Source organism: Xenopus tropicalis, chromosome 3 (assembly GCF_000004195.4).
Source record: "Xenopus tropicalis strain Nigerian chromosome 3, UCB_Xtro_10.0, whole genome shotgun sequence".
Taxonomy (NCBI): domain Eukaryota; kingdom Metazoa; phylum Chordata; class Amphibia; order Anura; family Pipidae; genus Xenopus; species Xenopus tropicalis.
This window is the reverse complement of record NC_030679.2, coordinates 94683258-94811585: the sequence shown is the minus strand read 5'-3', so window position 1 is coordinate 94811585 and position 128328 is coordinate 94683258. Positions and strand designations below refer to the sequence as shown.

Here is a 128328-nt window from a genome sequence, read left to right as displayed (position 1 = left end):
GTTTTATTATTATACCATGAGAGTTTTAGGGACTTTTAGTTACATCAGGGGGAGAGGTCAGATTGACCAAAGAAGGAAGCTTCAAAGGTGCCCAATAAAAATTTTCCATCCTGTCCGATCGGCAAGGCTTTTGCCCATATTGGTCCTCTTGTCTCCCACATTCACACACCAAATATCGTATGAAACCTCGTTTTATATGTTAATATCAGGGCGAGTATGGCCATCTTTAGGACTTTAGCCTCACACACACTATCTCTAAAGTACGATGCGAGGTCCATATTAGCAGTCTTTCAGTAATTTAGCTGTAGTTCAACCACTGCATAATTGGTTTTGCCACATAATTCTGCTGCTGCTGTCAAAAGCAGTGGTTGGAGTTCAACAGCACAATCTGACCACTGGGCAAGCTGCACAATTCAGATTTGGCAATATTAATTATACAACATCCCTGGTCACCAAGACCTACACATACTACTGTGTTGTAGCATTAGCTCTAGGGTTTCCCAGGATCAGTAGGCACACTTCAAAATTAAGTCATAAACGCAGGACCACCTCTTCTATTTCTCAAGGTTCTTAAGCTTACAGGGGCTGCAAAAAGCAGTTTCTATTAACTTTAGGAGTGGCATTCCATATTTAAAGCTGAAAATCTGTCCCTTGTAGTGCAGAGAGCACAGTAGTGTAAAGTCTGCTCTAGAGATGCGCCAGCTCTCAAGCTGCTCTGACATAAAAGAGGTAAGGCTTTGTAAGACCCCTGTTGTTGGAAATGAATGTAAAGCACTGTGTCAGTTGCTGATGCTATATAAATAAATGATGACCCTCCTGAAAAATTACTACATAAATTACCCATTTTATTTGCACATACTACCCAGGAGTAGCTGAATTGTGTTGCTGCATCATTTAAGTAGTTGAATTACAGCTAACTGGGAAACTCCTCATAAGGCCTACACATCATACTATAAAGACAGTGTGTACACAAAATCAATCCCAAGTCTCTGAAGTGGCTACACATATTATGTAGTAGTGAACTATAGCTAAGCACATTTTTAAGAGACTGCTATCAGCTAACTAGTGCAATATTCCAGCTAGGAGGGGGCTAAACATTGTAGCCTAGCAATCATGTACAAAAGTTTATTATGGTCACTACTACAGTGAGGAAATGCAGGGTAAATGTGGGAATCAGCTGGTATCCTTGGAGAGGCTTATGTGAGCTGGGTATGTACTGTATTCACTTGTCTATTTATAGGTGTCTCACATATACTGAGTTACAGTACACTGCTACTATAAATATTTGTTTGGTATATTGCACTTTAATGGGGGGCCTTCACCTAGTTATGCTGCTAATGGTCGGGTGCTTTAAAATAATGCAATTATTTCTGTTGACCTGTCAAATTTTTATGAGGTGTACAGTTGCCACCTGGCCAGTATTTTACCAGCATAGCCAGTGGAGCTAGTATTTAACAGCATTGTATTTGCCAGTAAATTTGTAACTACCTATCATTCTGCCTCCAGCCTGCCCATAAATTGCCCCAAATCCCTAATCACCACAAGGTGTCTTTTGCTCAGCCTCCAGCCCACCTATGTCACTGGTCCAACTCCTTTTGCACCTTTTTTCCCCCTTCGTCATTGTCCCACCCCACCACATCACTAATCTGTCCCCTCAGGGTCCCTCCCTCTCTCATTTTACCTCAGGCAAGAATTTTTCTAAAAGAAAGGTGCCAAGCCTAATGAGGGGATATTAGGCCTTTTTTAATGATGGGTTAGGTTGGAAGATAATAAAAAAAAAACATTTTCCTTAGAAAAATCACTAGATCATCTTTGTGTGATAGAATTAATACAGTATTAATTTCTCCATTTGTAAGACCTTCAGTTTAAGAGCATGTGGTGTTTAAAGGAACAGTAACACCAAAAAATAAAAGAGCTTTTAAGTAATAAAAATATAATGCACAGTTGCCCTGCACTGGTAAAATTGGTGTGTTTGCTACAGTAACACTACTATAATTTATATAATAAGCTGCTGTGTAGCCATGGGGGCAGCCATTCAAGCTGGAAAAAAGGAGAAAAGGCACAGGTTACATAGCAGATAACAGATAAGTTCTGTAGAATACAATAGTGTTTTATCTGTTATCTGCTATGTAACCTGTGCCTTTTCTCCTTTGAATGGCTGCCCCCATGGCTACACAGCAGCTTATTTATATAAATTATAGTAGACTTTCTGAAGTAAACACACAACTTTTACCATTGCAGGGCAGCAGCACATTATATTTTAGTTACTTTTATACACTTTCATTTTTTGGTGTTACTGTTCCTTTAACAGCCACCCTTTTAAGAGTGTTTGTTCTTTGTTTATGGTCATTGTTATACAGCATAGTGGACATTAGAGGGCACCCTCTCTAGATAGTCCTCAGCACCAAGGATGGTGAAGCCATGTGGAGCAGAGATGGCAGCTTTTCATCTTGTTAAATAAATCTTGCAATTAAATCATTGTCTCTGTATGTGGGGGTCAACACTTTATAGAACCAATTAAAAAGTATGAAGAAAGACTAATAAATTAACTTTAATTAAAACCTGCTTGTTGGTTAATGAAAATACTTGTTTCTTATTGACTGACTGTTATTTTAAAGGAGAAGGAAAGGCAAAGTCACTTGGGGATGCCAAAATGTTAGGAACCCCCAAGTGACTTTAATCGCTTACCTTGTACCCCGGGCTGGTGCTCCTGTTAGGAGAAAACTGCCCCAGACCGGGGTAGCTGTAGCGAGTGCTTCCTTCTTCCTCATTTCTTCATTAGAGTGAAAAGCCGCCTTTGTTATTAAAGTTCAGCTTTTCACTCGAATGCGCATGCGCAGCGCGCCAACGCGGAAGAAGGAATTGCTTGCTTGCTGCGATTTAAGTCACTTGGGGGTGCCTAACATTTTGGCATCCCCAAGTGGCTTGGGCTTTCCTTCTTCTTTAAAGAATTGATATTTTATCAGCTTTGTGGAACTGAGTATTCATTTTGTTGATAGAATGATTTCTCTCCTTTTTGTCACAAGCATCTATTTTGTCATGAAAATCCTGTAACTTTACACATAACTGGTTCTGGATTTTATATATTTGTGAGATAGAATGCTTGTTAAAATTTAAAGAATGGAGTCTGTAATATAATTACTGTATATCCTTTTGTGAACAAACTTGATTTTGCTCTCATTCTTCTCTAGAAATATGTCTTTTGTATATTTTTTTTCATTCTGTATACTGGGGTTTGTGTTCCATATACAGAATGTATTTTTCTAAACAAAATGTACTTGGGACAAATGGCACACCATAGATTTTATCTGACCCAGAAAATCTTGTCATACATCCAGGCTGCCATCCTAGGGCCCACCCCCCTTACCCCCCGCAGGGGCCCTGCCCGACATCCTCCCTTGAGCGAGCGTAAGTGAAACATGTCAGGGGGAGGCCCGACAGGGATCGGGAAAAAACCTGTTGGGCCCCAACCATGGTGAGCTTCGGCAGCCCAGTCCAACCCTGCATACAACATCACACAACAGCACAAGATTTTGTAGGATCCTACAAAATCTTATCCCACCTCTGTAATGTAAGTCAGATCAGATAAAGTCAAATGGTAAGTTTTGTTCCTGCATCTACATCCAACAGTCAATGTATTTCAAGGAGAAGAAAAAGTCTTCGGACATCATCAGATTTAATCTTGTCAGTTGCAGACACAGCATGCAGCGTTCCCTTCCGACAGGCGTGTCATGTCGGATGGCTGTCTTCCATGTAGTTTACACATCAGATTTATCCATCAGTCCCATAATATTTTAACCCATGCAACTACATCTAAATTTTAGGATACGATCTGTTGATCTGACACCATCCCACAAAACTCTCCTATGTAATTTATCACTTATAGAGAGGTATTCTAAATGAGCTGCTGATTTGTTTTAACCTGGCTTGTAGGGACAGGAAGCAGAACTGTAGTCCTTTAATAGGTCAAAAGTTAATATAATAAAATTTGTCAAGTCTGTGTGTCTGTGTAAACAGACCAGAGCCTTACCAGGAGATGCAGCAGAGGTGACAGGACTGGAGAAGCACATTAAAGGCCAGGATCTCCAGAAGACAGAATGCAGTTTGAGAAGGAACTTGCCAAGGCTACGGGATTAAAGTGATTTAAACCCTAAAATAAAATCTTGCCCAGTGAAAGAAAATATAATTATAAGCAACGTTCCAATATACATTAACTACATGTGGCTTTAAAGTTATTTAGTAATGTAATAATTCAAATAAAAGTCGTGTTTGTCTCTTTCAGGACTGCTGGTTCTGTCTCCTGAAACAATGTATCAAAAATGAGTTCTCCTTCAATCAAAACATTCATTCCCACAATATATTTTTATCTGGAAAACCCGTCCCGAACATTGTTCCGAACATTCTGCGTAACAGATCCCATACCTGTAGTAAGAAACTGCTTGTTTAGTCTGATTGCAAAGACTTAAATCTCTATAAAGTGATAAAAGATCTGATTACACTCCTGTGGTGTAACAATATATATATAATTATATATCTCAATAATATAACAGCATTTCTTTTAGGAAGTGTGTACTGATTTTTTTTGTACCACTGAATATTCCCAGCTGCAAAGTCTTTCAACAGCATTTCCGAAACAGGTTTCCTTTTTCCTCTCTCAGTAACAGCCGGAAGCTGGACGGGGTGAAGGCAGGAGGGGACTTCTGTACTTGGGCCTCTCATCCAAAACTTGTTCCCACGACCTGATTCCTCTCTGTACTTAGTTCTAATTGTGCTAGCCAGAGAGTTTCTGTAGCCTTTACAATATTGTCACTCTTTTTTTACCTCCTCATATGAAATTATGAATTGTACGACCCCACCGTCTATAGAATATTTGCTTTTAACAGTACAACTTGCTAACAGCATATTGATCATATAAAGCTACACATAAACAGTACTGAAGATACAGTCAGAACAGAATTGTCACATAGAAGCCAACTTTACCTTCCCACTATGTGGTGATTTAATTATGCAGGTACAAAATAACATTTATAAACATAACATTTATCAATTATTACATTTACAATTTTTTTAGTTTTTTACTAAATCAAAGAAACTTAATCACTAATGTGTATTTATTTATTAAAAGACTTACATTACAAACAACAGATCACGTTAAAACATGAAAAAACAACTAGAATGCAGTAAAATCATATTCTACCCAACAGTTTTAATAAGTCTGCCAGATTTCAAATTAATAGAAAAGCTAAGGAGGCAATGTGATGAAATAATGCACCAAACTCTATTATTGCTTAAAGGAACAGTAACACCAAAAAATGAAAGTGTATAAAAGTAATACCAATATAATGTACAGTTGCCCTGTATTGCTACAACTGGTGTGTTTGGCTCAGAAAGACTAATATAGTTTATATAAATAAGCTGAAGCTGCTGTGTAGCCATGGGGGCAGCCATTCAAAGGAGAAAAGGCACAGGTTACTTAGCAGATAACAGATAAATACCCATTTTATGGGGCTTATCTACTAGTTATCTGCTATGTAACCTGTGCCTTTTCTCCTTTTTTCCAGCTTGAATGGCTGCCCCCATGGCTACACAGCAACTTATTAATATAGTAGCTTTTCTGTAGCAAAAACACCATTTTTTTTTAATTACTTTAAAACACTTTCATTTTTTGATGTTACTGTTCCTTTAATATCCATTGCCGCCTCTCCAAGGCACCCAGATAGCCACTACCCCCAGTTGACCTATGCAGCCTAAATGCAGTCATTTTTTAGTTGTTTTTATGGGCACTTCCCTGCTTCATTCCAAATGTTGTGAGATGGTGGTGTTATTTGATTTATAAATGACTATGGGTTTTAAGTTGGGAATAAAATCATTTTAAGTAACTGACGCTCAACCATCGACTAGTTAGAAAGATTTTAAATTAATCTTAAAAATTTGAATTAAAGAATAACTGACATTTTGCCAATACAACTTCCATTGGCTATTTACAGTGGCTTGCAAAAGTATTCGGCCCCCTTGAACTTTTCCACATTTTGTCACATTACAGCCACAAACATGAATCAATTTTATTGGAATTCCACGTGAAAGACCAATACAAAGTGGTGTACACGTGAGAAGTGGAACGAAAATCATACATGATTCCAAACATTTTTTACAAATAAATAACTGCAAAGTGGGGTGTGCGTAATTATTCAGCCCCCTTTGGTCTGAGTGCAGTCAGTTGCCCATAGACATTGCCTGATGAGTGCTAATGACTAAATAGAGTGCACCTGTGTGTAATCTAATGTCAGTACAAATACAGCTGCTCTGTGACGGCCTCAGAGGTTGTCTAAGAGAATATTGGGAGCAACAACACCATGAAGTCCAAAGAACACACCAGACAGGTCAGGGATAAAGTTATTGAGAAATTTAAAGCAGGCTTAGGCTACAGATTTCCAAAGCCTTGAACATCCCACGGAGCACTGTTCAAGCGATCATTCAGAAATGGAAGGAGTATGGCACAACTGTAAACCTACCAAGACAAGGCCGTCCACCTAAACTCACAGGCCGAACAAGGAGAGCGCTGATCAGAAATGCAGCCAAGAGGCCCATGGTGACTCTGGACGAGCTGCAGAGATCTACAGCTCAGGTGGGGGAATCTGTCCATAGGACAACTATTAGTCGTGCACTGCACAAAGTTGGCCTTTATGGAAGAGTGGCAAGAAGAAAGCCATTGTTAACAGAAAACCATAAGAAGTCCCGTTTGCAGTTTGCCACAAGCCATGTGGGAGACACAGCAAACATGTGGAAGAAGGTGCTCTGGTCAGATGAGACCAAAATGGAACTTTTTGGCCAAAATGCAAAACGCTATGTGTGGCGGAAAACTAACACTGCACATCACTCTGAACACACCATCCCCACTGTCAAATATGGTGGTGGCAGCATCATGCTCTGGGGGTGCTTCTCTTCAGCAGGGACAGGGAAGCTGTTCAGAGTTGATGGGAAGATGGATGGAGCCAAATACAGGGCAATCTTGGAAGAAAACTAGAGATGTAGCGAACTGTTCGCCGGCGAACATCGGGTGTTTGCAAGTCCGCAAATTCGCGAACTTTTGGCGATGTTCGCCATTTTGGGTTCGCCGCGTTATTTTTTTACGTTTTTTTTTTTTTTCTTTCGTTATTTTTTGGCGGTTTTTTTTGGCGTTATTTTTTGGCGGTTTTTTTTTGGCGGTTTTTTTACAAAGTATTTTTCAGATAAATTTTTGCTTGATCCCCCTCCTGCATGCCACTGTCCAGGTCGTGGCACCCTTTAAACAACGTTAAAATCAGTTTTCTGGCCAGAAATGGCTTTTCTAGGTTTTAAAGTTCGCCTTCCCATTGAAGTCTATGGGGTTCGCAAAGTTCGCGAATATTCGCGAGTTTTGCCGAAAGTCCGCGAACGGGTCCGCGAACATTTTTGGCGATGTTCGCTACATCCCTAAAGAAAACCTCTTGGAGTCTGCAAAAGACTTGAGACTGGGGAGGAGGTTCACCTTCCAGCAGGACAACGACCCTAAACATAAAGCCAGGGCAACAATGGAATGGTTTAAAACAAAACATATCCATGTGTTAGAATGGCCCAGTCAAAGTCCAGATCTAAATCCAATCGAGAATCTGTGGCAAGATCTGAAAACTGCTGTTCACAAATGCTGTCCATCTAATCTGACTGAGCTGGAGCTGTTTTGCAAAGAAGAATGGGCAAGGATTTCAGTCTCTAGATGTGCAAAGCTGGTAGAGACATACCCTAAAAGCCTGGCAGCTGTAATTGCAGCAAAAGGCGGTTCTACAAAGTATTGACTCAGGGGGCTGAATAATTACGCACACCCCACTTTGCAGTTATTTATTTGTAAAAAATGTTTGGAATCATGTATGATTTTCGTTCCACTTCTCACGTGTACACCACTTTGTATTGGTCTTTCACGTGGAATTCCAATAAAATTGATTCATGTTTGTGGCTGTAATGTGACAAAATGTGGAAAAGTTCAAGGGGGCCGAATACTTTTGCAAGCAACTGTATATGAACTTGTCTTCTTTTAGATTCATATTGACAACAGGTCATGTATATTCATTTATCCCAAAGCAAATGTCAAAGTCATCCCCAGTCTGGCCAGTTCTACACTCACTTTTATCTGATTCACTAATAATTCTACTGCTTCAATATACATTGAACAAAGGGACTGAGTTTTACCTGCAACTTACTTGCTTTTAAGGTTAAAACCCCCAAATGGTTGCTCTTCTATTGGCTTCACTGGGATCACCTGGCTGTAACTGGGAAGCAGTAGAATTATTAGTGCGTTTAGGACTCACTAATTTGACGTAGTTGGCCAGCTTTAAATATATTGCAATATATTGACAAACAACCCCTGTTTTTCTTAAAGGGGGTGGGGGCATTGCTTGGTAGCTTAATGCTCAGAATGTCTTAATATCCTATATATATATATTGATAATGGGTGAGTGCAGAGGAACTCTTGTTGCTGTCTATATGAATTTTGTGGTCACAGCCTCATTGTACCCCTGCCTAATGGTTTAAAATTTAGTGGTAAGCACAACTTTCCCTTGTTTGCAATAATCAGACTTATTGGAATACACTCATACCAGCAACCTCCAATGACCTTTCTACTGGCTCATGCATTTTTAAATGGCTTGAACCAACATAAATCTCCCTGACAGAAGTAGCTGCAGTATGTTGTCATTGCTGGTCAAAGGGTTGAATGTAATCCCTGCAGTCATAGTAAGCTGATGTAATCCAGCTAGGCAAAGCATCATGCTTGTATATAAATTGTTAGTGTGCATGAAGCATAAAGGCTCATTTTCAAATGCAAAGGCAGGTGCCATTGTGCACTGATTGCTCTAATATGCATGCTGTTGCATACAAGGTGTAAAATACTGGCCCCACTGATTTGCACCTAGTGAATTGCATGCTAACTCCATTATTATCATATACATATTGACTAAAAGGAAGCAGTGTTGCAGTTTCATGTGTTTTACCAAAGTGGACCCTAATTTGGTGGGAAGTCATTAGTATGCTGGAATTCTGATAAAAGTGTTTCAAGAAATTTGTGCCCTTTTTTAAGCTTATAATGTCATAAACATTCTCCTAACCAGCACTCCCAAATATCACTATACTAAGGCCTGGGTGCAGTCCCATCAATTATTTATAGACCACTGTTCCAAACAGGAATCTGCATGTGAAAAGTAAATAAACTTTTATTTGGAGAACTGATGTTTCTGTAAACACACTAGCCACTAAATTACTGTACATATATATTTTTTTTACCCCTTGTGATATTTTAACTGAAATATCATATAAACAATGTCATATAAAAAGAGTCAATTTCTCCTGTGTGCCCATTAGCTACTGTATATATATTTAGAACCCTAAGGTTCCTGTAGCGCAAAATATTTACAATATACATTTTATTGAAGAATTGAATGCAAGAACATGCTTGAATACACTAAAGTTATGCTGGGTAGTGCACCTTAAAAGCAGGAACTATGTGAACTTTCCCATGAGAAAGCAATTTAAAAACAGAATTGGAATTGTATCCCAACGAAAACATCCGCATCAACAAGCATGCTGAATAGAAGCCTACTACAGCGTGGGAATCTCATATCTGCCTTCCTGATGGATATAAATAGAATTTCAGGATGCTGACTATGGCATGAATTCGACTGAAAACATTAAGCTGATCATTCCCACAGCACAACCGATTTTGACTGGTTATCTCACTTTAACCCTTTAACAGAAACAGATTGCAAAAAAAAAAAACATTCTGCGCAGCTTAACTGGGTTTTTAAAATAAATGCAAAAGACCATTACCAAAAAGTATGAATAGTAAATTTAGTTCCCACGAAGTTGTAATGTGACATGCCTTTTTTTGAGAAGCAGTGACTGCATGTGTTCTATTTCACTGATCCATCATGAAAATCATACTTTTTAAAAGAATAAGGTAAATCAGGTCTGGACTGGGCTTCCTGTTGGCAGCCAGCTGTACTACAAATAAATAAAAACATTTAGGTGAAAAATCAAGACTGATGATGTACTAATGAATCCATCCATCTAACAAATGCACCCAGAAACCACTGGCAAAGGGTGCAGAAGGATGGGAATCTGACTGCACAGTAAACCTACTTGTGGACTATATACAGTAAGTACAGTAAGTAAAGGATAATAATAGCTAAAAGCTCAATAATATAGGTGACTATAGTTAACTACCTCCAGAACACCAGTATATTTAACTATATTTAGCCAAACAGCATATTTAAACATGCTCAACACCAGCTTCAGTGAGGCAGGGGCTAATTAAAGTTCATAAAGGATAATAATAGCTAAAAGCTCCATAATGTAGGAAACTATAGTTAACTACCTCCAGAACACCAGTATATTTAACTATATTTAGCCAAACAGCATATTTAAACATGCTCAACACCAGCTTCAGTGGGGCCAAACAGAATATATTCTCAACATGCTCATCAGCAGGTGGCCAAACCTCTGTCGCGCCCCCCCCCCCCCCCCCCCCCATCCCCCTTGTATGGTGGATCTGCTTTCTGTATTGCTATAACCCTGCTGGGAGAAAAAACTACAATGCAACCCAGGTTCATGTGCTATGAGGATGAAACAGAAGTTTAAATAGGTGAAATGATCCAGAACCAATAAAGGTTAGTTTTTACCTTTCCTTCTCCTTTAATCTTTCAGTTTTTATTAAAGAAAATGTAAACCCTCAAAACAAATAATTGTAAAAGTGCTCAAAAGGCTTATACACATTTGCAATTTACATTATTTTTTCGAGTTTTTTTGGTTTTAAAATTAATATTGCTAATATTATGAATATGAAAACCCTGTTGCATTTTCCATCTCGTAGAAGATTGTTGGAAACTAATTGCTGATTTGTTATTGGCAACTGCACATGTTCAGTTTATCACCAATTATTATTAATATTAACATATATTTATAAAGTGCCATCAAATTTCACAGCACTGTGCAAAAAATGGGTGAATAAAATAAACAGGTTACATACAAAGCAACCAATAAATGATACAAGCGGTAAAGAAGGCTCTGCCAAAACAGCTTACATTCTAATAGACTGTAAGCTTTTTTGGGCAGGAACCCCTTTCCTTGAGTGCCACGATGATGGCCTATCGAAAGTTATCCCAAGTCTGTAAGTTGTGTATAATTGTGCATATACTGTATTTTGCAACTTGAATTTGTTCTTCAATAGTAAGAAATTATATTGAAAAGTTTCAAAGATTAGAATAACACCACAGGCCAGGTCCAGACTGGGATACTAAATAAGCCATGCCATTTCAAGTACACAAAGGCCCAAGCAGCCCCCTACAATAAATAGTGACTAGTGATCTATGGCATCTTACTGCAGCCCCTCTGGCATTTGCCAGAATCCACAGATTGCCTGTCTGGGCCTGCCACAGGCAAAGTGATGATGATAAAATGGAAGGGGCTTAAGGTGGCCATACATGGGCCAATTCTATTTGCTGATATTGGTTCTTTAGACCGGTTCGGCAGCTTATTGGCCGTGTATGAACTCTAATGACAGGCCTATCTGACGGACATGTGGCCTGAAATCGGACAGATCTTGATCAGGCAGGTTTGATTTTTTGTTGGATTGGGGAGTGCATCTCCTCGTTGATGTGGTCCCCAACCCGACAGGCACCTATACCTGCCATTCTAATTCGATCCTGGGCCAAATATTAAAATCTGCTTTATGGCCACCTTTAGGGTATCAGGTACTACTAATGGAATTAGGATGATTTGGAGACATATTGAGCTGGGGCATGGGATTTACCTGTGTGGATTAGGAGCCTGGGAGGGTTAGTGGGGTATAATATACATAAATATGTGTGGTTTTTTTCTAGCTAGGTCAGTGATCTGAATTTTCATTGCTTTGAAGTTGGTGACTTATTCTCATTGGAACTGTGTGCTGGCAAAGTGAAAACTGCACCTGCCATATTGCTTGCATTGGCGGAGTCAACCTTAATAGCCTACACTAAAGCAATTTATTGGTATTAAATGCTGTTCAACAATGAGATGAGGTAAACCATTAGCAAGAATGTTTTTCAAATGCTGGGTAAGTGAAATTACAGCACTACTTTTCGCAAAGGACTAAAATCCCTTGCAAGAGATAAAATGTAGGAATATATACAAAGAGGTTCAAACGGCACCGTACAGTACTAATTACAGACTCGCTGGAAACAGGCAGGCTGGCTACAAACACACATACTTCCATGAACACACAGGCCAGCTCCAATACATCAAACTGACAGCGGGCGCATTTGTCATGTGACAAATAACGTCACGGCCTCTGCCATTTGACCAGCCCCCCCCCCCTCTCACCGCCCACTAATATGTTTACATCCTTGCAGTGTGGGCGGGCTCTATATATTTGGAACGCATAACAACAACAAATTTTTGAGACAGAACTACCTCGGTAAGGCGTCCAGTGCAACCTACCTTGGGAACACATAGGAGGAGGACTTTACAGTTCACCAATCTCGAATCAGAAATAACTTGGCGTCAGGAAATAGGAGGGACCTGGGGAAGGTTCTAGAGCGCGGCGGAGGCGGGGCAATTTCAGTACCGAGGAAAGTCTGTTTAGTTGGTGTTGCTTAGGAAAGCGGTAGGAAGCCGTGTTACCGGGAAACACCGAGTGGGGCCGGATGCGGTTGATCGGTGCGGAGAGGAGAGCACAGAAGGCCCGCACGCTTATAATAGAGACTCATTTATCCGTGCGCGCAGTAACAAGGGGGGACCCTATAGAGCATATTGCCGAGGCCTGGGATCGCAGAGGGAACCAAAGAGAGCAGAGTACGGCAAGGGGAGAATGATAGAGCCGCAGGACAGGTACGCAAGCCTTCCTACTGGCCGTGTATTGGGCATATGCGGAACCCCTTGCGCCCCGGCGCAAACTTTGTTGCTGCATTTATGCTGATGGGAATGGTTTTTGCAACTCAAGTGTCCAAGGTTGTCTGTGCCTGGATGTGTGTAGTCACTGTTAGGGTTGATGAGAACTGTAATAAGGTTGGTCTGAGTGAGTGGCTGGCATGTTGGTGGGTGGGCAAGTTGTATAGGTGCTTTTGGGGCAAAATGGGGAAACGATATGAAGCAAAGAGAACCATTAACCAAATCAAGGGTTCTATGCGCAAGTACTCCATAGGAATAACCTTATATTAATACCAGTGAGTTATTTTATTGTGGCTTTGCTGATACTTTAATGAAAGGGTAAAGTTATTTATTATGACTGATGGAGTGATAGGTGAGTTTGGGCATTGCTGCTCTGTTATTTTCCCTGACTTTACACATTAGTTTTTTTTTTTTCATTTATATTTTGCATACATAAATGTTATTATTGGCCCAGGGCCTAGAAGCATCCATACAAGCGATATGAAACCATACCCTTCAAGTCAAGATCCAGAGGCACTTGGCCAGTAAAAGTAAACAAAGAATTCAGTGCTGTGCTGACCTGACAGATTCCTATGTCAAGGTGCTGTCATTAGATCTGTGTGATGCTGCCATCTGATCTTCTAGCCCTGCTGTTACAAGAGACCCAGCCATGGTGCATAAGTAACACTAGGGCCAGGATTTCTGTTTTTCAGTATTATGAACTTTTGTTGCAGAACTTGCCTCCAACCTTTTCAGTTGATTTAGTTGTGGTTAGTGGAGTACCGCAGGGGTCAGTCCTTGGGCCTTTGCTTTTTAACTTGTTTAATAAAGACCTGGAGGTGGGCATAGACAGTACTGTTTCTATTTTTGCTGATGACACTAAATTGTGCAAAACTATAAGTTCCATGCAGGATGCTGCCGCTTTGCAGAGCGATTTGACAAAATTGGAAAACTGGGCAGCAAACTGGAAAATGAGGTTCAATGTTGACAAGTGCAAAGTTATGCACTTTGGTAGAAATAATATAAACGCAAACTATCTACTGAATGGTAGTGTGTTGGGGGTATCCTTAATGGAGAAGGATCTAGGGGTTTTTGTTGATAACAAGTTGTCTAATTCCAGGCAGTGTCATTTTGTGGCTACTAAAGCAAATAAAGTGCTGTCTTGTATAAAAAAGGGCATTGACTCAAGGGATGAGAACATAATTTTGCCCCTTTATAGGTCCCTGGTAAGGCCTCACCTTGAGTATGCGGTGCAGTTTTGGGCTCCAGTCCTTAAGAGGGATATTAATGAGCTGGAGAAAGTGCAGAGACGTGCAACTAAACTGGTTAAGGGGATGGAAGATTTAAACTATGAGGTGAGACTGTCGAGGTTGAGGTTGTTTTCTCTGGAAAAGAGGCGCTTGCGAGGGGACATGATTACTCTGTACAAGTACATTAGAGGGGATTATAGGCAGTTGGGGGATGTTCTTTTTTCCCATAAAAACAATCAACGCACCAGAGGCCACCCCTTTAGATTAGAGGAACGGAGCTTCCATGTGAAGCAGCGTAGGTGGTTTTTCACGGTGAGGGCAGTGAGGTTGTGGAATGCCCTTCCTAGTGATGTGGTAATGGCAGATTCTGTTAATGCCTTTAAGAGGGGCCTGGATGAGTTCTTGATCAATCAGAATATCCAAGGCTATTGTGATACTAATATCTACAGTTAGTACTAGTGGTTGTATTTATAGTTTATGTATGTGAGTGTATAGATTGGTAGGTGTGGGTTAGGTGTGCTGGGTTTACTTGGATGGGTTGAACTTGATGGACACTGGTCTTTTTTCAACCCTATGTAACTATTTATATACCCAATTTCCTAATAGATATTCTGTACATTTGTAGCAGAGAAGTTATCTCTTATATCTCTTATACGTTTCTGGATTGATAGGGACACACTGTCAGCAGTGGTCAAAGCACCGGTGCCCCCCTTTAGGGTGAAGACACATGGAACTACTAAGTAGCAGCTACTTGTCACTGCTAAAAAACACCAGAAAATCCCCTGCCATAGACAATACTGGGAATTACCTCTGCTAAAACACACAGAGACAGTTGTTAGTAAATAATTAGCATTGTCTGTTTTTGTAGCAGTGACAAGTAGCTGCTTGAAAAGGTGTTGTTTAAAAGTATGTCTGTGTTGCAGGTGAACCTGCCAAAGACAGCTCTCAGCACTTACATTGTCGTCAGTGGCATGTGACCAACAGTGATAAAACACTACGTATGTTATAGTCTTTAATGTTGATAAACTGCCCTTGTATTATTGTTGGTGCAGCAAGAATGCAAAGGCATGACTGAAGCCTGTTATTCCAGTTATCCCAACTTTAAAAGTACGCTGTAACCCTGGGATTTTAACACTGCCAAATCCTTTTTGGACAGTCTTAAAAAGTATTTGTGAAACCTCTCAGGGCATGCCATTGAAAAAGTAGCTGTATAGTATTAGAAATTTGTACTCCTCTTTTGTGGGGGAGATTGACATTTTGTTTTTTGGATCAAATATATCGGCTCTGTCCTCCACTTACATAAAACTTATTTACAGTGTGTTCTAACCAGGGAATTTGAGATATTAATTTTCTTTCTCTTGCAGTTATTTTATTGCTGTTGATATTCTCATGAATACCAGTTTAGCTTCCCAGTCACAGAACATCTCTTCATAAATTCCTGTACTTTATAACGGTCCAACTATAGAAACAATACCACATTGTTATTGTGCGCACTTGTACATGCTCCTTGCACCTTGCGGCAATGGAACAGATCAGCCTGCTTTGATGAATTGGATGAGGTTTATGATGCTGTGTGCTCGAAGTAACACAGTTCTCACACACTTATTAAAGGAACAGTAACACCAAAATATGAAAGTGTTTCAGAGTAATTACAACGTAATGTACAGTTGCCCTGCCCTGGTATATCTGGTGTGTTTGCCTCAAAAAGGCTACTATAGTTTATATAAACAAAGCTGCTGTGTAGCCATGGGGGCAGCCATTCAAAGGAGAAAAGGCACAGTTTAAATAGCAGATAACAGATAAGCTCTGTAGAACATAATAGGGTTTATCTGATATGTAACCTGTGCCTTTTCTCCTTTTTTCCAGTGTGAATGGCTGCCCCCATGGCTACACAGCAGCTTAGTTTTAAAAACTATAGTAGCCTTTATGAAGCAAACACACAACTTTTACCAGTGCTGGTCAGCAGTACATTATATTTTAATTACTTTTAAACACTTTCATTTTTTGGTGTTACTGTTCCTTTAGGGCTCTGGTACACGGGGAGATTAGTCGCCCGCGGCAAAACTCCCTGCTCGCGGGCGACTAATCTCCCCGAGTTGCCTTCCCTCTGCCATCCCACCGGCGAACATGTAAGTCGCCGGCGGGATGGCAGACGCGGCGGCGCAAATCGCCGAAAAAGACTCGCGAGGCTTTTTCGGCGATTTCCCGAAATCGCCCCGCCGCGTCTGCCATCCCGCCGGCGACTTACATGTTCGCCGGTGGGAAGGCAACTCGGGGAGATTAGTCGCCCGCGAGCAGGGAGTTTTGCCGCGGGCGACTAATCTCCCCGTGTACCAGAGCCCTTAAGAAAAACTGGCACAACAACGTGGGCTTGACTTATTAACACTAATTTACATCTACATCAGTAAACTGAGAGTGGTTTTGCTCACTTATGCTGAAATTTTGGAAAGAAATACTGTTTTGTGGGTAAGGAGCATGCAACTTGGGCATGTTTTAGCAACTAGTGATGCACCTGTGTTGGTAAATGAGTCATTGTTTGTTCAGCATCTCCAAATACAATATTTCTTGGCTGCAACTTTCATATTTTTTAGAAGTGTTTTTCATGCCATAGGTGTGTAGAATCATAAATAATATTTAGCCCTCTTTACCTCAACTTAAGTACTAAAACTATTGTGTTCTAAACAGATTATCTGCTTTCGAAATATGTCCCCTACAGGCTTGTTAGAGCAGTATCTGCTTATATAAGCTCTACTGAGTGCGAGCAAAATAACTTGGGTTGAATTTATTCTGACCCTTTAGTTGGCAAAAATCAATTTCCATGCTTCATTTATAAACTGCAGATGGATTGTTTTTTTTAATACTTACCTACCTCTCCCTTTGTCCTTGTCATCAGGAGGATTTGTCTAAATAGAGGTAATAAGCTCTGAAAAAACAGTTCTCCCTTGCCCCAGCTACAGTCTGTGTCTGCAGCTTTTGGATAAAAAGGAGTTTATTATACATAGGCCTTATGTGTGGACGTTTAGTTTGACTAACTAAAGAATCATGGTTGGAAGGTGTAAGTACTTTTAACCCTTTATTGTGCCAAACAGAACAAAGATTGCTAGCTCTTAACAATTTTCAATTTCATGGTTATGAGTAGGAATGGTAGGAGTAGACGCTAGTTAGTCCAGTTACCCATTACCCAGATCAATGTGTAATGAGCACCCCATTATCTAAAAGTTGCAGGTACAGACTGTAGCTGCGACATGGGAGTGGTTTGTTTATACAAAACATCCTCACTTATGATGGGACATAAAAAGGGAGGTAGTAAAAGTATAATAGAAAAAAATAAAATATTTGTTTTTAGTGGAAATAACAGACAAAACATTTTAGTATAAATATTGGTTCTCTACATACTTGTAGAATGAGAATCTCTCACGTTTAATAGGTTTGTTGCAGCCAAGAAATATTGTTTGGCCAAACAGATACCAACGCAAACATTTACATTTAAAGCATATCAAGCTGCTATGTTTCTTACCCACAGTGCAGAATATCTTCTGTCACTATGAGCTTCTGGCCAACTGTATTTGTTCTACACCTGTACATGCTCAAGTGCAGGAAATAAAGTATACACAGATGCAGTGAATTGATGTTTGCTTAAAGCACAGGAATATACTTCCTTTTTTATGGTCTTTGTAAGCAGAATAAAATGTTTAAGAATGACATCTGTGTCTTAGCCTGCATATCTACTCCAGTGACGATTCCATTTCTGTTTGTGAAGGAAACCCTTTGGCAAATAAGATACAAGGTCAGTCTCCTGACTGAATTCTATCTACCCAGCTCAATTTCTGGCTGTCACGTTTTTTCCGGTACCTATGGCTTGTATTCTGTTACAGCTATTGATCTGTGCAACAAACATGTTCTTGTTGCAGACCTTCTTGTTTCTAGTTACTTGTGATCTAAATCATGGTGGGATGGCCTACAACTGTCAGACCTACTAGCTGCCTGCCAGTGATTGTAGCCCATTATCTTACAATCCTTTATAATCACTGATGACCTGAAGGGAGTGCACACTTCCACTGTCCCATAGCACTACCTGCAGACCTTTCTCAAATGTTACCAGTGGAATTGAAAAAGCAACAACACATAATCTAGTGCAGTGATCTCCAACCAGTGGCTCCCCAACCCCTTGGATGTTGCTCTCAGTGCCCCCAAACCAGGTAGTTATTTTTGAATTCCTGACTTGGTGGCAAGTTTTGGTTGAATAAAACCAAGATTTCCTACCAAATAAAGCCCCCTGTAAGCTGATAGGGTGCATAGAGGCTGCCTAATAGCCAATCACAGCCCTTATTTGGCTCCTCCATGAACTTTTATGGTGCTTGTGTTGCTCTCCAAGTCTTTTTACATTTGACTGTGGCTCACGAGTAAGAAAGGTTGGGGATCCCTGATCTAGTGTTATATCCACACCTACTCTACCAAGTAGAAACAACAAACAGCAGTTAATCTGATTGCATAGTGCTGTAAAAACAAAAAAGTCCTGCTTTTTTGCATTCGCTTGCATTAGTAACATTTTAGAAAATTAATGCTTGTGATGTGTCTATACTATACTGTATAACTGTAACATAATGATCATGGTGATCACACTTTCTCTGTCAAGTGCAAGGGTTGTTAGTGGCTTCCTTTGCAGTTCTAAAGAGCAAGCCAACATTAGCCTACTCTGGTCTTTATGTGAGGAAAAATAAGTGGCTGTAGGAGCTCAAAGTTAGACTGTCAAAAAGCAAATGTTAACCCTTTTCTAAAAGTGCACAATGTTAGGGCTAATTTACTTACATGGGCACTTAATTGCACAAGTTCATTTAGCAAAAGCTTTTAGGGAACAGTTAGTTTTGGTCAGTCTGCTAGAAGTTAGAAAATGAAGATAAAATCTGATTTGATTGCTGTTGACAACAACTCCTATATTAGTTATTCGGCCGTAGCATTTTTCCCTTTTAGTACTGTTAATAAGCCCTGCTGTTTCTTAGAAGCAGAGTGCAGAATGCTTTGGCAGTATTTTCCATTATAACATTAGCACCCAAGCCAGGACTGATTAAAACTGGTGATATTGATGTTGAACACTTTCTAGCGCAAGAACATATTGTTTTGGGAGGCAGCTTGTTTTTCTAAGACATCAAACATGTCAAGTATTTGTATTAAATGGCAGTTTGCTGAAATGCATATATATAAATAGTACTTAAAGGAACTAGTGGTTGCATATTAGTATTTGTTTGGCTTAAATTCTGTTCCATAAAGCTGAGTTTGGGATTGCACAATACATTTTTTTTTAATATTATTGTCCCATTCTAGCACATTTTTCAATGAAGGGTCAGTAACGCCAATAAATTAAATTACCTTATCCAATTTTACATAACCATGCAAGCATAATGTCCTACAAAGAGTAATATTGAGATTTGGCTTCCCTTTGCTTTTATAGTCACTACTCTCCTCAGAAAGCTTCAAACAATTGTTGGTGAGGTTTGTTTCCATTCAGCCACAAGAGCATTAGTGAGGTTGTACCATTGGACACTGATGTTAGGGATCAAACCTGGTTCACTGTCTGCGTTCTAATTCCTCCCACAGGTGTTCATTTGGGTTGAGGTCAGGGCTCTGTGCAAGCAAATTAAAAATCTTCCACTGCCATCTTTGCGAATGGAATAAAATAGCTTATTGGGCAACAGACTGTGCAGTTTCCATTGGTGCTTATGCAGAATATTTTGTATATTTAAAAAGGTGACATCTCTTTGTTCAGCGTGAGTTTAAGCAATAGGGCTTGTGTTTGCGCAAAGGAGTTAGTAAGTGTGAAAGCAAAACACTGGACAAAGGGAGGGTAAAAGGGATTAGCTTTTATATAGAGTGTGTGCAGCTATTTTAGGCTGGATATTTTAGTTGACATAATGACATTTATTTGTGCCAATAAGTCTTTAGCAAGCTTTGCTTGGTGACAAAAACAGTACTTTTGTTGCCCCACCTTGTCTCAGGAAAAGTTGTCATAACAGCACAGCTACCGAGTCTTAAGCCCATCGCCTGGCGTTTTTTGGTGCTCTGTTTCAGTGCAGTGTTTGGTGCAGTGTTTCAGGTTATCAAAATTAAAATATGGAAGTCAAAGACCTATACCCAAGCAGTCATCCCTATGTGTACCATAATCACCATCATTCTTATTGTTTTGTCTAGGCAGCTTCCTCCTGTAAACAGCAGAAAATGCTGCATGTGTCCGCAACCTGTAGCTAAATGCTCACAGCATGTCTTCATAAATTCTGCCGTTTACGTTTCTCAACAGATGTAATAGTGTTTGTGGCACATATATATTTCTTCATCACCTCAAAACAGACATCTGCTTTTCAAATTTCTGTTCACCGTTGTGCTCAGAGCTGTGGAGTCAGGGTCAGAAGCAATTTTGGGTACCTGGAGTCAGTCGGCAAAAATGTTCAGACTCCTAATAAATTGTAATGAAAAAAATACAATAAGTTGCAATGTCCTATTTTACAGATAACAGTCATAATAAAGTACCCTTTTTCTCTACTGCAACCGCTAGGCTGCTCATGCATGCTCTCATCCTATCCTGACTTGACTACTGTAACCTGCTACTAACCGGCCTTCCTAACGCCAATCTCTTCCCCCCTACAGTCTATATTAAATACTGCTGCTAGAATTCTTCTACTCTCGTCCAGGAGAGTTCAGGCCCTTCCCCTGCTAAACTCCTTATCGTGGCTTCCTATTAAACAAAGAATATTTTACAAACTCCTTCTCTTAACCTTCAAAGCCCTCCATTCCTCTGCTCCTCACTACATCTCTTCCCTTGTGTCTCCGTACGTTCCTGGCCGACTCCTTCGTTCCTCGCAGGGCAATTGTTTGGATGCGCCCCCCACTACAACTGCTGTTTCCCGCCTTAAACCTTTCTGCCTTGCTGCCCCTTACATTGGGAATGCCCTCCCTGATTTACTCCGGAGAGAATCCTCCCTCAGTCTTTTTAAAACCAAACTAAAAGACTACCTTTTGGAGCACTCGCCCAGCACCTGACCAGGGAACTTGCACTTATATTGTAGTGTCACCCACTGTGACCTACAGAACTTATATTTGCCTATTTGTGTCTGTAAGTTACCCTCCCATATAGATTGTAAGCTCTACGGTGCAGGGACCTCCATCCTCTTGTGTCTTTTACTCTTATCTTATTACAATTGTATCTTTTATTTATTTGTGCTTATTGTAATACTTGGCATTTATCTATTTTAATACCCCTGTTTATATTAATGTATTCTTCTGTACAGTGCTGCGTACATAAATAGCGCTTTATAAGTAAAGTTATAAATACATACTTCTCTGCTGTAAGAATAAAGCCCAGTGCATAGTGTGAAGTCCAACTGAGCTGTTATTGTTATTTTTTTTTTTTTGTCTTTTGTTTAAACATTTCTTAATAATTAAAATAAAAAAACAGAATGACATGGGCTTAGTTATAGATTGAGACCCAAACTTGAACAGTATCTTCATTCATGTTGGCAGTGCCAGGCTTTGATGGCCAGTAGGGTAGTGTATCAGCTTCCTAAGCCAGTGGGTCTTTGGTTTATTCCCACAAGCAGACCTCTTCATACAGCTTTAACATTGCTGAGCTTTGGCAGCGATGAAATGCCTCGTATGTTGTGTTCTTTCAATCAACATGGAAAACACATACGTATAAACTGAGGAGTTGAAGAATTTATGTTCTGACTGCACAGCCCTGGTTGTGCAACAGATAACCTAACTTGGCCTCTATGCTTAACATCTTGTTTAAGACTACACTGTATATACTGATTTTGTATAAAACCATCATAAGTTTGTCCATAAATACCATTAAAAAGTGTAGACTTTAACATATCCAATTTTTATTACATAACTGTTATTAATCCTGAAAAAAAGTTGCAACCAAAATGTTTTGTTTTCATTATTTAACAATGTCCTTTGACTCCCTTTTTTTAGTTATATCTCTAACTAGTAGAGAATAAAATGCAATTTCTACAAGCTCATAAGCTTGGTTTTTTGTTGTTTTTTCTGCTTGTGCAACAAGACTTGTAAATCTGAGCACTATTGTGCGGCCCTGCAGGATATGATGATGTGCTGTGATTAAAGATAAGAAATATAGCTGCTGGTATGATTCTATTAAATACAGAGATACATGGTTCAAACACAAAAGAATGGCTCTAGCTACCTTGCTCCCCTTTCAGTAACAAGTCTTTTGCTGAAAAAAGGGAATTGTATCCCACATTTTGAAAAAGGGGTCTTGTAAGCAAAAATGGCACACACAGAAGTAAATAAAATAGGTTTTTGTTCTCTGTTATTTTAATTTCAAATTTTTTGACAATATTCACAGTTCCACTAAATGTTCAGCGCATATTCTAAAGAATCACTCAATGATTGTTTAGTTGTGACTGGAAGGCACAATAATAACTAGAAGGCTTATAGTGTACATCATTTAATAATGTTGCTTTTTACTTGCACTTGCATGTAATAAAACCAGTTTAATTGACACACACAGTTCAGAAGTCCCATGCCCTGTGCCATGCCAGATTTAGTTTTTAGATCATAATGTGACTACAATTAAGCTAGATTGCTGGGAAAAAATGTGAGGAGACCTTCTAGTGCTCGGTTCTGGTTAAACTTTGCATAATGAATATTTACATAAAATTGAATTTAGTTATGCTTCTTACACTAATTAAGTTTCTTTAATAACACAATTTTTCTCATTTGTGACTATAATAATAGGACACATTTTGATAGTTGATAGTAACTATCCCAGCATAAATTCATGCCTTCAGATGCATGATGCTTCACACAACAGATAGGTCCATTATCTGGAAAACCCAAGGTCCAATACCTATATATAAAATACCAGTCATTTTGCTGTATTTTCAGGACTATATAAAGCAGCCTGTATGTTTCCTCCCCTAATATTTCTGTAGCTAGCGTTCAGGCTAAGCCTCCAGGAATATAAGCTTTTGTTCTTATTAAACTTAAGGCTGTGGCCCTCTGTCTCCACTGCTAACTAAGCTTCTGGTATTCTTTCTCTTCTCTTTTACAGTAGTATTTTGCCTTTGAGTAGCAGTCAACAGCTCCATTGCTGCAGGCACCTTATTCCAGGGCCTCTGTGGTGCTCCTGATGCCCCTCACCCACTGTTGAAGATCCCCGGTGGGCGAGGGGACAGCAGGGATCCTGCGCTCCCAGCAGTGATCTACAAGGTAAGGCTTTATTTTATTTTTAACATAACACTAGCCATTATTAGAGTGCTGTACACAGAATTGTTTGTAGGTAACATTTGTTAGCATGCAGGCACTCATGTTGAGGCATTTGGGTACTATAATTTCTTATTTGTATTTTTATTATTTGTATACATTTTAAATTTGTCCAAGAGAACAAAAACACAAAATACAATTCAAGCCCAGTTGTAAAGAATACCCCTGTCTATTTCGTGTTGCAAGTAAATTTAAGGTAAACGCTTCCTATAATTCCCAGATTTTAACAAGAACAAGCCAGTATGTTTTGATAAAAAAAACTACTGGGCTCAGTTTTTATCTTCTAAAATGAACCTACAGTGGGACCTTACATTTTCCTTGTCCCTTTAGGTGTACATACCACGTGTTTTAACTGCCTCTCCAGACATTTACAGCAAATGCTTTGCTAGAATATAGTTTGCTGTGTTCAACCCAAAGCAGCATGACCTTTTTCAAGGCACTTGTATGTTTTTGTTTTTTTTTTTTAAACAAGGCAACCTGATACAGTGCCCTCTTTAGTGAGCTAAATCTGGCTGGTGTTGTTCCTAGGTGTTGTGTAAGTGGCTTTATCTGAGGCACCCTTGGGGAAGACATTATTGTAAACCTTCTTAAAAGGCAGCTGTACAAAGTAATACTATATTTTCTGTATTAAATAAACTTTTCCACTCTGATTTTAGGAGTCATGGCCAATTAAGCCTTTAACCTTGTAACCTCAAAAATTTAGATATTTAACATTCGATGCTTGCTGTGTTTCTTAAGCAAGTAACAGTGCTGAAGGAGCAGAACAAAACTCTCTCACATTTAAGAAATATTCTTTAGGGTTAAATCATGCAAAAATTAGTGAAATGTAAAACTACTTTTAAATAAGAAGGCTTCTGCCCAAGCCACACTCTGTCACCACTATACAAGACTTCCTGATCATTGCTTCCCTCTACCAGTGTCTGAAATGCAGGTTAGAGGCAGCTAGGTTTGGCCCGTTGAAATGACAACCAGTCCTGCTGCAGTTCAGGCAATGGTAGAGGGTAGTGTGGCTTATTTTGCCACTGGATAGGTGGATCTCGTTAATAGTTGGTGTGGGGGCCTATGCAGTGCCCTCTTATTTAAAAGTGGCTTTAGGTCAGTGGGAATTTCCCAGCATTTGGTCATCCCATGTGAGATTTCCAGGATGGCCGCAAAAAGCTTTTAATTGCCCATGTATTAATTTTAACGGTAATCACAGGGCACCCTGTTCATGCAGTTGTGGGTCACGTGATAATTACCTAAAAAGCATTTAAGATATAGTTGCTGTGTATTTTGTCCTCTATTGAAGAATGTATTTGGCTAGCTGGATTTTTTACATTACTGCCAGTATCTTAGCTGGAATTTGTCTTATGTCCTTTTGAAGAACATTCATTGTGATGCTTCAATTCCCACAATGCCTTGCATGTTCTGTGAATAACATACAAATAACCATTGCATAAGTGTGCAAGGCATTATGGGAAATGGAATTGAAAGTAAGTGAAGCGCACTCTGGGCTAAATAAGAATAACAGCCCACACAGTTATTATTGTAAAAAATAGATTATCCACAATCCTGCAACAAGGACTAATATTAACACCTAGGGGCTGATTTACTAACCCACGAATCCGACCCGAATTGGAAAAGTTCCGACTTGAAAACGAATATTTTGCGACTTTTTCGTATGTTTTGCGATTTTTTCGGATTCTGTACGAATTTTTCGGATCCAATACGATTTTTGCGTAAAAACGCGAGTTTTTCGTATCCATTACGAAAGTTGCGTAAAAAGTTGCGCATTTTGCGTAGCGTTAAAACTTACGCGAAAAGTTGCGCATTTTTCGTAGCGTTAAAACTTACGCGAAAAGTTGCGCATTTTTCGTAGCGTTAAAACTTAACGCTACGAAAAATGCGCAACTTTTCGCGTAAGTTTTAACGCTACGCAAAATGCGCAACTTTTTACGCAACTTTCGTAATGGATAGGAAAACTTGCGTTTTTACGCAAAAATCGTATTGGATCCGAAAAATTCGTAAAGAATCCGAAAAAATCGCAAAACATACGAAAAAATCGCAAAGTACCGATCATTACGAAAAAAACGCAATCGGACTCCATTCGACCCGTTCGTGGGTAAGTAAATCAGCCCCCTAGAATACACCTAGTACACTTTGATCTAGCACACTCTAAAAAGTATGTGTGAGAGTGAAAGCAATACCAAAGGTTAGCTCAGGCAAAGTAAATGGATACATTAAGCTTACAGACTATAGAAACAGCATCTAAACTTCTTGCATAACAAAAAATAAAATAATGCTAATAAAGCTTTTGTAAGGAGGTAAATATATTCTGACAGTATGCCTTTAAAGGGAAAGTAACACAATTTTTTTTAAGTAAAAAAGCTATTCTACCCTGCACTAATAACTGCCCTATACTGCAAACCACTTAGTATTTTAAATGCTTTAATAGAAAATACCTGCTAAAACTTGGCTTCCTGTCAATTGAAGTACGGCGATTCGGCGAAGGAAGGAGCAGCAATCACTATGCGACAATCGATTGATCGAACCTAGCCTTCTTTCTGTATAGGAAGGAGTCAGGCTAGGCTCGATCAATCGATCGTCGCTTAGTGGATGCAGCTCCTTCCTTTGCCGTAACGCTGTAGTGCAATTGACAGGAAGCCAAGTTTTAGCAGGTATTTTCTATTAAAGCATTTAAAATACTAAGTGGTTTGCAGGATATAACGTAGGGTAGGGGAAAAGTCTTTACTTGGGGAAAGGTGCACTATTAACTGACTGATGGGCTGAGTGCCAGTAATAGGATTTAAGTTGTTGAAAGGAAGAGAGACACGTGGCATGACCTTTTATGTTTGATTTAATCTACTTGTTAATTACGGCTAATAAGTTTAAACACCATTCTATGTATTAATTGTACTATTCCTTATGGTTTCATGTTTTATCTGTTTAGCTTAGTTGTGTGTAATGTGTAGTTTCCTTTATACATTCATGACTTAAAATCCTGCAGAAATACTTTTTTCACATGTGATGTTAGAGTGGGTGTGTTTGGCTTAAGGGTGCAGACACACACTAGCAGCTACTTGTCAATAGCAATGAGCGAATCTGTCCCGTTTCACAGAAAAAATTGTGAAACACGGAAAAAATTGTTGTTTGTGGCAAAAAAATGGTGCATAATTTTTTTAGAGCACGCAACCATTTTTCTTGACGTGCGTGACTTTTTGTCGTGCTGCAAATTTCCCACTGTGAATTTTTGGGCACGTTACGCAAACAGTCTGCCAATGGCCAGACACAGAGATACAACGCAAATCCATGCTTGCTGAAAAACACCATCTCCTGGTGTGGTAGTTATGGCTACAAGTTGAAGCAGCACAGCAGTACTCCTGCAGGGGCAGATAGGGTGTAACAGCAAAAGGTTACCTTTGATCCAGGTTGGGAAGCATGATAGTTTTTCCTTTTCGTTAATTTGTAGCTACGTTTGGTGTGACATTGTCAGATTAATTTTACCAGGACGAGAAGCTCACGGTTTCTCAAGATATCCCAGTGAACAATGGGAAGCCCCATCTCGTCCACTTCCAGTACAAGGTCACTGAGGTGAAAGTATCCTCATGGAATGCCATGCGGTCGAACCAGAGCCTTTTTGTGGAAATTCCTGAGGGCATGCTGGCTGATGGGAGCAAAGAGGGGTAAGTTTCATTTTTGGTATTGTTATTTATTCTTTAATAAATAATTACCGGAATTATGCTAACACACACACAATCAACTTGTTAGCCCTATATTTTGTAATACGGTTTTATGTGCATTCCCTTAGTTTCTGATGCTTGTCAAACTTTTTCAGTTTAGACTCCACTTTAAGGTCCAGTCTTTGGCCAGGGGCCCCCTTTAGCTCATGGGTTGAGAAAAGCTTTAGGAAAATATTGATGTAGCAATCATAGTTTAAAAAAAAAAAAAAAAAAAAAAAAAAAAGGGAAGCAAATACTTATTAACCCCAGTGACCCTCAAGGTCAGAAAGCCAACCCCCCTAATTTACCTTCAAGTTGAGCCCCTGGCCACTGCCAGACCCCAACACCACAGTTTGGGAACCACTGCTCCATGGTTAGTGTTTAGAAGTATCTCTTAAAACAGTGGCAATGAAACATTTGTTATGTTGTGAATGAAGGTCATTTCTGCTCTTCAGATTATGTAATAAGTCAAACGGTTTAAGCTCTAAAATCTGCTTTTGTCTCCCTGTAATTAGATTGGTTTATTAATCCCTACTCTGCTTTATAGTGTTTTTGCACTGGTGTTATATAATACTCATTAATGCTGCAGTCAATACATTAAAGGGGTTGTAGCATTTATGTGTATATTTAAATAAACTTTTTTTGATTTTACTGATAACCTGAGCTATATATCTACATTTTTGGAATTCCGGAGTGCCTGCCTTTTTCTATTTCTCCGTTCCTACATTAAAGGGGCCGGTCACCAAGTTTTAATATATGGCTCTGTACTTCATTTATTATACCTGTGATCCCATTAAAAATTGCAACATTAGAACCTACAAAACATATCTTATACTTCAAGCTTAATCACGTCTTTCTGTCTCTAGCTTCTCTAAACCAAGCTAACCATGTCGAATTGAGCAGGTCACATGGTCATGATGACATGGTTCTATTCTTTGCAGTTTTTTTTATTCTGATTTGTCTAAAGTTGTTGGCCAAATCTCTCTTTAAATTTGGGCTGTGCCCCCACATCTTGCCACTCCGCAAGTAATCATTGGTGGTCCAGGTGGCTGCAGGACAAATGTGATACTGCCAGTCCTACCTGTGTTAAATGTTACAACAGCAGTTCAGATCACATAGTTATCCTAACTGCAATGTGCCAGTGGCTGCCCACCTAACCTGTCCATAACAAAAGCTTTTGACTGCAGCTTGGATCACGTTATTAGGCAACTATGAGCAATGTGATGCTGCATTTAGAAGGTTGTGTGATCCAAGCCCGTTACAGGCAGGTTAGGTAGGTGGACACTGACGCAGTTAGGATAACTATGCAATCGGAACTGCGGTTGCAGGCAGGACTGGCAGTCTCACATTTGTTTTGCAGCCACCCGGGCCACCAATTATTGATTGTTTACCCGCGTCTGGATCGGATAGTTTTCTAAGTTATATGTGCCACAGTTTCTGCCTGCCTAACCTGCCCATAACAGAAAAATGTTGACAGCTCAGATCGCACACTTTTCTAAATGCAGCGCCACACAACTCAGCTCTGCATTTAGAAATAGTTCCAAATATAAAGTCACAAGGTATAGGATAAATAAAGCCTTCTTCTCTTTCTTCCGGGATGAAAAGGATCTCCCACAATCCTCAATGCAATCAGCCAACACACAAAAAAAAATCCCAGCATAAGAGAGCAAATGGAGTAATATTGTGCAGCATTTATAATTCACACATACACCCAGTGTGTCTGAAATAAGGGTAGAGGTGTACAATACTTAACTCCACTCCCTTATGGTTACAAGCGGGACTAAACTTAATTCCCAAGAGATCACAAGATGCACACTCCAACAATTAGCAGCATATAGAATCTCCAGATTGTGCTTCTCCTCCAGTCAGTCACTACAACATATAGAAGTGGGGGAGCACACAAAAAGGGGGGTTGAAAGGGGTCAGCAACCCCCTACCTCAGAAGCATAAACACAGACATGTCATTGAGTGAGTCAGAATCTTGGGAGGTGATTATTTCATAATCTAAAGAAAACTGGTAATGCATATGAAAAATGCATATGAAAGACAAAAAAAATTTTCAGCACAAATTGTCTGATATACTTTTGATATATAAATTTATTTACATTAACTGAATGGAAGGCTTTTTTTTATGAAGGCGAACAACCCCTTTAAAACAAGTGCAATTGCACTTTAATGCAAATCAGACAATTTGTGCTGAAAATTTTTTTTGTCTTTCATATGCAGCTCACAACCCTCTACTAGCCTGTGGAAACATTTGCAGTTTAACACACCCATCCATTTTAACATGATAGAGAACACAGCCGGGGCATTCCTGATGTACAATGTATAGCTCTTTAATGACACCTGTAAAAGTGAGCTTATTTTCTGACAGGTTGCTGGCTCTGTTGGAATTTGCCGAGGAGAAGATGGAAATGAGCTATGTCTTTATTTGCTTCAGAAAGAGTCGGGAGGACAGAGGTGGGTAATGCAAATCCAGTGTACTTATTTTTTATTCCAGCTGCAGTGATTTCCACTCCCCCATGCATACACACCAAGGAATAGCAATGTGGTAGATTATGGTCTAAGAAACAATAGAATATAAACCAGTAATATCCGGACACTAAGTGAAATTACCTGCAGTAATACTAAAACTCTCAGTATCCCACAACAAACTGTCTCAAACAGGAACAGTGCAAGATCAAAAGTTTCACCGCAATTCAGGGGGGTAGCTAGTGTGATTGGCTGAAAGGCATTGCCAGCAGGCGGATGTGTTATGTAAGGGATTGTCTTCTATTTCCTTGATGTTGAAAGGCAGGAAAGTACCCATGATTGGCTACGTAGCATAACGGAGAGAGATGACAAGTCAGAGACATTTGTAAAATTGTAGACATTTTGAGATTTTGAAAGAAATCCACCTTGGTACTAAATAACAGAACAAAGCCAACTTTTTTTCCCATTACATACTGTCAAACCTCAAAAAGGTGTTTAATGACTGGTACCATTAAACAAAAAATAGTATAGTTCAGCCGGACCCCTGTAGGCACCTCTGCCAAGTGCAACTTTCAATCTAATAAAAGAACAAAATAGCATAGCAATCACGCTGTAAGGCTAAAAAAATGCTCTAAAAAATTGCCCACACAACATGTTTTCAGCCTACTGGCTCTTTGTCTAGTGTCTAGATGGCTCCAATATTATTATACAGAACAATAACAACACACAAATATCCAGTCTACAGGCAATGAACTACAGTTCCAGCAATTCTCAAATAAAAGTTGTCATTCAGGAACAGCATTAAAGGAACAGTAACACTAAAAAATAAAAATGTTTTAAAATAATCAAAATATAATGTACTATTGCCCTGCACTGGTAAAAGTTGCGTGTTTGCTTCAGAAAGACCACTATAGTTAATAGAAATAGCGCTGTGTAGCCATGGGGGCAGCCATTTAAATTGAAAAAAAGAGAAAAGGCACAGGTTACATAAGAAGATACCAGATAAACTGTGTAGAATACAATGGGAATCTGCTACTTATCTGTTATCTGCTTAGTAACCTGTGCCTTTTCTCCTTTTTTTAATTTAAATGGCTGCCCCCGGGGCTACACAGCGGGGTATTTATATAAACTGCAGTAGTGTTTATGAAGAAAACACACAACTTTTATCAGTGCAGGGCAATAGTATATAATAATTATTTTTATACACTTTCATTTTTTGGTGTTACTGTTCCTTTAAGGTGGCGCACCAGAGGTCACCCCTATAGATTAGAGGAACAGAGCTTCCATTTGAAGCAGCGTAGGTAGTTTTTCACGCTGAGGGCAGTGAGGTTGGGGAATGCCCTTCCTAGTGATGTGGTAATGGCAGATTCTGTTAATGCCTTTAAGAGGGGCCTGGATGAGTTTTTGAACAAGCAGAATATCCAAGGCTATTGTGATACTAATATCTACAGTTAGTATTACTGGTTGTATATATATAGTTTATGTATGTGAGTGTATAGATTGGTTAGTATAGGTTGTGTGCTGGGTTTACTCGGATGGGTTGAACTTGATGGACAATGGTCTTTTTTCAACCCTATGTAACTATGTAAGGTGTTGGGTTGGACTTCAGTGTTAAAGGAGAAGGTACACTCACTGGGGGGGGGGGGGGTAATCGCTTACCTTATACCCTGGAATGGTGGAGAAAAGCGCACCAGCACGGGGTACCTGCAGCACAATGATTCTCTTCTTCCTTCTGTCTTCATGCCTCTTGCGCATACACAGCATAGTGGAAATCCAAACTTTACCAAAAAAGTCAGCTTTTTCACTCTACTGCGCATGCGCCAACCCCTGGATTCAGAAGGAAGAGGAAACACTCGCTGCAGCTACCCCAAGCCGGTGCGGTTTTCTCCTAAAAGGAGAACCAGCCCAGGGTAAAAGGTAAGCAATTAAAGTCACTAGAGGATGCCTAACATTTTGGCACCCCCCGTGATTTTACCTTTCCATCTCCTTTGAGGATGTGTGGCATAAAAAATGGTGAGATTTATTGGGGACTGTACCTACAGAGACAGATTTTGGCATTGCACGTGTGTCTTCCAGTTCTTCCGGTGTTGTGCCACCTGGCAGTGGGCAGCGGCAAAAGCCCTCTGTGGCATAACCTTTAGGTAATACATGTCTGGGAGTGTAAAAGTACCCCTTTTGATTCACCTGAAGACTTTCCGGAGCAGATCTGCAGGATCTTCCTTCAGTGAGCTCATTGCTAGCTTTGCATGTACTTCTGATCTGCAAAATCCTCTCTAATTTTATACTCTTCTAATCTGATCCTGTTCTGTGCCATGACCTGGATGCATGTGTCCCGTAAAGAAGGAACAAGGCCATAACAGATATCCAGGAGATTATGTGGATTATTTCTTAAACAAATTATTTTGTACAGCATTAAATGTTATTAGGACACACAGGGGAAATAGATATAAGTAGTTCTTGATTGTTTCCCTTAATTTTAAAGCACTTACATATTGATTGCAGCATTTGAAAGAGAATGTCCATCATTTATATGAGCCCCCCTACCCCAGTGGCCACTTTAAGGTCTCCATTACATTCACACAGCACACTAAGGTCAGGAAATGGGTACCAAGAGCAAACCCAAATGCACAAGTAGAACATTAGGTCTTGCTGCCCTTGTCATGGAGTGTATGTTGCCATAGGGTGTATAGATTCAAAATTTTGCTTGAAATATAGAAATAATAGTGTCAGATTCTTAATTAAGCAAACCACAATTTCTGTAATAAGTTATACTGTGTGACTATGGTTTCACCTCTTTTCTATAAACTAAGGCCTTCCAAACAGGGGTGCTTAATCCACCTTAATTCTTATTTTTCCTTTTTTCTTTCACCAACTAGGTTCTCTGTTGAAGACCTTCAGCTTTCTAGGCTTTGAGATCGTACGTCCTGGTCACCCGTGTGTTCCTGCTCGCCCAGATGTCATGTTCATGGTGTACACTTTAGACCAGAGTTCTTCAGATGAAGAGTGATCCACAGTGGACCTGTGGTTACAGAAGCTCCATTTTTGTGTGTGTGCGTGTGTCTGTCAGTAGTGGGTGGGATTTTCTAGCACCTTTTTTTCTGGGGATGGGATGACAAGTGAGATTGATCATGCAGTGGACTGATATTTTTGGCCTTCCTTTTAGTTTTATGATTAAGATGTTTGTTTTTTGCCTTTTTTTTTTTTCTTGCAATTTTGTTCCAAAACATCAACTTTAAGCACCTTGCAGTATGTGATCACTAACATATTCCGAATGTAGTCTAAGAAGCTGCATATGAGAAAATAGAAATCTAAAATGCCGCCTGTGTCTGTGTGTATTTAATGTGCTTTATTTTTCATATTGTGGTTGATCTGCTCCTTTTTAGAGTAAACTACACAAAGATTTTTCACGGCCGACTAATCTCAATGTGTGCCACTGCCTTTAGGGTGAAGATTCACAGAGCCCGCGATAAGAGCCCTCTCAAAGAAACTTCGGGAAACTGAAGCAACGCATATGCCATCCCACTGGCGATTTACATTCTTGCCAGTGGAATGGCATTGGGGTAACTAAGACTTATTGCAGGGCGACTAATCTCCCCATGTGCCACTGCCCTAAGGGTGAAGACATACAGAGCTAGTAGCAGCTACTTTTCCACAGCTACTAAACTCCAGAAAATACCCTGCCCTAGACAATACTGAGTATTGCTTCTGCTAAAACACACAGAGACAGTTATCAGTATTGTCTATTTCTGTAGCCACAACAAGCAGCTGCTACTAGTAGATCTGTGTGTCTTCTCCCTAAGGGCAGTGGCACACAGGGAGATTAGTCGCCTTGGGACAAATCTTCATTACCGCGGACAACTAATCTCCCCACAATGCCATCCCACCGGCAAGAATGTAAATTGCCGGTAGGATGGAATACGCGTTGCTATGATTTCCCAAAGTTGCCTCTCAAGGAAACTTCGGCCAACTTTGTTAAATGGTCGTGACGCACATGCCAATCAGATAGCCCATGACCGTGTTAACAACCTTGGAACAATGGGTTAAAGAAAGGAAACATTTATAACCAGACAAGCACTGTGTGCTTATAAACTGGCCCTACAGCAAGTGCCACCCATGTCCTATCATCCATTTTTTTAGGCAGGCAAAGAAAACCCAGTGTGCTCTATCCAATCCTTTTTACAAGTACTTTTACAGGTGTGGTGTAAGCCATAAAATGTTGGCCAAGTATCTGAGAAAAGATGTATCATTAAGGCAAATTACTGTAGGTGGATAGAAATAATGTGCATTTGCGATACCTTGCTACCAACAGTGGTGCATAGTCACATGGTGCCACACAACTTTCAGAGCTTCTCTGATTTTGACTTCTCTCCACTGGACACACACATGGTGAATTTGGGGCTCTTGGTAGTAAATATAACTATTTAAATGCTTAAATAGTACTGGATCTAAATGGCAGAGCTGGGCTAAGTATTGTTTGTGCCCAAGGCAAACTTGTCCAGCTGCTCTGCCTGATGGGCTTCCCACACCCATTTGCTGAAACACATTCCCTGGTCTCTGCTCAGTCTATATGTACGTCACCCCATGCTGCATTCCTGTGACTCATCTGTGACACATTCTAATGAATTGATATTTATATTATGTTTGATAAATCCGTTAAGACCCTTTTCAAATTGTTGCTGAAACTTGATGTCCCTCATTAACTGCTGGTGTTAAAGAAATAACGAAATCAGATGTCTTCCTGTGCACTGCTACGTGAGTTGAACAAAAAGAAAATGAAATCATTTTGTATGTATTTACATACAATTCAGTTACCCTGTACTGGGGAAAGCAAACTAATTTCTCATGTCGTAAAGATGGATATTTTAACCCTTTAAACAGTATCCTCACTAACCCTGTAACCCAATGGTGGGGTGCTAAGTGGGCTTTGCCAAGAAAAGCCCTGGCATTAACTTAAACCCTGGTTATGATATAGTCAGTCAAGGAAATGTATAGTTAATTTAGGGCCCTGTGGGTCGACTGTTACACAGGTGTCTTAATCATGGACTGCTCTTGTGGCAAACTGGATAGGCTGGTATGGAAGGTAAACTTTAAATATCTCTTACTGCATTCTGTTTCACTGTTTCTGTGATGCTTCCCAGCGTTAGCAGCCACGCACCACTAAAGTCAGAGCCACTTCCACATTTTCTTCCATAAACCGTTTGCAGCAGTTATGCCACAAGTACAGGATATTCTATGCACGTGTCTACTGGTACCTTTTCAAGCATTTAGTATGCTGTATATCAGTAATCCCCAACCTGTGGTTCATGAGCAACATATCACTCCCCACTCCCCTTGATGTTGCTCCCAATGGCCTCAATATAGGTGGCCATTTTTTAATTTCTGGCCTGAAAGCAAGCTTTGGAAGCACAGAGACACTGTATTGCTCCAAGCAGAGCCTCCTGCAGGCTGCCAGTCCACATGGGGCTACCAAATAGCCAATCACAGCCCTTATTCGGTACCATCAAAGTAAAAAAAGGCAGGGGATACCTGATGTATGTATATGAACTGTGTCAGCACTTCTATTACAACAACATCTATTTGTTCTGTTGTGTGCATTAATGCCATAACTTGAGTATCTTTCAATACCTGAGAATGAAGTGCAACAAACACACTTAATTGTGCAATAGATTTGAGGTTGAAATTCTTTCTGTTGCCTGGCACAGCCTGGATTTCCACATAATAGAATATTAACATGTGCATTTTTCTTTAAGATCTTAATTGCAGTACAGTTGCTGTATGAATGATGTTTAGGGTGCCATGTGAAAAAAACAGTAGTACACTAGAATTTGAAAAAATATAGTATGGAAATTTTTAGGAATATTTCATCCCTTTGCCACAAGGGGGCAGCATTGTTTTTTTAACTTTTAGCTACGCCTTAACAAAATGAATGAAAATAATTAAATGTGTGAGAGTAATGTACAGACTTGCAGAAGGGATACAGTGACAGACCTTAAGATAATGATGACAGCAAAAATAAAACTGCAATATCCCAGAAAGACACTGGTGATAATTGACTCCAATAACCAAAAAGGCCAAGTATTACTGTTATTTCAATGTTTCTCTATTAAAAGAGAACCTGTTGTTTATGGACATTATCCATAAGAATCATACCTGATAATAGCATTAACCCCTGCCCCACAGCGCATATTTTGCTTAAAACGTTTTGTAACCATTATCTCAGCCCCCTCGCATGCAGCTGGCAAACTATCCTTTACTTAGCCATGTCTGCAAATATCTAGAGTGTTACAAGTCTGTGCACCTAGGGCATATTTCTGCTGGATTCCATGGCCCTGGTAGGTCTTTGGCAGATAATTGCTATAGCAAGCACAGTACGCAAATGGTGCTACAGCTTCATTTTTTTTAAAATAATTTTACAACTGAAAAAGTATCTGATGAATAAAAAATATAAATATTATATAAAACTTCTCCTTTAAAGTACAGGGTTGTTGTTTCTCTTCTTATGGGCACATATACAGTACATCCATCTGCCTTCTGTATCTCAAGAGGCTGCTCGCTCTCTGGTTGGAAATCATCCTATGACCTTAATCATAATTATTGCCTGCTTGCTTCCTTTTATTTATATTTATATAGCAGCTATTTTTTTCTGAAACACTTTACAGGTAAAATGCCTCATTCACTCCAGTCCCTACCCCAGTGTAGGGCACAATATAGTCTTCAATATTACTGATTTAATAAACATATAGAAGCAAACAGGCGATGGGCACTCTAAGGAAGTTTAACTGGCTTTCATGAATTACTTGAGTGCCCATTATTTCTTATAGCTTCTTTGTGGATTTCAGCTTCCCAAACATTAAACCTTGAGTCCTGTTTATGGTTTCATTTATTTAAACATGCACTCACCTCTGTAGGAAAATGAAGGCAGTAATACTTAAAGTACAACTGATATATAGCAAAGTTGGCATAGCAGTTATAGGATTAGTTAGAAATGAATATCTTAATAGATCCTGCAGTAGGGTATGTAAGGAGTTACCACTGCACTGCAAAACAAGAAGAGGAGAGAGCCTGAGGCAGGAGGCAAATGGATAGACCCATAAAACCTTGAAGTCGGGGAAATGGAATGGAATGAGGCTGTAGCAAGTGATAGGACAGCCCCTGTTGCACAGCGCTATAGGAGTGTCAGTGTTGGCTGCTAGTTAGTGCTCCACTCAGGAGTAAGGTTTATTAATTCTGAGGCAACACCTGCTTAGCAAAATAATTTTAGATTAGTTTGGATGTTTAGTAAATAACTAAGAACCACTGGTACAGTTGCAGTTTAACAACATCACTCTTTCCTCCAATTCTTTAGCATGGGCTTAGCATACAATACTTGCTGTACTGGTAAAGAAGCTGTGGCAGGAAGGGATTTTACTTAACTTCTGTTCCATATGGTTACATATGCATTTCAGTTGTTAAATTGTGTCAAGAGCTAATGTGCCTGGCAAAGGATAAAAAGGCACCTTCAATGTGTTTGATTCAAGCAACTTAAAGGAAAACTATACCCTCTCAATAAAACTATAAAACAGCTCATATGTAAAACCCTGCTTCAGCTATATAAACCATTTTCATGAAAATATACTTTTTACTAGTGTGTGCCATTGGGCAAACCTAAATAGAAAATTGCCATTTTAAGTACTAAGGGCCACCCCCTGGGATTGTAAAATTTACGGTGCACACATACATGCTAGGCCACATCAGCCAATTAGTGGACAGATCTCTTTTCTTGCTCCCACACTTCTTTGTTACAATTAGAGCTGAATTATTTCCTGTCAGGTGGTGTCTGAGCGAGCACACAACCCATCACAATATTGTGGCTCAATGGAAAATATGTTAAATGGATACTGTCGTGATTTTTATGGTGTAATTTCTAAATTACACTGTTTACACAGCAAATAATTCACTCTACCATTTAAAATGTTATTCCTGAACCAACAAATGTATTTTTTTAGTTACATCCCAGTGCATTGTACCTGTCTGAACACATTAGAACTGCTTTCAGGTAACCTATTGTTTCTCCTACTCCCATGTAACTGGAGGAGTCCCAAGCCAAACCTGGATTTCTTACTATTGAGTGCTATTCTGATATCTGCTGGGAGCCGCTATCTTGCTCCCTTCCAATTGTTCTGCTGATCGGCTGCTGGGGGGAAAGGGAGGGGGGGGATATCACTCCAACTTGCAGCGCAGCTGTAAAGTGTGACTGAAGTTTATCAGAGCACTGTCTCTGATAAAAGTTCTACTTTGTTTGAGCTCTGTAATGGTAAAGCTGAGCTCAGAAGAGAAAGGATAAAAAAATTGAAGCAGACAGCTAGAGCTGAGTTTCTATGGGAACCAGCAATGCCATCTCTTTACTGGCTGCTAGACTGGAGGGCGTGTTTAGTAATCTGAGCTTAGAACAACTGAGCATGCCCACAAGCCAACAGCCACAGCAAATTCCTGAGGGAGGGGGGTGAGTGGGTTACAGGAGGAGAAGGAAATCTAAGTGATTAAGGAGATGTTGCAGCCTTACTATTAACCTCAGGACAACCAGTGTGGCAGGTATTGAAAGATTTCAAAGAGGCTGTTCACTGGGGTTTACATGTCCTTTAAGAAGGCTGTGGCTATGGGTTAAGCAGTTCTTAGCCTGAACAGCATTGTGCATGGTGTTTCCAATGTGACAGAAATTCTGGAAGAGAGAGGAAGCTGTAGGGAACTTTGGTGCACAGAGCAGAAGCCAAGCAGCCTACTTCTGTAACACAATGCCATGTGTGAGAGCTGCAAGCATGGCTGCTCCTGCCACAAGGCGAAGTGAAAACCTTTAAAGGGTCCTAAAACTTTTTTGGTAAAAATTAGCCCAATAAATAAGACTTGTGGTGAAATTACTTTCTGTTGATTCTTTTTTCTAAATACCCCCCTTCCCTTTATCAAGAGGCATCTCATTATAAGATTTTTTTTAGTGGACAGGTAATTGGTTTTAGCAACATCTTCCTGTGCTCTGCAGGACCAGGAAGTGACATTAAGTGCTAAAATGAAACTGGTCTAAATTTATTGTTTTAAACATGAAATAACAGAAACCATAGATATCTCTTATTTAGATATGAGTAAGTGGATAATAGGCAAGAAGTATAGATCTTTTTCAATTAAAACAAGAGATAAAAAGTATGTTGAATACATGTCCTAGTCACTGAGCTCATGTTGAAAAGTGCTGTAAACTGTCCCTTTAAGAGCCAAATGTAAATTTTGTCAGCCTAGCGATTGAGCCCATAGTAACCCCTGGTCAGGCCTGATTTCATTTATTAGCCCTGTTTATTTGCAGGACAGTAAATCCTAGGACATGTGTTACTGACAAGTCATAGACTGGACTGTAGGTGACGCTGTTTGAATGGAAATGTTAATTGAATGCATACCTTACGTTTAAGTAAAAGTAAAAGCTGCTGAGGTGCCTTGCCATGCTTTTTTTCTGCAGGAGCCATTGTGTCCTGGTAGACCTTCAGGCTACTGAAGCATGATGTACAGTGTGAATTATTTATAGCTACTGTTGATCTTTTCTGGCATCCTTGCGGGCCGAAAGGCATATTTCAGGTGTAAAATGCTCCAACATGTCTATTTTTCAAGAAATATTTGGTTTTCTGGTGTCAACTTACTGTTAGGGGCTTTTACACCTTAAATAGTAGGGAGTGTGTTATTTATTGCTGTAGCCATAATAATTTATATGCACTCTTTTCATTTTAGGGTCTCTAGATGCCAGATACTTTTTATACATAAGAGGCATTGAACTATTAAGAAAAACCTTATTCCTTTTATCCTTGCAGTTAAGTCTATATGGACATAAAATGCAATAAAATGGAAGTTTTAAGATTTTCCAAATTTGATTAAAAAAAAACAATAACGTAGTTTGGTACTTTGTAGTGGAAATACATATTTATCCCTAGCCTCCCACCTACTTTAAACTTTCCTCCCAACTGCCCTGATTTTTGAGGCACAGTGTCTATTTTACCAGCTCAGCCCCCAGATTCTTACTTAAAAATCCCTTGTTTTCCTTTGATCTCCAGCAATGGACACTAAAAAAGATACAATGTTTCTGAAACTTAATTAAAGATACAATTGTAACTAATACATTTGGGGGAACTGAGACTTGCAGCTAAAAGGGAAATTTCACTTTTTTAACAAAACTGTAACAACACATAAACAAGACTCCAAAACCCCAAGAAATGTGTTCAAACTTTAAATAACCTTGCTTGGTCGCAAAAATAGGTGTAGTCAAAAAAATTAGGCATTTCTTTTTGTCCCTCTTTCCACTTTTCAAATGTTGGGAGGTATGATTGTGCACCAGGCTCCTTCTATGCCTTTTGTGGGGGGGTTTTACCACCCATAGTCACTATACATTGGGCCTGCAGGGGGCTGTTTGGGCCTCTGTGTACTTGCCAGGCCCTATTCTGAATGCCAGTTCAGGCCAGTATGTGTACTTTCCAAAACTACAAGGTATTTTTCTGGTCCACTTAATGCTTTCTTTGGCTTCTAATTTACTGATTTCAGGGCAAAGATTTGTGAATTTTCTATTGTGCCGCTGTGGTTATGGTCTGTATAAATCAGGTCCCTCCATAAAACTATATATATTTGGTACTCAGGGGGCCCGGAACTTTTTTATTTTTATGTATTTAGGCGTTTAGAGTCCTATATGTTGTTATAGAATTAGATCCGCGGCAGGAACACCGGCATTGCTCTCTTACTGGCCATTCCTGCACCAGTGCAGCTAAATCCACTGCCAGACAGCGAGATGTGAGTAGCCGTGCAAGGGTTAATGCGGTGCATAGGGGGGAGCCAAAGCGAAAGCTCTCAGCCTCCCTCCGCTACCGCTCTCTGACGTCACCAGCCATCGTCCCTCTGCCTCCCAGTCGCTGTCCGCAAGCACAGTGCTGAGCCGGGGAGCCATGTCCGCCAGCCCGGGGTACGGCGATGAGAAGGGAGGGAGCCTGGGGGAGCCGGAGTATGGGCAGGACCCAGCCAGCGGGGGCATCTTTAGCTCCGACTACAAAAGGTACTGTGTGTGTCTTTGCAGCACCAACAGCTGACTAGCGGCACCAGCCTGCCCTTGCCAGACGGATATACACTGGTTGCTCACAGGGTAACCCTATTTGTCCAGTTGCTGCAGTCCTCTTTGGCAGACAATGGAGTTCTGTGCTGAGGTTCTGCTGCTGCTGGGAAAGGGGGATGGTTCCCTTCTGTATATGGAGCAAAGAGGGGGGCATTGATAGGGGGAGAGAGGAGGGTACGGGGGAGGGGAAGGAGATGAAAGAGCCCAATTGCACCTCTCCTCTAGCTCTTACAGATTGCAGGGAGCACAGATGCGGGCAGTTTGGGATCAGGTTACAGTCAGAATAGCTTCAAAGATAATCAAAGGGTAATAGTGAGAAAGCTGTGTAAGGTCTATTTTTATGTATTTCTCTGTATGTAAGTAAAACGCCTGTGTATGAGATATGCTACTTAAACAGTGTAATTTAAGTAGATCCGTGTATTGTAGAACTGAGAAGTCAAGGGCCCACCAGAGAACCCAGTATAAAGGGAAACTAGGGACCAAGAAACTATTTTCTTCTTACTGAGCCTAAATATACTCATGTTTGAGTCATTGTTTGTTCACACTTTGCTGCTTAATACAGCCAAGTACAGCACTGGCTTTCATAACAGTTTGCTTTCTAGACTGGAGGAGTAAGTCAAATATTTTATACAGAGATATGAAAGCAACCAGTGTGGCAGCTTCCACAGAGACAGATTAAGGACTAATGCTATGTGGGTAGCTGTGTGTTCTGCAGCATTATATTCCATTGCCTAGAACAAGCTGTATTAGTACACAGAACGATGCAGTGATACACACAGACAGACTGCAGAGTATAGCAATAGCACAGACAGTGTGCGCTAAACAGACCACACCTCTCTATCCCTGTGCTGTTTACAGCCCAGAGCACCTTGAAACATTTTTTAAAGATACAGAGTATTAAAAGTATTGAGAATCTCACACTTTTTTGTATTGTAAAAAAAGGCCTAGAAATACTGCAGGGAATAAATAAACACATTTAGAACCTGGAAAGGTACTAAAGTGTTAATACCCTGTGCTCCAGAAAGGGGGAAGGGTCTGTAGACCAGAGCATCCTGCTGAACCCATTCAAAAAACTGACTAGCATGGCACCTCAGAGGTTAAACTCTCAGATGGAGGGGTTGAGCTGAAGCATCTCCATCCTCCTCCTCCTACCCTTCCCTGATGTCAATACTGATGCTCTGCCTTTCAGTCGCTGTCCGCATGCACAGTGCTAAACCAGAGAGCCATGTCTGCCAGCCCGGGGTACAGTGATGAGATGGGAGGGAGCCTGGGGGAGCCGGAGTATGGGCAAGACTCAGCCAGTGGGGGCATCTTTAGCTCTGACTTCAAAAGGTACTTTATTTACACCTGACTAGTTGCATCAGCCTCTTGCTGCTAAATTAATAAAGACCAATTGCATCCCTCCTCTAGCAGTCACAAATTGCAAGAAGCAGCAGATTCAGGCAGTTTGGGGTCAGGTTACAGTAGGAATTACTCACTGCAAAGATTTAGGTAATTTCATTGGTATCTGTATAGAACTAATTTCTATGTATTTCCCTATAAATAAGTAAAACACTTCTGTGTATAATTTTCTGGCCAGAAAGTGAAATTTTAGTAGATTTGTGAAGTGTAGCACTAGGACATAAAAGAAATAATAAATAAAGCCAACAACAGGGAGATCATGAAGTATATATTATATATTGTGAAATCAAGTCATCAAGAATGCCCTCTAGTGGCCAAAAAGAGGGAAAAATTACCATTTAAATATATATTCTTGCACAGATAATAAAGTTAAAAATATTGATAGTTTATTTCAATCCATTAAAACTACTTAAACCCCATACAAATAGCCTAACACATTTCATGCTTATCCAGCACTTAAGGTCCCCATACACGGCCGATCCCAGCTGCTGATATCGGTCCCTTAGACTGATTCAGCAGCTAATTGGCCCGTGTATGGGCACTACCGATGGGGCTGCTCGACCAATATCTGGCCTGAAATCTGACAGATCTCGATCGGGCAGGTTAAAAAATCTAGTCGGATCGGGGACCGCATCGGCTCATTAATGCGGTCCCCGAACCAACTTTGCCTATACCCGTCGTTATAATTCAATCGTTTTGGCTCAGTGTATCCATGTTTTAGAAATGCATTGTTCACATTTTACTGATTAATGTGGCCAAATATAGCAGGCACTGTTTTTCAGTACTGTTTGCTTAACATCTTTCTTTTAAGGTCTAAGTGAAGTATTGTATTGTGGCAGCTACCACAAAGATAGAGTCAGCACTAATGCTATATGCACAATCGTGTGTATTGTTTATTGCATTATTCCCTAGCACAAGCCATGTGACACAGACAGACTGCAGAACATAGCACACACAGACAGTATGCACTGAACAAAACAAGCCTCTCTATCCTTGTGCTGTTTAAAGCGCACATTATATGATTGTTTTGGAATGAAGGTCTGTAACCTCTATAGTTACACCACTGGAACTATGCAGAGATATAATGTTAGGTGGGCATTTATGCAAAGTCCTCTTTCTTAGGACTACGTGGAACATCATTTTCATGCAGCGCTGAGGTTCTGCCAGTATTTTAGGGTTAGCTAATTATAATGAAGAGAGAACACATTTTCACATTTAAAAACCAGAAAGACGGACATAGTTTAATATGCATAGGTGTGGCCCACCTTTTAGCCACACCCCCATTTATAATGACCATAAAAAATTAAAAACCAAAAATTATTAAAAAACCCAGACATGCCAGAAAAATAACTGCAGAAATGGTCAGTGAACACACCATTTACCCCAGACATGCCAATAGACCAAAGCAGAAATGGATAAATTGAAAACATTACTTCTCGCGCACTTTCACAAGGAGAATACCACAAGATTGTTTTCCAATGCTCCAAGGATGTATGTTTGCCCTGTAGTGGATGGACAAGTCCAAAAGCTGGTTTAATGAGTCATTTGTCAAAGGGCAGCAATCTGTGCCACTGCATATTGCTGCTGTCCTATAGAATGCCTAAATACAGTGCCTTCTTGCAGCCCAATGTTCTTATGTTTTGCATAGTTATAGGCCAGATAGTAAACCACACCACCCACAGACAGCACCTTTTGACTCATACATCATTTTACATAATTTTGAATTTGATGTAACCTGTTTTTATTAGTATACACCTAACCTTTGGTGTTAGGTCTACAATTGTTATTAATGTTATCCTTTGTTGTTTTCTTCTTTCTCCTCATCTCCCATTGGTTGATGTATTGTGCATTTATTTTGATTGGTGGTTGTGCCTTTTAAATATTTCTTTGTGTGTAATGTTGTTTGGTGTTGTTTGTTCTATGACAAAACATGTAAGGTTATCATTGTTTGTGTTATTTAAATAGAAACTTATGTACATTTGACTTGTACATTGCCACCCCTAAGTTTGTGCTGCAAATCTGGGCCTGAGTGCCAAGCCCATATGCTACTACAGCTTGTGTTGATCTTACGTTTCTGCCTATTGTTTTAATCACAAGAACTCAATGGTTTTTATTATTTCTTGAGCTAAACAGGGCATACAGGGAAACTGAAGCTACTCCATGTTTGATCCTTGTGAGGCAGATAATTAGATTCCCAGAACACAGATAACAAATGGGGAAGCGATAGGTGTATAATGGTAATATTTTTATCTATCTTCAGTTTCTTCAAGCTTCAGTTTCCCTGTTTAGCTTAAGAAACCATAGCTTTTTTTGTAATTAAAAAAAATAGGCAAAAAGTATGTGTGTCACAAGCTCTTTTCAAAAACTCGTGTTGAAAAGTAGGTATAATGTCACTTTAACATTCCATTGATGCTTTTCCCTTGGACAGGCAGGTGGCAGTGTCCTCTCGGTATGCTTGTGTACACAGACATACATATATTTTATGGCACCAGCCACAGAAAATATGTTTATATTAAAACACATACAGTATCAGACTGAGATGCCAGGGGCCCACCAGAGAACCTTGGATCTTGGGCCCACTGTCTATTATTCATCCTTTGCTCATTTAATCTCTTTATTATCCTAGGCTCTTTGTTCTCAGAAATAGGTAATGACCATGAAGCAGGCCACCGGGAGTTTTCCTGGTATGCCAATGGACCAGTCCAACTCCAGCAAATAGTTAGAAGCAAGAGGGCCCACTGACACCTAGGCCCACAAGGAGTTTTCCTGGTATCCTGGTGGGCCAGTCTGACACTGAACACATAAAATAATTCCTATCACCACATTATCATAGAACAGTAGAAAAATGTGCTGTAAGTGTCTCCAATCAAGCAAAGTACAGACTGACAGAGCTATAACCTCTGATTCTGCAGGTATCATGGCCTGATTCTCCCCTAGAACTAAGCCCTAAAAAGTTATCTGCTTCCATAACAATCTCCATTCGAACTCTATTTTGTGACACAGAGACAGTGCGCATTTCTTTATAAACCTTTAAATGAACAGTACTTCAGGTGTCACTGCAGTGCAGTAGTGAGGAGATGTGTTTTAACTTTTTTTAATGTATATATTTAGATAAATAACATCACAGTCACAGTGCTGAAAAAATGCAACACAAAAGAATAGATATCTATGTCCCAAAGACCATACAATCTAGATTGTTAGAAGGGTTAAAAAGCAATAATAGATGGTGAAAATTTCTGGATTAGGAAATACTGAGTAAATATCTCATTACAAAGGGGCTGACACAAGTGCAGAAGGGTACACCCAAGTAAACCCAGACCGCCCCCAAAAAAATCATCATAGGGGCCTGATACATAAAGCAAGCACTACCTGCCAATCCCTCCTATTCCCCACCTGCCTGCCTGCCAGGTATGAGTGGTAAGGAGGGGGGGGGGGGTCTCTAAATCAATAGAGGAAGCAGACCCTGCGGTCCAGACCCCCCCCCCCCCCCCATAGTTGCACCACTGGGCCACACATTTGGGGCCCTTAAGATTCCATGCAGTAAGCACTTGTTACTAGCCCTTCTGGAGCTCTATCTGCACACTGCTCCAGAGAGAATCTAGAGTTATGTTAAGAATACAATTACTATCAGGTGCAAGGAAGTCCTAAACATGGCATGGTTAATGGCTTGAATTCTTCAGTACACCCCAGTTTGCCAATCTGAATGACAGACAAGTTAGGGGTATTCCAGAGGACACACACCTAACACAAATATTTTGGACCTTGAATATTTCACGGTTTTTCTAAATGAGTCCTTGTGTCTGCAAGAGAAAAGGATTTTTCTTTGGGAATAAAATAACGAAGAATTAAAATAAACATTTGGGTTTAGTGCTGTGCTTTCTGGAAATATCTGCTGATTTAGACCAGGTTTGAATTATGTACATCCTGAACTGCGCATGTTTGTAGATTAGACTCATTTGAGTACACGTGGATCAGAAAGGGAATTTGCAGTGTGACGACAGACGCCACTGCTACAGACTGATTGAGTACTTCTGTTTACAGAAGGTGGGGGCTTTACAGGTGGCTGAGGACTGATGTGGAAACCATTAGCATAAAATAAGTCAACCCCCCTGCCCCCAAAACGCTTCCTTCATAGTTTTCCTAAAATCAGGAGGAGACAATGAAATTATATATATAAGACACATATTTTTATTTATCAAGGCCCTCAGAAAAATAATTGTTCCTGGAGGGCCCCCTCTCAACACATACTTGGATAGTGCCTTAACCCACCCTCCAGTTCCCTCTGCCTTTAGTACCTAAACATTTCACCATCTGTTTGTCTTTTAATATTTTATGTCTGTTATTTTCAACTTTCTCTGGATCATTTCCAAAACCCAGCAATCACAATGGCCCTTTTATGGTGGCGTTTTAATTTCAGATGAAAAAATTAGTTGGAATGGTTATATGTGAAGCTGAGAAACACTGGGGGAAATACAGTACAGTCTTGAGGAAAAGTTCTACTGATCTTTGCAATGTAAACTGCCTGAGAAGTATTTTTTTTTACAAGTTGATTTTCTGTTTATAACAAAGAGACACTAATTCAGTGTACAGAGTGCATGGAGACAAGCAGTGTCTTGGGACCCACCAGGCTATCTGAGATCCCACCATCCGAGGTGACCCTGTAGCTACTGATACCCTCTGACCAGGTGGTAGCTCCACAGTTCCCACAGTGCCCTGCATCAATTGCCCCATCACAGTTGCACCAAAAGAACAGGTCGTGTATGTCATTCATACACCACCACGTAATTCTTATGCAAATGAACCCTATAATGTATTGACATTCGGTGAAAAAACAAAGGGTGCCTATAATGCTGGGGAACCCTGGAGCTACTGATTCCTCCTGGCCAGGTGGTAGCTCCACAGTTCCCACAGTGCCCTGCATCAATCACGACAGAACAGGGCACATACGTCATTCATACACCAAACACTGGAAATAATTCCAGACAGACTTCAAAAATATTTAGCTCCACACACAGCACAACTGCATCAGATTCATTGCCCCTTTGATCCCATAATGGCAATGGAAATGTGGGGGAAAAAATGGCGAATGTCCTTGAAATTGCACTTTGCTCACTGCACTTGCGGAGGAACATGTGCCCTAGTGTGTAAGTGAGAGTAGCAGCATTTTGAATTTTGCTCAGCTTGGATGCCCTGGCACACAGCTCTGATGACCATATTGCTTTGTAAATATAATGTAATATAAAGGATGGTTGTTGGTAACCCTTATGTAAGGTGTGGGTATTGGGATGGAAGGGTCAGGTGTTTTTGTATGGAGAAAACATATGGGTTAAATAATATTTAATGTGTCTTGCAGATCTGGTGTGTATAAGTGTGTAAGGAGTATGAGTGTGTGTGAGTAAGAGTGTGTATAAATGTGTGTGTAAGTATGAGTGTGAGTATGTGAATGTGTGTATAAGTGTGTGTGCAAGTGTGTGTGTGTGCGCCAGGAGAAGGGGGTATAAAGGATGCTGTATGTATTCTGGAAGCAGATCTATAACATGGGTGCATGGACTGGAGGTCAATCTTTGAACACAGGGAGTTGTTACAATGAATATATTGTGAGCATATTGTATGGTCGGAGAATAAGATTGGTTTCTGGTATTAAGGGCTGCTGTTTGTTAATGGGAGCTGTTTAAAGGACATTTAAAGGTGTATTTCACTGGGGGGGGTACCAAATATTAGGAACCCTTCAGTGAAATAGATTGCTAAGTTTTCTCCTCTGGCTGGTGCGCCTGTTAGAAGAGAACTGCACCAGTGCTGCGCCGGCATTTTACTTACCATCCTACCAGTGTCCAAGGCATCCCTAGCGAAAATCTGTGTTCATGCATGAACAGTAAACCTGGTACATCTACTGTACTGTGCATGTGCAGAACGCCAAAAGCACCAAAGGATAGAAGATTGAAGGGGCAGAGATGCTGGTACAGCACTTAGGTAGCTTTTCTATGGGCTGTGCAGTTTCCCCTTACAGGAGTATCCAGGGGCGGTTTTGGGCACTGAGCCGCCCGAGGTGGCTCCTCCGATGCTGCCCCCCTCCCCAGTGCTTAACTTTACAGTGCCGGAGGGGGTCCAGGGGGGAAAATTACGCTCTCTACACTAGCAAAGGCGAATTTCCATTTTAAAAACTGAAATTCAGCTCTTTAAGTTACTCCTGATAACTTTTGGGGCGCTGCCGTGCCTGGGAGTACCAGCCCATGGTGTGCCTAACATTTTGGCACCTTCCAATGAAATATACTTTACATGTCCTTTAGGTGTTACTGAGTGCAAAGGTGTGCATGGGGAAGCAAGGGGCTTGCAGATGGGAAGTGAGCTGGAACTGAGCAGGGCTGCCTGTGTGAGGGAATGAGAATGACAGCAGTGTTTGTAGCACAGCATCTGAGCTGAGTCATGTTCACAGAGATGTGTATATGTGGGAGTGGTGTGAGAAACTGGAGGAGGAGAGAGACCTGCAAACGTGGCTGAGAGAGGGGTGAGCCAACAAACAGGGTCGAAGGAAGACGAAAAGGAGAGACAATGAGCCTGGGAGGAAATAAAAAGAAAAGGGAGAGGATGCAAGAAAACAAGAGGCAGTAAAAGGAAATATTGAAGGCCGAGGGAGTGCAGTAAGAAAGTAAATGGGTAGGAGGGGATGGATGATGAGAGAATAAGTGGAGAGGATGATGAGAGGCTACACGTGACAGAAGTAGGGATAAAAGAAAAAATCTCAGGAGTGTTTGTGAGAAAAGGATAGCGAAGCAGAGTCTAGAAAGAAGAGCTGTAAGGGTGTGGGGGGGGGGGGTAAGGTGAGGAGGGGGTTGTGTGCAGGGGAGGAGTGTGCAACTTGAGCCTCACTATAAAGGTGAGTGTTCCATACAGCTGCTGTATAACATAGAGGAGGACATGTGACTGAGAAAGACCCTCAGTCTTACAGCACGCTGATCTTCTGCCCTGTACAAAGAAAAAGGAAACCTCACTTGGCATTGAAACCCCCTGTTTATACAGAGTTGAGGGTATAATATTATTAGTTCTATCATCCAAACCCTGCAAAAGGTGAAAATATTTAGGACATAATACATGGCCTCTATGGATTTCCCCACAATTTCACTTGACATCACAGCCTGGAATTGCCTTTAGATGATATTCTGGGAATCGCACCACCGGACCTGACTAAGCACACTGGCTGTCTCTATTTAGGGTCTGCTTTGGACAATTCTCTGCCCATTTCCCATCAGTATTTTATATGCTTCACACCCAGGATTTGCTGGACACCTACTTTGCATCACTGATTTGGATTTGGTTTGGTCACACTGGGCAGTATTGCCACAGCCTGGCACTGTGAGGTTGATCATTACCACTACAGGTGTCTAACTGGAAAAGGCATTACACTTGCCATTGGCCCTGGTCACACAGAAGCTAATGTTAAGCTCCTGTTCCTGAATACACCAAGCATATTTTTATTTTCAACTGGTGCCCATCACCCCAGATTAATCCAATGCAAAGGCTACTGCAACTGCCAGTGACGGCAGTGAATTTGGTAAAGAACCACAGAGCAGAGGAGGCCAAGAGTCCTGTTCTGAGTCCAGATGGCGGGACCCAGACGTTCTACAATGCACTACAAGTGGATGAGCTGCGGCTGCTCAAGTCTCCCGACCAGGAATCTACCCTGGAGAACAGTGGAAACAGCACCCAGTGTCAACCAGTGCGGTATGCAGTAATTATGCTGAGTGTATATAAGAACATTTTAAGATAAGGATGACAACCCAGCTTAGTTGTAAAATAAGTAAAAACAAACATAGATGCTTACCAATACCTCTCAGTTTTTTCTAGTCACATGGCTACATTCATATAAAATGTAACAAATGTCTGTATAGTGCTTGTGATATTGTCACAAAACTATAATGCACTGTACATAATATTGTTAAAAGGCACCAAAACTGGAATGCAATAAATAATATTATAATCTTACATTTATGGCAGCTCTAAGTTTGTAGCAATATTAAGTAGAGGGGCATTGTAAGAGCATTTGTATTACATGTGGAGATGGGCATCTTAGAATACACATCTATATAGTTGTATAGGCAGATTCCTTTGGTGTTTTGTATATGAAATGGAAAGAATATTACTTGGTACATACAAAGTGTTATTGTGGTGATTCCAAGTGGGAAACTTTCTCTGTTCCACTGTATGTAAGACATCCTGGATAGGCCCATTCTCTGCTTGGCCATAGACATTTTGCTCCTACATTATTTTCTTTTATTTGCCTCTTTCTTACATCCAGCCATGAGCATTTTTCTTTCATACACATGCAGTTTTGTGGTTCCATTCATGCGCATCAAGATTGTATGGGGAAAGAGATGGAAAGTAAACAGAGGTGATGACAAGAAGCAAGGCCCCTCCACATTTATCATGGGTTTGTCAGTATACAAAAGTCTAGGAAACATTAACGAATAGATATTGTCAGATGTGCATCTTATTCTACATTTAGTGTTATTTGCTGGGAAGCAAGTACATACATAATGGCAAAACTGATGATCTTGGGTCTTGTTTACTGGAGGACTATGAGAGTTCCTGCATGTACAGGTAAATATTAATCTAAGGCCTTTTTTGGGGGGCAATGATGGGCACTGTTTCAGGCAAACAGTATTATTAAAACAAGGATAGTTTGCAGTTATTTATTGGAAAGGCAGCCTTTAATCTTGTTGTATCTGCATCAGCTAGCTTGGTAGTGACGTTAGAAACTACACAAAACTTTCCATCTGGAGACTCAGGGCCAGATGTGGCACTTCAAGTGATTTTATACATTCTTCCCCCCCAGTCAGTGATGCTATATATTAAGTTTTGATGTTATAAACAGTCTTTCTGTGTGCTTTGAACATTGTACCTTTTATCATAATGCATTGTTTGTTATGTTTATTAATTTGCTTATCTTCATTTAAAGTATAACTTGGTATCACACTGCCTCCAACTTTGGTTTTCTTTCTGTTTGAGTGCTCTCCCTCAATCTTGTCACTAAACCCATGCTTTTTCCTTTTTTTTTTCTTTTAATTCTTTCACGTGCACATAAAAATAAACACAAGGTTAAAAACATTTTTCAGTGTGAATATAAGTATTCGTCATGGTTATACAGAACTATACATCTAGGCTTAGGGATGTACTCGCTATGTGCGCTCTTAGGGAACACTAACCCAAGAGTTGTCGTGGTTACCATCTGAGGCCTATCATCTCCTTTTTATCCTTGTGCAATCAAATACCAGTAATAAATATTTCACAGGCCAGTGTCTAGTTATGTAGCGTCCACGGAAAGGTAGCATGTACTTAACACTTTCATTTCCAGGAAAAAATGAACAGTGATATGTCACAATCAGACAGTTAATGGCAAATATACCTGTTTAAACTATGGTTCTGGCTTCCAATTATTTTCTTAAAAAGACAGCAAATTGTGCAGGAGTATCTTATTGTGCTTTCATCAAGTGTAACCCATACAAATGACCCCAGCGCGTATACATATATATATATAACACTGTACATTACTATAGTATTTCATGTTGTACTAACGTATAGCATTGTATGCCCATGGCTATCCCTCACATTCCACTGTCTATTTAGGCAAAAAAATTTGGAAATTTGGTGTAGCTGTTTTATATTTCATTGCCATGATTTGTTATGCCTTTTTTTGTCATATTTTCTGCTATTATATCTAGTGTTCATTTTTTTGCAATCGTGTATTACATAAAAATGTCTAGTTTTTAACCAGAGAAGTGCTGAACCCCTGAAGGTGATACAGCAGTAATTGAATCAAACAAAACTCAGTGAAGGGCTATTGTACTCATTAAAGCCCATCATTTTTATTTTCTTAGATGATGATGCTCACAGTACACTATAAAACAAATAAGAACTGATTCTGAAGAGTCTTAAAGGGCTAATTACTCGTAACTTACTGTAACATACAAAGCTATTTTACTGGTGCCAAAATATTACTTACAAATTATTATTTACTAGTTACACAAAATGGACTTCTTTCTATCTGCATTTAGAGAAATGAGGGGGTTGTGGTTTGGCTTGTCTCACTCAAAAAAAATACAAGTACACCATCTGTTCTAATAAAAAGTGTTGGAGTTCTAGTTGTTCCCATAGAATGCTTCACCTGGGCAAGAATATGGCAGCTACTAGAAATATGTATCAAGTTCAAGCGTGCACAGAGTAAAAATCAAACTTTAGCATACATGCTCACCTTTTCCCCAACTGTGAAATGATCACTCTCTTCCAACTAGCAACAGATGAGAGGTATTTATTAGGGAGCTTTCACAAAATATTTGTGCTTAAAGAGACAGTATATACTTCTTTACAGCTTGAGCTCAATAAATAGGGCTTGTGTAGAACATACTTTTGCCAGTTATTTTAATTTATAAGATAATTGACAGCATTTCCTCTCACTTCCTGGTCCTGGAGAACACAGGAAGGGCTGAACTAATTACCTGTTCACTCTCTGATAATGAGCCCCTCAAATACTAATGCCTAGAGAAAGGTGGGGCTTGTTTTTCGAAGCAAAAGAGATAAGAAACTATGAACAAATTGCCCTGTTTAGAAAGGAAATGGGAAGATGTTCAGTGAAAAAAACCTTTCAAATTAGTGCTTTAGAATGGCATAAAATAGGAAAATAAGGATTTCTTTAATTAAAAGAAGAGGCAGAATGCATTTTCAACACAAGTTCTCTTTACTGGGCTAAATTTTATGAAATGTGTTTTTAGGTGTATACTGCCCCTTTATAGAGAAATTTTTTTTTAATTCTTTTCAGAGTTATCTTTTTTATCACAACCCATAGCCTTTAAATATTGAAATATATAAACCTAGGAGAAACAGCAGCTTACATTAAAAATATAATTAAATATAATTACATTGAAAATATAATTATTTAGGGGTTTTATGTGTCAATGAAGCAACCCTCTCAGCAAACATATTGCTTACCTATAGATGCACCATTATACACCATTGCCACCATTGACTTCTTAAGATCAGATTGACCCACAGTTAAGAGAATACAAGCAGAATATACAGTTTTTACATATGTATACTTTCTTTAGTTGAGCTGAAGGATAGAAACTGCAATACATCTAAAATGTTAAATAATAATAAGAACATCTACTACTTGTGGCATGTGTGTTGCTTATTAGAAAGGAAAAACTTTGCTTACAACATGAGCAATGAAATCGATATAAGACTATAAATTCCAAGTTGGGTGTCTACAAAACAATAACAAATTTGATTTCTCAATCAAAATATAGCCCTATATCTCCTGAAATGGCAAGATATTAACATTTTAAAATTTTATACTTAAAAAAATGAAGCAGAGATAATGGTGGGACCCCTATATGGTAGTGTTGTAAACTATTCTTTTCCTATACAGGTATGGGATCTGTTATCCGGAAAACTGTTATCCAGAAAGCTCCAAATTACAGCAAGGCCTTCTCCTATAGAGTCCATTTTAATCAAATAATTCTTTTTTTTAAAAAAAATTATTTCCTTTATCTCTGTAATCATAAAAAAGTACATTTTATTTGATTCCAACTAAAATTTAATTCATCCTTATTGGAGGCAAAATAATCATATTGGATTTATTTAATGTTTAAATGATTTTTAAACATTATGATGTTTTAGTAAACAAAGTATGAAGAACCAAATTATGGAAAGACCCACTTATCCGGAAAATCCCAGGTCCTGAGCATTCGAGATAACAGTTCCCACACCAGTATTTGTCTAAAACAACCCACATATAGTTATAAAGATCATTCCCATAAAGTATTTTAACAACTACTCCTGACAATTTAAAGCCACATTCAATAGAAGAGATGAACTTCCATTACTGTATATCTGCCAGGCACAATTAGATGGCTTTGTAATCTGAGGAAGTGAAACCAGTAGGTCAGTTAAGTTGAGGAAGGTGAAATTACCTCCTGATAAACATTGGAGTGCCGTGGGTTCAGCTCAGTAGCACTGACCATGTATAAATAATTCTTTAGGTACCATGTTCTGAGTGGGACTTAAGCCTGGTGTAAATACCCAAATGTATAACTGTTTATATATAATCATGTTACATGAGTTATTTAGCACCACAGCCCTGATATTTTGTCTACCTATTCACCTGAGTGTGAGGCTGGAATTTAGGACCGTTGACTAGACACAGAACTTCATGGAACTTATCACATTGTGGTGTCCATCTAAGTTTGCTACAGGTCTAATGAACAATCAGCAGGTAGATTTGCTGGTCAACTGTTAAAACACATCATCTTGGTTGCCATGGGTTACTGCACCTTGGCCAATTTTGTGCCTTTTATTATATATAGGGGTAACATTAGAGATTGTTTACTCTACATTTTAAGGCCTTAAGGCTTCTTCAGCCTTCATATCAAAAGTTCTGTGAAACTGAACAGTATCCAAATAAATTTATCATGTATGTGCATGTATGACAGCGTAACACTGAACAGTACCTATGTGCAGAACTCCTTTCTAGAAGATGGGTATGATTTTTGTGAAAAAAATAATATATGAAAAGAATATTTTTACAATCACATTTTCTCTTAACAAAACTCATTCAACATTTCTCATAAATATGAAAATTCAAAAAAGACTTGATGATGGCTAAGGTCGTTATGGCTTTTTGTCTGCGCATTTGTAATTCCTAATCCTAAATTCATAATTTGCTTTTACGAAAAACAGTTGTATTCAGTAGAATTCAGAACCATGGAGAGGGAACCTTTTATTGCAGTCAGCAAATAGCAATACATCTTAACATAAATAGCATACGGACATACCTTTTTGGTCCATCAACCATGTTTTTTTTTGTTTATTTTTAGACACGATGACCTGAAAGAAATGCTGGACAGTAATAAAGATTCGTTGAAGCTAGAAGCCATGAAGAGGATTGTAGCTGTAAGTTAATCTTACCTCTCTGTTTCACCAGTGCTCTGTAACATCTAGCTGAGTTGCTGTTGTTAATGTGCTCTGGACTCATGGATCAATCTCTATGCTTTGCAGATGATTGCAAGAGGGAAAAATACCTCTGATCTTTTCCCAGCTGTTGTGAAGAATGTGGCATGCAAGAACATCGAGGTAAGGGGGGGAAATAAAAAGGTGCTATAACATCTCTAGACTAAAATACAAAAAAGGTTGTGAGATCTAAGTAAAGATAAAGTATAATGGAAGGGCAACTGATCTGGCCAATTTAACTAAAAACATACAAAAGAGAGGGGACTGATCAATGCAATTTCCCGGTACTCGTATTTTATTAGCGGTTTATTGTGTGCCAGTGCCAAGTCACCTTACCAAGTCAAGGTAAACCTCATATGGTAGCCCTAACTATTTACCTCTGTTCATAGGCTGGCCCCTTCCTGCTTGGTTGAATGTTTTAGGAAAAGTGTCTCTTAAAACAAGCATGGGTCTAATATGCCTGGCCTCTGTATCTTTTATATGGGAGAGGGCTACAAGACCAACACCCATTTTAAAGCATAAGACCACCATTAAAGGATACATATAGAAGTTTGGCTCCAAAGCAGCTGAACCTAAATTGGATCTAATGTGTGACATTTCAGAACAGTTAAATGTTTTTCAAGAAGACTGAAATTCAATTAGTATGTAATAATTATACAGAGAAGACACAAAGATCGTGAAAAGGATTTATGTAGAAATGTCTTGTATGTATATGCCTTTATTATTAAAATTAACAGGGTCTCTATAAAATCACTATAGTGTATAAGAAAATAAGAGAAAAATATATTTCTCTTGTATTCTGAATGTTAGATAAGAGATTATATTATAGCAAAAATGATTTAGCTGTAATGAGCGCCCAGACATTAGCCCATAGGAACACAAAGCTTTAGCCTGTTGTACCATGTTTACCCTTTTTCCTTATATTAAAATGTTATTTTCTAATTTTTTAGGTGAAAAAGTTAGTATATGTCTATTTGGTTCGATATGCTGAGGAGCAACAGGACCTAGCTCTGCTCTCAATCTCCACCTTTCAGCGTGGGTTAAAGGTTAGAGGTCTTTCCTTATTATATATGACACTGTGAACAGCTATGGGAAGCATTTTGTAATAGAAGTGGTGTAAAAAGGCAATGCACTTAATATGTCAACTCAGATTAATTATTTTGAGCATACTGGACCAATTTATGAAATATCATGGGAGAAACCTGCCCTTTATTGGCTCTGTGGCTAGTACAATGCCATATTTCTTTAAAGGGAAAGATTCTTGCATTTAGCAGTAAAACAAACAAGATATAATTCTTTGTATATGTCATTAAGACACACTCTAGATAAACCTGAATAGTTCTCCAAATGTTTGCAAAATATCTGACAGGAGCAGTATCTGAAGCATTGATGAAAGGCCAGCTTGTATGTAGGTGATTTAAACAGATGGCATGTTACTATTGCTGTGAATAGATTGTTTTGGAAAGGCGATAAACTGTATGCTAAAATATTACACAACTTTTTAAGAAATTCAAAATAGCTTCACCTGTAGGAGGAAACATATTTTTTGTCAAGACTGATTTAGGGAAAAGCCTATAAGTAAGAGTGTTTTTCCTCCCCTTCTAGGACCCCAACCAACTGATCCGTGCCAGTGCCCTACGTGTTCTCTCTAGCATCCGTGTGCCAATCATAGTGCCAATTATGATGCTAGCAATAAAGGAGGCAGCTTCGGATATGTCTCCCTACGTGAGAAAGACGGCAGCGCATGCTATACCCAAGTTGTATAGGTAAATCCATGCTATATATCATTTCCCAGTAACACACATTGTATTTCCTGCAGCCAAGCTGCACGTTATACACATGGCCTGTAGGTTTTTCCTACACTTTAAGCAGTTTATCAGGACTGCCCAAACTGTACACTTCATAGTTTAATTGGTACAAATTGCATGTTTCAGGCTTGCACTGACTGAGTTTATGCTGTAGAAACTGGACCAAAACTAGGGTGAAAGAACTGGCATATTAGCATGTATGAAAGTCTAATTTGTCTCCTAGTATATTTCTGAACTGCAGTTCCCAACAGGCAATATGTACCTTCAACAGCTGGAGGGTTGCAGACTAAACTTTTATACTTTTATCAAAGATAGTTTTTGTGGAAAAAAAACAAGTACCCTGTATGGCATGCACTACACCTAAGTCAACCCTGCACTTCCGTTAAAAGAATAATACACTAATTGATCACTGCACTCATATTGTACCATTTATTAAACTGTACAGATAAAATAAGTCATGGACAAAATACCGGCCATACCGTTCCCCTATCTATCTCACTTTTTCTGCTTGCCCATTGCCATAGATTCAGTTTTGGACTCTCACCTTATCATTTTCTCCTTCTCTTTCCTCCAGTCTGGATTCTGACCAGAAAGATCAGCTAATTGAGGTGATAGAGAAACTTCTTTCTGATAAAACTACAGTAAGTTGACTGTCTTGCTGAAATCTACTGATATATAGACTTGGGGATTATTAAGGCTTCTGTAAGTGCAACATCAGTAAATTTTTCCACAGCCCTGCCCATAACACCAAGCGTTCCATCCAGTTAGGCTGATGATATGGGGTTAATGAGTTAGGAGGCACATGCAAGGACTAAATGTCATGCTCTGCTAGTGTACTGGCAGGTAAGCTGCTAGGTGACACTGGTTCACAGGGATTACCATGGCACAATGCTGTGCAGATCACTCCCCAAGCAAGGTTATGGCCAATGAATGTTACTCCCCTTAATCCACAAATGCAATACTATCAGCACCATTTGCTGGTCCTTATATATATTGATTGACTAGTGTTTTGATTAATAAAAATGCTATTTTAGTAAAGAAGAAGATAGAAATTGACTTCCCTTTCTTCTCTGCTTAGATTTGTATGTAAAAAAAGTAATTGTCAAAAATAGATAATATATAGGCAACCTGTGGCGCATTGTATGTTGTCTAACTATAGTACAGCCTTCAACTTTGAGGTGCAGTTCTACGGCATCTGATTGGCTGCAGCAAATGTGCCATTTCCATAGTTACCTGTATGTCATTTTAACATAGTGTCTATTTTCCAAATGCTGCTTAGTAATCAACTGTTAACTCTTAAAAATGAATGGATGTCATATACAGTTTTATCCAAATAGGAATAAAGCAACAATATCTGTATGGTTGCTGAGGGGTGTTCCCAATTTTGTATTGCAGTACTTAAGACACAAATAGGCACAAACAGGATATAATATTTCCTGAAGTGATAACCCACCACAGAGATCCCAACCCCTCTAAAACCCAAAAGTGTAGTGACACCTAGTGGAAAAGCAGCAAATGACAGAGTTCCTACAAAACAGAATAAATATTATAAACACATAGTCCAAATCCTTTGTTCTCAGTCAATAATGTCATCCATGCTTATAATCCAATGTGTTTTTAAACCAAAAAAACTTTATAAAGTACATATGTATAATTCATTTATAATACATATATTTTTCAAGAATAAGTGTAAAGAGTTCATATTCCACACATTGAGGTGTCAATAACAATAAAGGTTAATATAGTAGTATATTATACTATCTGTAGAGAAGGAAAATTATTGTCATCTATATTCTCCTTCACTAATGTTGGATGTGAATGGAAAAATATACCTCCCTCAGAAATTTTTTTGCAGTGGGACCTGGAGCAAACAACACATACAATCCCACGGATTGAAAGGAAACCATGATACTATGTCTGGACCACATGGACCAGTTTGCACACTCCTTAAGCTCACATAGTAATACAACTCCTTCCTCACCTTGTTCCTTGTGATGTGATGGATTCAGGCCTGAAGGCCAAAATGTTAGGCACCCCCAAGTGACTTAAATCACTTACCTTTTACCCTGGGCTGGTGCCCCTGTTAGGAGAGAACAGCACCAGCCCGGGGCTGCAAGCGCTTCCTTCTTCCTTGTTCGTGCGCTTGCGCATGCGCAGTAGAGTGAAAAGCCGAACTTTAACAAAAAAGTTGGCTTTTCACTCTACTGCACATGGGCCGGCCCAGGGATTTTGATAACAGAAGGAAGCGCTCGCTGCAGGTATCCCAGGCTGTTGCTGTTTTCTCCTAACAGGGGCACCAGCCCGGGGTAAAAGGTAAGCGATTAAAGTCACTTGAGGGTGCCTAACATTTTGGCACCCCCAAGTGACTTAAGGTGGCCACAAACGTGGCGATTTGCGATCTTTCCAATCCGCCACTAACGTTCAGGGCTGAAATGGCAGATAAGGAGGTAGAAACAATAGGATTCCTACCTCCTTCTGCAGATTCAGCCCTAAAGGCAGATTTGCTCAGGCGCCTTCTATAGGCCCGATCAAAAACTTTTAACCCACCCGATCGGAGAGTCGACCGATATCAGCAGCCTCCTGCGATATCAGTCGACTCACCGACTTGCCATACACGCACCGAATATCGTATGAAACGAGGTTTCGTACGATATTATCGGTGCGTGTATGGCCAGCTTTAGCCTTTCCTTCTCCTTTAAGAAAAAATATGCACCGCCCACTATGGAAAGCAAAGGGACTTCAAGTTACAGAACAGGTTGCAATACACTGTGAGCCTAAGGGGAGAAGGGAACTTTTCTCAAAGAACGCTGACTAACTATTATGGTTTTATTTCAATAGTGTATGTCTGTGTAAAAAAAATACATTTACATTTTTGGAAGTTCATATAGTGTTTATGGACCTTTCCTACATAAGTCTAACTGAACAAGCTGAATTAAAAAGGGGGATTATATTTTGCATTCAAACTTAAAGGAACAGTAACACCAAAAAATGAAAGTGTATAAAAGTAATTACAATATAATATACTGTTGCCCTGGGTTGCTACAACTGGTGCTTCAGAAAGACTACTATAATTTATATAAATAAGCTGCTGTGTAGCCCTGGGGGCAGACATTCAAAGGAGAAAAGGCACAGGTTACTTAGCAGATAACAGACAAACCCCCATTATATGGGGCTTATCTACTAGTTATCTGCTATGTAACCTGTGCCTTTTCTCCTTTTTTCCAGCTTGAATGGCTGCCCCCATGGCTACATAGCAGCTTATTTATATAGTAGCTTTTCTGTAGTAAAAACACCAGTTTTTTGCAGAGCAACAGCACATTATATTTTAATTACTTTAAAACACTTTAATTTTTTGATGTTACTGTTCCTTTAATGCGTTCTACTTTCTTAAATGGTAAAATCTTCATTCTTAACACTTCTTCATTTTTACCACTCCACAATCTTAAATGTAATTGTATTTTTGTATTTATTTCTATTCTATTACTGTATTGTATTGTTCCCATATTCTGTAATTACATTATTTTAACATGTAGAGCTACATGGCACCATATAAATAAGATATAAATATTATCTGTTTTATGGTGCAGAAAGAGCCTTTATTCCTTTGCTGCAGATGTTGTATGCCTAATTCATTCTCTCGTCTTTTCAAGCTGGTTGCAGGCAGTGTGGTGATGGCATTTGAAGAGGTCTGCCCCGAGCGCATAGATTTGATCCATAAGAATTACCGCAAGCTGTGTAACCTGCTGATAGATGTGGAGGAGTGGGGGCAGGTGGTGATTATCAATATGCTGACACGTTATGCACGTACACAGTTCTTAAATCCCAACCAAAATGTGAGTGACATGCTACATCATCATTTCTTTTCCTAATGAGCCTGTCCTGACTTTCTGTCTGTACTACAAGCTAGCAATTTTCACTGTTCTGTCTGCCTCTTTACCTCACACTGCTCCAAGTCCCTACATTCTTTTCATAGCAATATTAAAGGCAATATTTAACAATGATTTTTAGGAACTTTTTGCAATTTAAAAAAATAATAATAAATAAACTCCAGGGGCAGAGGATGAATGTTGATGCTGTCTCTAGATAATAGGGATAATGGGCAACCATGCACATAATTTCCAGTGGTTTTAGGGCAGAGAGGACATTTGATATTGGTCCCCAGCTGAAGGCTGTTGGAAGAGGTTTCTGAAATTTACAGTTCAGCAACATTTTGCAAATATGAATTATGTCATTTTTCCTTCCAACCTTTGTTGGGGTCCCAACTTTTCTAATTCCATCAACGAGAATTGTTCATTTGTTCACACATTTTCCCCACATTATCCAACAGTTCTTTTCTGACATTCTTCTAGGAGTCTCTACTAGAGGAGAACCCGGAGAAAGCTTTTTATGGTTCAGATGATGATGAAGGAGGGAAAGAGAAGTCAGAACCATCTTCCATGGTTAAACACAAGCCTTATGTTATGGATCCAGACCATCGGCTTCTGCTCCGTAATACCAAACCTCTCCTACAGAGTCGCAACGCAGCTGTAAGAAAATGCATTTAATAGCACAGCTAAACTGAGCTGAATTTCTATTGTGAAATGTGAAATGTCTAAAGCTTAAATCTACAGAACTAGCTTTAAAGGACATGTCAACCCAAAAAAAATGTTTGCCTTATAATTCTAAGCAGCTTTGCAATATACATATTTAAGTTATTTGCATATAATATTTGTATATATTATTGCTATTATAAGCAGTGTTTGCCTGTACTGGTGGCACTGACTTTTGAAACAATGTAACACAAGGCAGCAGACCTGTCTTGCTGGAGGAGACTGATCTTTGCAACATTGTTTAAAAAGTCATAACCAGGAGTTAAGCAAATGCTTTCAGCAGCAATTTTATTTACAAATAACTTTTAAAGCACGAAAGATGTAAATAAACAATAAATAGATTGAAAAGTTGCTTAGAATTATGTATATTAGTCAAAAAATATTTTTTGCGTTGGCGTCCTTTAAAGGGTTAATTTATTATAACATACATAATTTTATTATATAACTCTGGTTTTCATTTTTATTTGTTGCAGTAAAGCTGAAAGTACAATACTTATGTCTTTTTTTTTATAAGGTGGTTATGGCTGTGGCACAACTTTATTTCCACCTGGCACCAAAAGCGGAAGTTGGGGTAATCGCAAAGGCACTGGTTCGGTTACTGCGAAGTCACAGGTTAGAAGAGCTACTTAACATCTGTCATTCATTTCTCAGTGGAAATGGGGTTCTTTGATTTTAAATATATATATTTATATTTAAGTTACCAACAAAATGTGAATAGTACTCCCAAATCCACCATTACATAAGCTGCAGTGAATGTTCTTCATAGTATGTGGAACTGGGAAAGTTACTACATTAAATACTTTCATGTATCTTCCTATATTCTCAACCACCTGGTTGTTTTATTTTTGCTTAGCCATATCATATATCAGATTTAGCCATATCATATATCAGATTTAGCCATATCATATATCAGATTTAGCCATATCATATATCAGATTTACACACAAAGTAGCCAATAACTGATACAATAGGTAGAGGACCCAAACAAGTTTATATTCTCCTTTGGTGCTTTTATCATTTAAATACATTTACATTGTTGAGTACATAAAAATACATAAATACTGTACCTCAAGTTCAACATTTTACACAGGTTAACCCTTTTAGTCCCATACAGTATAGACTCTAATGCACCCACATAAAAAGACCATAGTACTGTTGATTCTACATTTCCACTCAACTGTACTACGTATGGCATCCTCTGGCTACATAGGTTAGCTTATGACTAGACAGTGAGTCATTAATTAGTTTTTGTCCAGAAATTTAAAGAGAGCATAACAGTAGATTCCCAATGTAATAAAGAATCAAGCATAAGTATTTAACTGAGGTTGGCTGCAACCTCCAGAGAGGCTGGTCGAATACATATTGGGGAGGGCTAACCTCTTCTCAGGGCTATTTGAAAATCTGGACCCAGAACCTCTGCAGTTCTGAGCATCTTTAGACACTATGAAAGCGGGGGTCCACTCCCAGCACTGTATTTTGCAAACAGTTCTGGTGCATTTGGGTAAAGTTTTGCCACCCCATAGGGTGTGTATGGCTTAATATAGGTCCTGTTTATGAATGTAATTTTTATAAATCTTTCTTATTATAAGTGCATCTCTCCATATTTATCATCTAGTCCTGAAATGTCTATTTGCCACCTCATATTGATGTTTCCTAGGGAGTCTACTACTTACTGCCTTAGGGGTGTAGTTATCCTGCATCACTATCATATTTTTGGGTGAGATGCAGTAGTGGAGGCTGTTTTTCAACACAGTAATGGCACATCTTGAATTGTGAATCTTAATATCTTAAGTCAGAGATATTAACAAGCCATTCTGTAAATAACTGTTCATTTCTTAACTTCTCTCACCAGTGAAGTACAATACGTGGTACTCCATAACGTGGCCACCATGTCCATCAAGAGAAGGGTAAGATTTCTGTACATAGCACAAGGCTTTCAGTGGGAGGCTTCTATAAGTATTAATAACATAAACGCAGAATAGCATGCAGAAGACTGGGCATATTTAAGGTGTCTTACTATAATTAAGCTCTTTTACTGAATGGACAAAGAGTCCAGAATCAGTTTTTTAACTTATGTACTTTTTTAATATTAACATGATAGTCAGTGTTCTAAAACACTTTCATGTCTCCCTATGGCACAGCATCATTACCTATTTTAAATGATTATTCTGCTTTATATTGTGGCGCCATGTTACACACTGATATGCAAAGTCTGTTTATGATTCACATTGGTCTTGACTGCTGTGGAGCTTACAGTCTAATTTGTCAGTCACAGTAACATGCCTTAGTTTTAAATTCCTCAAGAGCCAGTTAACCTGCCTGTATGATTTTAGAGTGCAGGAGAAAACCCGAGTACCATGAGAAAACCCACACAGACACATGGAGAACATACAGACTCCTTGCAGATTGCAGTGCTTTGTTACTGTTTGTTTTTCATTTTTACCATTCCTTTTCTACACATTTATTATGTGCCTCATATTTCTTTTTCTTTATAGGGGATGTTTGAACCGTATCTTAAAAGTTTCTATATTCGATCCACTGATCCAACTCAGATTAAGATTCTTAAGGTAAGTAGGAGTGTTTATTCACATATGATGGTAGCATTATGTTAAGACAGAATAGGAATTACATAAGGTTTAAAGCAAGACTTTTTCTATTGTAGCTCCTTGTGTTGACCATAATTATGTGCACAAAGCCAAGCAATTACCATAAGATCCTAAATTCATAATTATTTATATAACTTCTTCCTTTCATATTTACATATGAAAGAAAGAAGTTATATAAATAATTATGTAATCTGTTAGGTGGAGAATGCTAGAATTGTATTTAAGTTACATGGGGAGAATTAACAAAACTGGTATAGATTTTACTTCTGGGTAATAATCCCTATTAATGTTTCTTTCATCAGCTTTGCTTCTGGCAAATAAAGACAATTCCTGACTGGAAGCTATACTTTACTACTCCAAAGTTAAATTACACATGTTTGAAAACTTTCTGTATTGGATTGTATGACAAGTAGGTAATTTAAAAGGTAGCATTTGGCCACTGTTCAACCATATGCACCATCTGTATTTTGGATTACATTTTAGTAACCTAAATGCAAATAATATGTGTTCATATCAATCTCTGAAGTTTTTGAAGGGTCTGACAAAATATAATATGTAGTGGTTGTAGCCCTAATGGCCAAAAGGATGATGAACAATGATTATTTTATATGAAGAGGTGTCAATAATTATTCTCCAGGGTAAATCATGATCATGTGATTTTCATTCTCTAAACAGCTAGAAGTCTTGACTAACCTGGCTAATGAAACCAACATTTCTACTATACTCCGAGAATTTCAGGTAACTCTTAATGACTGATTAAATTGTGCCATGTTAAAGGAAAGCCTTTCAGAAAATTAGCTTTATTTCCTATAGGGATAAAGAACTCAATCTGATATGATCAGTTTTATCTTAAATAAAAGTACTGGGTCATGTACTGAAATAGCTTATTTTGTAGGCAAGTGCAGCATACACTTTAAGACCTGAAACTTCTCTTTTCTGCCAGACATACATTCGCAGCATGGATAAAGATTTTGTTGCTGCCACCATTCAGGCAATTGGTCGATGTGCCACCAACATTGGTAAAGTCCGCGACACCTGTCTAAATGGTCTTGTACAGTTGCTGTCAAATAGGGACGGTAAGTGTGTTATAATGTACTTGTGTACACCTACTTTTATGTTCAAGTTAGGCAGGAACATATTTATATTTACTAATTCATATTATTTTTTTATTATTATTTAAATAGTATAACATATAGAGGTACAGGTATGGGATCTGTAAAGATACAGGTATGGGATTCGGACCAGAAGGTTCGGAATTATACAGTACCTTATATTTGATGTCAATTAAGATATAATCTATCCTTATTGGTGGCAAAACAATCCTGTTAGGTTAAATTCATGTTTAAATTATTTTGGTCGCACGAAAGATTGTTCCACTAACGTTCAGGGCTGAAACGGCAGATAAGGAGGTAGAAACAATAGGATTTCTACCTCCTTCTGCTGATTCAGCCCTGAAGGCAGATTTTGCTCAGGCGCCTTCTATGGCGCCCGATCAAAATCTTTTAACCCGCCCGATCAGCGAGTCAACCGATATCAGCAGCCTCCTGCGATATCGGTCAACTCGCCGACTTGCCATACACGCACTGAATATCGCACGAAACAAGGTTTTGTACGATATTATCGGTGCGTGTATGGCCAGGTTAAAGCTATAGAAGGACTCCTTATCTGGAAAAACCCAAGGTCCTGAGCATTCTGGATAACAGGCCCCATGCCTGTAATTTGTAGTTTTGCAGTTGCTGATTGTTGCTTTCTTAATTAACTCCATATTAAAGTATCACAAGATCAAATAATTATATCTGCATTTCTGTATGAGTTTTGTAAAACTGTTTGATAATTTCTTTCTCTTCAGAGTTGGTGGTGGCAGAATCAGTAGTGGTTATCAAGAAGTTGCTGCAGATGCAACCAGCCCAACACAGTGAGATAATCAAGCATATGGCCAAGTTAACTGATAATATTCAGGTACTTAAAGCTCAATGTAGGCAAATAATCTACTATTCAGCACAGCAAAATATACAGTATGCACAATGGACAGTATTTTAGTGATTGACCCCAGATAATATCTCACTAGGTCCCTATGGCACGGGCAAGCATTCTGTGGCTCATTGGAGAATACTGTGAACATGTGCCGAAAATAGCCCCTGATGTTCTACGGAAGATGGCCAAATCTTTCACTAATGAGGAGGACATTGTTAAACTTCAGACCATCAACTTGGCTGCAAAGCTATATCTCACCAACCCCAAGCAGGTCTGTATTGACTGTAAACAGTGGCATAGCTGAGCAAATGCTGACTTGATATACACTGTGCATATATATGGTGGTTTCCTGTGCTTATTTCTCAATTTTGCATTTTCCTGTGTAATGATATACAGGTATGGGGCTCGTCATCTGGAAACCTGTTATCCAGAAAGTTCAGAATTATGTAAAGGTCATCTCGTATAGACTCCATTTTAAGGAAATAATTCACAATTTTAAAAAATATTTCCCTTTTCTCTGTAATAATAAAATAATACCCTGTACTTTATTCCAGCTACAATATAATTAATCCTTATTGGTGGCAAAAAAATCCTTTTGCGTTTATATAATGTTTAAATTATTTTTAGCACACTTCAGGTATGGAGATCCAAATAACGGAAAGATCCCTTATTCTGAAAACTCCAGGTCCGAGCAGTACCTGTACTAAAATGTATTTCTTTTCTTTTTATCTGGTCCAGTCTTGCCAGTCTTTATCTGGTCCAGTCTTTGGCCAACACCTAAAGTCTTGTGCCCTCCTATTTGTGCCTGTATGTTACCCACTTAACATTTTATATGTGTTGCATGAGGAGCCAACAGATCTCTACAAACTCATTTCAAAACCCTGAATTCTGGTATAAGAGGCTTTATTTGGTATGGGGAGAGACCTAGGTTGTCTTTCAAAAATTGCAAGCTTCACTTACCTGTGGAGGACTGGCACTACCTAATTCTGAGAAATATTTCCTTGCTAGTCAATTAGTTTATGTGCATGGTTAGACAACCAGGCTGTTGTACTGGAGGCTACTATAGTTGGCTCACTAGAAGCACATTACCATATAGAGTAGGGGTCCCCAACCTTTTTTACCTGTAAACAGCATTGAAATATAAAACAGGTAGGGAGTGACGCAAGCATAAAAAAGTTAAGTTAAAAGGTAATTTATAATGGCTGTGATTAGTTATTTGATAGGCACATAGGGGTTGATTCACTAAAGTGTGTCAAAACGAGCGCTATTTATAGCATGCGTTAAAAATTTAATCGCGTCTTATTTTTCGCAACTCAACGCACGATTCACGAAAAGGATACTTGCGTTAATTTAGAGGCGATGCTGTTTGCGTTATATAAGTCGCAAAGACTATTTTTGTGCGGTATTTGACGCAACGCACGCTAATTAACGCAGTGTGCACAAAGTGTCGCCACGTGCGAAAAAACGCACGCCATATTAGCCATACACGCCATTACTTTTGGAAAACTACTGTTCTGAAAAAACCATTTCCCTGCAAACTGGAGGATGCATCACTCTAGGGCCAACACATACTTGAATAAAGCACACGGCAGCTAATCGGCCCATTTATGGGCACTCCCGACGGGCCTGCTGACCGATATCTGTCCTTAAATCGGCCAGAACTTGATTGGGCAGGTTAGAAAATCGGACCAACTTTGCCTATGCCCGTCATTATAATTTGATTGTTTGGCCCCAGGGCCAAACAATCAAATTACCCTGGATTCTCCCAATATCGCCCACCTGTAGGTGGGGGATATCGGGAGAAGATCCGCTCGTTTGGCGACATCGCCAAGCGAGCGGATCTGCCTGTGTATGGGTACTTTTAGCCTTCCCTAATATGCTATCTCCTAGCTTAAGCCTTCTGGACATTAAGTGAACTATGACTATACTATGACTATACATTGTTTAACATTGCTACCAGCAGTTTTTATATTACAATAAGAAAGGAATATCACTACAATGGAATTTCACTACACCTCCAACATTTCTGGAATTTTGTGAAAGAAAATAATTGGCTCTCTACCTAAGCAAACATTGATTACCTTGCCTGAGGTTGCCTTGTCAAATTTGAGGCAATTAGAATAGGGTCGCAAGACTTGGACTGGTTACTGTACCATGTATGCCGGGTGACTTCCTTTTCTACTCCCCAGCTCAATGTTCTTTTTTCTCTTTCTTTTTCCTTCTTCTTCTATCGTTCTTCATATCTTTCCAGGAATTTATTTAAAATGCAAAAAAGCAAACTTAACTGTTGCCTTTAATCTCTGCTTTTATCATTAGACAAAGCTCCTTACTCAATATGTTTTGAATCTGGCCAAGTATGACCAAAACTATGACATCAGAGACCGCACAAGATTTATCCGCCAGCTGATCATCCCCACAGAGAAAAGTGGAGCTCTGAGCAAGCACGCTAAGAAACTCTTTCTCGCACAAAAACCTGCCCCAATCCTGGAGTCCTCATTCAAAGGTAATGCTGCCTATATGTGGCATTTCATGATTGTTTACATTTTTGAATCTAAATGAATAGTTTATTGCACAGCTAAAGCTTGCTTCTGTTTTATTTGCCTATGGCAGACAATCAGCAGGAAGCATTTACTGCTCTACATTTTGAGATACATTAAAACAATAAACACATATACAGGTCCAATATCCATTGATCTTGTGCAATTAAACAAGATTGGCACCACAGCAATGTTTTGGGAAGAGACATCTGTGGATGTACTGACCTGATATTGTTTATACAATATACATTCACACTTTCTCTAGGCTCACCCTATGCACATTTCACCATTTACCTGGGAGTACATGTGTTTTATTTGTTATATCAAGCAAAAGAATATTTAAAAGAAAACTGTTATTGTAGTAAATAAGAACATTTAGTGGGAAATATTAAAAAACAGCCAAAAATAATGTAAGCAAATCTGCACAGAGTTATGTGTGATTTAACACAAATACTTTTCAATGGTAAGAATTCAGAAAGCAAAGCAGAGATTTAGAAATGAATGCATTTAATGGGGCAATATACCTGTTACAAGTATAAAATAGTCAGAGCATGTTTTGAAATGTATTCTTTTTATTGTTTGATTAGAAAATGTCTAATTTAAGTGCAGCCCAGTGTTTTTTGGGTTTTTTTTGTGGACAACTTTCAGTTTATTTTGCGGCCACCTTAACCCCTCCAAACGGCACCGAAAAAGAGAAGTGAGGAATGTAGTCAGAACAAAGGATTACATTTTCGAAGGAAAAAGATGGTGCCCATATGAAATAAGCACATAGATATTTAGGCAGTAATCAGACACAATCTCTTCTTCCATACAGATCGTGATCATTTTCAGTTGGGATCTCTGTCTCATCTACTCAATGCAAAAGCTGTTGGTTACCAAGAACTGCCAGATTGGCCAGAAGAAGCCCCTGACCCATCTGTGCGCAACGTGGAGGTGAAGGATGCTGTGCGTGCTGTAACCTGAGTATATGGGGGTGTGGGATATCCCCACCACTGTGCCAAGCTTAAACCCAGCTGTGCCTCCTCCTTTGTCAGCCTTTGTGCTACTCTTGGCCTTTCCTGCACTTCTGTCTCTTTTGGGTTACTGTGCCAGGTTTATCTTATTGCTCTTCTAGGCTTAGAATTCCCAGCAGTTGTAAATATTTTTTATCAGAATGTCCCTCTTACTTAGACTGGCTATCATACCTCTGTAGTCTCTTTTCGTAAACTAAATAGTATGAGAAAGTCAGCCACACAGTAGCCAGTGGACTCAATCTGAGTAAGTAATAAAGGCTGATGCAGAGAGAATGATTAATATTCAAATTCACTGCAATATTATTATGGTATTACAGATCACAATTGCTTGTTAGAAAAAAATCAATGACTGCTGCACTGTGTGTAGCTTTAGTACTGTTGCAGGGATGCTTGTATAGATCACCTCACAGAACCTTTCAATGGCCTATTTCATCTTATCCTCAGTAGTTTGTAAAGGGAGCTTGTATTTTGTGGTGACTGGGAAGAAACTGACTAGTGCATGTGATAGGTTTGGTGGCATTATCAGGTCGGGCAACCAACTGTCTCCCCTTCTACCCAGGAGGAGGAGGAGGACAGTGCACCCAGGGATGGTCACATCGGACTCCTGGGGGAGTGGAAAGAGGTGTCTACAGACTGAGTGTGCAGTGTTTGTCCAGTGTGATATACTTTTGTCTGCTCAGTTTGCAACTGCTTTCTTACAATGCATGCACTTTGTCACTAGCCTGCAGCGAATCCTTGGAACTGCAGTAAAACAAACTATTTGGTTTATAGTTTGTGCCTGTGTGTAACTGCTCGCTAAAGTGGTTTGATTATATGCTATAATTGACTCTCATCACTGTTCCCTATGAGCATGCCCATTGCTGCAACTGTTTCCTCTCAACTTAAAAAGCCCACAAAAGCAGTGTTCCCAGTTACTGTACAGTAGTTCAACCTTTTATTTTGCCTACTTTCTTCATATATTGAAGACATTTTTATAAAGAAATGCACCCAACTGCATATTTTTACTTATACCATCCTAGCACACTCATGGTCTTTTCCTTCAGGTCTTCCTATTTCTACTCCATTTTGCTTCCATAACTATCTAGATGTAGGCCTTGGGGCCTCAGTTGGCCAATCAAGGATATTTTAACTGGCCACACCCTCCAGCTGCTACATGCTGCTTCACTCTATATTTCTGCCTGTGATCAGTCTTCTTATTGCTGCCTTGGGCTTCTTCCTTTGCTGCAACATCTGTTACTGATGATGCTCCTTTAGTGCCAATGCTTATTCCTGCATCTGCTTTTATAAGCATTTCAATTCTTACACCCTTTATGCTGCACCCTTTACACCGCATTGTCTTTCTTAGAGCCTTTATTATGTTTCAAAAGAAAATATCACAAAAAATAAATTAGGGATATTTATGACTTTATCTATTGTTGGGCCTCCTTTAAGAACTTCTAGCAATGTAAAAGTAATTAGGCAAGACAAAAAGGGTAGAAAAAAATGATGGTGATGGATTCTGTTGGCACGTATACTTGCCTTCTTTTTCTGTTCTCATCATCTTGCTCTATTGTCACTGTATTGCCCTACTATTGTCAACTTTACCCCAAAATAAATAAATGCTATGCATTTCATCAAACACATCTTGTTATTTTAGAAATAGGGCTACACCAAATGCATAAAAACCCTCTTCAACAGATATGGACAAATATTAAATTAATAACTTTGTAGGCCTAAATTATGAAAATGTGCATGTTCTGCACAAGACTTTAGCACTTCCCCCATCTACACTTCAATGACATTGGGGTGAATCTACTATCAAATGCTGATTTAGTGCATTTAGTTAATTAGGAACTATATGAATGAAAATACAAAGGTCAAGCAAGTTTATTAGGCCTAACTTATTTTTGGTGATATTTTCCTAAAGGATTCCTTTGCATCTAAGAGCCCATGCTCTTAACAACTTTACTGCATTTATAGTTAAGGAGTAACAAAGTGGTGAGAAAGATTTCACTGAGTGGATGTAGGTCAGTGACTCTGCAGCTCGACAGCATTTGTTGAACATGAATTGTTAGGGGCCCCTCTTCTTTGGCTTTGATTCTTAGGACTATTGACAAGAAAGCTCCTTAGAAAATCATGGAGTTATTTTATTACACTCAGATTTCTCACCTTTTTGTGTTTACTCCTAAAGTGGTTTAATTCTAGCTCAGATAAATCCTAAATAATAAAAATGGAGAGTCCTTTCTAGCTAATGGGGGTTGTTTATCTGGTAAAGAATTACACCACAGTGACATTTATACCAATAACTTCCTATTATTTTGTGTGTGAGAGACAGTTTTGTGTTTCTGTTTCTCCTTACAGGTACCTGAATGGACCAAGTGTCCAAGTAGAGAAAAGAGAAAGGAGAGGGAGGAAAAACCATTTTACTCTGATTCAGAAGGGGAGTCAGGGCCAACAGAGTCTGCAGACAGTGGTACGTAGAATCAGCAAGTCTGATCTCTTCCAGACAGTAAGAAAGGGATCATATCCAGTTTGTATGTCCCTATTTGCTTTCATGTACTATGTCTTTGTAACAGAACCAGAATCAGAAAGTGAATCGGAGAGTGGTGGAAACAGCAGTGGTAGTGGATCTGGATCAGGTAGTGAGGAAGAAGAGGAAAGTGAAGAGGAAGAGGAATCTGAAAAAGAAGAAAAGAAAAAGGAGAAGAAAAGGACTCCACAAAAAGAGGACAGGTGAGAAGAATAGTGGCATTCAAAAATGAACTGTGTTGTAAAATGTTATTGCAAATAAATGGTTGCCATATAAATATACAGTTACTATATTAATATATTCATATGGAATATGACTGTATGTTTATGGTACATATATTGCTGTAAGCTAAGGGAAATGACTGAGGACAGCACTAGGCAAGAAGTAAGTCATAAAGAACAATTATCTTTGTAGAAACTAAAAAGGCTTTTATACCCAAACTACCAGTGATGAAAGTGACCAGGAACAGAAACAGCCCATTAGGAGTAAGAGAAGCTCTGCCAAAACATCCCAGAAATCTGCATCAGAGGATGGCAGCAGCTCAGAGAGTAATGAATCTGAAACAGAATCTTCTTCTGAGGAAGAGGATGAAGATGAAGATGAGGAAGACGAACAGAGACAATCAGATCCAAAAAAGAAGAAGACAGTAAGTAATATGAAATTGTATGTTTTGTCTGAGGATGTTTTGGAATTAATAAATAATGATATGCCCCTTTTGTACTACAAGGCCCAATACAAGCATAGAAGACAAAGCCGAGAGTCATCTTCTAGTAATTGCAGGGAGGAATTAGGATTATGGAGAAAAAATAATATAAAATAAGCATAAAACAGAAATTGTAGGTCACTCATTTTAAGCCATTGCTAGATTGAATGTAAACTGTGTCTCTTCCCTGTGTTTCTAGCAGTCATATATATGACCAAACAAAACCAGTACCAGTCATATGTTATCTGGCACTTTGTGACCTTTATTCAGTGCCTTTCTTTTGCAAAAGATGCTTATCTGGCCAGATTGTTAGGCAAAACATATTGAATATTATGAAAACCTCACTGTGTTTTCTCTTCTATCTCTGCCTGAGTAGCCTCCTGCAACAAAACCCACTGCAAAAGCATCTAAAGAACCCAAGGAAATGTCACTGCTGGATCTAGATGATTGTAAGTAATTATTGTATGTTCTTTGGCATTGTCGGCAGGCCCTGACTGGCAATCTGAATATTTGGGCAAATGCCAATGTGCATTGGTTTTTTTCAGAAACTGTGTTGTGGTTAATAACTTTATTAACATAGCATTATCCTTTTTCATAGTTTCTGTCCCCTCTGCACCTTTGGTGACGTCGAGAAGCATTGTATCTGCTAGCTTGGTGAGCGACCTGGAGGGCTTATCCCTGACAGACTCCGCTTTGACTCCTACGGTATGGAAACACCAACAAACTTGACTGAGAATCAGTTAACCTTTTAATAATAATAAAAAAAATATATATTTTATTTTCTAAAACTAAATTAGATTGTTGTTTTTTGTTACCATTTGTAAGATAAATCATAAGATAATATATACCTGTAACAGTTATTTTGAATAAATGACTTCCCCTCATGCCACAATTGTTCAAAAACAAATCAAGAAATTTGTAAAAGAAGGCATTCTACCCTGGAGTCTTTGTTTGCCCTCACTATGAAACACTAGCACTTTTCATGGCCCATTTTGTTTATTTCATTGCTTTCCATGTGGAGAATAATTTGTGACCTCATACAGTACCACAAAAAAACTACAATGCTCTGTGATTATATCTGAAAAAGTTTTACATTTTCTTCACAGCTAACCAACTGAAAGACCCAAAAGTTTCTTTAACAAGACTAACTGCATAATTTTCTGTCTGAACTGTGTGTGTAGGGATGTGTTTCTTCTGAATTTACTTGCAGAAGGCTTTGGTTATACTGAATTAGCTTTCCCATGATAAAGAATCTCACAAAATCTGGGACACACAATTAGATATTTTCCCTAGGGATGAAATATGCAATCTAGCTGGAGAGAACTGCTTGTGAGTCATGTTTGCAGTAATTGCTATCCTGCTATCCTTATGTAAGAAACTACCATGTATACCTATAGCACACATGGGATTTTGACCTTTGGGGTGCTATCAAAGAGAATTGTAGTGGTCCAAAATCCTTGCCATTGAAAAGAATAGAAAATAATTTGCATTAAGCAGATGTTGGCAGTGACACCTTCTCAAGTCACATCTTTCCATACAAATAAATAGGAAATGCTTAGCCTAGGTCAGTCTTTGGCCTTCACAGACAGGCACTAAAAACTGCTGCCAAAACATCAACTCATCCATCCTCTTTTTCTCTATTATTTTACCGCACTTCTCATCTTTGATCTCTGTTGACCAGGTGATAAGCCCAGCCTTTGCATCAGACCGGACCTTTGAACTTCTGCACCGCATGACTGGGGAGGGTCTTTCCATGGAATACATTTTTAGCCGCCAACCTTTTACCCCTGATAATCGCATGGTGTCTGTGCAGATCCAAATCTCCAATAAAACAGAAAATGAAGTAAAGAATATCCGAATCAGTGAACCCAAACTTCTTTCTGGAATGAGAATTAAAGAGTTTCAAGAGACAGGTAAAGTGGTAACTTTCTTTGAATTTCACCCCTTGGGCATATATCCAGCTGTGTGCACGCATATTATTTATTTATTAATAGTTTATGTGCTATATCCATTTTACTTCTTCAATTGACTGATTTATAAAACAAAAGACTCCTGAGCCCTGTTTCTGATTGTAGTGAGGATTACTGTCCAAAAGCAGGCACCAATTTGTCTGGCCACTTGAACCACCAGCTTGAAGAATGAGAAAAAGAAAATAAAAAATTGTTGCAAGAATAGTTGCGGGTCCAAAAATTGTCAAAAGAATATTTGCGTGTCAGAGGAATAGTCGCGGGCAACAATTTTTTTTGCTGAACGACATTTTCGCCGTTTCGCAAATTTTTCGCCGTTTTGCTAATCTTTTGAAAAATTCGCTAAGTTTTCGCTCATCACTAGTGTTTATCTCATTTCCTAGCATTTGCAGCAACCATAATATTTCTCTCATTTCTCCCAGAATGTCTGCCTCCTGGAGAAAGTGCAACAGTTATAATGGGCATTGATTTCTGTGATTCCACTCAGGCTGCCAATTTCCAGATATGGTGAGTAAGTAAAAAAATCATCAGTAAGGTTCAAACCCCATCAAAGACTCTTTGCTAAAAATGCATCTATAGCACTTTAACCCTACCAAGAGATTCTCTCATTACCAGCTCTCTTAGAACTGCATAACTAGAATGCCCTTTTGTATGCCAGGGTCAGTCACTGCAGGGTAGAAAATTTAACCTGGCCTTACCACTAGCAGTTGCTTTGCAAGAAAATAACAATAAAATCACACCTTGTTTGTTTCAATGGCAATTGCTTGTACCCATGGGCATGGCAGCCAACAGTCCCAATCACCTGGCCAGCAATCATCTGACAAATAAATGGACCTATGGGTCCAAAAGATTACCATGGTGGTGAAATGGGAGCAATTCCAGGCATTTTGCTACCCACTCACCAATCAGCAAAACACCTCAAAATCACTCTGTGCTCTATTGCCCTATAGGAAACATGTTCCTTGTGTGTAAACCTATAAGAGCACATTAAGCTTGTGAGAGACTCTGGAGGTCAAAACTGTACTCACAATTGTGAATTTATGAAGCTATATTTTTTTAAGGCTTATTTTAAATAGACCCTATGAGAAACAATTTACATTTTTTTCTCCTGTAGTAATAAAACAGAACATTTTACTTGATGGTAACTAAGCAGCATAGTAACACAAATGTCAGGCATATAAAACGTTTATTTGGTGCACAAAACAATCATAAATGTATTCAAGATTAAAAAAATGAACCATACCAAAAGGACAGAGGAGGAAGGAGTTCAGGGACCATGCACCACTGGGGTACTTGAACATATTTCTAATTGTTTTGTTTGCAATACTGCCTATAATTTAATGTATATTGTAAATATTAATGTATATTTGCATATATATATATATATATATATATATATTATTCAGGATCTACGGTAGTATTCACACATGTATCAGATGACGTACTTGTTATAATTTATTGTGTAACTAAGCTACATAAACCATACTGGTGGCAAAACAATTCTGTTGGGTTTATTTAATGTTTTAAGCAGACCTGATATGGTGATTCCAAATTATAAAAAAGACCCCTTATCTGGAGAACCTTAAATCATAAGGTGGTACTTTTTTTTAATAATTTTCAGTTTTGTTTTTCAGTAAAAAAAACCTAAATGTGTTTCTGAAAGGGTAATTGTACGTACAACGGTTTTGTCAAAACACATGGTATTTGGAGACAATAAAAATTTCAGCATCAGTGGTATTGGGTTTACGATGGGGCTGTTTTAATTAGCTAATTTGCTATATTTATAATTAACTGTTTGCCTTACAGCACACACACCCGACACTTCTATGTGTCTATTCAGCCACCTGTTGGAGAGTTGATGGCGCCTGTCTTCATGAGTGAAAATGAGTTCAAGAGAGAACAAAGTGAGTGATACAAAACCAGAGTTGTGGAGGGAATGCTGGTAATAAAAGATAATTTTAACAAAAAAGTTGAGAGTAAATTTAAACTGATCACACTTACAATACCTTTTAAATCCCAGGGTCAGTGTAACAGAACTGAGGGACCTTTTTTTTCTTTATATATGTTAAAGGAACAGTAACACCAAAAAATGAAAGTGTTTTAAAGTAATTAAAATATAATGTACAGTTGCCCTGCACTGGTAAAACTGGTAAGTTTGCAACAGAAACGCTTCTATAGTTTATATAAATAAGCTGCTATGTCAACACGGGGGGCAGCCATTGAAGCTGGGAAAAAGGAGAAAAGGCACAGGCACATAGCAGATAGATAAGCTTTGTAGAATATAATGGGGTTTTATCTGTTATCTGCTAAGTAACCTGTGCCTTTTCTCCTGTAAATGGCTGCCCCCGTGGCTACACAGCGGGGTATTTATATAAACTATAGTAGTCTTTCTAAGGAAAACACACCAGTTGTACCAGTACAGGGCAGCATTACATTATATAATAATTACTTTTATACACTTTAATTTTTGGTGTTACTGTCCCTTTAAGGTCCAGATCTTGGGCAGGCTGCGGTCAGGTGCAATTGGGCTCACAGGGATTTCTTCCAGTGTCCTGATGGGCCAGTCTGAAGGCACAATAACAGAGGAGCAAGTATCTTTGTAAATAGAATTTGGATATTTTGCTGAATGCAGTTTTGCAGTTTGCACTGCACCTTGCATTAGAAAATGAGTCCTGAAATCCTGCTTGGACTAAAAATCTGTGGATTTTGGCAAATACCAGAGCAGCTGCTGTAAGACGCCATAGACAGTCACTATTTATTGGGCTGGTGGGGTGTTGTCTGGGCCACTGTGTACTTGAAATGACAGGGCCTGTTTTGTATCCCAGTGTGAGCCTGCTAATATGTGTGTTTTGAATATTGTATGTTGATTATTTTTTACAACTTCACACAAGCTATGTAATACTCAGGAAATTTAGTATACACATACCTCTGAATTATAATACTAAAAAGGTTTGCATCACTAATGTATAGGAATAATTCTGCTTTCTTGTAACTCAGGCAAACTCACTGGTATGAATGAGATCACAGAGAGGCTGTCGTTGTCAGAGAAGTGTAATAGTGATCATGCCATCGTACAGAGAGTAACATCTACTGCAAACATGAATCGTGTGCCATGTGGTGCAGACAAAGAATACAGGTAAGCGGAACAACACTGACTAAGGGATATGACACCACAGAGTCACAGAGTCCCATGCAGGCTCAAGGCTGGACTGGGCTGGCGAGCCCGCCGACCCAGACCTGATCCTTGCCGGCACTACCTAGCTGAGCTCCCTCCTCCAATTGCCCCTAAGATAAGTATAAGGTAAAGGAGGGGTTGCACTGGTGGTGGGGGGTTGTGGGGGGCCCCTGGGACAGCAGCAACACTATGAGGTAGATTTACTAAAATGTAAACTAGGCCTTCCTAAATAATTTTCCAGAGTTAAAAAATGAGCACACTTATTAGCTTAAAGCTTTTCTGACTTTTAAAGCTAATGAACGTGTCTGTTGGTCAGAATGTATTTGACTACTTTGACCAGTTATACACCTTTCTGTTCAGGGGGTGTCAGCAGCCCCGAGTTCTAGCACACCTTGAAATTGTTAACCCTTCAAATTGTAGATTCTGAAAATCTTTTCTGCCCTGAAATAAATAATTCCAGCGTGGAAAAGGTGTTAAGTTAGACAATGATCTCTGATCTGGTTCAAAGGATAATTCTGTAGTAACATGTAAAAAGATTTATAAATATGAAAGGTATCAGTAATACCTGTGGTGAACATCATTACTACTCAAAACAAGCTACAGATGTTTTATACTGTAAATCTACCCCTTAGGTCAGTGGCACACCCAATATGGTATCTGGCATCTTGGAGCTACGCAGGTGACAAAATGCCAGGGATGACTCCATATTGATTTTAGTGGCAATGTTGTAAGCTGCCAATGCACTTATTTCTGGGGTGATTGACACCATATGGTAGCAAGCAAGTCTTTTTTAACAATAGTGGGAAAATTTGCTCATGGGCAGTAACTTATGAAATTCAATAAAAATGTGCTTTCTGCAGCTGACTGGAAATGCTAATCATTAAGGTTACTGGTCAGGTACAAATTTGCCCATTGATAATAAATAAACCCCAGCATTTCTGAGCAATAGATGTCTGACTTACTAATGCACCCACGAGTACAATCAATTGCCATTAAAATAGGAAGCAAATAGGAAAATTAGGAAGTAATTCCAGCCATTTTATCATAGGCAGGTATTAAAACCAAGGGTAAGAAAACCAGGGTAAACGCTGACCCACTTAATAACCCTTGTTATTTATTTAAGAAGCAGTGCCATTGATGATTTTCTGGTCTGTGTACTAGTACATAAATGTTTTCTCCTCATGTTTTTTTTAAACAGTGACCCAGCCCTTACATTTGAAAGACCCACATGCCTAAGGTAGTGTGTGCATGGAGTGCCCTCGAGTGTTCTTCAGTAGTATTACACAAATATGACAAACCTGTGTTCCTGCTGCTCTTAAAATTCAAATCCCAGAATGTATTTTGGCTCAGGGTGCTGGGACTTGTAGTTATAAAGCTGCGGGGCTTTCACGATATGCAGTGTGTGACATACATCATCTCTTTAATTAGAGATATCTTGGCTGTCTGTTGTGCTTTACAACCAACCAGTGCCTGCAGTTAACTGATGTCATATATGGTGGTGTGCCTAGTCTGGAGGCCAAACATGGACAATTTGGCTTTAGATCTAACTTTTTAATTTTATAAAGAAAAACCAAGGTTCTGACCTAGTAGGCTGTAATATTGTCCATGCTCCACTTTTATGCAAATGTATTTCAATAAATGCATAGTAATGACTTGAGTCTGGGTTTTTTGCGCATATGTAATCACTAAGTGATTTCAGCAAGAGCACACATATATAAGCACATATTTACTTATCTTTACCTGTTCTGCTAAAAGAAACTTATTCAGAGTCACATGTTTTAATTTATGGAATGTCTTCAAGTAGTCACTCTCTAACAGGAATAAATATCTATTTGCAGGTTTGCGGCAAAGACAGTGTCCAGTGGAACCCTGGTTTTAGTGACTTTAACACTTAAAGATGGCTCTGCTGCTCTACTAACCATAAATAGCGAGAAGATGGTGATAGGAACTATGTTGGCAAAGGACATTGTACAAACCCTGACACAATGATGTAAGAAACCTTCAACTGAGTAATAGTGACCAAATGTAGTCACATCGCTCACTCTCATTCTGACAGTCATGAGCAAGGAAATCTTTTTTTGTCCTTTTGTCTTTATCTCACAACCAACTTTACTAATCCCCAAAATTAGTCTGAATGAGAGCAGCCATCCATGACACGATCCCTGATATGGAAGACAAAATGTCATGTTTAAGGAGCAACCACGCCCTTTAAAACAATGTCTTGCTGGGTGGGATTGAGTAGCCACTAAGCTGCAGAGTAATCTAATGTTTACATATTACAAGACAAACTTTTTGTCAGAGCTGTTTGACTTATACTACGATAAAATGCTTCTAATATATAGTTTCTATATTGAGGATCCTTTACTTCAGGAAACTAGTTTCTGTAAGAAGGATTTGCCCGATAGGACACTGGCAATTCTTAATCCTTAGCATAAATTAAATGTGTAACCCAATACTACAGAACTCTTCCATTAGGGTCAAGACACATGGAGTTACTAGTAGCAGCTACTTGTCATGGCTACTAAAATAGATAATGCTGATAATTTACTGATAATAATCTCTACATGTGTTTTATCAGAGGCAATTCTTAGTATTGTCTATGGCAGGGTATTTTCTGGTGTTTAGTAGCCGTAACAAGTAGCGGCTACTAAGTAGCTCTGTGTGTATTTGTGGTTGACTGTGTACAGATTTATCAGTGATTCCTCTGTTACCGCCACCTAAATCCTTAGCCTCTTCTCTATATCAGAATTTGTGAAAAGCCTTTGTTTTTTAGACACAAATAGCATATTCTTTTTTTAAAAAAAATCACCCAAGGCCCTATATTCATTAAGACCTGTGTTTTTTGGAAATGTAACTTTCTTCATGTTGTTACTGTTAAACGTATTTGCATATGATCAAACTTAAAGGATGACTTCTTAAAGCTTTTAAGCCTTACAATGTCTGAAATGGTTGGCATACTCTCCTCTGCCCAGTGTCTTGTGCTGTAATCATTGTAGCTTTATTTATTAAAACTAGCTGAATCATTTAATAAAGCTGAATGTGAACATATGTCTGCTTCTCTGCTTCAGAATTAGTAAAACTACATAAATGCCTGCATAAAGGTATATGGTATATTAAATCTTGCTTCCACTACTACTAAACATAAAATAGAACTTCAAGGTTTTGTTGCTGTTTGTGTGCTTTACCCAATATATTAGGGGTTAATTTTAAATGTCGGGCGGTGAAAGAATGTGCCTTTAGTACTTATTCTAGAAGCACTAGAATGCAGCTAAACTCTGTCCCTACTGTAAAGACAGGGCCCTGATGTGGGCAGCATGTCTTGCCACTCCTTTCAGATGTGCAATTTAGGGGCAGAAAGGGGCATCTCTTGGATTGTGCACTGACTAACATAGTTGGCGATGGATCCAATGGCTGTGCAGCAGGTCTCTGTGCAGGGGCCTGCAGCCATTTGCAGATGTCCGAAGGCAGCCTTCAAAAATGCAAAACAAATGGCCAATTGCTGCTTTTTTTTGCTTTTGGCATGCTGCCTTCAGATTCACAAATTAGACCTATTGTCTTCAATGGAGCCTTGTATAGTGCATATATATATAAATTGTACACTCCCAAATGCAGGATAACTAAAAACAAATTTATTCTATAAAACCTACCTTAATTAGAAACCAGATTAAAATCTCATATTATGTACAAATCAACAGTTTCTCCTTCCTTAACATGTTATAGTCCAGGGAGCGCTTAAACAGTGCGTATTATGATAATGTGTGTATATGTATATTGTTAATGTTATATGTATTTATATGTATTATGAGATTTTAATCTGTTGTTTTCCATATGGAATAAAGTTTGCTTTTAAAGGAGACATATCATATAAAAATTAAGAATGTACCAGAGAATTATACTCCTCTAAATATAGGATTGTGCTTAAAAAAGTTATATATTGAGACATTCCACCTAAACCCCAGTAGTCCCGCCCACCTGTTCCACTTCCTGCTGACTGAATTCTCTGGATGTGCAGGGGAGCCGGCGGCTCTCAGTACATTGCACTGTAGGATAGGAACCAATCAGCAGCTAGGTTGACCTGATAGGGAACTGAAGCCTGTCTTTGCTTGTGTGAGTGCAGGGCTGTGATTGGCTCTCCCCCTCCTGCTGTACTTCTGGCAGGGACTGTTAGGACACACCCACCCTTTATTTGAAACACAGACAGAGACCTGATTGGATCTATAGGGAGCTACAATAAAGGGGCCATGTTTACAGACTGTATTTAATTTTAGCCCAAACTGAAACCAGCACCATCTAATATTCATAATTATCCTATTAGCAGGAGAGAATTGTATCCACATCCACTCCATAAGCTTACTACTGTATTATTCATAATTGCCTACAAAATTAGAGTTTTTCCATTCATCCAATATGTCTCCTTTAATTATTCTCCGCTTAGAGCATGTTTTTTGTTTTTATTTTATGTTCCCTGATAAGGGGTAACATATTAACATGACGTATATTTGCCATTAGATCATGTGATCATGGCGCCGCTGCTCAGTGCCTGAAAGAAGCAAGAAGAATGAATGAAGTGTGTTAACGCTGCTGCTGGTTTAAATGTATTCTGACTAAAATTGATTCAGTCGCTGGTAATTGGAATACAAAGACTGAGAAAATTGCTGAAAACTTTAAATTGGAAAAAAAAACTTGACTCGAAGTCACAGTTAATCATTTTTTTTAAACTTTGTTTTTAAAAATATAGCTTGAATGCTCAAAATACACTTTCTGCTGACTTCTATAGAAGATCACCACGTTTTAGCAGCCTAATTTTATTTATTTAAATTTCTAATGATAAATCTTGAAAATTCCCATGCGGAAAACTCAAAAATGTATTTATCATGGTGTTACCTGTACCCAAGCTGTCCATGCAAAAAATGTAGGAAACCACTGGCTAACCTTGAAAGACGGGTGCCGAACCTCCCTTCCAAGTCCCTTGTGATCCAGTACTTCAGTTCATGCTTTCGTGTGGGCAAACATTACATAGTCCTCCAGCTGCACATGTAGGCCAAATGTGCATATAGAAAAGGAATATGCCCAAGCACAAACAGAGATGGAACAATAAAGTGTCTAATGATTGAGCACCACTCTGTGTTCTTTGTACAGTGGATAGAAAATTCTCTGAAATAAATTCAAAAAATGCTCTGAACAAATATACAAGTATCTATATTGGCAGTGATAAATAGCTTTGAGTAGATTCCAAGCTCTGTAGCATTTTGGGGGCTATTTATGGCACCCAAAAAAAATGTCCACAGGTATCCAGAAACATGATATCCAGAAAGCTCCTATATCCAAAAACCTGATATCCAGATTTCTAGAGTTCATGTAAGCAAATAATTATTTATTTATTTATTTATTTTAAGATTTGCTTTTTCTCTTTAATAATAAAACATTAGATTCTTTTAGGTGGTAACTAAGCTGCATAAAACTGTACTGGTGGCAAAACTATCCTATTGGGCTGAGACACACAGGCAACACTTTCAGATTTTTGAAGGGTAGGGGCAGATTCTCGGCCTGAGGATGTGCAGGAAAAGAATCTGCCCCATGTGGCACTAGCCTAAAATAATATTTGCTATGTATACCAGTAAGTTATAGTTATGCCGCTGACACTGTAACTGTATGCCAAGCCTGTAGTGAGAAGTCCCTGTATTTAAAAGTGTGTGTATGACCTTCATACCCATTAGTTAGCAGCTATGCTGAATCCAGTGGGTTTCACCATAGTATAAAAAGTCCTAGGCCTATTTAGATTTTGGAAAAGTTATTAGGAGCATTTTTGTGCAACAAAGTATGATTTCTAACATTCTAAAAATAACCGTTGTTTCATACAATATGGAATTCTAACTTCTTTAAAGGGTTATTGACACTTGACATTCACAAGATTGGTACAGCCACGCCACAGTATTTCTACCATATAGGTTGCTCTCTGCTTCCCCTAGGCTCTGGGTTACTGTATCGTTTTGGGGAAAGTGTCAGGTAAGTTAGCCTTTAAATCCATCTCCTTGGCCAATTCTGACAATAAAGAAAACGTTCTATGTGCGCACACTCAGAAACACGGATTAAAAGAATGGAGCAAGGTTTTATCCATACATTATTCGGGTTTGCGTGTATAACGTATACACATGGCAATCTGGCCAGGGCTAATAGGTGCGCAATAAATAAACATATTGATTCGTTTGTTTTATTTATTTCTTTAATAAAAGCGCCGATAGGTTTCGTCTCCAACGCATAATCCTAACAACTAACAAAGTATAATAAGTATTACTGTCACTGCAAACACAACAACCTGTTGCTACAAGTAACATGAACAACCAGAGCCAGAACAATTTCCCATTACCCCAGCACAGTGGGCAACTCAAGCAGCACGTCCCTAGCAGCACCTTTACTTCCCCTTTAGCAAGCGCTCTCCCGGCAGGTGCAGCCAATAAGCCGCACAGCAGTTGGGGGCAGGGGCTATAAATGCGCCCCTCCCGGCCCAGTTGGCTGTTGCAAATACGAGACCGAAGCAGTGCCATTGTCTAGTGGGGGAAAAAGTCACTGCATGCAAGTCCAATTTGGATTTAAGTTTTAATTACCCAACCCTGACCAGGATCCTGTGCCATGGCCTTCCCACTGGTAAGGCAGTTTAAACGCTAGTTTGTATTTGGAGGTTGTAGTGAAGGTATGGCCTTAAATACGAGTGCAGCCAAATTGGAATGGACTATATACTAGATCCGTGTGTTTACTTGCTAGTTTTGCGTTAACTTGTGCTTATGTGCAAATGGTGGCGGAGGTTCATGCTGTGCGTGACAATTACTCCATGCACACTGCATTGCGCCACTAGGCTAGTAGTATTGCGGGAGGCCTGGGATAGCCATGCTGAGTGACTAATATTCACTTAAATGACTTGTATTTTAAATGGCTTTATATAAATCCGAGTAGTCTGCAAAAAGCACCTTAATTTAATACAAACTGGCAATGTCAGCTATTTTAAGTCTTGGATGAAAGCATGGCTGCATAGATGAAATGCCTGGTAGGCATACATATATACTTGTATAAGTGTATTATCGCTGCAAGTCGGTGTGTTCTCGGCCTACAGTAGGCCATCTAACCTGCAGCTTTCCAGTTATTGTTGGAGCAGAACTGGTCTCCGTCTCTTGGGGCTCAGGGAGTAACAACTGGGGAACTGCTGCCTAGACATCAGAAAGCTCTAGAACCCTGATATCGGAGACAAATTAGTTATTTGTCTACAGTAATGGCATTCACGCGTTAATGTGTTATTTCAATATACAGATTTTTCCCTGCAAACCTACATGCTTGCCTAGAAGGTCTGGCTGTCAACGACTGTACGTGCCTCGGATACACGGTATTTCCCCTGCATTACAGGCATAGGTCGGATCTTGGCCACTACTATTTGCAGGCTGATTGCATGGTTGATACAATTCCCAGTGGAATCAATCGCATCGTGGAGAACACACCGTCCCTGCCAAGTAATACCTTGAGCCTACCCCTTGCTCAGACTCCAGTTGCTGGCGCTGCACATACACCGGCATGGTGTTGGCAAAAGGCGCAGATGGTGGTTAGTCAGGCCAGCATGAGGGATAAGCATGTGTAGCTCCGGCTTTAGTAAGGGCTCCATTGGCTTGGTGATTTAGTGACTTTGACCTTATAGTTATATCTCTGCATTACGTTTAATATACTGGCGGTCGCCTTCGCCGGGGCGCAAACCCTGGTGACGCCGCAAATTGTGGGGGCGCCAGAAATAAGCATTATGATGGAATGCACTTTACGGACTCTCAGTAACAGAACTTTATGCTGCTGCTATACTTGCCAACTGGTAACGGTACCAAGTGTCCTAAGATGCCCGTTTATATGTAGCTTTCCTGCAGATGGCGGCTGTTCACGTCTAGTTGGACAACAGTCCTACACTTTTCCTAACATTAGAAGCCTAAGCCTTACACTCTGAGTTATGTCAACAGGGGCATAAAGAAGTGTATTTGTAAGGAGCTAGAGTAGTGTTTATATAACTGAACTTGTAGTTGTCCTTCGGTGGAACAAGTTTTGCAGAGTTGACTGATGCTTGAACATTGGGTTTCAGTGACCTGCAATACAAACCTTTAATTCCCTGCGCTCAATAAAACACACACAACATAACCTTGCGGCGATTATGGCGTAGGGGACGGGTGACCGGCAGTGCGCTAGGGTGCACACAGGTAACCGGCACAGTGGGTGTGAGGGTGGCGCGCAGTTGCAGGTGCTGCCGCCTCGTGTGCGCACACGTGTGGCCCCGCCCCGTTGCCAGAGAGCCGCATGCGGTGGGAGGAAGCGGGAAAGCTGCAGCCAGAGCCCTACGCCATGTGGTCCCGACAGGTACTTCAGCTGCCTTGTAGTTGGCTAGTGAGCGTGTTCTGGTTGGAATGGTAGGGGCACTGTACGTGCAGCTGGGCTTATGCAGCCTCCGTGTCAGAGAAACAGTTTTCCATGGAACTGCGGGAGCAGCCGCTGCTTAGTAGGCTCTTCTCTTTAGCTTCCGAAGCTTTAGGAAACGGCGTGTCCCGACACTGGGATGGCCCAATGCATGCTGAGGGAGACTTTTAAGCCCATTGCTGGCTTCAGTGTGTAAGTGGGGTACCATAGGGATGTCTAACATGGTACCCCACTTCCACACGGGATGCTAAACAGTCCCTGCCGCCTTACCCTCAGCCGTTGTGATGTTACTCCTTTTTCCAAACTCTATTTAGAGATAAAATAAGTGAAGCCTATTTCTTTGAAACATTGGTTGGACTTAAAAAATATTGGGGGGGGGGGATTGTAATTAAAAATAGCAAGTGCTGTGTACAATGGCATTTTTGCCAATGTATAGTGCACCTATTACACTGCATTTATTGCATTGCCAAACCTTAACAATTGAAGATGGTGGAAACCTTAATGTGACAATTGGTTAGGATGCTTTTACATGCACTGGCACTTGCGCAACTATATATGCACATAATTTGTCTGTTGCAGGACAAATTGTTTGCAAATGTTGTTTTTCTGTCCTGCAGATGCAGAATTTGTCTCAAAGCTAAAATTCTGTCCCGTTGCAACCTTTTTCTGTTGGTGACATGTATTAGTCTCCCATTGGGTTTTAAGGCATTTTTGTACCTTTTTTTCATGTAAAGGTTTTCATCTTTCTCTATGAAACCAGTCACACAGTGCCAAGTGGGCCAGACGGTTGAATGGCTTTGTCAGGCTCAGCCATTGCACCTCTTCATGACTGCCATGTTTTACGCAGGATTTGTGACAAAACTCTGATTTGTTAGATGTATAACAAGACTGCTGTTTCGGCCACTCCTGAAGCCAAACTGAGAGAGGCTGCAGGAGCGGCCGAAACGTCAGTCTTGTTATACATCTAACAAATCAGAGTTTTGTCACAAATCCTGTGTGAAGCGGCCCATTTTTTCCTATTTGTATATGAGGTAATTAGCTTGGTAAGGAGTATCCTGATGCTGAAGGGGTCACAGTATGTCCTACTATGAAGACCAACAACTATAGTGTGACAGGATTGCAGCGCTGTTAATTCTCCCAACTGGGATATAAAACTTTGAGGAACTGTTCAGCAGAACTGCAGCTGCCAGATATTGTATGATGATGTGCTGCTTATTTTGTTACATTGTAATACTTGTACCAAGGCAGCAGCCATACCCTCCCACTCTTTGACATGTATTTTTTTTTTTTTTACCATGGGTAAACCTTTTACTTGTGCACATGCAGCCCCATCCCTGGTTGCCACATGGGTGATGCTAATTGCAAAAAAAAAAAAAATTTTTAACTTGCTAGTCTGAAAGTCAATATATGAATTAGATGTGCAGTGTATTTGAAATCATTGGCTTTAGTAGGTTTTTGAGCATTTGATGCCAAAGTATGAAATAAGCATTGGGTGTTAGTTCAGGTCAGGAAAAACTTAACCCACATTTGACCCTAACCCTCAAAACCATAACCTCACCCTAACCTGCAAAATGTTGCCATTGTAGGACCCAGCCTGTAGCCTCAACTTTCTTCTCTGTATGCTACTTCTGCACGGTTTCAAGACAAGGAAATATTTGGGAGCAGAGGAAGTGTGTACTTCCCAAGTCTGACCTGTACCAATCCTGAACCTGAAATGGTCGCCCAAATTTCAGCTCTGACCCGCCTAACCTAAGGGTAAACCCACAGGTCCCGTGGCTTGAGGGTCAATCTAAACATCACTATTGGGCATACCTTACCTTTGAGGACATAACAAACCATTCTTGATTTAATCGGCAAAAAAGCTAGAACTTTGGTTCTGTATCAGTTTACTATAGCACTTAATCAATAAAGATCCCTTTGTCTTTCTCCCCAGTAGCTCCATCTTCTGGTCTATTTTTATTACACAAGCTATGTGGCTGCTTTTGGTTGGCAGGGTTAAGGGACCAGAGTACAAAATAGTGTAGTGTATGTATATTGAAACCCCCACTTTATTTTTTATATTTTTTCAGGGGACTGGGATTTGTTTCATAAAATCAGTATTATGTATCATTGGTGGTGCCATAAAAAAGGTGTAATATGGGGGAACTTAAATTTGGGAAATGTATATGCAGTGAAACCTTGATATTGCATTTATTATGGTATTAAACTGCTCAGATGACTTCTATTCATATTTCGGATGCTTTAAAGGAGAAGGAAAGGTAGAAATTAAGTAAGCTTTATCGGAAAGGTCTATGTAAATTAGCCATAAGCACTTGCAGAAATAACTGCCTATGACTAAGTACCAGAAGGGTACGAAACGTGTAAGGCGGAATCCTGTGGAGTTTGTATTTGTTTTTTAAATATGGATGTTTGAATAAACTTTTTTTTTTTTTTGTAGTGAGTTTGGGATTCCTTTTTGATATGGACTGTAGTTATGCCCTTTAATCTGGGGGCAGTATCCCATTAACTCTGATCCCTTTTTGACTGGCCAGTTGTGACCTCCATTAGCAGTAATTGTGAAGAGTAGTTTGTTTCATAAGTCGTATCTGGGGGATCAGACACAGGCAAAAGTTTGAGGAGTCTCTTAATAGAAAACATTGAATGAAGAGGAAATAAGATGAGAAGCAGAGTAAGTTGTGTGAAGGGAGTGTATTCTGAGCAGAGACATAGGGAGGGGGCTTAATTAAGTTCCTTGGTTGTGGGTGTTTGTAACCTGAATTGAGCTCACCATGAAATTGGGAGCCAGTGAAGGGATTTGCATAGGGCAGTAGTGATGTAGAACAGCGATTATAACAGTATTTAGAATGTATTGGAGTTGTGAAAGATGCCTGCCAGGAGTAAGTCCCAATTTAGCTGCCAATATCTGTCTTCTAGACCGATTCGGCAGCTTATCTGCCCCTGTATGGGCACCAACGACGGGCCTCTCCAACAGACATCGGTCCTGAAATTGGCAAGATCTCGATTGGGCAGGTTTGATTTTTACATCTTATCAGGGACCACGTTAACAAGCAATAGGATGGCACCTCTGCCTTACTTTTGCTGTAAGTGAAACATGAGGTACAGAGAAAGATGTTGATGGAAATATTATTTTTGTTCGAGGTTTGGTTTTAAGTGGTGCTATGATGAAGCAATCTAATTTGCGGAAAGTACAAGGTCAGAAGTACGCAGGTAGATTTGGGTATTGTATGCTTTCAACATACTGAAGTGGGTAAGTGAAAGAAACCCACCTTAAAGCCCCCCCCCCCCCCCCCTTTATTCAGGAGCTCAATGGATAGGGCTTGTACTTGTTTTAATCGCAGAAAACTTGTTTTTATTCTTTCAACTAAATGCTTGGGATGCTTAGGGATGTCTGTCCATCTGGCCCATGCATGTTTTTAAATTTGCTTCCTGTTGGAATTGTGGCAAAACCAGCTGAACATAGTGTCCTCATGTTCTTGTTAAGATGCTTGGTACCCAATTGGTCAGCTTTTTAATTAAACAATTCTAAATGGCTTTTGTTAAATTTTGACCCTTTGTTAAAACTTAGCTTTTCCACTAAGGGACTTGTTGACCTAGTTCTGACAGGGAAGCCTTTCTAAATAGTGCTGTCCTCCGTAACCTACGTAACCTGCATGTCAGTCAGCTATCTGGGAAAATTAATTGCTTGTTTATGTGAATTATAATAGTGTTTCTAAAGCAAACACCAGTTTTAACAGCATAGTGCATACCTTGTTTAAATTACTTTAAAACACTTTTTGGCATTACTGTTCCATTAAAGGAGCAGTTTACCTTTAGTATGATGTAGACTTAAAATTCAGCTTAAAAAGTCAATTTGCAGCATGTCTTAGTCTTGCGTGGTCTGTTTTAATTTAGCTTTTTGTTCAGCAACTATCCAATTTGGAATTTCTGCAGCTTTCAGGTTGCTATGGTTTAGTGTACCCTAGCAACCAGGCAGTTGATTGTTTCCATTTAGCCTCTTTATAATACATTCTGATAAGTAGCAATAACAGAAATTGTAGCCTCACAGCGCAATAGTTTTCTTGGATGCATGGGTCCATGACCCCCATCTTAAAGCTGAAAAGAGGATGGCAAGGATGACAAGGATGGCAAATAAATCAAAAGCTATGAAAGTGAAGATCTGCTAAGTTGCACAAAAGACCATTCTATAACATTTAACTTTAAGAGATCTATAGGCTCACCCTATAACCAGGGCTGCCATCAGATATCACTGGGCCCCCACCCCAATGGTCCCTCCCCCAGTGACCTCTCCCATTAGTACAAAGGACAGGGTCACATGTATGCACAGGGTGTGACCAATGAAAGGGCCCATCATTTTTAAAGGGGGCCCGGGATAAACATCACAGCCAGGGGCCCCCTTTAAAGAGAAGTGCCCGGGCCTGGGATGACTGTCCCCCACTGATGGTGGCCCTGCCTATAACACCTTTTTATAGAAGCTTTGAGAAGTAAGGCAAAATAATATATTATGAGCCCTTAATGCTTAACCTTTGTTGTCCATGCAGGGCCATTTTAATAAATGGGCAAAAGGGGCATTTGCCCATGGCCCACTAGCGCACCTTTCTTCTGGGATAACTTTTGGCAGAAGCATTCTTTTTTTGATATGGCAGATACCTTATTTTAATCAACTGGAAGAGCTCTGTGGCACGGTTATTTTAATTTCTTTACCTTTTTTCTTGTGGCATTACCTTTTTTTTTTTTTTTTTTTTTTTTTTTGCTGTTTGATCAGGGTGGCGCATCTAGGGATCATGTCTGCTTCAGTAAACTCATCATTTCTTCACTGACTGCTTTACTTTATCGAATGTCACATGCTTGAGGGTTGTTCTATCTCACATTTCTTGGTGAAGCGGGTCCACCAATAAATTTTGCCCTGGGCCTGCTGGTAATTTGTCAATTTGATTACCAAAAGATTTATCCTAGAATGTTTGAACTGGTCAGCCCTCAGATTGGCAAGCAGGTTGAGATGGGAATGCATGGTAAGTGTCCAACCTTGCTTAATTTAGAGTTCTTTTTAATGGACCTACAAGCAAAAGTAGTTTTAACTTTATATGTCATTAAAAGGATATAGAGAGATCTATAGATTTAAAAAAAAAAAAAAATTGTTCAAGCTATGACCAAGAATTAAAAATTAGCCAATGTCTGCCCTTCTGTAGCTGATACACACAGCTGAAGGTTTTAGTGGCCAGCAATCACTTTACCTCAGCCCCATTGAGTCACTGCTTGAACTAGCAAGAACAGAGTTTTAAGATCTCCCCAAAGAATTTAAAGGCTGTCAAGAAGAATGGACTGCTCTTCTGTATGAGTAAATGACCTAATTCGCGACTATCTCAAAACTGCAAGCTTATTGATGCTAAAGGGGTAATAAGAACTACGGGTATGCAAAATCTTGAGCAAGATTATTTTATTTCCTTTATTGCATGGTTTCTTGTGTTTCTGTGATGCCTTATTTAAATATTTAAAATAAAATTTAAAACTTGCTTTAATAACAATCTGTCGGGCAGGTGGTATTTACTTGTTCATGATGTTGCCGTGTATTAATCTTTTGTACAATTTTGTTTGCCAAAAAATTGCCCTGTCATTAGATACACAAAGGCTACAACAACCCCCACACATGCACACTACCAAACTTTTCTGGCCTACATGGCAGAGTGCTGGTAATGGAAGCCATCTTTGACCACTCCCTTTTTTAGCCACACCCATACCCATGTTATTACAAGAGCTTTTAAGACCATACCAACATTAATGGTGGTAGGACAGCAAAAACCCAAATGGTTGGTGCTCGCTGTAGGGATATCACCCTTCATTCATATATGGAAGTTTATTATGTCGTATTATAAGACATTCCCTTAAAGGACAATGAAAGGTTAATATAAATTAAAAGTAAGTCTAAAGGCATTCTTTTTAAGTACTTACTGCATATCTAAATTCCCAGATCCCTGCTTGCTTCTCTGAGATATGGTGCTGGCAGCCTACAGCAGTGTGAAGCCTACAGTGACATCACTGAAATCTCTTTCCCTGTAACTTGATCCTGTCTCCTGTTCTGAGCTACACATGCCCACCAGCCAATCAGAAGTGGATCTGGCAGAGGGGGGGTGAGGGAATGAAACACATGTGCAGTATGAAGCAAGGAGGGAAAGGAAGGGAGAATACCTTTTTAGAGAAGGCTGCCTGTTGTAGAAAATGTGAAGTAAGTGTGACTGAGTAAATATTTGATTAGGTGAGCCAAAAGTGTGGTGTTTTTACTAAACAATAGGAGGACTATTGGGCAGTATGCTTTTTACATTTTGACTTGCATTCTCCTTTAAATCCATATGCTGCCTCTTCCCTGGTGGGTAGCACAGCAACCCCTAGCATATAATTACACACCTTAGGGACCATATAATTCTAACAAACTCCCCAGAACCCCTGCCAGGTTCACCTCCCACAGGCAGTGTAGGGCAGACTGAGTACTGTCTGTGTGCCATACACAGGCAGCATAGGGCAGGCACTACAGTCTGAGCCAGAGATGTGAACAATGTGGGAATTAACAGTCTGAGCCTGAGGTGTGAATAATGCAGGCACTAAAAGGTGTAAACAGTACATGGGATTATATGTTTAAACAATACAGGGGTTTACAGCCTGAAAATGTGAACAATGCAGGGGGCCAGTTAATCTCAGTACAGATACCATTTAAAGCTTACACAAAGGTAGGCAGTCACAGCAGCCTGGCAGGTGGGGGGCAGTGGGCGACTAGTTGGGACAGCTCTGGTCTATAGCATTTTACAGCACCCTATCTTAACAGATTTGCCAGTCCTTGTCTGTATATTCTTAGGTTTTTTTTTTTTCTCTTAACAGATTCTTAATTAACAAGGTATTATCTTAAGAGCAAATCACTTGTTGAAATTAAAAAAAAAAAAGATTCTGAATGGCATTGTTTGTTTACGTTAAGTATGTGACTGGCACTAAAAAGGTTAGTGTTGCAGTTATGTAGCTACTTTGTTTTTTTTTTTACAGATTTTAAAATTTTTTTACGCAGGTGCAAATTGGTTAATTCTTGGTTTTTTTTTTTTTGTTTTTAAGGTAAAAGTGATAGTAATTTTTCCTTGCATGTTAATTGTAGATTTCCTTAGTTTTCTGTTTAGTGGTCTTTGTTGTTCTTAATGTGTTGCTAAGCTGATGAAGGGCTGACAGATAGAAATGTCCAAAGGCAAGGATTTCCATGTGATGTCTGCAATTCTTGCTACAATTTGCATAGTCAGGTCAGGCTACGCCTGCTGCATTGGGAATATAGCTGGGTGGTGCTGTTGGCAGACGGTCCCTCCCTAGTCCTAGCGAGCTGTTGTGTGATACCCCTCTCCTCCCAGTCTCGAGGGAGGTGCTTTGTGCAGGCATTGCTGGCACTTGTTACTCTTCATTCTGGCAGGGTAGGTAAGTAAATCTGCACTGTGGGGGTAGGGTAGGAGGCTTTTAGGGTAGAGGTGAGGCTGCCTTATTATTGGCCACATTGTGTGTTTAATTGCTGAGTTTTGGATTTCCGTACAAGAGGCTGGGTATGGAAAAGAAATCTCATAACCAACCATTCCTTGCTAGCTGATTTGCATGCAGTTCTGACATAGGTCATACTGCAGACTGGAACTTGTCAGTTTATGGCTTAGTACACAGTGTACACATGTCTGCAGTTTGTTTGTTTTTTTGTTTTTTTTTTTTTAAGAAAATGCATGTAAGAGCAAATTTGGCAGCAAAAGACTTAGCAAGGCAACATTTCTTTGCCTTGCCAAGATTTTTCAAAACATTTTGCCATCTTGGTTGAGTAATTTTGATATAATGTAAAGGCCACCTATCACTGGGAAACGGTTTCCACCATGAGAGGTGTCAGCTAATAGTGGCATTTTGCATAAAAATGTTCTTGTTTATTCCAAGAAGAGTGCTATGCTGCTTGCACCAAAAGGAAGCTCCTAGTGAGGGCACCATGTTGGGACACTATTATACAAATGATACTTTGTGTCCTAACTTGCTCATTATGCATGTGTGGTTAAGCATAGCCCTCTTTAGGAGCTCCCTTTTTTCCCCAGGCTCTTCCAGCCCACCTCCCGTGAGGAAAACAGTCTTCCACAGATGGGTGCCCTTTGATTGAAGCAGTGCTCCTATTGGTAATATATTTAATTGTTCTGTTGACACTTGTGGAGTATCCTAACCTGATAGTCTGTATGGCAGCTCCCTCACATGTATATTGCATGCAGGTTAGCATTGTCTTGACACATGTATGCTTGTTTTCAAATAAAATTACTTGCACACCAAGGGGGAGTTTTATCAGTGTCCGAATTTCGGACTTTTAAAATACGATTTGTAAAAATTCAGGTTAAATCCGATAACTTCTGATGTGCTTTAATTGTACTAAAATTGTGTCGTGGTCATACAAAGATTTCGTAGAACGATCTGAAAGTTACGAAATTTTTGTATCCGAACAATCGTAAACCGTGCAAAATTTTCTGACTTTGAACCTTTAGTGCCTCCCATAGGACTCAATGGCACTCTGCAACTCCAGCCTGGCCCAAGGAAAGCCACAATACCGAAGCTTGAATGAATTCCAAAACTTTTGTACTCATTGCGACATGATGATTTTGTCACAAATTGTCGCAAAGCGGAAAGTAGCGCAAGTTAACTAAAATATCGCAGGGAATACATAAGTTCTAATCTTTAGAAAATATTAATTTTTTTTGTAATCAGACCTGTCTCAATGAATGGGCCCCTTAGAAAACTAAAATATGCACAATTATCCACCTGCTTATTCTTATTCTGCTTTAATAAACATGCAAATATAGTGGGGAGGTGTATTATACACCATGCCTTTATATGGCATCTATTACACAGCAAGTTATTGGGCTGAGTACTTTAGCTGAGGATAAAATGCTAATGTGCATGTTGGGTTTAGTACTGTATGTATATAATTTTTCTATAAAGTTGGCCAAATATGTAAGTATGTTTAGGGTGGATTGTATTCAGATTCTGGGATCATATTCCTGTTTTGATCACATCATGAAGATTAAATATAAACTTCATACTTGGCTCTTAGGATGCTGGTACACAAGATTTGTTGCATGCGGTTACTCAAATGCATTCCCCATGGATTGGTACAAGTACTTGAAGCAATCCAGCTAAATTGTGGGAAATTGCCTTTTGCATTTCTATGTACTGTGCTTCTGTTGTATTGCATGTAACTGTTGCACTCGGTATGTTGGTTTTACAAATCATGGAATGTTAGCAGTGCAGTTTTTGCAGCTGAGAAGCAAATAAACAATGAAAGTCTTGTACCTCTTGCTATTTCTGCACTGACTCCCACTATTTGAAAGTTACATTGGAGCTCGAGTTGCTCTAATGGTGTCTTTATATTTATTCCACTGGGTAGCTGCTTGAATGGATTAGGTGCCTGGTCAGTGGCAGAACATAAGTTTTGACTTGTGCCTTAGGAAATATGTTCAGGTGTATCTTATAAATAAAATGTGAAATTTTGGGACCGATTCACTAAAGGTTAACGCTTAACGCATAGTTTTATGCGTTAGTGTTTGATAACCAAGTACCGATTCATCAAAGTAATTTCGCGTGCGTTAGTACTCATATCGCATGCGCAAAAATCACAATTATCACAAAGCGTTGTATCAATTGTATTGCGATAATTATCTAATAGAAAAAATACTAACGCATAATTCAGACTTATTTTAAGCGTTAAAAGCATAATGTGGCGATAATTACTGTGAAACTTACCACCTACAAGGCGTAGGCGTTAATAAACATTGAAGCTGGGGATTGTGGTGACAAGATGGAGTTTGCGGTCTGATTTTTTTAAAGTATGTGATCATCCTAGAGTGGTGCATCCTTCAGTTTTCAGGGAAATGGTAATTTTCACAATGGTAGTTTCAGAAAGTAATGGTTATGTGCGTAATAGCATGTGCTAATATTGCGTGCAGCGAAATAAAGCATAAATATATCATGGTTTAAAGTATTGCTTAAAAATTTCATCTCAACAAATAACGATAACATTGCTTCTTAACCCTTTCACTGCCAGCCTTTTTGGACAAAGAGGAACTTCTACTGCCAGACAGTTTTTGAGCATTTTGCACTGTTTCACTTTAGGGGCCTTTCTTCGGAGGGACTTTTAGTTTACCCAGGAAAACAATATATCATTTTTTTCAGGACAAACTAAGCTTTCAAAATTTGGTAGAATTTGTAATTCCAATTCTATAACAAGATATAAGCTTCTAAATGTCTACAAAATAAAAAAAATCATATTTTCCATAATATAAACACACATACCAGAAACAAATTATTTTATGCACAAAAATACAACTGATTTGGAAAGTCCCATGCCTCCTGAAGGCGCTAATACCAACTATATTGTTTTATGGAGATTTCTCACTTGTATAGGTCAAAAACTCCCAGCAGTATACTACTAAATTTCCAAAGCATTGCAGTTTGCCGCATTTATCTTACACAATTTCTAGCGTACGAAGAATAGGTAAAAATTGAAGCGGAGCACTGAGTAATCTCTCAATAAAATCACTTTATTTCCATTTTTAAAATCATAGCAGAGAGCACAGCTTAACGCGTTTCATGGCAACATGCCACTTCCTCAGAAGCTATGCCAATAACCCAAAGCACCCATATTTAAATAGACACAGAACACTCAATTATTCAATTAAGAATTAACCCCATGAGTGAACCTCCAATTAAAATCATGTGTGTATTGAGAAATTTTATTATTTTTCTATCAATGCACAATTTTTAGCGTACAATGGCAAATCACCCCAAATAGGAACACCTAAGGCTACTGAACAGTTTGATGCCCAATATGCATAGATATACCAAAGTCTGTGGTATGTTCTGACCCCAAAATGAAAATAGCGTATATGGATTTCTCACCTGCCAACTCGGCTTTTGCACAGAGCCCCCAGTCAGTGTATCCAGTGCTGTAACACCCCCTAACTATATACAGAGACCCCCCCAGTAAACCATATATTTTTGGAAAGTACACATTCTGATGAATTCAAAAAGGTAGTTATTTTTGTACACCTGGCAAAGCTATGCTAAAAACAGATCAGGAACACTTATACAGGGATAAAAATGCAATTAAACCACAAATTGTGCAAATCATCGAAACAACAAAATAAGTCACACAACAGTGTAGTTAGTGGTCAGAATATCTGATCCAATAGTCACGCTGTCAAAATAGTTTTTATGGAAAATAAACTAAAAATGAGTGGGTAAAAGGCGGAAGAAAAATTACAACAAAGTTTGTGTATACACGTGTGTACATATGTAAAAGTAGTTTGACAGTATGTAAGTGTGTATATAAGTGTATATGATGTGCAAAATGAAAAAAAACAAAGTGTTAAATTGTGTGCTGTATGTAAGTGTGTAAATGCAAAAAATAAAACACGCTTACCTGTCCAGAAGCAGGGATCACATGGCAGTCCATCCTGCTGCAGTCCTGGGGAGTGGGGGGGAAGCGGGGAGCAAGCAGCAGATGCGATGTGGTCGAGTCTGCTGCTTGGGGGGCGACTATCGCGTTGCAGGGCACACATGACAGCCCCCCTGGCTTGTTGCCCAGGGGGCTGTCATTGCTCTGCTTCTGCAGAGAATCTTTATCTGCCAAAAGACTTACATCGTTGGCAGATACAGCCTTTTCCTGCAACTAAGTACGTCGTTGGCAGTTAAAGGGTTAACTCAGACAAGTGTGTTTGTTTTTTTTGTGAGTCGATCGTTAATTCTCCAAATATAAGAAGTGATATTTTTTAACACGTGCCATAAATAACTCATTTTTTGCACCCTTTAGTGAATTGGACTTTGTGAAATTCCTAACCTGTACTCCTTGGGTGACATGCTGACTTAATGCATGCCATACTTTTTTTTTTTTTTTATTCTAAGTCATCTTAGAATTGGTGCATACGAAAAGCAGTAAAATCTAACTTAAATACATGAATGTAAGACTTAAACCAGTGATCGCCCAACCAGTGGCTCGTCGGCAGCCAACCCCTTGGATGTTGCTCTTGGTGCCCCCAAACCAGGTAGTTTATTTTAGAATTCCTGACTTGATGCCAAGTTTTGGTTGAATATAAAAGATTTACTACCAAATAAACCCTCCTGTAAGCTGATGGTATGTGTAGAGGCTCCCTAATAGCCAATCTTAGCCCTTATTGTTTGCTTTCCAAATATTTGACACTGGCTCACGATTAAGAAAGGTTGGGGACCCCTGCTTTAGTCTTGGTTGTGACTGTCACCCCTGGGTGGGTGCTTGGCACACTGGCAGGTGGTGGTTTAGCCTGAATGCCAGTTGTGGTGACATTTCAGGGAGAAATGGCAGATTGCATTAGATACAATTGAAAGACCATTTTGAAAGAAATTAGGATGAGGCTTTTGGTAAAATCTGATCTGCTGTATTAGTTTTTGGAACTTTATCTGATGAAAGACAGTGGTTTGTTTGTTTTTTTTGTTTAATTTGTAAATTTGTTATAAGCAAAGGTTGAACCTCCAAGTGGGATTGAATTAAAGTCCAATAACCACTGATTAAGACTACTGGAATGGCTTGCATGTTTACAGACACAGAAGGGGGCCAAGTCTTTAATGTGGCATTGTATGTATACAGGAGTAATTTGCCTTTTGCAACCTGCAGGACATTCTGAGTGTATAGATGAAGGCTCATACCTACTAAAGTTGCTTTATTATGAACACTGGTACTCAAGCCTTTTCTTTAAAAAGACTGTCTGGAGAAAGCTATTATCCTGCTGCGGCAACCCTGTGTTCATCATTATGGATATGTCACTACTGTTTAGCTGCTGATTGCAGTAATATGGTAGTGTGAGTCATCCTCCAGGTGGGAAGAAAAAGCTTTATTTGTACATGAACCCAAAAGTTGTCATTTTGGGGGGGGGTTTAAACCAAGCACAAGGGCATGTCAAGTCTTTGCATGCTTGTAGAGAAGTTTGTTAAAGCAAGTAACCTTAGTTAAGTAGAAGTTAAGTAGAGTATTAAGAGTAAAGGTGGACACACACGTGACTATTTTTTAGATCTTTTGTGCGACCTTCGGGCACAAAAGATCTAAAATCGCGAGGGCTGAAACGGCAGATAAGGAGGTAGAAACAATAGGATTTCTACCTCCTTCTGCCAATTCAGCCCTGAAGACAGATTTTGCTATGGCGCCTGATCAAAATCTTTAAACCGTCCCGATCGGCGAGTCGACCGATATCGGTAGCATCCTGCGATATCGGTCGACTCACAGACTTGCCATACACGCACTGAATATCATACGAAACAGGGTTATTGGTGCAGGGTAGAAAAGCTTTTTTACTTAAAAAAAAATTTAGTGTTACATTTCCCTTTAAGTGAATTTAATTTAGTCAGTGCCCTTGTGAAATTAAAAGGGAACTAGTATCTGTTTTTCTTGGTCTTGTCTTATGCAAATTTATCTAGACATGGAGGTACTCGTGTATACCGCATAGTATAAATGTACTATGGTTCTGCTACTTTATTTTCCTTTCATTATACCTCTCTAATTTAGCTAACCCCATAGGGTTTAGGTGGTGTCTGTAGCATGTATGCAGCTATATAATTTTCAGCGTTAAGGAAACTACTATTTTATTTTCAGACTGTCTGGAGACTAGTTTAACTGTTTAGATATTACAGGTGGGAATTGCCTCTGAGGTTAATTGGGGCTTGCAGTAAAGGTTTTATTTTTATATATTCATTGAGGTAACACAGGGTTACAGTCGCCTTAAACCCCTCTTCTCCCCCCCTTACTTTTCTTAGAAAGATGATTTAGGGAGAGCCAAGGATTGCTGGGGCTGCCCATCTGAAACCCCAGCCCTTTCTACCTGCAGCAATGCCGATATATTCAGACGAATAAACGCAATGCTAGACAACTCTCTGGATTTCACTGGTGTGTGCACCACCCCAAACACCAAGGGCAAATGTGAACACCTTCAAGGTAAGTCCTAACACTACATCAAACCTCACAGGCAATGCTTCTGCATGACATTTTAGTTAGGGGTACTGCCATAGCATTGTAAACAATATTTGTCTTTCCAATAGACAGTTGCCATAGAGTGCTTGCATTAGCATTTGGGGCAGATCTGGTGCTCCCCTTTGGGCACCCAGAATCACCCCATGTACCACCATTTATTCTCAACATACTTAAAGATTGATTTTGCAGTAGCTGATGTCAGGCCACAGTTTAGATAAGGGGTGGCTTATTTGCCTTGTGTTGCATTTAAAGGTATTCTCTGCCCCCTAGTATGTTTACAGGCCTTGAAAACTTTTGTACATTAATATGGCCACAAGTGATAGGGGCAGCCCTTAAACCTCTGCATGTGCCAAGCTTAAATATAACAGATCTGTTTCTATGATGATCACACCTCAAAACAGCACTCATAGTTCTGATCTTTGGATTAATTCTTACTTGGTGTGTTGTCTCCTTCCCACTGCTTCTGTTGGAATCACATTGGGAAGGGGAGGGGGGTGGGGTGGGCTTTTGTGTGCCATTAATATGGCAATGGACAGGCTCCATGTAGGGTTGCTGCCTGGCCAGCATTTTACTATTGTAGCCAGTAAAACCTGTGGCCGGTATTGCAAATTTACTGGCAGTATAGTTGCTGGTAAATTTTCTTAAAACTCATGAGATGAGCCCCTGACATGCCCTTCATCATTTAACTTCTGGTAGAGTAGTCAGAGTAACCAATGACTTATTTCTGTGCAGGTATTTCCAGGACAGGGCTGCATGCACTTTCACTGAGTATTCCAATCCATTCATTTGACAATCTGGTGAAATGTGGACCTCCTATTGGCATAGTAAAACTGCTCTAAGTACTGATCCGATATTAGGTCCTTGGTCCTGATGTGTGGTTAGCATTCAATTAGGACTGCACTGCTATAAGAAACACATGCACTTAATTTTTTTTTACGCTTACACTGTTCAGTCTACAGACCATGATGTTAGCATGACATGTCTGTGGGCTGCAGTTCTAAAAGTGGCTAAGCTTTACAGGTTCCCTTTATTCCTGGAGTTCTTTCTATTAAGTGACATGTGTCCCACTTTATGGGGCCCAAGAATGTTGCTGACAGTAGCCCTGCAGTTTGGTGTTCCAGATCTTGGGTGTCTAAATCAAAATAAAATCTGCTAATACAGTTTTGGGGTTTTTTGTAAGCCTAGCAGCATGTAAATCGCCAAGTACGTATCTAGCTATCCCAATTTTCCAATAAGCCCTTATGAAACTAATACAAAATCACTGTAGTGTGCAATAGCTTATGGGTAAACCTGCTATCACTCAATGGAATCTTCAACACATTTCAGTAGTTCATGTGTTCAATATAAAGGAAAATACAATTTTTAGATGACTAGTGTTAAAAAGTAGTAAAATTCAGGAGGGACTAAACTAGGCTGCATTTAGTAAACACCCACAAATTCCTGTTAGGCATGCAGTTCTCAATAATAAGCCTACTTCTCCTGAAGGTTATCCCTGTTACTCACTGATAAACAATGCTCTTCTGCCCAGGCCTCTGTCTGTACCCCTAGCAAACAGATTATGCTAGCACAGTTGGAAAGCTCTGCGTTGCTGCTGCTGATTCAGGCTTGGAGCTTGTCCAGAACTCTGCATAGGGGAGCTGGAAGGGGTGGGAAGAGGGATGAAGGCTGGGCTACTCAGTCTCTGCGTTTGTGTGCGCAGAAGGAGCTGCCTCTTCTGACAGCTGCAGTTTTTAACACTTCTTTCTGCTTTTCTTCCCATTGCATCAGTTAGAGCAACTGTTACTGATTTTTCTTTGCTGATCTCTCATTTGCTTAAAACTGCAAACACCGTAGAGGTGTATGGCCATTATTAGGGTGGTCTAGCTACATGGCAGCGGGTGCCCTTCGACCCGCTGTAGATGGAAGTTGTCGGATGCAGAACTTGAAGTGGGGCATATAAAGTGGCTTTGTAACACATCTCTTAAATTTCTGCAGACTACCCAGACTCTGAGGGAGCTGCAGCTAGCAGAATGCTGTTTTCCACTTCACATGAACCTCTTCCTCGCGGCCTTCCAGATACCAATGACTTGTGCCTTGGCCTTCAGTCTCTCAGTCTTACAGGGTGGGACAGACCTTGGAGCACTCAGGACTCAGAAGCTGCCGGACAGACAAGTACTCCAACAGCTGCTCAGTCTGGTAGGTACTAATTGTTGATAGTAAACTTGCAGCACAATTGCTGGCTTTTTAGTTAATGAAAAGTTGAAGTTATTGAAAACATAAGTTTTTAACTGTACGACTTGAAATACAGATCACTAATTGTTATTTAGAGATCTATAATATGTAAGCCATAAAACACATTAACAGCATTTGAGGGAAATTTAAATTCTTCTGTTATATCTTGCTGTACTAAATGCTGTTTTCTGTTCTGATTGTTGTGGATAGTTGTGGTGGCTTATCTTCATATGCCTCCTGTAGAGTTAAAAGAAAATTAATAACATCTTTTGTCCTTACTGGTGTATTGCTCCATGGTACAGCGATTTGCTTTACACCATAATATGTCATCAATGTGGTCATGATAACTTTGTAGTATAGTCACATCTTCCTGGTATATATACTGTTAACCATCAGCGTTATACCTTTTTACAGGGCATTAACTCCTGAATGGCTGTGAATTGTGAGAGTTATAGTTCACAACTGATGTGCTGTCTGTTTTAAATCCTTTCTTAACTGGCATATCATGGAGCTGTAGACTGAGTGCTTATGATTATTCTTTGTCACTTTCATGTACTTATGTAATAGATGCCTGATATGGAAGGACCTCTTGCTGCCAGCTACTGGTTAAATTTGTGATGTCAAAAAGCTCATTCAGTTTGGCTCCTATAAAAGGGGCATAAAAACAATCTAAATTCCAGACTTTTGGCTTTTTTTTTTTTTTTTTTTGACCTACCTAATTCCAGATTGTAATGCAGCCCCTCCCTCATTTATTTCCATTATGAAGTGACTGTTGGTCTGCTTTCCAGAGAATTGCCCAATCCTCTTTGAAAAGTAAAGGCTTCAAGTCCCAGAATCCATCACTTCACAGTGGTACAAGGTGAGGGAGGGGTTGCATTACATGCCTGAGGGTGTGGGGAACTGACCCTAGCATTCATGAAGGCTGTCATGGTTTCCTTTCAATGTGTCATTGTATGGCTGTTTGGGAGAAAAATCTGGAAGTTGAAATGCTCTCTTCCACCAGTCCAACTGAAGGACCTACTGTCTTTTCCTTTTTAGCAACCCCATAAAAATTTGCCCAAGTTGTAGGGTGATTAATCAAAGGGTCTGTTTAGTTATATCTCTGATGTGCAGCCAATTGAACGGATACTATAGTTCAGTAGCAGTAGTGCAGTCCAATTCTAGCTTACATTGGCTGTTGACCACACAAAATAGCTCTTATTGCACAGACCCCACACTGCCACCAACCAGCCCACTAAATAGTGACTGTTTCAGCAACCCCTCTGGCATTTGCCAAAAGTCATTGACAATTCCTAGCTGCAGGCCTGAACTTGCAGTCATCCACACTTTCAATTATTGCTTGCTGGAGCAGTTCAAGATGGCTGTTAGATGACTGCATGTTGAGCGCATCAGATTTGGTTGTTGTGCATGACCTAACTGGATGACATGATTACTAAATTTTGGCCAGCTTTCAAATTTTGCTTTCATTTTATTTGCTGATGCATTCAGTAACATTGCACATTTTCTATAGACATTACAGGAGGTACTTATTCATAATGACTGACTTTTGCATTTGACTCTTAGGTGGCCATGTATGCTCGGGCAGTCACCTAAATTGGTAATACAATGATTCCTGTGGATCAAGGATTATTGGCCCTTCCAAATTCCTTTCTTCTGGGGAAAGGAGTTGAAAAGCTGTCTGTTTGCAGTGTTCCCCATGGGAAAAGTTGGCAGGGGAATAAACTATTTTATGTGCCTCTCAAATTGTTCAAATGCTATACTGATCAGTATTTGTATTGCTTAACTTTTGTCAATATAGAGGGTGTCAATTTGTGTTTTTGTGGGTAACAAATTACAGATTCAAAATGGGTCAAAGGTCTGCAGTTGTGGCTGTGATGTAAAGTTTCTTTAAAGTTGTCAAACTTTGCTTAAAACAGGTAAGTGCAAATTAAATGCCTATATGTTGGGCACCCCAATAGTTTTTTACTTTTGATTTCTCATGGATCAAGTGCTTTTAGGAGGGGGTAAAAGAGCTTCAACTGAGAAAAAATGACTTTCACTGCGGGGTAGGGCTGATTAAAGGAGAACCAAAGCCTAATTAAAGTAGGGGTAGTTTTATGCTTTTGTACCAGACCAAGGCAACCACAGCCCTTTAGCAGGGAAGATCTGTGCCTTCACAAATGCCCAGTAACTCCCTATTTTTTCAGTTGATTCCCTGCACAAGCTCTGTGATGCTTTCAGTTGCTGAGCTTAGGGACCCACTCACAATATACTGCATAAATAGAATATAAATGTAACCGTAAAAGGCTGATTAGTAATTCATTCAGATTCACAGTAAATGGGACCTGAAACCAGGGCAACAGCATCAGAACTAAAATTAACCCTGTAGAATCTGCTTACATGACAGATATATCACTTTCTGCTTGATGATTTGCAACGACCCCTAAGCATAGCTTCTCAACAGCTGCTCAGAGCAGCACTGAGCATGTGTACTGTCCAAGACAGTTCTAACAGAATCCAAGATGGGAAGCTACTGTGACAATTGTAAAGAACTATATCATTACTATTATAGAGATGCTGAAACTTTAAGCCAGTCAATTATACAATATGGCATTTGTAGCCATTTTCACTTTTAGGGTTTAGTGCTCCTTTAAGATATTGTAACCCCCACTAGAACCGCAAGTATGTTTCTCCCCCCCCCCACCCCAAATTTTTACCAAAACTGCCATTTAAACTGGCCTTCATGCTGAGCATCCCAGTCACTGCTTCAGAATCTCCCAAGTGGGACCAAACCCATAGTTGTGGGAACTATTTTCCGATTGTGATGTTAGTCCTTGGTAAGTGAGTCGCAAGCAAGCCACCTGGAGTTCATTGCTAAGGCTAGTGGAAAATGTGGTGTTTTGATTGCCATTGACAGACAGAACAGTGATGGATCACAATTACCAAAAAGTTACTGGCCTTATTCTTCCCATCATTAAGGAACATAATGTATACTGTACAGGCAGTCAGGTGATTTGGTAGCAGGTGGGGCAAACCTCATGTGCCATTACCCCAAGGGACATACTTATTAAAATAGCTAGAATTTGTCAAGTTCCTAGATCTACCAAGATACCATAGAAATAAATGAGAACTGGAAATTCTAATTTAGAAGTTTTAGTGCTTTTTTTATGTAAACTAATGTCCCCTTCAAATTGCAGTAATTATCAAAGCCCAACACTTATTGGGGGTCTGCAGCAAACATTTAATTTATGTGATTGAACTTGAATAAGCCTAACCTATTTGTGATATTTCTTAAATACTGTAAAATTTAGTGATCGTTTTTAAATTACTCATATAATCCATTTAATAACTTGTGCCCCAATCTAAAATAAGAGCATTTTAATACAGGTATGGGACCTGTTTTCCAGAATGCTCCTGGGGGTTTTCTGGGTAAGGGATCTTTCTGTAATTTGGATCTCCATAACTTAGCTTAATAAGGATTATTTGGTTTATTCAGTATTTAGATTTTTAGCAGACTTAATTATCTTAGTTGGGATCAAGTACAAGGTTCTGTTTTTATAATAAAAGACAAAGGGAATCCTATTATATAATTGAAAATTATTTGCTTATAATGGAGTCTATGGGAGATGGCCATTCTGTAATTTTGGGACTTTCTGAATAACAGGTTTCCAGATAAGGGATCCTATACCTTTAGTAGTTTTAAGGGAGTTCTTTACCTTGTAATAACTTGTGTCCCATGGTAGGGCTCTCACATTGGGGTGGCCTGTAGCACAGTTTGATTATACTTTTGATTTGGGTAATAACTATGATTGCATAATGTCCTTATCAATATCAAGCTTTGTATTTAGTGAATAAAGCGCAGACCATTACCTTAATTGGGTATTACACCAGAAGTTTGGTCTCTTTTTCTTTGTTTTTGTGCATAATGACATGTAAAAGTGGCCATACTTGGGCTGATAGGCAAGATGTCTGTCAGGAAGACCAATTCAGCAGCTTAATATTGGCTAGATCTCTGAGCAGGTATCATTTTTTTTCCTGTGCATAGGCCCACAGTCTGGCCAGACTGACCCCCCCCCATATACACCATATTAATTAATTAGCCCAGTTGTGCCCAGCCATGTTTTAATTTGAGAGAAATAAATTTGTTAATCTGTTCATGGATTTAAAAGTTTGGTCTGTCTTCAGGATAGTGTTATAGAAGTTTTCTGCATATACTTTCAGTTTAAAAATACAGCAGGCATAATGGCCCAGTCCTGGCTCTCATCCCTGCAGAGGCTGTTGCGGTGCAGTGATTCAGCAGAAAGGCCCTCGGCAGATCAGTGGGTGCACCTGATGCCAAGTTGGTCCTAAAATAGATCCTGCAGGGGAATTAGAACTGCAGCACTAGGCTCAGATCCGGCTTTCATATTTGAAATTGTCAGATCTCTAAAGAATCTGCACCCTTTGGCTCTAAAAAGCAGTTAAAAAGTGATGTCTATATGGTAGCATAAGGGTTAAGGAATGTAATATGGCTTAAGAGCAGCATTTCTAATTCATATGTAGGCATGCTTAAGTCTGAGGCTTTCTATATAATATGCAACAATTTCAGTGCTGTACTTTCTCCTTTGCTGTTCATTACCATTGTGTAGAAAGCTGAAATATGTTTGCACTGTTAATAAGCTGCAATCATCTAAAATTGATAAAATTAAAATCTGCCATTCTCTTCAGTCTTTAGTATGCTGAACAGCCCCATGGGGAAGCCAAGCCCCCTGGGCTTTCTGCCATTGGATCCAATTGGTTCGGACCTAGTGGAGAAGTATCCCACTCCTTTGCTTCGTGGCTCTCGATTGGACAGTCGCTCCATTTTGGATTCTCGCTCCAGCAGCCCTTCAGACTCTGACACTAGTGGATTCAGCTCTGGATCAGACCACCTTTCAGACCTAATTGTGAGGAAACAAATGTGCCATTTTGCATTGATGTGTGCTGTACACTGAACACAATACTGAGTGGGAATTTAAGGCAACAAACTAGTTGAAAAGTTGGCAAGTTTGCCCAGGTGTAGTTTCCCATAGCAACCAAGCAGATGTTTCCTTTCAAACAGACCTGTACATACTACCTGCTGATTGGCTGCTACAAACTTTTTATAGCTTTACAATTTAGCTGCTTGCAAGGCATAAATTGGTTCATCCTAAATGGGTAGTACTAATCAAAAACATTGGCCCTGCGCCACAGAGGGTGGATTCTCAGCCTGTGAGGGAAATGCAGATTTCAGCACAAAACTGCATACTTGAGCAGATTGCTCTAAAATCCACTCCACATGCCTGCACCCGGGCCAATGCAATGGCTCTGGCCTGGCAGTGCTCTTAAAATATTGGGTTATGACGCTTGCAAAATCATTAAAGGCGGTATGTTTAGATGGTAAGTAAACAATCCTGTCTTGACCAACCTTTTCTGCATAACAGACCTTAGAAACTTTTATTGACTTGATATTATTTTTGGTTTTTCAGTAGTAACAAAGTACTGCAGGCCAAAATTGCATTGTATTTTTTTTCAGGCTTTAAAATTAGTTCTTAAAGGGGACCCATCACCCTAAAAGATTCCAAATCCTTTTCTATCATGTTAGTTGAGCAAAATAAACTTTACTTACACTATATAAACTATTTAATTTTTTTCCTTTCAGTCATTTACAGTCAGAGCCAGCAGAGGCTGGTGCCATTTTGGGTACACTGTTAAGGGGAGCTTTGTATCACCCCAAAATCTTATTTATTCACTATCTGGTTGATATCTAGGAAGTGCTGAATAGAAAGTTAAAGTAACTGCAATTAAAAATCTTGAGCTGGCAATCATTGCGTGCCTGTGGCATAGAGGCGGGTAAGGCAATGTATGATTGACTGCTCAGATTTTTAAATACATTTATAACTGGTATGGATGATTTCATTAAAACGATAACTAGGGTTTCATTTTTAAAGGCTTTTTTTTTTTTGTTATACGGCTTTTTATACATGGGTGACTGTTCCCCTTTAAAGGATATTTTTTCCATGCCCACTTTTATACTGCATAATACCTTACTGGCAGTACTTGGCTACCCAGATTACTAGTGTTCTATACAGGATATTTTATGCCTTTGACAAACTAATTGTTCTTTGTCTCAATCATTAAGATGAATATGCCCCCTGAGTTGATGCCCAACATGAGTTGAGGGAACAGCTTGTGCTGAACATTTTGGTCATTTTAATCATGGTAAAAATGATAGCTTTAATTTCCCTAGCTTAAACATAAAACCATCATTTAAGATGCTGATTACTCTTTAGACTGATTCGGCAGCTTGTATGCCCATGTATGGGGCCCACCGTTGGGCCTCCCTTGTTCACATGTTTGGGCAAGTTTGATTTTCCCATTGGATCAGGGACTGCATTGGCTCATTGTTTTGGTCCAATGGGCCCTAAGGCCAAGCCAAAAGTTCTAGCCTGCATGTTACTCTTTCAGCAATGTTTTAACAATGTGTCTGGTTTCTCTTCTGGTGCTATTAACTGAAGATTGCCCATTTTAGTAGCCAGACTTCTTGCAATAGTATACGTACATTTACCAAATTGTTCGTTTACAAAGGTACTAATTTTTTACACCTATTTCCCTTCTGTGGACATGGCCTTTTCTAACTTTCACTGTTTGTACCTTCTCTCCTTTTTTTTTTTTTTTTTTAAGTCAAGTCTTCGTATCTCTCCTCCACTGCCATTCCTCCCACTGGGAGGTGGAGTGTCAAGGGACCCTTTAAAACTTGGGGTTGGCTCAAGGCTAGACCAGGACCATGCAGCCTTAGCAGCAGCAACTGCCTCTCCACTTGGGATATCAAAGAGATGGCCTGGCACTTCAGTCTGGCCTTCTTGGGATCTTCTGGATTCTGCAGAGGACCCATTTAGCATTGAGAGGGAGGCACGCCTACACAGACAGGCTGCAGGTAGTTATCAGTCAGTAATGTGTGGGTTCCCCCCCCCACCTGTGAGCAAGGTCTGTCATTTAGAATAACCTGTTCTTTTAAATCTTGTTGCTAACTAAATGTCACCCAGTCACAATTAAGTTTTTTTTTTTTTAAGTGTAATTTCAAACAGCTTTGCGATATAAATCTAACTGCAGCCTTTCGTGGTTTAATATATGGTTTAGAACAGTTATCTAAGCTTAAACCCCCCCCCCCCCCCCCCCCCCCCCCCGTTCTTATGCTGATCCAACTCTGACTACTTTGAGATTAAAAAAATGAGTCAACTATACTCAGCTTGCATCTTCTAAGTCCCACAATTCCCTGCACCTGTTATGTCAATAAGGAAAGTATCTTTAGTGCAATGCATTATGGGTTATGTAGTTCCTGCTTGCTGTCTGTAAGCAGTGGAGAAGTTGTTACAACAATGTTTTAAATCATTTGAAGGGGAAGACCTGTTGCAGCTGGGTTCCAGCATATAAATTGTTTTGTACTTTTTGAACAGATTGAACATTGGTAGGTATTAGAAGATTGTGTGTGTGTGTGTGTGTGGCTTCTGAACCAATATTTGTTAGTCAAGTCCATTGGCCACACAAACTCTTTCCTTGCACATTGCATTAAATATCTCCTATCTCTCAAGCAGTTGGCTTTATAGGGAGATCCATTCAAAATACACTGCTCAAAAAAATAAAGGGAACACTTAAACACCGTGTAACCCCAAGTCAATCACACCTGTGAAATCAAACTGTCCACTTTCCTTTCCTTTTCCTTTAAATAGACTTCATATTGCTCAGAACATAGCATGTTGTATTACTTCGACCTGCAATAACTTTTAATATGCTCCTGTCTCCAGCTGTGAATGAAGCAACCTGCACCTGGAGTGGGCAGCTACCCCCTAGAAACTACAAAAATCCTGTGTATTCCTGCAAAGTCTTTCTTGGTGGTGTCCCCTGGGACATAACAGAAAGTAAGTCTAGCATGTTCAGTTGAAATAATTGGTACAAAATCTGAATAGAACTTTTCCCAGTTGTAAAAAAATGCATATTGGCTTAATACATCCTTTTAATCAGTAGTTTTTCCCTAGAATTGGCTTTCTGTGTAGCAGCTGTCCAGTTTAGAATTTTAGCTATGTGCTTTACAGGGTCCAACATTAGCATCTAGGAAGTGGTTTTTAAGACTGGAAGATGAACTGAAGATGGCCTGCTGGGGTCAGTGCCCCCACAAAAGTAGACAACCCTTTTAAGGATGATGGCACGCAGAGGAATATTTCACCCACAGTTAAATGTGGCCTGCTGCTTGCATGCAACAAATCTCCCCTGAATGCATTCTCATTGACAGCAAAAAAATGATTTGCTGGTGAGGAAACATACGTGGCACTCTTGCTTTCCACAAGAAAACTTCTGGCGTCTTCGGAAAACAAAGTGCAATGTCCACCTGCAATTCACTTTATCACCATGGGAAAGCATTCAGGGGAGACTTGTCATCTGTGGCACCCCAGATTTAATTGCCAGTGACAAATGTGGGTGCCATCACCCTAAAACTTAACAAAGGTAAACCACCCCTTTAACACTGGCACTCTTAAGTATGTTAATATCCAATGCTAAGCAACTTTTCAGTTGGTCTTCATTATTTGTTATAGTTTTTGAATTTGCCTTCTAATACCTTGTAACTTTTAAATGGGGGTCACTGACCCCAGCAGCAAAAAAAACTATTGCTCTGTGAGGCTACAGGTTTATAGTTACTTTATAAGGTTTTTTCTGTTCAGTCCCTCTCCTATTCATATTCCGGTCTCCTTCAAACCACTACCAATTTGGCACATAGCAACCAGATAGCTTCTGAAATAACAGGAGAACAGAAGAAACTGTCTTTAGGCTTTGTGTGTCAGCTAATCAGTGCCTGATCTACAGGTCTCATCCTATGCATCTTACGGGGATCAGACAACACATGTATGTGGTGTATGCCCTGGCTACATACTTGGGCTGCTTTTTTATAGGTCTTGTTATGTAATAGATGTTAAATTGCTCGGTTAACTTTTTTATTAATATAGTGACCCCCATATATATATAATTTATATAATTTTTTTTTCATTCTGCTTAAAGTGATGTGTAAATTTTTTATGTAGCACAAGACTTTATTGCATTGAAATGCTAGAAGTATGCAGATCCATTGGGTACCTTGTGGTCCTGCAACTGGCATAGAGATGAAACTTCTACTTTATCCATGTCCATCCTTAATATTAGGGATTGATATACATCAGTCTAAAGGCTATTTTCCTTGTTCTTTATAGCTGGACTTATCAACACGTTCCGTGTATTTGGAGCACTTAGTGTTGAGTGGCCTGGTAAGGATGGCAAGCATCCCCGCTGCCCTCCCAAAGGTAATATGCCCAAAGGTAATGCAAATGTGGTAGGAATTTTATTTATGAGCACTTCGGGCGATACACTGGTGTGATACTCCTCTTCATGATGGGGACACTCTTCTGGTGATAAGGTGATGGGACACTTTGGGACACCTTCCTAGCTGAATGTCTTCAGTTACTATTTTGCAATGGGGCATTTTTTTCATAAGCCTTGATTAGTATACAGATAAGCAAGGTTTTTCCGCAATACATGTTTTATTTCCCAGCTAATTAGTCTACCTAAAATGTTTCGGAAGCTGACTGGCTTCATTCGAGATGGGAGAAGCATTTAGACAAAGGTACATCAATAAGAAAACCCCTTTAATTGATCTTAATAGAATAAGGGCTATCACAGTTGTAAACTGAAAAGGATCTTGTGAGGCAGATGCCTTAATTGTCCCTGTGTTAAAATGGTTCATAAGATAATTAAATACACATGGAGCTTCTATATACCCCAGAATTTTAAAGAACCAATAAGTACTGTAATTTAGGAGTCGGCTGTAATAGGTAACTTATTCCCCTTGGATGTTATTAAAGACTTCACCTAGAATTATACTTACAAAATGCTCTGTAGTAGCAGGGCAATTGGGTGACAGGCAGCCTGCTTTCCTGAAGTGGAAGTTTGCTTTATTGTGGAGTTGCTCTAGCACTTAAATTTTAAACCACTTCTCTTTGAGCCCACATCTGGCTTTTCTGGGCTGCAAAATGGATGTCAAATTTGCCTTTTTTTCAGGCCTGTTCAAACAAATTCTCTTCACACTCTAGGTTATGTCTATCTGGTATTTGAATCGGAGAAGTCTGTTCGTGCTTTGCTTCAAGCGTGCACCCAGGACCTACTAAGCCAAGATGGGCTTAGTGAACACTACTTCAAAATGTCCAGTCGCAGGATGCGCTGCAAGGAGGTATTATGTGGTCTGGCTATTTTTCTTTAGACTGAAATTGGTAACTCTAGGAAGGCTCCACTGCACCACTACAGCACTACACAGGGGAATGTTTGACAGTAAATGGTTTACAAGAAACAAGCACCCACAGTGGGACTCCTCCATCTGCTACTCTGCTGTACATTTTTAATTCAAAGGGCAGTTATTAGGGAAATAGAAAGAGTGCTCAAATAAACTTTCTAGGTTTACAAGTTCCCGGTTTTATCATGCCCACCATTTTCTCCTTTGAATGTGAACGCTTTAATTGGGGGTTTAGGCACAATGCGCTGGCAGTCTGGATGTTCTTGCAAATGTCAATGGTAGGGCTGGGCGATATACCGTTTAAATGGGGGGGGGGGGGAGGCGGTCAGCCCTATGCCCTATTGGGTGAGCCTGCACTTGGAGTCACTGAGTCGTCCCAAGTGCAGACACAAGTGGATTTTGGCTGTAAAAATGCATACTCGCACATTTTGGTGCCAGTATCTGCTGTCTCTGCACCCAGGGCTGTCCAAAAGCTGATTGGAGCCTAGGGAATGATTCTGTCAGAACTTATCCACAGGCCAAGGATAGTTTGTACGGCTGCATCCTCGCTGCTAGCTGATTTAGGGGAAGGCAAAACAAATTCTCTGAAGCCTCTTGAATATTCCTCAGTGGGATAAAACATCCTGATGCCCAAGAGAATTCAGACCAGTCCCTAGTTCAACTTAGCAGTTTCAGTGACTTTTTGTATTTTCACACTGTCTAAAGCTGTCCAACCCCTTAAAAATATTGTATGTGCTAGTACAATAACTAGGTGAGAGATGGCCACAACACTATAGTCCTCAGTGTTAGAATGCAGATTTTTTTTTTTTTTTTTTTAAAGGGGACTGGTCACCCTAAGAAATAATTACAAATAGTTTTCTATTGTTTGTCAAGCAAAATAAACTTTAATTCCACTATATAAATTATTTTAAACTTGTTTCATTCAGCCTTGGAATTCACAATTGCAGATAACAGGCAGGCTCCATTTTGTGGACACTGTTATTAAGGCAATCTGTGCATCCTGCTAAAATCTTGTTTCTGTGCCATTATGGGGGGGACCTGATACCAATATCCATGCACTGGTTACAAAATTCGATGGTGAAGAGGGAGAGGGAATGTAAGGAGTGCAGTGACATCTAAGGAGTTTTGAGTTGAAAGTGAAACTGTCTGCCCCACCCCTATGCCTAAGGCATAGAGGCGGGTCAGGCAATATGATTGACAGCTGGGAATTTTAAATGCCTATATAATGTGTATAGATGTGTTAATAAAAAAATGACTTTGGGTTACCTGTTTAATTTGAAAAGGGCTTTTATTATACAGCTTTTTATGTCTGGGTGACAGGTCCACTTTAAGGGTATTTGGTTGTAAGTGATTTAGCTGCCCCAGTTTGTCCAGATCCTCCTCTCTCCCCCCCCCCCCCCGCATGGAAGCCACACCCTATTTGAAACTGGTCTCCAGTGTGCAATAAATTATTGCTTTGAAAGCCTGTACCAGATATTAATTTAATCAGCTGGACCACTATTTCCTGAGAACTTGATTTTAATTTTTTTAGACACAGGAATTCCTTGTTCTTCCTAAAATATTATATACGTAACCTCTATTATACACCCTATTTGAGAGCTGCTTGTATTTGTTATCTATGCCCCAGAAATAACTCCTGTGCTCACATCTCGCTGTGCCAGTCGTGCTTCTGTAGCTGTCTGGGTCCAAGCGAATATCTCAAGCCAATGAAGGGGTAACTAATAGACACAGCATCCCCCAACTGAGAGACTGCATGGACTAACGGCTTATGATCCACAAAACTGTTTAAGAAAACAAACGTTCAATCTATCTAGTAAATTTCTTATGGTGGTACTTGTTTTTTTGTTTTTACCTCTTTACTTAGGTGCAAGTTATTCCTTGGGTGCTTGCAGACAGCAACTTTGTGCGTAGCCCGTCACAGCGGCTGGATCCCAGTAAGACTGTATTTGTGGGGGCTCTACATGGCATGCTAAATGCTGAAGCACTGGCCTCTATTATGAATGATCTATTTGGTGGAGTAGTCTATGCTGGCATCGATACTGATAAGCACAAGTATCCAATTGGTGCGTTAACATCTGCAGCTTGCACCAAATAATAAACAACCCCAAAATTGTTGTCTTCTGCAGTCCTAGTGCTTTTAAGTTATTTTTCTTGATTAGGTTAAGCGGAACACTTATGGCAAGGGCACGTAGGGTGGATTGTCAGCCTGTGGATAACCTGCCCCTATACTTTAAAAATGAGAAATCTTTTGCACACAGTGCATTTCTCCCTGAAACTGCTAAAGTCTGCAGTTTTAGGCAGAAATATGCTGCATGTGCCTGCACCCAGGCACGGGCATATCTAGAGGATTTTTAGAGCGGTGTGGCTGATTTTTGGCAAGCATTTTTCTACTTGCAGAGAATCTGCCCTGTGTGGAATAGCCCTTAATCATTTGAATCCTGAACACTTGAACAGAATTCTGTAATAGCACATCCACCTTAGAGACCATAAGGGATACTGGCACATACACCTCTTGTATGGTGGGTTTTTGTTTATTTTAAGCAATGGTGGATATCTGAATGTTTGCTGTATGTGTAAGGAGTGATGAGGGATAAATCTTCCAAGCAGATATGTTTCCATTTTTCAGGACATCACGTTAGGGCACATGCACAAGGTTTTAAGGGGACTTTCACACCTTCAGAATTGTCTAAACTTGAAGAGCCTGTGTGAAGCTAGAGACCAGGATCAGTGCTGCTAAACCTCTCCTGTCTTCCGAAGGGATCACCAACACCAAACTTGCTTTCTACCCAAGCATATGCTTCATTTGCATATTGATAGGATTGGCTGAATCTTGCCAGCCAGTTGTCAGTGAAATGCAAATGAAGCAGGAGAGAAGGCATGCACACTTCCTCTTTGGGCAGAATGCAAGCTTGGTGTTGGCGATCCCTTTGGATGACAGAGGAGAGGTTTAGGGCAAGACCCCATGGAGAAACTTGCTCGCCAGCAATAGATTGAGCAGTTACTCGCCCACGATAGCAGCAAAGGGCAACTGGTGGAAAGCCCTTCGCATCGCTTTAGTTTCTGAAATCTGTTTCCCCCTGCAGGCAACTTCATAAACCGAAGTGATGCAAAAGGCTTTCTAGCAGGGACTTCTTTTGCCAGTGGGAACCACTTTTTGGAGTGGTTACTTTGCCACGATAGGAGATATCGCGGGAGAGTAAGTTGCTCTGTGGGGTCTTGCCCTTTAGTGGTGGTCCTGATCTGTAGCTTCAAAACATTTGAAAAAGGGGGATTAGAAAAATTTTCTCACGGGCTGTTCAAATTCAGACTATTGTCTGAATGTGGATATCCCCTTTTTAAAGGTTGTTGGTATCCTTTTAAATGTGCTATTTACCTTTAGTACCTCTTAGTATCATTTGTACTTTTTTCTGTTGCTTGCACAGCAGAGTTAAATGGTGTACAGCAGAATATATATATATATATATATATATATATATATATTATTTATTTTCTGTTCTTATGCTTTTAAAATGAAAACTTAACAATGATGCCCCATTTTAACGGAAAAAAATGTTCATGCTTTTGTGTAGGGTCAGGTCGGGTGACCTTCAATAACCAGCGCAGTTATCTTAAAGCTGTCAGTGCTGCATTTGTCGAAATCAAAACTGCCAAGTTTACAAAAAAGGTAGGTTGAATTAGTGCATTCCTTTATCCTTTTGTATCTGGTTCATAGCGCATCTGTTACCAGTAAATCTACAGTCCAATGAAGGGCTCAAATTCTAGTGCATATCATTTATTGGATAATGTGTGCAACATGGTTTTTCACCCATTCAGTCTTTCCTTCAGTGCTGTGAGCCACAATAGATCTCTATGGTGGGCAACTAGCTGCTCCAAAATGCCCTTTTACCGGCACAAGTAGAGGTCACTAGTGGAAAGGCCGTTGCATTGCTTTGGTAATCCAAAGTCGTGTAAAGTTTCCTCCTGCAGGCAACTTTGCATGACTTTGGGGAAAGTAAAGAAATGCAAAAGGCTTTTCAGAGCTGTTAATTGCATATTATAGCAGAGATCTCACTGGTGACTGAACTGCTCCATGGGTCCTTAGCCTTAGGTAGTGGACCTCCATTCTGCAGTTTTCTGACTCCAGAGGTCAAAAAGCATACAATACACCTGCACTCCTAATAGCCAATAACTATTGTCATACAGGTATGGGATCCCTTATCCGGAAACCAGTTATCCAGAAAGCTCCAAATTACAGAAAGCCTGTCTCCCATAGACTTCATTTTAATCTTTAAATTTCCTTTTTCTCTGTAGTAATAAAGCAGTACCTTGTAATTGATCCCAACTATAAGATCTAAATCCTTATTGGATGCAAAACAATCCTATTGGGGTTTAAAGTTTTATTGATATTTTTTTTAGTAGACCTAAGGTATGGAGATCCAAATTACAGAGACCCCTTATCCAGAATACCCTTGGTCCTGAGCATTCTGGATAACTGGTCCTATACCTGTATATGGAGATCTTGCTACCTAAGGCACATGGGACAATATGGCAGGAGCTGTGGACCTACTTTTTGTTATATTCATCAGTGTTCTTTAATGAGGAGTAACTGCTGGGTTTCCATTTCCTTGAAATCTTCACATGTAGTAAGTTTCCTCTTCCTGTTTAACTTTGGGTACATAAACAGATTTAAAATTTATTATATATTTTTACTGGATTTTTTTCAGGTTCAAATTGACCCATATTTGGAAGACTCTGTTTGCCAGGTGTGCAATGCTCAGCCTGGGCCATTCTTCTGCAGAGACCAGGTAACACCGCTTTGTATGGTTTTAAATTAAAGGGATTCTGTCGTGATTTTTATTTCTAAACTACTGTTTGCATAGAAAATAATTCACTACCATTCTTATTTAAAGAACAGAAATCTGGGTCTTCACTATCCAAGTCTAATTGGTGAATGTCAGTGTTCATGTGTCCACCATCAGAACAGTGGTGTGATTAAAACAAAAAACAAGGAACCTTATTACATCTGGGAAACATGGTGGGGCAGTATCAGTTTGGGCCTGCTTTGCTGCCTCTGGACAGGGATGGCTTAACTGAACTATACAGTCTGAATTCTGCAGGAATATATAAAGCTCAAGAGTGGGTTATGCACAAAAGCCACTCTAAACTTGTGAATGCTTTGACTTGGCTTTTACAAAATATTAACCCTTTAATCTATAGAAATGTAAGGAAGGCCATCAATATCCCTGAGTTGAAGCTGTTCTGGAGGAACGGGCTAAAATTCCCCAACTGATTAACAGTTACAGGAAACATTTACTTGATTGCTGACCAGGAAGGAGGCATGCCAGCTGAAAAAAGTATTGCATACTTTTGCCTCTTGTGCAAATATATATATATTTTTTTTTGGTATCATTTTCCCCATGGAAAGAGCATTGTTTAAATGACTTCATTATCTAATGTTAGGACATGTGAAAAATCACATTTTAGGTCATTATGGTTTGCAAACTGTCTAGCACCATTGTAGAGGTCTGTGTGAAGTCAATTTACATGTTAACCTCCCCTTTAATTGCTATGTTGATTTAGCTTTAATTTTGACTATACTGCTGAGGAGCACTTCATTTGCATGAAAGCTTAAAACTCAGTGCTACCGTATGAAGCAGTGACAGGCAAAGGCATTTCATTCAATGGCAAGTGCCAGTTTATGACAATGTTATTTGTGATAGAAGACAAGATGCCCAGGCTCTTGAACTGGCTACAAAATTGGATGGTTTGGGAGGGAGTATGAGAAGCGCAGTGACATCTAGGAAGTGCTAAATGGAAGCTAGTTATTGTTTGCCCCACCTCTATGCCTAAGGCATAGTGATCTGACAGGCAATAAATGATTGACAGCTGGGATTTTTTAATGGGTTTGGATGTGGTAGTAAAAAGGAATTTGAAAGACCTTGTATAGCTTATGTCTGGGTGACCGGTTTAAGATTCCCTTTGGGTATCTGGTACAAGTGGATTTGTCAAAGCTAAGCAAATGTCTTCCACTCCACTGCTTATGCTATTCATTCAAGTCAAAACTGTTGGAATTCTAAATCTTTTATATCTCTGCAGGTTTGCTTTAAGTATTTCTGCCGCTCTTGCTGGCATTGGCAGCACTCTATGGAAATCCTGCGCCACCACCGCCCTCTTATGCGCAATCAGAAGAGTCGTGACTCAAGCTAAAGACGTCGGCCCTTGGAGCAACATTGACCTGAAGATCTGACATAGCTGGATATGTTGAGCTAAAATGAGTGTTCAGAATTTCCTCCCTCCAGCACTGGAAGCACTTGTGTTTTTTTGTTTTTTTTCCAGAGATAGATCAGAAATCAGTGGATTGTGAGGGGTAATGTCACTTTTTTGCACTTGCTGTACCTTGTGGTAGTTTTCTCACTAGTGCACACTGAAATTTGCCAGGTTTTTTTTTTTTCTTTCTTTTAAAAAAAGAGGGGATATTTCTTCTCAGGACTTGCAGTTCCCAGACTGGGCCTACATAACCGTTGCTGAAAGTAAGCAATGTTCAGGGCCTCGTTTTCTTAAGGTTTATGGCTAGTGATGCCTCTGCTTTTGGTTAACTTTTTTTTTTTTATTACAAGCGCTTCTTTTACATTCCTTGCAATACTGCTGGTGATGATGCAAATTACATTAATCCTCCCATGTTTTGCTGTTGCCATACAGTGCCTTCCAATTTATTTGATGTCCCATCTGAACTACATAAACTAGTTGTTCAGCTGACATTTTTACTGTAACAACAATAGCAGAATTTGCTCTTTAAACAAATCATATTTCATATTTTTACCCCAGTGGGATTTTTACCAGTTCCTTTTTACACTCTTAAAGACGTTTTTTAAGTCCATTATATTTTTTTTTTTTTTTCTTTTCCTGGCAGCTTTTAACATTACTGCAATTTTTTTTTTCTGTTTCTGGGAGCTGCTGGTTAAGAAAATAAATCTACATAAAATCTTTGTACAACAGAGTTTATAACCAAAAGGACAGACTTAAAGCCTTGACTGAAGCAGATAATGAGAGAGTGTGTATATAGTTTTAAGGAAGTTTGTTGCACTTTTTTTAATTTGCACTTAAGGGGATGGTAGTTTTTAATCACTTTCTGTTTGTATTTGGCTGGACAAAAAGGGCTGTGATATGTCTTGAGAATGGGGTAGAGGCAAGAGATGGCGTGACACCTTTCTCCTGGAGGGAATAAGTGCCCATGCTCTGTTTTACTGTCGGTTTTTTGAAAATAACTGACTTATGCAAACTGTTGCAGGCCTTTAAGATTGTGTCCTTAATTTTTATTTCTACCCCCCCCTTAAAATTGTAAGCTCTGTGCCAAAGACTCCATTTTTCTGTATATCCCCCCTTATCCAGTACATGCTGAGCTAAATCTACTTCCTAGCTGCCCTAAGCAGGGTATATCTGTGAAGCTGTGTGTAAAGTCTCTACCTCATTGTAGTTATGCAAGCAGAAGATGCACTTAATCTACGGATGTGGTGTAGTTTTGTTTGTTTGTTTTTTTGTTTGTTTTTGGCACAAAATAAACACGTTGAAGCAGTATGTGGTATGTCTTCTCTATACTTTAGGGTAGGGGGCAAGTTGTGCATATATTTCTGCATTTGAATACTTTTACAGTGTATCTAAGTCCTTACTACACAAATAAATATAAACCTATTTCTGGAAAGTAAAGAATTATGGCACTTGGGGGTGTGGCCTGCATGAGGATCAAGAAGGACGCACAGATCTTGAGCTCCGTGTGGGGGTTCTAAAATCCTGCTGCAATAACAGTGCCCCAAAGAGACTACTGACCTTAGAGAAGTCTCCCTGAAGCGCAGTGAGCCATGCGGATGGGCCGAAATAAAGCTGCCACAAAATGCAAACCCGCTCTGCCACAATGCCTTCTCTGCAGCATTCACAGTAGAATGGGCACATAGAATTCCTGGCAGACCACCTCCTCTGGGTGCCCCAGCAAGACCACTGATTGCACAACTACTTAACTACTGAGACAGGGATGCAGCGCTGGCTGAAGCAAGGAAAGCGGGAGATATTGCCTTCAAAACCCAAAAAGTTTTGATGTACCCTGACTTCTCAACCGAAGTAAAAATGCGAGCAAAATTTACAGAAGCCAAACTTCAGCAAATTACAGACAACAGGAAAGCTCATTTCTTCAACACACCGCCTGGCTGGAAACACACCCGCGCAACTCCCCTGATCGAGACATACACTAACCAGGCAACACTCTAAGTACAGGTAAGCCAGGTTAAACTACCGGACAGGTAACAAACCCAAAGACACAACTATCTGAAGGCCACCCTACATGCCTTAACAGTTCTAACTTTGATAAACACACCACAGGGTTGGCATCTGTCAGTGGGATCACCAATACACCACGTTAAGGATGTATATGACCTATGTACCAACTCCCAGACTCTGAGCTCAGTATAAACCCACATCAAGTCCATCTACAGGATGTTTGCCAGAATTAACCCTCAAACACCCTAAAGTTCTATTGTTCAGGAAGTAAACTCACTCATGGTTTTCATAATGGAGTGGGTAGGGTTGGGAAGGGAATGCAGTGGTGTTTTACTTGTTTTAAAAGGGTCTGAATTTCATCTCATTAATATGCCTCCAAATCGGCTACCTCCTGAGCGCCTTTATGGCCCATACATAATGAATGGTAGATCATGGCTACAGCCAAGGTAATTTCATGGAATGTGAGACGTATGGGAAACACTATAAAGAGACTGGTATTTGACTTTCTAAAGGTTAAACCGCAAATAATTATGCTCCAGGAGACTCATCTGGCAATGAATAATAATAATAAAACTCTAGCCCTTAAAGCATGGATAGGCCCCATGTATCCCTCTTTACACAAGTTATTCCAGAGGGGTCTAAATCCTAATTGGCAAATTCTGCTCTTACAGCCAATAAGGTAATCTCAAGACGAGACATTATACGCCAACACCCATCCTACTAATGGGTGACTTTAATGCTATAATGAATGAGAGTCTGGACAAACTAGCAGCACCAAAATCCACAAACCATGCCTTTGTCAGATGGGTCTCTGTGTAAGGTCTGATAGACCTATGGAGAAGTCACAACCTGGGGAAAAACAATTCACTTACTATTCAGCAGGCCACAATTCTCTCTCCAGAATTGACTTGGCACTGGGATGCACAGAAACTAACAAACTGGTACAAAAGGTAGATATACTGACAGAGGTATATCACTCCCCGGTACTAATAACTCTGACTACCTTATCCACACCCGCAGATAGGATCTGGAGACTGAGCCCATACTGGACCAACCACAGAGACATGATAGAAAATATCCAAAATTGTATACATACCTACCTAACAACTGCACCCCCCCCCCCCCCCCCCCCCCCATATCACCTGGGATGCACTAAAAGCATACATCAGCATAAACATAGCAGCCAACATCTCTCACAAGTCCCAAAAGGTGAGGGAAGCAGAGGCTAAATACGTTTCTAATCCTTCTAATAAAAGATAATGGCAACAATGTCAAGAAGCCCTCAATATAGAGCTAACCAAAAAATACACACTTTTCCAAAAGGCAAACATATTCAAACAAGGATATAAATTAAGGAAACTCTTAGCAATAATATCCAGGGAAGATACCACAAGTATCTCCATACCAGCAATAAAATTACAGGAGAAATTACCTCTTCTCCCCCCCCCCCCCCAAGAAATAAACCAGGCCTTCACAAACTTTTATTCAGAACTTTATACAACCAAACTCCAAGTAACCCCAGAGGACCTCCAACTATACCCAGATTCCCTGCAGCTCCCCACAATCACACAAATTGCTTCCCAACAAATAGCACAAGATTATTACACCATCAGAAATAGAGTTAGCAATAGCAGCCCTCCCCTCAGGGAATACACCCAGTTTAGACGGCATGCCAGGAGAATTGTATAAACAACACGCCAAAAAAACTAGCGCCTACACTAGCCCAACTCTATAACGGGATACTAAAAGGGAACCCACTACCACGGTCAATGAGAGAAACATTAATAGTCCTTATAGTCAAACCAGGAAAAAATCCACTAGTATGCTCTTCCTATAGACCTATATCTGTAATAAATGTAGATGACAAAATTCTAACAAAAGTGCTAGCCACTAGGCTGACTAAGCACATGACAGGCCTAATATCCCCAGATCAGACAAACTTTATGCCTGGAAGTTCAACCAACATTAATATCCGGAGATTTTTTACAAACGTATCCATTAAACATGACAATGGAGGAACCGGAAAATTGTCTCCCTGGCCAATAAAAAGGGCTTCGATTCTGTGGAATGGGAATACCTATGGGCCAAACTTAAATCAATGGGACTACCCCCCACATTCATAGCATGGATTAAGGCCCTGTACACCTCCCCAATAGCCAAAATCCGCACCAATGATAAACTATCCAATTTTTCCCTGTAAGCAGGGGCACTAGACAAGGATGCCCCCTGTCACCCCTGCTCTTTGCCCTTGCAATGGGAACCACTGACATGCCGTATCAAACTAGGTAACACAACAGAACTAGTATCTATGTACGCAGATGACACCCTCTTATACATGGCTAACCCACACCAAGCACTATCCTCGACCCTAGACATCATAAACAATCACACTACTTTCTCTGGTCTTAAGATAAATTGGACAAAATCAGTTATTCTCCCAACAGATAATTCCCCTAACCCAGTGTTTTTCAACCACTGTGTGTGCCGCGAGATGTTGCCTGGTGTGCCGTAGGCAGGGCCGCAATTTTTACTTTCAAAAAAAAAATCCGGGACCTGTCATTGGTTGCGCCCCGTGTGTACGGGTGACGTCAGTACGCACGGGGCGCAACGTTATAAAAGGGCCTGTGTGCGGTCGCGTATAGGCAGAAGTGCAGAGGCGGCGCGCGTGAGGGGAAGATGCTGCTGAAGCCGCCGAAGAGTAAAATGCTGCTGGGCACCAATGTATTAGGGGGGGCCACGGGGCACACTGACTTATGGGGGCACTGCTGCTGGGCACCAATGTACTAGGGGGGCTGGCTCTTGGCACCAATGTACTGGGGGGCACTGCTGCTGGGCACCAATGTACTAGGGGGGCGCTGCTCTTGGCACCAATGTACTAGGGGGGCACTGCTGCTGGGCACCAATGTACTAGGGGGGCACTGCTGCTGGGCACCAGTGTACTAGGGGGGCACTGCTGCTGGGCACCAGTGTACTAGGGGGGCACTGCTCTTGGCACCAATGTACTAGGGGGGCACTGCTGCTGGGCACCAATGTACTAGGGGGGCACTGCTCTTGGCACCAATGTACTAGGGGGGCACTGCTGCTGGGCACCAGTGTACTAGGGGGGCACTGCTGCTGGGCACCAGTGTACTAGGGGGGCACTGCTGCTGGGCACAGAGTTAAATTTTTTAACATTTTCTAATGGTAGTGTGCCTCGTGATTTTTTTCATGAAACAAGTGTGCCTTTGCCCAAAAAAGGTTGAAAAACACTGCCCTAACCCACCTAACCAAATGAACAAGTTAAAATGGGTAAGCTCCTTTAAATACCTAGGGGTCTGAATTCATGTCGATCTAACAAAATTCACAGAACTCAATATCAACCCATTCATGAGATACCTAGACAACAAAACAGAAACATGGAGGGGCCTATCCTCTCACATTAACTGGAAGAATAAACCTATTTAAAATTATAGTACTCCCCAAGTTAAATTAAAAAGCCTAATGTTATCCCTCTTCTAGAATGGGGAACAACCATGAATATCCCTACAAACACTACAACTTCCGACTACTAGTGGGGGACTCGCAGCTCCAAATCCATATATGTTACCTAGCCTAACAACTAGTTGTAGCGTGGAGATGGACCTCACCATCCTTGACTAACGCAGTTACCCTACTAGAAACGCAAATCATAGGGTCCCAAGAGGAACTCAAAAACCTGTTTTATAGGGGCACAACCTACACCAAAAACGCTACCCAACTAATGAGAACCACAGTTAGCACATGGAAGAAAGTACTAAAAATCTTACCCCCCCCCCCCCCCCCCCCCCCCCCCCCCATGGTATAATCCTAATCTGGAACAATTTAAAACAGTACCTGATCCCATGGTATGGGAACGTCACAATATCAAATACCTTTCAGACGTAATGACACAAGGTGTATTGCTTGCCTTCCAAGAACTGAAACAAACTTTCTCTCTCCCCATTACAATGTTCTTCAGATACCTGCAGCTGCGCCACGCTATGGGAACCCAATTTGGAGGCCAAGCAGTAGACATAACCCCAAGAAACATTGAGACTCTAACCCATATAGAGGAACTCAAAAAATCTCTCGGTATTTTATGCTTAGTTGATGAGGGCAAGCAATACAACCCTTACCAAACTACAAGCCAAATGGCAACAGGACCTTCCCCAGCTCACTCTGGACCAATGGGATGACATTCTAGAGTCAACCTTTGAAGGGATTATCAGCAGTAGAGACAAACTTACACAACTAAATTATCTCCACTGTGTCTTACACCTCAAAGTTTACACAAAATGAACCCAGACATAAGACAAGAATGCCCCAAATGTTATAACTCCCTGGCTGACTTCCTGCACATGGTGTGGGGTTGTCCAACGACACAACGCTTCTGGGGGAAAATAGCAAACATTATAAGGGACAGAATACACCTAGTACTTCCGTTAGACCCAATAACAATACTGCTCAATCAGGTAGAAAACCTATTGCCCAAAAGGGCCGAAAGAACATTACTCCTTATACTATGCATGTATGCAAAAAACAACCAATTGCTCTATACTGGAAATCACCCGAGGGTCCCAAAATTACAGCATGGGAATTCATGATTAACAAAGCTATACCCCTATATAAGTTTACATACATAAAGAGGGGGTTCCCTCAGAAATTTGATGAAGTATGGGCAGAATGGATAGGCGCAGAACCCCCCTAAAACTTGCAAACTGGGGAAGGTCCCACCCCCAAATCCCCCCCTTAACTACCCCTACACCTAAATTCAAAGTAAAAGAAGCATAATAAAAATATCCCAACTCTGTTTTGGATTGTATGCTAAATGGACGTGAAGCAAAGTTTAAACGGCAAATAATGTATATATCAATAAAGAAGACACTGTGATGTCCTTTTTGTCATAATGTTACTTTATTTTATTTTACTTTTTGTACAATAAGCACAAATGACACTGTAAATAATATACTGAAAACTGTGTACATTTAAACTCAAAAAAAGAATTATGGCACTTACTTGGTCTACATGGACATTTGCACTTGCCTATCTGCTGCAAAGACCTGGGGCAGTCAAATTGCCACAAGACTTTTAATAAAGGGGAACCTTATCTGAGGTCAGTCTGACCCAACTGGGCAAATACTAGATTTACATTTGATTTGTGACCTCGTAGTGAATGGTCACATAGTCAATGGTGGGGTGATTCACACTGAGCCAAAATTCTGAGTAGGGGTCTTTATATAGCTGATACAACTCATGGTTGTATTTGTCTTTCCATAGACTGTTGGTAGGGCCATACATTTTACATAAAATCTTCCTTTCAATAGTGTCTACTTAAATTTTGGTAGGATCCACGCTTCACAGCCATAGACTATAGGCCTAATTATGGATTTTATATGCCCAGACTTTTTTTCCCCCGTGGATCTCTGGAGCAAAAACGGTTGTATGAAAAAGTTTGGAAACCCCTCTCAGCCTGCATCATTTACTCTTCTTTCAACAGTAAAGATAACAGTGGTATGTCTTTAATTTCCCAAGAACATCTGAGTACTGGGGTGTTTTCCAAACAAAGATTTTTAATGAAGCAGTATTTAGTTGTATGAAATTAAATCAAATGTGAAAAACTGGCTGTGCAAAAATTTGGGTACCATTGTAATTTTGCTAATTTGATTGCATGTAACTGCTCAATACTGATTACTGGCATAACCGAATTGGTTTGGTTTGCTCTCTAAGCCTTGAACTTCATAGGCAGGTGTGTCCAATCACAAGGTTATTTAAGTTGTGCTTCTGTTTGACTCTCCTCTGAAGTGACAGCATGGGATCTTCAAAGCAACTCTCAAGTAGTATCATGGTTTAGGTGAAGGCTACAAAAAAAGCTATCTCAGAGGTTTAAACTGTCAGTTTCAACCGTAAGGAATGTAATCAGAAAAATGGAAGGCCACAGAAACGGTTGCTGTAAAACCTGGGTCTGGCAGGCCAAGAAAAATACAGGAGCGGCATTTGCAGAGGATTGTGAGAATGGTTACAGACAAGCCAAAGATCACCTCCAAAGACCTGCAAGAACATCTTGCTGCAGATGGTGTATCTGTACATCGTTCTACAATTCAGTGTAATTTGCACAAAATAGCTGTATGGCTGGGTGATGAGCACTTTCTACACTAATGCCACAAACAGAGTTGCTTGTTGTATGCAAAAGCTCATTTAGACAAGCCAGAGTCATTTTGGAACAAAGTGCTTTGGACTGATGAGATAAAAATGGAGATATTTGATCATAACAAAAAGTGCTTTGCAGGGCGGAAGAAGGACACTGCATTCCAAGAAAAACAGCTGCTACCTATTCCATCCTGCTTTGGGGCTGTGCGGCTAGTTCAGGGACTGGGGCCCTTGTTAAAGTCGAGGGTCGGATGAATTCAACCCAATATCAACAAATTCTTCAGCATAATGTTCAAGCATCAGTCACAAAGTTGAAGTTACACAGGGGTTGGATATTCCAACAAGACTATGACCCTAAACACAGTTGAAAATCTACAAAGGTATTTATGCAGAGGGAGAAATACAATATTCTGGAATGGCTGTCACAGTCCCCCAACTTGAATATCATCAATCTTTGGGATGATTTGAAGAAGGCTGTCCATGCTTGGCAGCCATCAATTTAACTGAACTGGAGAGATTTTGTATGGACGAATGGTCAAAAATACCACCATCTAGAATCATCATCAAAGGCTATAGGAGGCATGTAGAGACTGTTAAATTTGCAAAAAGATGTAATATCTCTGTTGAGGTGCACAAATTTATGCACCTGTTATAAAGCATATTACATATTTTCTGTTAACCCTTTCCCTGCCAACAACGTAGGTACTACGTTGTTTTAAAAAAAGCAGTTAAGTGCCAACTACGTACCTAAGCGATTCTCTCTGCACCGGCAGCAAAAGCCGGTACAGAGAGACAGATGTGCAACGAGCCAAGGGGGTTGGGGGTCGGTCCTCTAATGCGATTGTCGCAGGACCGTCCTACAAGCAGCAGACGCGATCGCATCGCGTCTGCTGTTTGTACTGCTTCCTCCTTCTCCCCCCAGCAAGCCTCCCACCTACTTCCCCCCTAGGACTGCAGCATGGAGGAGCAGGCAAGCGATCTGA

The 128328-nt window shown here is 39.8% G+C and overlaps 3 protein-coding genes across 15 annotated transcripts; all 3 read left to right on the top strand.

Moving 5' to 3' along the window:
* The first annotated feature begins 12569 nt into the window (after positions 1-12569).
* oaz2 (ornithine decarboxylase antizyme 2) lies at positions 12570-33011 on the top strand. 2 transcript variants are annotated; one of them, NM_001301325.1, is given in 5 exon segments: positions 12570-12870; positions 23227-23381; positions 26922-27097; positions 29508-29593; positions 32482-33011. In NM_001301325.1, coding segments are annotated over 5 exon segments (567 nt in total). In that variant the 5' UTR covers positions 12570-12850; the 3' UTR covers positions 32613-33011.
* A 7460-nt stretch (positions 33012-40471) lies between these two features.
* On the top strand, positions 40472-81041 carry ap3b2 (adaptor related protein complex 3 subunit beta 2). Of its 11 annotated transcripts, none has more exons than XM_031897673.1 (29): positions 40472-40655; positions 54980-55055; positions 55161-55235; positions 56063-56158; positions 56718-56878; positions 57495-57561; positions 60571-60753; positions 61270-61446; positions 62024-62121; positions 63362-63416; positions 64005-64076; positions 64791-64853; positions 65059-65191; positions 65965-66074; positions 66184-66360; positions 68406-68592; positions 69441-69571; positions 70199-70261; positions 71980-72091; positions 72195-72351; positions 72596-72794; positions 73228-73300; positions 73450-73556; positions 74533-74764; positions 75241-75325; positions 76625-76722; positions 77816-77954; positions 79192-79230; positions 79832-81041. In XM_031897673.1, the coding sequence occupies exons 1-29, from the start codon at positions 40549-40551 to the stop codon at positions 79980-79982; spliced, it is 3423 nt and encodes a 1140-aa protein (XP_031753533.1). In that variant the 5' UTR covers positions 40472-40548; the 3' UTR covers positions 79983-81041.
* A 3379-nt stretch (positions 81042-84420) lies between these two features.
* Positions 84421-120508, top strand: cpeb1 (cytoplasmic polyadenylation element binding protein 1). Of its 2 annotated transcripts, none has more exons than XM_012966662.2 (12): positions 84421-84638; positions 100242-100419; positions 102430-102630; positions 107353-107570; positions 109327-109579; positions 110448-110561; positions 111882-111971; positions 112758-112894; positions 114819-115017; positions 116524-116618; positions 117658-117738; positions 119030-120508. In XM_012966662.2, the coding sequence occupies exons 1-12, from the start codon at positions 84624-84626 to the stop codon at positions 119138-119140; spliced, it is 1692 nt and encodes a 563-aa protein (XP_012822116.1). In that variant the 5' UTR covers positions 84421-84623; the 3' UTR covers positions 119141-120508.
* The last annotated feature ends 7820 nt before the right edge of the window (positions 120509-128328 follow it).

What these genes read in the sequence shown, in the direction of transcription:
- ap3b2 (XM_031897671.1), top strand. Translation starts at nt 49,621, where the DNA reads ATGCAAAGGCTACTGCAACTGCCAGTGACGGCAGTGAATTTGGTAAAG. An exon ending in TCTTAAATCCCAACCAAAAT is followed by an intron (nt 60,754 to 61,269) that starts GTGAGTGACATG and finishes ACATTCTTCTAG; the next exon opens with GAGTCTCTACTAGAGGAGAA. An exon ending in CCTGGAGTCCTCATTCAAAG is followed by an intron (nt 68,593 to 69,440) that starts GTAATGCTGCCT and finishes TCTTCCATACAG; the next exon opens with ATCGTGATCATTTTCAGTTG.
- cpeb1 (XM_012966662.2), top strand. An exon ending in CAAATGTGAACACCTTCAAG is followed by an intron (nt 100,420 to 102,429) that starts GTAAGTCCTAAC and finishes AAATTTCTGCAG; the next exon opens with ACTACCCAGACTCTGAGGGA. An exon ending in CCTACACAGACAGGCTGCAG is followed by an intron (nt 109,580 to 110,447) that starts GTAGTTATCAGT and finishes TCCTGTCTCCAG; the next exon opens with CTGTGAATGAAGCAACCTGC.